General features: G+C 42.3%; 6 protein-coding genes, 1 long non-coding RNA gene and 1 pseudogene across 8 annotated transcripts; 2 read left to right on the top strand and 6 right to left on the bottom strand.

The window, feature by feature from the left end:
* Window positions 1-15,884: 15,884 nt before the first annotated feature.
* On the bottom strand, window positions 15,885-22,479 carry LOC115204465 (ras-related protein Rab-1A). The gene is made up of 7 exons (XM_029770060.1): window positions 22,345-22,479; window positions 22,035-22,118; window positions 18,810-18,882; window positions 18,581-18,676; window positions 18,376-18,471; window positions 18,149-18,280; window positions 15,885-17,173 (listed from the first exon to the last, which is right to left on the bottom strand). Exons 2-7 carry the CDS (start codon window positions 22,046-22,048, stop codon window positions 16,979-16,981), a joined length of 606 nt encoding a protein of 201 aa, XP_029625920.1. The 5' UTR covers window positions 22,049-22,118; window positions 22,345-22,479; the 3' UTR covers window positions 15,885-16,978.
* Window positions 21,126-26,956, top strand: LOC115204466 (uncharacterized). The gene is made up of 3 exons (XR_003880369.1): window positions 21,126-21,205; window positions 26,434-26,565; window positions 26,711-26,956. It is a non-coding gene; the product is annotated as an uncharacterized LOC115204466 (long non-coding RNA).
* LOC115204464 (EH domain-binding protein 1-like protein 1) lies at window positions 23,214-57,900 on the bottom strand. 2 transcript variants are annotated; one of them, XM_029770058.1, is made up of 26 exons: window positions 57,015-57,900; window positions 48,444-48,501; window positions 48,037-48,132; window positions 47,828-47,881; window positions 47,514-47,692; window positions 47,256-47,395; window positions 44,796-44,903; window positions 44,446-44,610; window positions 43,831-44,178; window positions 43,275-43,331; window positions 42,356-42,530; window positions 41,144-41,587; window positions 39,730-40,344; window positions 39,221-39,601; window positions 36,829-38,892; window positions 29,207-29,558; window positions 28,886-29,058; window positions 28,601-28,649; window positions 27,925-28,491; window positions 27,722-27,773; window positions 27,507-27,562; window positions 26,698-26,818; window positions 26,432-26,531; window positions 26,204-26,277; window positions 25,758-25,872; window positions 23,214-25,611 (listed from the first exon to the last, which is right to left on the bottom strand). In XM_029770058.1, exons 1-26 carry the CDS (start codon window positions 57,116-57,118, stop codon window positions 25,524-25,526), a joined length of 6,735 nt encoding a protein of 2,244 aa, XP_029625918.1. In that variant the 5' UTR covers window positions 57,119-57,900; the 3' UTR covers window positions 23,214-25,523. The 2 variants fall into 2 exon arrangements, with proteins under 2 accessions (XP_029625918.1, XP_029625919.1); XM_029770059.1 differs by lacking the exons at window positions 43,831-44,178; window positions 44,446-44,610; window positions 44,796-44,903 and having other exon boundaries at window positions 57,015-57,896.
* A 3,584-nt stretch (window positions 57,901-61,484) lies between these two features.
* Window positions 61,485-62,998, bottom strand: LOC115204462 (leucine repeat adapter protein 25). The gene is made up of 2 exons (XM_029770057.1): window positions 62,646-62,998; window positions 61,485-62,294 (listed from the first exon to the last, which is right to left on the bottom strand). Exons 1-2 carry the CDS (start codon window positions 62,886-62,888, stop codon window positions 62,013-62,015), a joined length of 525 nt encoding a protein of 174 aa, XP_029625917.1. The 5' UTR covers window positions 62,889-62,998; the 3' UTR covers window positions 61,485-62,012.
* Window positions 62,999-64,379: 1,381 nt separating this feature from the next.
* znrd2 (zinc ribbon domain containing 2) lies at window positions 64,380-66,602 on the bottom strand. The gene is made up of 4 exons (XM_029770056.1): window positions 66,459-66,602; window positions 65,836-65,987; window positions 65,546-65,630; window positions 64,380-65,240 (listed from the first exon to the last, which is right to left on the bottom strand). The coding sequence occupies exons 1-4, from the start codon at window positions 66,472-66,474 to the stop codon at window positions 64,795-64,797; spliced, it is 699 nt and encodes a 232-aa protein (XP_029625916.1). The 5' UTR covers window positions 66,475-66,602; the 3' UTR covers window positions 64,380-64,794.
* A 5,958-nt stretch (window positions 66,603-72,560) lies between these two features.
* Window positions 72,561-81,824, bottom strand: LOC115202640 (solute carrier family 35 member F4). Its single transcript, XM_029766724.1, has 6 exons — window positions 81,743-81,824; window positions 79,343-79,736; window positions 78,714-78,933; window positions 75,916-76,056; window positions 73,250-73,442; window positions 72,561-72,811 (listed from the first exon to the last, which is right to left on the bottom strand). The coding sequence occupies exons 1-6, from the start codon at window positions 81,822-81,824 to the stop codon at window positions 72,561-72,563; spliced, it is 1,281 nt and encodes a 426-aa protein (XP_029622584.1).
* An 809-nt stretch (window positions 81,825-82,633) lies between these two features.
* LOC115204460 (arrestin-C) lies at window positions 82,634-91,843 on the bottom strand. Its single transcript, XM_029770055.1, has 16 exons — window positions 91,766-91,843; window positions 89,159-89,191; window positions 87,458-87,488; window positions 87,269-87,329; window positions 87,127-87,171; window positions 85,898-86,151; window positions 85,727-85,800; window positions 85,378-85,516; window positions 85,174-85,258; window positions 85,021-85,093; window positions 84,794-84,931; window positions 84,623-84,706; window positions 84,440-84,513; window positions 83,673-83,676; window positions 83,488-83,511; window positions 82,634-83,130 (listed from the first exon to the last, which is right to left on the bottom strand). Exons 2-15 carry the CDS (start codon window positions 89,164-89,166, stop codon window positions 83,490-83,492), a joined length of 1,092 nt encoding a protein of 363 aa, XP_029625915.1. The 5' UTR covers window positions 89,167-89,191; window positions 91,766-91,843; the 3' UTR covers window positions 82,634-83,130; window positions 83,488-83,489.
* A 26,878-nt stretch (window positions 91,844-118,721) lies between these two features.
* Window positions 118,722-121,896, top strand: part of LOC115202639 (guanine nucleotide exchange factor DBS-like) — a 13,154-nt pseudogene continuing 9,979 nt past the window's right edge.

Raw genomic sequence — 121,896 nt, 5'->3', positions numbered from 1 at the left:
ATAGTTGAATGTGCTGACAACAAAATCACACAAAAATAATCAATGGAAATCCAATTTATCAACCCATGGAGGTCTGGAATTGGAGTCACACTCAAAATTAAAGTGGAAAACCACACTACAGGCTGATCCAACTTTGATGTAATGTCCTTAAAACAAGTCAAAATGAGGCTCAGTAGTGTGTGTGGCCTCCACATGCCTGTATGACCTCCCTACAATGCCCGGGCATGCTCCTGATGAGGTGGCGGATGGTCTCCTGAGGGATCTCCTCCCAGACCTGGACTAAAGCATCCGCCAACTCCTGGGCAGTCTGTGGTGCAACGTGGCGTTGGTGGATGGAGCGAGACATGATGTCCCAGCTGTGCTCAATTGGATTCACGTCTGGGGAATGGGCGGGTCAGTCCATAGCATCAATGCCTTCCTCTTGCAGGAACTGCTGACACACTCCAGCCACATGAGGTCTAGCATTGTCTTGCATTAGGATGAACCCAGGGCCAACCGCACCAGCATATGGTCTCACAAGGGGTCTGAGGATCTCATCTCGGTACCTAATGGCAGTCAGGCTACATGGAGGGCTGTGCGGCCCCCCAAAGAAATGCCACCCCACACCATGACTGACCCACCGCCAAACCGGTCATGCTGGAGGATGTTGCAGGCAGCAGAACGTTCTCCACGGCGTCTCCAGACTCTGTCATGTCTGTCACATGTGCTCAGTGTGAACCTGCTTTCATCTGTGAAGAGCACAGGGCGCCAGTAGCGAATTTGCCAATCTTGGTGTTCTCTGGCAAATGCCAAACGTCCTGCACGGTGTTGGGCTGTAAGCACAACCCCCACCTGTGGACGTCGGGCCCTCATACCACCCTCATGGAGTCTGTTTCTGACCGTTTGAGCAGACACATGCACATTTGTGGCCTGCTGGAGGTCATTTTGCAGGGCTCTGGCAGTGCTCCTCCTGCTCCTCCTTGCACAAAGGCGGAGGTAGCGGTCCTGCTGCTGGGTTGTTGCCCTCCTACGGCCTCCTCCACGTCTCCTGATGTGCTGGCCTGTCTCCTGGTAGCGCCTCCATGCTCTGGACACTACGCTGACAGACACAGCAAACCTTCTTGCCACAGCTCACATTGATGTGCCATCCTGGATGAGCTGCACTACCTGAGCCACTTGTGTGGGTTGTAGACTCCGTCTCATGCTACCACTAGAGTGAAAGCACCGCCAGCATTCAAAAGTGACCAAAACATCAGCCAGGAAGCATAGGAACTGAGAAGTGGTCTGTGGTCACCACCTGCAGAACCACTCCTTTATTGGGGGTGTCTTGCTAATTGCCTATAATTTCCACCTGTTGTCTATTCCATTTGCACAACAGCATGTGAAATGTATTGTCAATCAGTGTTGCTTCCTAAGTGGACAGTTTGATTTCACAGAAGTGTGATTGACTTGGAGTTACATTGTGTTGTTTAAGTGTTCCCTTTATTTTTTTGAGCAGTGTATAAAACAACGCAAGATTCAAGACTTCGTGCTTTTCAGCTAAAATTATTATATAGAATTCTTGCCACCAATAAATGTGAATATTTGGGACATAAAATCATCGAAGCTCTGCAGATTTTGTTGTGAGGATCCAGAATCAATAGACCATTTATTTTGGTATTGCCCTCAGGTAGCCTGTTTCTGGTCTCAGGTTCAGGAATGGCTGAAAATTATCAAAAATTGACCCTAGAAATAGTACTGTTGGGAGATCTGGAGAGACCGGGTCAGTCAATTACTAATATACAATACTAGTAGTAAAAATATTTATCTTCAACTTGCAGCCTGTGGATTCTATTCAATTAGATAGATTGAAATTGTATGTTAAACATCATAGTTGAAATGTATATGTTGCGTAGAAATCCGAAGAGGGTGGCCAGCAGAGATAGGTGGGATGGGCTGAGGGAAGCTGAGGGTTGGGATGTGGAATTGGAGACAAGTGGGAGTGGAGTTGCTGGGCGGGAGATAGAATGATGGTCAAGTATAAAAAAGTAAAAATAAAAGTAAAAATAAAACATAATAAAAAGTAAGTTTGAATGACACTGGGGGGCAGTGTTTTTACAACTAATGCCGGTTTGCCTGAGGCTGATGCTGGTGTTTGTACACATGCATATACACACACTCTCATTCAAATACACACATACACGGACACACACATATGTAAATAGTGCCAGACATGCACTCAAACATATACAGTTGGCCTTGCTGTTATGATTTAGTTGTCCTTGATGTCCTTAGTTTTTTTTTTTATTATTGTTTTCTTTTGTCTTTTTCTTTTTTCTCACGAGTTCCCAATGTTGGTGCATTGGGGGGGATCGCGAACCCTCCAACTGTGGGGGGATCTTGAAGGGTTCGCGTCCCCGTTTTTTTTGGCCTTGTGGGAGATCTGTCGACTCAACTATGCAAGAAAACACAGGAACTGGGGTGCAGAAAAATGGCAGCAGGTGCTCTTGACTGATGAGTCAAAAATGTAAATATTTAGCCGTAGCAGAAGGCAGTTTGTTCGCCGAAGGGCTGGAGAGCGGTACACGAATGAGTGTCTGCAGGCAACAGTGAAGCATGGTGGAGGTTCCTTGCAAGTTTGGGGCTGCATTTCTGCAAATGGAGTTGGTGATTTGGTCAGAATTAATGGTCTCATCAATGCTGAGAATTACAGGCAGATACTTATCCATCATGCAATATCATCAAGGAGGCATCTGACTGGCCCCAAATTTATTCTGTAGGATGACAACGACCCCACACATACAGCAAAAGTCATTAAGAACTATCTTCAGTGTGAAGAAGAACAAGGAGTCCTGGAAATAATTGTATGGCCCCAACAGAGCCCTGATCTCAACATTATCAAGTCTACCTGGGATTACATGAAGAGAGAGAAGCACCTGAGGCTGCCTAAATCCACAGAACAACTGTGGTTAGTTCTCCAAGATGTTTGGGCCAACCTACCTGCCGAGTTCCTTCTAAAACTGTGTGCAAGTGTACCGAGAAGAATTGATGCTGTTTTGAAGGCAAAGGCTGATCACATCAAATATTGATTTGATGTAGATTTTTCTTCTGTTCACTCACTTTGCATTTTGTTAATTGATAAATATAATCTATTAACGTGTCTATTTTTGAAACCATTCTTACTTTACAGAATTTTTTCACACCTGCCTAAAACTTTTGCACGGTACTGTATATTGATGTGTATAGTGTATATTGATGTGTACAGTGTATACTGATGTGTATAGTGTATATTAATGTGTATAGTGTATACTGATGTGTATAGTGATGTGTATAGTGTATATTGATGTGTATAGTGTATACTGATGTGTATAGTATATATTGATGTGTATACTGATGTGTATAGTGTATACTGATGTGTATTGTGTATAGTGTATACTGATAAGCATAGTGATGTGTATAGTGATATGTGTAGTGTATAGTGATGTGTATAGTGTATATTGACGTGTATAGTGTATATTGATGTGTATAGTGTATTTTGGAGTGTATAGTGATGCATATAGTGATGTGTATAGTGTATGTTGATGTGTATACTGATGTGTATAGTGTATATTGATGTGAATATTGATGTGTATAGTGTATATTGATGTGTATAGTGATGTGTATAGTGTATATTGATGTGTATAGTGTATACTGATGTGTATAGTATATATTGATGTGTATAGTGTATACTGATGTGTATTGTGTATAGTGTATACTGATAAGCATAGTGATGTGTATAGTGATATGTGTAGTGTATAGTGATGTGTATAGTGTATATTGACGTGTATAGTGTATATTGATGTGTATAGTGTATTTTGGAGTGTATAGTGATGTATATAGTGATGTGTATAGTGTATGTTGATGTGTATACTGATGTGTATAGTGTATATTGATGTGAATATTGATGTGTAGTGTATATTGATGTCTATATTGTATATTGACCTGTATAATGTATATTGATGTGTATAGTGTATATTGATGTGCATGGTGTATTTTTATGTGTATATTGATGTGTATAGTGTTTAATTATGTGTATAGTATATATTGACGTGTATAGTGATGTGTATAGTGTAAATTGTTGTGTATATTGATATGTATATTGATGTGTATAGTATATAGTGTATATTGATGGGTATAGTGTATATTCATCTGTATAGTGATGTGTGTAGTGTATATTGATGTGTATATTGATGTGTATAGTGTATATTGATGTGTATAGTGTATATTGATTTGTATATTGATGTGTATAGTGTGTATTGATGTGTATAGCGATGTGTATAATGTATATTGACGTGTATACAGGGCTCATCTGTGAAAAAGACCTTGGCCACAGCATGACTCCCTGTCAAAATAAAGGTTAAATAAATAAATGTTCATGTCAAATTATTACATCCGTGAGCAGAAGCGGTAACAGCTTCTCTTACTGTGCTTTTCAAAGGGCTATCATTCCTCCTCGCTTGAATAGTGTTGAAGGGAATAATTGAGGTAAGATAATATTCTGAGTACAAAATGACTCATAGATCATTCATTTACCAGATGAGATATAGACTCAGCTTTTCCATATTTCACACATATCAGTGTGTCTGTCACTGCCTTTCTGAGGGCAGGAAGAAATGGCCGTATCAACGTGAAGGATTATCCAAGGAATATGACTGGATCCTGGTAAATGCATTAACAATAGAAGGTGATCCCGGAAAAGGGAATGCCACATGAAAGCTTTACCGGAATCCAAGCCTCAGACTCTTGACGACTGCCTGTAGAAGTCCACAGCCTTTCTCTCTAAAGGACAGGGTGGAAGGTGCCCTTGAGACTGGTACTAAGTCACCCTGGGAGACTCAAAAGGACCAAGATCTCTCTCTACTCTGCTTCTGTTTCTCCTGTTGAAATGGTTAATGCTTCAGTAGTAACGGTTTATTGTTGGTTGTGGAATAATATACAATGGTTGTGGGGCATTATGAAACCCTTTTGTCTATAGTTGATTTGAAGACTATATCCTTCTAGATGGATTGTGCTAGCTATGCATATTTCTTACCTAGTGATTCAACATTGTAGATTTGTAAATATGCCAGATGATAATTGTTTTATTGTTGATGACAGGGGTTGACAGTTCTTTCTTGATTTGTTTAATATATGTATACCTCTAAATGTCTCTCTCTCTCCAGTACACACAAATCATCCCATAGTCAATTATACTATTTTTATTCTTAGGAGTTTAATTCATATAATATGGAGGGAACATTTATTCAAATAGACCAAATCTTTTTTTTTTTTTTTTTTTTTTTTTTTTTACAAAACACTGAAGCACACAGAAGCATGCACATGGTCACCCCACTGATCTCTGCTTGTGGTCCTGTGGGTCACTGGGATCTCTCTGAGGGCCCTTGGCCTGTGGGTCACTGAGATCTCTCTGAGGGCCCTTGGCCTGTGGGTTACTGGGATCTCTCTGAGGGCCCTTGGCCTGTGGGTTACTGGGATGTCTCTGAGGGCCCTTGGCCTGTGAACTGGCTATTAGTGGGGCTTTAGCTCGATGGTTGCCATATGGTAATAAACTCCAGGCAGTCTCCAGTTACAGTAATTCTCTGTGATGTGGCGCCTTTGTCCTCGTGCTGTTTCCACAGTGCCTCATGAGGACGCTGGAATGAAAGTTTCCTGGACCTCGAGCGTTCCTGAGCCAGGTTCTCTGAGCCAGGTTCTATCAAAAGAATGGAAATAATGTTCCTGTTTCCAGGCAACAACCATCTCAACCTTCTGAGTCCATTCAGAGAGCTTTATAGACACTCAGAACAGATGAATGACGTTTGAACCCATGTCAATTGATGAGTGTCATTCTTATGTGAACCACTCTGTTGTGGAGACAAGTACATCTTGGGCAGAAACGGACAGCTGCTAAACACATGCCTGACACTCAGGAAAAATGAAACACGATTACCACTGTGTATAACATTCCATCCATGGCACAGGGTCATTGTACAGCAGCGGGGGTGCATTGTAACGGACAGTACGGTTTCCAATAGGACAAGACACAGGAAATATTTTCACACATGAAGGAATTGTCTGCTCTTGCACACAGCTTGGATAAGTTAGTGTCCTGCTTGTATAATAATCCACATTTTAGTGTCTTTTCAATAAAAAATTCTTCCTAGTGGGTGATATTCTACCCAGAAGCAGGACTGGAGCCCACTGGTCCATGCTGATTATAATGAGCAGGGTTACTGGGACAGAGGGGCATAAATATACAACTGGAGATTTGGGAACCATTTTAGGGCTGCAAAGCAAGTATTTACAGACAGTTTTGGCAATCTAGGTAAGAAAACAATTTAGCCATTGACCTTAGTGTTTTCTGTTTCTAAACGTTTATGAGAGTATGTATGATTCATAGAATGTCACCTCCCACTGTGCTAAACCTGTGGTAAAATCTCTGTCCCCTGATCAGACAGTAAAACCTGACGTTGTTTCCCACTGAGGGGCGTCAGGGGAATGCACCAACAACCATATGGTGAAACAGCTACTGAACGAGCTGAATGGATTTGTTATGGGCATTTAAAATACTCTGGAGACAACAAATAAATATTCCAAGTAGAAAACAGTTGTTTTCTTTTTTGAGCAAAGGTCATGCTGGGAGCTGGAATACATATTACCGTGAGTGTGGTTTTAACAGCATAATGGGCTAAACTCACTACTATATTTCAGTGGAATATGAGGCCAAATAGGATGGAGAATGTAGAGATGGTTTTAGACAGACGTGACTAAAGACCCGAAACATTAAGATTCTAACAAAGAAAAATAACATGTGAATCGAACGTCAGTGTTCTCCTACCAGTTTAGCTTCCTCCACTGTCCCTGTCCCCGTGCCGGGCTTCCTCCACCGCCCCTGTCCCCTTGCCGGGCTTCCTCCACTGTCCCTGTCCCCGTGCCGGGCTTCCTCCACTGCCCCTGTCCCCATGCCGGGCTTCCTCCACTGCCCCTGTCCCCGTGCCGGGCTTCCTCCACTGCCCCTGTCCCCATGCCGGGCTTCCTCCACTGCCCCTGTCCCCATGCCGGTCTTCCTCTACCGCCCCTGTCCCCTTGCCGGGCTTCCTCCACCGTCCCTGTCCCCGTGCCGGGCTTCCTCCACTGCCCCTGTCCCCATGCCGGGCTTCCTCCACTGCCCCTGTCCCCGTGCCGGGCTTCCTCCACTGTCCCTGTCCCCGTGCCGGGCTTCCTCCACTGCCCCTGTCCCCATGCCGGGCTTCCTCCACTGCCCCTGTCCCCATGCCGGGCTTCCTCCACTGTCCCTGTCCCCGTGCCGGGCTTCCTCCACTGTCCCTGTCCCCGTGCCGGGCTTCCTCCACTGTCCCTGTCCCCGTGCCGGGCTTCCTCCACTGTCCCTGTCCCCGTGCCGGGCTTCCTCCACTGTCCCTGTCCCCGTGCCGGGCTTCCTCCACTGCCCCTGTCCCCGTGCCGGGCTTCCTCCACTGTCCCTGTCCCCGTGCCGGGCTTCCTCCACTGTCCCTGTCCCCTTGCCGGGCTTCCTCCACTGTCCCTGTCCCCGTGCCGGGCTTCCTCCACTGTCCCTGTCCCCTTGCCGGGCTTCCTCCACTGCCCCCGTCCCCATGCCGGGCTTCCTCCACTGTCCCCGTCCCCATGCCGGGCTTCCTCCACTGTCCCCGTCCCCATGCCGGGCTTCCTCCACTGCCCCCGTCCCCATGCCGGGCTTCCTCCACTGTCCCCGTCCCCATGCCGGGCTTCCTCCACTGTCCCTGTCCCCATGCCGGGCTCGAGACACACGTGACCGTCTTCCTTGACAACATACCAACGGTTTGAGCTATCGAAAAATCTCTCACCGCGGACATAGATTGAACGAACCATGTTGCTATGGAGCTGAAGGTGGCATCAGGAGCATGCAGTGTGTGAGCCAGGCGCTAGGTTGCAGATGGGTGCTATGCCATAGAAGAAGGGATCAGTTAGGGGGAAGAGGAGATTCAGGAAGAGGACGACACTGTGGATGCTCCAGGGCTGAGCTGAGCTGAAATACAGATGCAAATACAGCTGTCTGTATCGGGCTCATTGGCGCAGGAAACTGAAGGCCAAGCTGAACAATTTTTGCAAGTTAGCTAGTGGCTGGACCCAGTTGATACAATGTTAAGAGTTCGCTAGTGATATCTCAAGACAGACAGAGAGAAAGGCAGACAGGCAGAGTAGATGGATGAATGCAACTGAAATAACCTAACCCAACTTTCACTGGTTTAAACCATGACAAAGAGGTGAGGGTGTTCTTTTCATTTGGAATAAGTTCTTATTTTGATATTTTGTAGCAGTAAAACAATAATAATAAGAGACAGGCCTAACTTTAGAGACAGGCCTAACCCATGCCAAAGAAGAGAGGAGCGATGAAGATGGCAGCGGTGGGTCCTGTGCAGGGTACTAGCATGGGCAGCATACAGGCCCGGAACACCATCTCCTCAGTCAGTGGGGCCACCACCTGGTTCCTGAGCCACACCAGGTCCCCCGCACACACCGCCCAGGACCTGGGGTCTGTAGCAGGGTGTGTATCGTCAAACACATGCACTCATGCGCATGTCAACACCCACCCACACTGCACAGACTCCCTCACACCAGGCCAACTCTTGGGGATATACACACCAACACTAGCAGGAGCATGCACACAGACATATTGACACTTATACGTGGTTGATATAACTCACAAGGCTTGATGTCATTTCTGTGGGGTTATCCATAGCTGACTGGGCCAGGGGAACAAGAAAAGACAGCTGAGAGAAGAGTTAGGAGGATAAACTTGGAAGTGACCACAAAATTTGATCAGTGCATAATTGAATAGCAGTATACCAGTAAGATACCAGTAACATCCAAGTAAGATACCAGTAACATCCAAGTGAGATACCAGTAACATCCAAGTAAGATACCAGTAACATCCAAGTAAGATACCAGTAACATACGAGTAAGATACCAGTAACATACGAGTAAGATACCAGTAACATACCAGTAAGATACCAGTAACATCCAAGTAAGATACCAGTAACATACGAGTAAGATACCAATAACATACCAGTAAGATACCAGTAACATCCAAGTAAGATACCAGTAACATTCAGGTAAGATACCAGTAACATACCAGTAACATCCAAGTAAGATACCAGTAACATACGAGTAAGATACCAGTAACATCCAAGTAAGATACCAGTAAGATACCAGTAACATCCAAGTAAGATACCAGTAACATTCAGGGAAGATACCAGTAACATACGAGTAAGATACCAGTAACATCCAAGTAAGATACCAGTAAGATACCAGTAACATCCAAGTAAGATACCAGTAACATCCAAGTAAGATACCAGTAACATACCAGTAAGATACCAGTAACATATCAGTAAGATACCAGTAACATACCAGTAAGATACCAGTAACATACCAGTAACATCCAAGTAAGATACCAGTAACATACCAGTAAGATACCAGTTACATCCAAGTAAGATACCAGTAACATACCAGTAACATCCAAGTAAGATACCAGTAACATCCAAGTAAGATACCAGTTACATCCAAGTAAGATACCAGTAAGATACCAGTAACATACGAGTAAGATACCAGTAACATACCAGTAAGATACCAGTAACATATCAGTAAGATACCAGTAACATACCAGTAACATCCAAGTAAGATACCAGTAACATCCAAGTGAGATACCAGTAACATCCAAGTAAGATACCAGTAACATCCAAGTAAGATACCAGTAACATACGAGTAAGATACCAGTAACATACGAGTAAGATACCAGTAACATACCAGTAAGATACCAGTAACATCCAAGTAAGATACCAGTAACATACGAGTAAGATACCAATAACATACCAGTAAGATACCAGTAACATCCAAGTAAGATACCAGTAACATTCAGGTAAGATACCAGTAACATACCAGTAACATCCAAGTAAGATACCAGTAACATCCAAGTAAGATACCAGTAACATACGAGTAAGATACCAGTAACATCCAAGTAAGATACCAGTAAGATACCAGTAACATCCAAGTAAGATACCAGTAACATTCAGGGAAGATACCAGTAACATACGAGTAAGATACCAGTAACATCCAAGTAAGATACCAGTAAGATACCAGTAACATCCAAGTAAGATACCAGTAACATCCAAGTAAGATACCAGTAACATACCAGTAAGATACCAGTAACATATCAGTAAGATACCAGTAACATACCAGTAAGATACCAGTAACATACCAGTAACATCCAAGTAAGATACCAGTAACATACCAGTAAGATACCAGTTACATCCAAGTAAGATACCAGTAACATACCAGTAACATCCAAGTAAGATACCAGTAACATCCAAGTAAGATACCAGTTACATCCAAGTAAGATACCAGTAAGATACCAGTAACATACGAGTAAGATACCAGTAACATACCAGTAAGATACCAGTAACATATCAGTAAGATACCAGTAACATACCAGTAACATCCAAGTAAGATACCAGTAACATCCAAGTAAGATACCAGTTACATACTAGTAAGATACCAGTAACATACCAGTAACATCCAAGTAAGATACCAGTAACATCCGAGTAAGATACCAGTAACATACTAGTAAGATACCAGTAACATACCAGTAAGATACCAATAACATACGAGTAAGATACCAGTAACATTCAAGTAAGATACCAGTAACACACTAGTAAAATAGCAGTAACATATGAGTAAGATACCAGTAACATCCAAGTAAGATACCAGTAACATACCAGTAATTTACCAGTAACATATGAGTAAGATACCAGTAACATCCAAGTAAGATACCAGTAACATACTAGTAAAATAGCAGTAACATACCAGTAAGATACCAGTAACATACTAGTAAAATAGCAGTAACATACCAGTAATTTACCAGTAACATACTAGTAAGATACCAGTAACATACGAGTAAGATACCAGTAACATACTAGTAAGATACCAGTAACATTCAGGTAAGATACCAGTAACATACTAGTAAGATACCAGTAACATACCAGTAATTTACTAGTAACATACTAGTAAGATACCAGTAACATACGAGTAAGATACCAGTAACATCCAAGTAAGATACCAGTAACATACTAGTAAAATAGCAGTAACATACCAGTAAGATACCAGTAACATACTAGTAAAATAGGAGTAACATACCAGTAATTTACCAGTAACATACTAGTAAGATACCAGTAACATACGAGTAAGATACCAGTAACATACTAGTAAGATACCAGTAACATTCAGGTAAGATACCAGTAACATACTAGTAAGATACCAGTAACATCCAAGTAAGATACCAGTAACATCCAAGTAAGATACCAGTAACATCCAAGATACCAGCAACATCCAAGTAAGATCCAAGTAACATCCAAGTAAGATACCAATAACATCCAAGTAAGATACCAGTAAGATACCAGTAACATCCAAGTAAGATACCAGTAACATCCAAGATACCAGTAACATCCAAGTAAGATACCAGTAACGTACTAGTAAGTTATCAGTAACATCCAAGTAAGATAGCAGTAACATACTAGTAACATACCAATAAGATACCAGTAACATCCAAGTAAGATACCAGTAACATCCAAGTAAGATACCAGTAACATACTAGTAAGATACCAGTAACATACCAGTAATATACAAGCGACATTCTAAGTAAGATACCAGTAATGTACCAGTAACATAGCAGTCAATACCAGTAAGATACCAGTCCTCCTGATTTTTGTTTCAGATTTAAATAATTGTGTTTGACATAGTAGATTTTATTCACACTCATATTTAGAGTGTGTCATATTTAGAGAGTGTGTGTGTATGTGTGTGTGTGTGTGGGGGGGGGGGGGGGGTCTAATGTAAAACAGGTCCACTACCATGGTGAGAATGAGGGGTAACGTGGCAGCTGGCACAAAGCCCTCCAGTCGAATGCCCATTACATCCCACAGGGAGGGGCCCAGCTTAAGGGGGAGAGAAGACAATATGAATAGAAATATAGCCTTCAATAAGTCTACTGTACTAATTTCCCACCGACCCAGAAATTTCTGACTCAACTCAGGTTAAGTAGTGGTCTTACACATAGATCTGCACACAGACTACACAATTGTAGAGCAGGCTACATAAACAATAATCAATGACTTAATTGCAACTTTGAAAAACATGATGGATGTTGAGGTTTGGTTCTCCTATCTTTGCAATTTACCGTGATGCCCACCCAGTCTGCCCATGCTTTCAAGACAGGAGGTGACAGAGCAGAGACCACCAACACAGTGGTGAAACGCTTTTTAATCACACTGGGACTATCCCTATGTACACACACACACACAGGCCCTTAAGCAAATAATTTGCTTTGCTATAGCACTAGTACACAACATTACACTATTGACAGACTGCTGTGTGGACTGGGACTGCTGTGTCCCAGTATAAACTCCCGACATAAGAACAGGCAAGAAGTAAACATGATAGAATGGACACCCTGCACACTCCATCCAGTGTCAACAAACTATCCTTATTATCCAACTGGCATACTTGTGTTGAAATCATGCTGTTTTCAAGTCTTCTCCTGCCATGCGAACGGGAAGGCCTACGAGAGCTAGAAGGTAAATTGTCTTGATAAACTCTCTTATGTCAGATGGTGTACAGCTCAAGAGGATTATCAGTAGGCTATAATAGCTTCAGAATAGCTCCTGTCCAGGTTCTGTATTTTGTGCTAACTCTGACCTCTGCTGGTCATTATATGTATCACATTCCCTTTCAATAGAAATGTTAGGGTCTGAAAGACCTACTAAACCGATATATAGAGTCAACACAATACTCATAATGGTAATAATAACAATATACTTTATGACTATGGACTGCCATGTCTTCTGGGCATTAAAAACATGTTAAATTGTGCACAGCAAAGAAGAAATAACTAGCAAAGGCCAAATGATTGAATTAGTGGATAGAAATCAGTTATTTGTAGTTTTAAGGAGAGATGTTGATTAGTTAGTACACTACAGGACCAAAAGTATGTGGACACTTGATCGTCTAACATCTCATTCCAAAATCATGGTCATTAATATGGAGTTGGTCCCCCCTTTGCTGCTATAACTCCCGAGTGGCGCAGCAGTCTAACACACTGCAACTCAGTGCTAGAGGTGTCACTACAGACCCTGGTTTGATTCCAGGCTGTATCACAACTGGCTGTGATTGTGAGTCCCATAGAGTGGTGCACAATTGACCCAGTGTGGTTAGGGTTTGGCCGTGGTAGGCTGTCATTGTAAATAAGAATTTGTTTTTAACTGACTTGCCAAGTTAAATAAAGGTTAAATAAAAATATAATAGCCTCCACTATTCTGGGAAGGTTTCCACTAGATGTTGGAACATTGCTGCTGGGACTTGCTTCCATTCAGCCACAAGAGCATTACTGAGGTTGGGCGATTAGGCCTGGCTCGCAGTTGGCGTTCCAATTCATCCCAAAGGTGTTTGATGGGGTTGAGGTCATGGCTCTGTGCAGGCCAGTCTAGTTTTTCCACACCGATCTTGACTAATCATTTCTGTATGAACCTCGCTTTGTGCACAGGGATATTGTCATGCTGAAACAGGAAAGGGCCTTCCCCAAACTGTTGCCACAAAGTTGGAAGCACAGAATCGTCTAGAATGTAATTGTATGCTGTAGCATTAAGATTGCCCTTCACTTGAACTAAGGGGCCTAGCCCGAGCATGAAAAACAGCCCCAAACCATTATTCCTCCACCACCAAACTTTACAGTTGGCACTATGCATTGTGGCAGGTAGCGTTCTCCTGGCATCCTCCTAACCCAGATTCGTCCGTCGGACTGCCAGATGGTAAAGCGTGATTCATCACTCCAGAGAATGCTTTTCCACTGCTCCAGAGTCCAATGGCGGCGAGCTTTACACCACTCCAGCCGACACTTGGCATTACACATGGTGATTTTAGGCTTGTGTGAGGCTGCTCAGGCCATGGAAACCCATTTCATGAAGCTCCCGACGAACAGTTATTGTTCTGACGTTGCTTCAAGGTGCAGTTTGGAACTCGGTAGTGTGTTGCAACCGAGGACAGACGGTTTTTACATGCCACGCGCCTCAGCACTCGGCCCGCCCATTCTGTGAGCTTGTGTGGCCTACCACATCGCGGCTGAGCCGTTGTTGCTCCTAGATGTTTCCACTTCACAATATCAGCACTTACAGTTGACCGGGGAAGCTCTAGCAGGGCAGAAATGTGACAAACTGACTTGTTGGAATGGTGGCATCCTATGACAGTGCCATATTGATAGTTACAGAGTGCTTCAGTACAGGCCATTCTACTGTCAATGTTTGTATATGGAGATTGCATGGCTGGGTGCTCGATTTTATACACCTGACAGCAATGGGTGTGGCTGAAATAGCCGAATCTACTAATATGAAGGGTATCCACATACTTTTAGTGTATAGATTAAGGAAGCCTGATCGGTCCGCTAACAAACAGATTTTACTCAATGAAAAACTCTGCTTCCTTCCCCTGGTGTTGCTTACCATCCTACCACAAATATCAAAAAGGCAAAGGATATCATTGGTGATGCTTAAAGGCATGTGGAATTCCCAGCCAGACCCAGTTCTACAGTATTTATTCAGGACAGCAAAAGTTTGTCTTGTTGTAATCCCCATACTAATTTGAGATGCTGGTGTTATCTCTTCGGTCCTCTGTCTCTCTTTCCCTCTATAATGATCATTAGCATAGACATCTGCAATTAAAGTTTGAGCAAACAGTCAAACATGAAAATAATACAATCAAACAAAGCCTAATTGGGGTAGGCTACGTGTGCCATACTCTCCCAAAAAATGAATTTCAACACATACCAAACTCTAACCTTCCTTTAATGCTGGATCATGGAGACTAATGGCATGGTTGAGCTAGTACCAGGGCCGGTTCCAGGCATAAGCGACATGTGGTTGCTTAGGGCCCCCACGACCAAATATATATTTTTAAATCAGGAACTCAGTCGGGGTCTCAATTTACTTTTGAGAGTAACAATAGTAGAAAACACCAGGTGAAATGTCAAAATTTGGTTGTGCATCATTACTTTTTCTCTTGTTATGTCTCTCACTGACAGTCAATCAATTAGCCATGCCAGCTAACAATTGTTAGTTAGTCTAGCCAGCTATCTAAACTTGTAGTTATCATGACTAAATACTGACCGGGCACGTGTGCAGGGACCCTGACCTCCAGGGGGCCCCCATTGATTTTGTTAGTCATTCTCACTCAGACCATATTAACATGGCATGTCATTACAAAATGTGTAGAATTACAGGAAATTCGCTTTGAAACTGCAAAAATCTCTCTCCACCCCATGGCAAAATATGTAGAATAGCAGAAAACGTGCTTTAAAACTGCAACATTTTCTCGAAGTCCCATGGCAAAATATGTAGAACGACAGAAAATGAACTTTAATAAGTACAATTTTCTCTTCACTGTAAGAGGGGGGCCCTATATTATTTTGCTGCAAGGTGGCAAACTATTAAGTGCAGTACTTTGGACCAGGGCCCGATAGGCGACAGGTAGCCTAGCGGTTAGGAGCGTCGGTCCAGTAACCGAAAAGTTGCTTGTTGGAATTCCTGAACCGACTAAGTGAATAATCTGTCAATGTGCCATTGAGTAAGGCACGTAACCCTAATTGCTGTGCTGAACAATGGGCAGTTCAATACCTCTGTCAAATAAATCTGTTATGTGTGTATTTGATCTGGATAAGAGCGTCTGCTAGAGCCGCCCCTGGCTAGTACTATAATAATGAGGTATGTTCTCTGACACCAACCAGAGGTTGCCCATATAGAATATTATAGGGAACATGTAAAGCTGTGATGGTACAGCAGCATTCTGAATTGATGTGAGGTCAAATGATATGCCTTAAATCTCTCCTGTTTATAGCCAGTTTCCACTCCAGAAAGAACCAAATGCTGTCAGCCTTTGGTTATGCACTCAATCATTAGGTAACAACAACAACAACAACATAATTGATTACACACATTCTAGTTTAGAAAACAGAGAATCAAAAACAAACAAACATCACAGTAATAAAACCACCATGTAATAATAGTATCATTTAGGAATGATTAAATCAGACATTAAAGATGTAGACACCATGATTGCAGGTTTCCATTTACCACGTGGTCCCCAGGATGCGAAAATTGTTTTACTTCACCATGTCCTCTCCTTTTCCTCAACAGCAGCCCTATTTCTACCTATATAGTGTTTGTGCGCACGGGCCCAATGAAGTCTAAATCTGATTTCGGACAGAAAGATGATACAAATTGACTTTGTCCATAAAGACTGCCTTATTTGTCACAATGAGTCTATTATTTCACATTGTCACCATCAACAGTCAGCAGTGTGACCAGGAACCATGAAGGTTACAAAGGATATTATAAACTGGGTAGTTTGAGCCCTGAATGCTGATTGGCTGATAGCCGTGGTACATCAGAACATATACCATATACCATATTGTCCATATACCACACCTCCACGGGCCTTATTACTTAAGTAATATAGTCAACCATAGTTGAAAGAACATCCATGATTTCTTTCAATCACACTATATATGTGTGTGTGTGTGTGTGTGTGTTCGTGTGTTAAAAAAAATGTCTGTGATTCATATAATGAGAGACAGAAAGTGCTGGATTAGTTACAATGATCAGTTATGCCTTACAATGCCAACCACATTTTTTTAAATTAAGATATTTCCACTTCTGTGCATATCGGTGAAAAAAATAGAAAAAAAGGAGTTGAGGGGGACTATTCCTTCGGCACAAAACTTTCTTACTCACTCACTCACTCACTCACTCACTCACTCACTCACGGGCATTGGTCAAGAGGTAAAAAATGTCAGTCAGTTCTTGAAGATCCCACCACCATATTTTCCTGTTCTGTCAGAAGCACCCCAAATTCAACCCAATACTGTTACTCTACTCATGGGGTGAGAGGAGAGGGCAGGACAGTCCTAACAGCATCCTCCCCCAGTCTGCCTCACTGGGGTGCTATCAATCTTCAGGTTGTGCTTCTCTCCTCCTGCCGTGGCCCCGGGCCCCATGCGCTTCTTAATCTCAGCAGCCATGGTCATGAAGGATTGCTCCACGTTAGTTGCGTCCTTCGCACTGGTCTCCAGGAAGGGGATGGATAGGGAGTCAGCAAATTCCTGTTTGAGGAGAGAGACAGGTCAATCACCAGTCTGACTGCAGTAGTAGGGTGCTTCCATTGCAAGTAATTCAGTGTGTCCCAAGGGTTGATAATGGAGCATGTCGACCAGGGCATAAAATGAACACCCGTCAAATGCAGGTAGATTTAGGTATTGGCGGGTAAGAATGTCTATTTCCCCAGCCATGCTGGCGAGTGGTCAATTTGCAGGGTTCTGCAATGCGAGTGTTACATTCACAAATAAAAAAGTGTGAAAAGTCAAGTATGAAAAATGCCCGCAGTAGCTGTTTTCAAAGTATTTCTGCATTTTGTTTTATAGCTGCTAATCGGGAAAATAAATAAGAATCCTATACCCCTCACGCAGCAACATTGCCTTGCAGGGGAGCTGTGCGCACACTGAGTGAAGTGCTGATAGATTCATTTTGAGGCGCTGTGCACAGGCATAAAAGCTGGTGTAATTTACCCCAAAAAATCTACAAAGTGAGACTTAGTCCTCAAGCTTGTTTGTTTTTCAATGTTAGTTTGATTCTGCTGCTTCAACTGATAGCGAAGACACGCTCTAGTCAGATCCAAAATCTCACAGACACACGACTCTACTCAAGTGGCCCTGTTACCACGGTAAAGTCCCGCCCTTAAAGGTGCAGATAAAAATTTAATCTGATATTTTGATTTAAAAGACTCACGTCACAAAAAATGAAATGAAATTTAGCAATATACCACATCACTTCTTACATTTCTTGTTTTAGAAACATTACAAAGCATGGTGATCTGTTTTTTTGTGTGTTTATGGCCCCCAAAAAATTGACTGGTGAAACAATTTGAGTGGCTGGTATATTTTTTTCATTTTCCGTGCCACAGTGGCAAAAAATACATTTTAGGCCCTGATGTAAACTACAACAAACTAAGGCTACAGAGTATAATACACCCAAATACTGTGATTAATCTGTATGAGAGTCCACGTTTTTTGAGGACTCACCTTGGCTGTCGTGTAGTCTACTACCTTCTTGGTGGTGAGGTCACACTTGTTACCCACCAGCAACTTGTTGACATTCTCGCTGGCATAGCGGCCAATCTCCTGCAGCCACTGCTTTATATTGTTGTAAGACTCCTAGAAAGAGAAAATACCTCAGTTACGTGTTGTCAATAAATGCAGGTTGACTCATAGATGTTAATTCATCTTCTTTGTGGAGGGGCGTCACTAACGTGATCTGTTACATCATAGACAACGATGATACCATGGGCTCCTCTGTAATAGCTGGAGGTGATGGTGCGAAACCGCTCCTGACCAGCAGTGTCCCACTAAAGACAATAAAAATATATATATGTTAGTTAACACACTACATGGTTGAAAGCATGTACTGCAATTAAACTTCCCAGGACAGCTGCCAGAGCTGCTGACTCAACTCACAATCTGTAGTTTGATGGTCCTGCCATCCAATTCAATAGTTCGGATTTTGAAGTCCACGCCGATGGTGCTTATGAAACTTTCCGTGTAGGTGTCATCCTGAAATGCATAACAAAAAATTAAAAACACATAGCTTTAATCAATAAATGGACACACATTATCCATCCAAACGTTGATGTAAAGCTGAACACTGATCAAAATGCCAGTAACACTGAACACTGATAGTTCTTACCGCAAATCGAAGCAGGAGGCAAGACTTGCCTACCCCTGAATCACCAATCAGAAGCAGCTTGAACAGGTAGTCACTAGGGGGAAACCAGGTTAGGGAACATTAAATAACAGACTAACAAATCGATTCTATCAAGCCCCCAGCATTGACTTTCATCTGGGTCTCTGGGGAGTTAGGCTAAGTTCATATGCAATGCTGTCATTTCCATCTGAAATTAGCTATGTTATTATAGCTACAGTTGCAAGGGTGTGCAAAGAAATGTCAAAGAGGAAAATGTAAATTATAAACTTGGTGGGTTGAACCCTGAATGCTGATTGGCTGACAGCCGTGGTATGTCAGACCTTATCCAACGGGTGGGTCTAATCCTGAATGCTGATTGGTTAAAAGAGCATTGCAGCCGGTGTCTATTCCACAAGTTACTACCAGCTAAATCTATGAGGTTAAAATGCCTATTTACTCTGTTCCATCTGACTGCGCAATCCACTGTATCATCAGCCCAGGCAGGGAAGTTATAAACTTGATCTACACCATAAAAAGCATCTAGACATTATCTCACACTTCTTTTAGACTAACATTTAGTTTTCAACAGCTGAGATTTGTATAAACCTTGCTGTCAGTCTCTCTGACATTTACAACATTGTTTCAATATTCAAAATCGATCTCCAACTGTCCCACAGTACTGAACCTGTAGGGGTCGGGAGTCGGGACGAGAGAGGCAGGCAGCATTTCTCAGCCAGTCAAAATCATGAATCAGCTGGCATAATTTTTATGGATATATACAAAGTAATGTCAATTGAAACAAGGTCAATCGAAACGAAGTGCAGTTAGTTTGCAGTGTTTCCAGCTTCAGTTTGAGGTGATTGTGTTAGCTGTGTTATTGGCTAGCTCCTCTGAACAACAGTGTCCTAACGAGAGAGCACATTTTCTATGCCAGGCGAAATTGTGCCTCATTAGCTCATTGTTATAGATGTATCCAAATAAATGTCACTAGAAAACAGCTTAAACAAATGCAGCTACTGTTGTTATTCTGTCTGCACTGTTTGACGTGACTAAGTTAGCAGTAGTTGTCTAGATAGCAAGGGATAAGAACGTTGCCAGCCAATACGGCAATGTAACATTTAGAATGAACGACTGGGTCGCGTCCATAGATACAGAATAAAAAGACTGAACGACTGGGTCGCAGCTCTGGCAACCGAACCAATAGAACGAACGACCAGCCGGCTTGGTAACAACCCTAGATTTGTTTCAGGACTACACCTTGTGGAAGGATGAAATAGTATGAATAAATTCATCAAATGAACATCAATCATTATTTGAATATGTTGGAAACCCCTTGTATAAAAGTGATAATACCCTCGAAGCTGGGGTTTGGAGGATATATTGGTCCCATCACCGGCTTCGAGGGCATTATCACTTAATTATAAACTGGGTGTTAGAGCCCTGAATGCTGATTGGCTGACAGCCGTGGTATATCAGACCGTATACCACTGGAATGACAAAATATTTATTTTTACTCTTCTAATCATATTGATAACCAGTTTATAATAGCAATTCGTCGTGCCTAAGAACAGCCCTTAGCCATGGGGGCTATATTGGCCATATACCACACCCCCTCGTGTCTTATTGCTTAAGTATACCACGGGTATGACAAAACATTTATTTTTACTGCTCTAATTGCATTGGTAACCTGAGTGGCGCAGCGGACTAAGGTACTGCATCTCAGTGCAAGAGTCTTCACTACAGACCCTGGTTCGATTCCAGGCTGTATCACATCCGGCCGTGATTGGAAGTCCCATAGGGCGGCGCACAATTGGCCCAGCACCATCTGCATTTTGCCTGGGTAAGCAATCACTGTAAATAAGAATTTGTTCTTAACTGACTTGCCTAGTTGAATAAAGGTTAAATAAAAAAAACGAATAATAATAAAATAGCAATAAGGCACCTCGCAGGTTTGTGATATATGGCCAATATACCACGATGCAAAGTGGAGTGCCTGGATACCTTACATGCTGACCAGACCGGTCACATCGCAAAATACATTTTGAAATCCATGTTATTCAAATATTGGCCAATGAGTGTCTGTGTTGCCAAGGGCTAAAATAGAAGTCATTCCTATTTCTGATGCAGATCACGCTGCAAGTCCTGCCTCTCCCATCGCCTCATTGGTTTATAGAAGCAGGTACCCATGTGCCATCTCCTCATTGGTTATACCCACGTGGGCGATTGAAAGACGAACTGTTTTGCCGGTTGTCTGGTAATACTATGAAAGTGTAGATGCCAATCACCATATAAATTCAAAGATGAAAAAGCCTGGAATGAGGAGAGATGACTAGAAATGATTCGGTTGGCCGTTTTATGTGTAGATTAATTGTCGGAGAAGAGGACCTTGTGCATTTCAGGTAAAATAACTCAATGTTTATATCCCAGGACAAATTTGCTAGCAACAGCAAGCTAGCTAAATATGACAAATTAGCTAGGAAGTGCAAGCTAACTAGCTAAATTGCCATACATGTTTAATGCTTTTCGACCTGTCCCCAAATTAATGTAATTGGTTCAGAGTTTGTTTTGATATTTTAACCTGCGTGTCGTGATCGCGTTTGGTGTAGGGGGACAAAATACATTTATGCACGATAGCGCACCCGGTTTGGGTTCCGTGTTAGCCGTGGTTTATTGGCCATATATACACACACCTCCTCGGGCATTATTGCTTAAATATAGAACGTAGCAAGAGACGCATAGTTCATCCAAGTAACTAGATCAACAATCTTATACATTGTTTTGTCAGCATAGCTTTTGCTATGATCATGACATTGTACCAAAACAACCCGATGTGATGGCAGATGTTCGGCACAAAACAGAGCGAGCTAGTACGTAAACAAAAGATGACGCAGCGATTTGTGATTTAACGTCAACAAGCAAACAGTAGCTAGTTAGCTAGCTACATTTGTATTCACTCAGAAACAAATATTTTTTTGTGTGCAGTTAGCTACTGTAACTAGCTATGTATTTAAGGTCTCTTGTTTTACTTGTGTATTTTGTTTTGCGGTAGACGTGTTTGATGTACTGTAGTGATGTAAATTGTTGATAATTTGTATAACGAATATTTGTACCTGATATTTGTAATTTGTACTTGGTATAAAACATACAAAAAATGCTTGTTACATCATCCGGTGTTATTAGATATGGAGCTAACAAAAACAACACCTAAACATCACCAACTTTACTCACTATTCAGGATTCATGGTGTCCGAAATCTGTGTTTTGGCCCTTGTCTGGGTCACACACTCATCTTCTTGGTAGCTAGCTGCGTTGCTATCGTAGTAGGAAAGAAGACTTGTTGTTGTAGCTAGCTAACGTTATTGTACAGTAAATAGCTTAGCTAACGTTAGCTTACCAAACAACGTTTGGCAAATGGTTCTGCAATTTCACGAGCCAAAATGTTTTGTATAGCTTGTTGGTTAGGTAAGTAACTTAAGTGTTCGGTGACTAACCAATTTAGCGAGAATTAGTGTTGCTAGGTAAACATAGCTTTGTTTACCTTGTTGTTCTCGCTTTACTTGTTGCTTACTTGTCATCATCCCTAGCCTTTTGCGCATGTGTCAGTGAGTGATGACGTTAAATCGTTTTCCTACACAGATTGGAAATGTAGTTTAGCCAAAGCCCTTCTGAACGTCCTTCTTTTCCCCATCGCAGTTACGCCAAAACCACGCCCCGTTATTCAGAGGGGCGTTCTAAAACGCTTTGCTGCCTACCGCGCTCTCCAAGTCCGGAAGTGAATATCACGTACCGCGAAATTTCAGTCACTGATTAATAATATTTGCCCATGTTTCAAGATTGAAAAATATAATAACATAATGTCGTGGACCGAGCTAACCATTAACGCTCAAAGACAGGTTCAATGACTGTAGCATAGCGTATTCGACTGAATGATTAGCTAATAAATATTTGAAAAAATTATGAATAAGCATATGATTTGACCTGATAATAGACTACTAATGATAATATATCAATTTAAAATACCGAGCTAGTAACGTTAAGTAGCCTAGGTTAACTTAGCTTACCTTCAATTGAGGGAATTCAGCAGAGTTCTCAGAGACATTTTTACAACTCATTGAAACTCTGAAAATAAATACATGGGCAAATATTATCAAACATGATGATAATAATAGGCCTGCTTTACGGTAGGCAGCTAATTGTCCAATTACACTTTCCATCCTTAGGTCACTGTCTCTGCGCTGATTGCCTGTGAGTGAGACAACGCTAGCTAGCCAATGGGAGCGTAGTAGAACGTCTCTCTGAATAACGGGGCGTGGTTTTGGCGTAACTGCGTTGGGGAAAAAATAAATACGCGGTTCACGTCAGCAGGGCTCAACTATGGCCTGTATCAGTACACTGGCACAATACACATTTTCTGAAACACCAAAGGAGGCTTATTTATTCATCATGCACAAACAAAATAAATAATAGTGCAAGATCAAGATAATAGATATATTCAGAACACAATGACATCCACGAAAAAGTGAAGAAGTACCACATAATATAATATGACAACAAATTAGAGAAAATATTTTCAAACAAATTCTTAAACTGTATTATGTATCATTCACGGGTTTAAACAAAACATATTGCATATCCTTTTTAAAAAGAGGCTTGGACAAAGTAATGCTTTATTGTCACATCATTACATTTTCAGATCTACCCCCCTCAAAAAAGTGTGTCACATGCTTCGTAAAAAAAAGAAGTGTAGACTAACAGTTACTTAAGGGCCCTTTCCAACAATGCAGAAAACAAAACAAAAATTGAAATAGTTGAAAAAAATAGAAGAAAATAGTAATAATATTAATAACACAAGGAATAATAGTAATCATCATCTATGACAATAGCACATAACATCTAACAAGCCATTGGTAAATGTTGACTCTATTAATACTAGACAGTTTGACACAGAATAAAGGTCTTTGCTAAATTAAAAAAACATTGAAAGAACTGCAGTGCCAGGTAATTCATTTTATTTAACTAGGCAAGTCTTAAGAACAAATTCTTATTTACAATGACGGCCTACCCCTGCCAAACCCTAACTCGGACAACACTGGGCCGATTGTGTGCCACCCAATCACAGCCAGTTGTGACACAGCCTGGAATCAAACCAGGGTCTGTAGTGACACCTTTAGCACTGAGATGCTGTGCCTTAGACCACTGCGCCACTTGGGAGACTCAGAATAATAGAGGGACATACAGTATTAATTACAGGATGGTATGTATGTTTTACAAGTAGGCTTACTAGCTTCTGTCTATAACTACAGTTTCACCTTTATTCACTATTCTCTTTTTCTTTCATTTCTGGTTAGATCTGACTGTTCATGCCACTTGTAATATGACACACCTAACCCAAACATTTCTCATGCACATGTCCAATCCATAAATAAAAGAAAGATTGATAAAACACAACTACAAGTCATCACCAGAAGTCATCAAGACGTGATACTCTCATAAACTTGAGTCTTTCATCAAACATCTGGGTCCAAAGTAAAACACAGAGCTGATGTTACCAAACCCTCCTGTATACACAGAGGCCTGATGTTACCAAACCCTCCTGTATACACAGAGGCCTGATGTTACCAAACCCTCCTGTATACACAGAGGCCTGATGTTACCAAACCCTCCTGTATACACAGAGGCCTGATGTTACCAAACCCTCCTGTATACACAGAGGCCTGATGTTACCAAACCCTCCTGTATACACAGAGGCCTGATGTTACCAAACCCTCCTGTATACACAGAGGCCTGATGTTACCAAACCCTCCTGTATACACAGAGGCCTGATGTTACCAAACCCTCCTGTATACACAGAGGCCTGATGTTACCAAACCCTCCTGTATACACAGAGGCCTGATGTTACCAAACCCTCCTGTATACACAGAGGCCTGATGTACCAAACCCTCCTGTATACAAAGAGCTGATGTTACCAAACCCTCCTGTATACACAGAGGCCTGACGTTACCAAACCCTCCTGTATACACAGAGGCCTGACGTTACCAAACCCTCCTGTATACACAGAGGCCTGATGTTACCAAACCCTCCTGTATACACAGAGGCCTGATGTTACCAAACCCTCCTGTATACACAGAGGCCTGATGTTACCAAACCCTCCTATATACACAGAGGCCTGATTATTTTGTGTCTAAACACCAGACCTTTCATTTCATAGCCAGTTCCACCAAAGCATTCAGGCAAAGTTACCTTATATTGTTGATGAGATCAGTGAGATGTTTATAGATGTAAAAGTAGACATTATGGCCTATACGTCTGAACCTCATAGCTTAATGGCGGTCTAAAAGTATACAACACATCTGTTTGTACAGTGGGCTTTCTGTCTATTGAATGACAGAGTAAGGCACATTAACAGACTGAATTGGAAAGGTCCTCGTTTCTCAATCAAAAGTACTCCATGGATGGGTGACCTTCCCAGAGTCTCTTACCTCAAAGTACAGAGGGATTTATTTCTTCAAGTATCTCCAAAAGGGAAGGCACACATCCCCAGCACCCCCGGGGGTATAATTGTTTATTAACGATCAGTCCCAAAATCCCAGTTAAGGATTTGTTGCTGTGGTGACCTGTTTGTCTAGGAGTGTTTCATATTGTAGGTTGCTGAGTGACAGAGCTTGGTTTGAAGCAGGGATTGAGGAGGTTTAGTTCTAGATGGGTTGGTCCCTTCTCTCACTGTAGCACACACTTGTCTTTGTTGCTGAAGTTCCTGCGTCTGAGCTCCAGCCCCCGCTCCAAACGCTCATCCTCCTCAACGGCACTGAGGACACACAAACACACACATAAACAACCACACAGTACTGCATCGTTTAAAACGTGTACAATATGTGTGCTTATGTGTGTGCATGCTTAGTGTGTCACACTGCATAAGCATGGCTGTATAACAAACAGATGGGCTAGACTCACCCTCTCTCCTTGGCGTCCAAGTCCCTGACCAGCTCGTCCCGCTGGTTGACCAGAGAGACCAGTTCCTGCAGTAGGAGCTCCTCCCGGTGCTGCTGGGCCTTAGTCTTCTGCCACTCTGAAGAGAGGGGGGATGAGGCAAGATAGAAAAGTTGTGGTCATACGCACGTCTTTAAAAATGGAGTATTATAACAGAAAAGCCCACACACTGAATATGACAACGTTTCAAACCACAAGGATCTTCTTCAGGTCAGATCTGGATCAAAACATTGTCAATAAAGGTGGTAATTTGGAGCATATTCAGTGAGTGGGCCTTTCTGCTGTTTTCAGGGATGAGAGACGATATCATAGTCATTATATATACACACACAACTGCTATAGGTCTACAGTAGTCTCACTGGTTGTGTTCAATATAAACAAGGTTGTGTTTATGCATTGGACTCACTAACCTTCATTGGCCATCATGGCTCTAAGTTCTCTATTCAGTAGCTCAAATCGTTTCTCCAAGTCCTGCTCCTCCTGCCTGTTAAATACAATGCATTCAATTAGCTGCCGTCTGCTGGGCACACACACAGAACATAATATGGCGCATTTCAGTTCAAACCATTTCCTAGTAATATAATCATGTTCCGTATTCTTAAGAATAATAGATGTGTGAGTGGTGTGTTATGTCTTACAGCAGCTCCAGATGATCCTGTCTCCTGATCAGGGCGTTCTTCTTGTTGACCAGAGTGAACCACTCCTGGATCAGCTTCTCTTCCTCGTCACGGTCGCTACCTGGAGCAAGGACACAACACATGGCACCTCAGAGGTTAGACCCTGTTATATTTACTGAGAAAAGTAACCACAGGAATCTGTGGCCTTTGATAAGCACACGTAGAAGTAAGCTTGACACTGTTCCTGTTAGCTTCACAGCCACTTTTTATATTGTTCTGTTTCTCACTTGATTCCATCAGTCTTCTGAGTCTCCTCTCCACGATGCCTGCTCGGTTGTCGATGTGCTTCTGTTCAGTCTCCAGGGCTTGCAGCTCACTCAGCACATACTGACTGCTGTCCTGCAGACGCTGACCATGAAGATACAGCGACACACATTGCCAAAACGGACATGCAAGGACAGAAGCACAGATGAACATAGAGACGACAAAGAGAAAACGGTCAGGAGATTAGAGGGAGAAACAGGAATAAAGGCGAAGAGAAATCCATGTTGACTCCAATGCTTCCCACAGTGTCAAATTGTCTCGATGTCCAGGGTGGTGGACCATTCTTGATACACATGGGAAATAGTTGAGTGTGAAAGACCCAGCAGCATTGCAGTTCTTGACACACTCAAACCGGTGCGCCTGGCACCTACTACCATACCCCGTTCAAAGGCACTTAAATATTTTGTCTTGCCCATTCACTCTCTGAATGGCACACATAGACAGTCCATTTCTCAATTGTTTCAAGGCTTAAAAATCCTTCTTTAACCTGTCTCCTCCCCTTTATTGATTGAAGTTGATTTAACAAGTGACATCAATAAGGGATCATAGCATTCACCTGGATTCATCTGGTCAGTCTACATCATGGAAAGAGCAGGTGTTCATAATGTTTTGTAGACTCAGTGTATATGAAACACAGAAAATCACATTTTTGACTGTACTGGGCCTTTAAGCTAAACAGAGAGAGAGAAGGTGGCCTAAACCAAAAAAGAAAAACAAATATAAACAGTCAAGTAGATAATAATGTGAGGTCAAGGAAAAGGTTTGAACTGACCAAAGTATCCTCCTCCTGGCTTGGGACACTGGACTCCTGGACTGGGCTCCTAGATTCTACACACAGACCAAACAGCGAGACTGCATATTAGTATATTTACAACAACAAACGAAAAAACTCAGAGAATGCAGCCTTTCATATCATGCTTTACGCATTGTCCTTTTCTGTTGTCTGCTCATTCAGCTCAGGTAAAAATCTCCTTGTAAACCTCCTACCGGATTCTGAGGAGACGTTCTTCACTTCTCTGTCTGATACACTTTCAGCTGACTGGACAGGAGACACAAACACAATAGACATGATAGGTAAAGAGAAACATGGCCTGGTTTAAATAGCAAAACATTAACACATTAATAGAATATCAATCTCTGTTCAAATACAGAAAACAGTTTTAAAAGCTGGGAAAGTATTCAGCATGTACCTCTATGCTCTTAGATGTGCTACTCTGCTGCTCCACCACATCCCCTTCATCCATGGACTCACTCTTCAGCCGCAAGCGCCTTTTCTTCACCAGGTCGGCGTCTCTTACGTGACCAAATCCTGATTTGGCTGCAGAGGTGTGTGACCTGGGTGGAGGCACAGGGGTCTGTGTCTCTCCCGTTCCCCCATGCAGATCCCCAGCTCCGCTTCCCTTCTCTTCCACTTTTGTCACCCGTTTAGTCCGAGGGGGTGGCACTAGGCTCCAATTGGGCTTAGAGGCCTGTTCTGTAGCACTGTCCTCCAGGGAGATGCTACCTTCCTGTAACTTGCGGGCACAGAAGCGAGCAGCAGCATCCACATCAGAACCTTCACTGGGCTCAGTCACTGCATAGCTGGACTGGCTGCTGTTGTGCTCTATCTGAAGAACACTCAGTTCCTGCCCCGTAAAGTGGGTGCGGATCTGACTCAGGTAAGTCATGACGATCAGGCGGTCTGGCACAGAGAGCAGCACCATGTCTGAGGGCTCCAGCAGTCGGGAGATGCCCAGCGCAGCGAAGCCATCAAAGGCCTGTGGGAGAGGGAATAGTCAGGACAAAAAACAACGACTTCTGTGTTCCTTATAGACATTATGTATAATTAAGTAAATATTTCATCGATACGCTCATTGACGTTTTCACCTTCTTGTTGTTTAACTTGATATCGTTGGGTTCCAGTGCCTCAAAAGCTCTAAGAAAAATACCAGTAGTTAATAGAAGGACGGAGAGGACATTTTCTACTATTTTGTGAGAACTTCTGCCCTATTTCCTGTAAGGAGATGGAATAATTCTACCTCTCCTACATTCAGCTGTATGGGTGGGTTTAAAGTACCTGTGTGGACTACTAATAAAGTTGCTAGACTTTTCACATTCAGACTAGGATCGAATATTGTGGATGATTTATCTGATAAGTAATTAAGTGCTTACATCTTGTCAGGATAGAAGTGGTGTAGGATGGAACAGAAAGCCAGACCATTGCGCCAGGAGGTGTTAAAATTAGTGACCTTCACTCCCTTATAACCCTTTGTAACCTCCTGGCACCACTCCAGTAAAGACTTGCTGGAGGACACAAGACCAGGACTGGGCAGAGGACCAGGCATCTGAGCAGGGTGTGAAGGAGAGAGGAAGAGGGAGAGAGACCTGTTATAGATGACATTCTTATTAACATATTCAGTGTTCATCTGTGTTTTAAATATAATTAACTGTTTATATTCACATGTAAAAAATGAATATGAAAATCAAATGTACCTCCTGGCTGAGGACGAACACATCCTTCCCATGGGCTTCGTCCTTGTCCGCCGCAGTGGGAGTGGAGGCCTCTGGGGCAACTTCCTGAAAGACCACAGGAAAGGGAAGGAGTTTCTTCTTGCTGCGTCGAGGAGGAACAACCATATCTGACGCTTGACCATAAGGGACCTCCTTATCTGCTGGGGTCTGTCCATTGGACTGTGGCTCTTCACTGCCTGAGTTACCCTGGATGTGACCCTGGATGTTACCCTGAGTTGTGGTGTCTGGTGAGGATGGCTGAGAAGCTTTCTTAGAGCATCTCGTTGGGACAGCCAGGTCACTGGACTTCTGTCTCCCCTCAGCCGTCTCAGATCTATAGAGACAGAAATAAGAGAAATAAGACGACGGGACAGCAAAGTCAAGTTTCAGTTATACACTCCAAAAGTATTGGGAAAGAGAAACATTTTTGTTGTTGTTTTGGCTCTGTACTTCAGCAGTATGGATTTGAAATGACGCACAAATATCATACCCCCCCAAAAATGCTAACCTCCCCTGTTAATGGTACTGATGAGAGGTTAACATGTCTTGGGGGTATGATATAAAATGCTAACCTCCCCTGTTAATGGTACTGATGAGAGGTTAACATGTCTTGGGGGTATGATATAAAATGCTAACCTCCCCTGTTATTGGTAATGGTGAGAGGTTAACATGTCTTGGGGGTATGATATACAATGCTAACCTCCCCTGTTAATGGTAATGGTGAGAGGTTAACATGTCTTGGGGGTATGATATAAAATGCTAACCTCCCCTGTTATTGGTAATGGTGAGAGGTTAACATGTCTTGGGGGTATGATATAAAATGCTAACCTCCCCTGTTATTGGTAATGGTGAGAGGTTAACATGTCTTGGGGGTATGATATAAAATGCTAACCTCCCCTGTTATTGGTAATGGTGAGAGGTTAACATGTCTTGGGGGTATGACATTTGTGCGTCTATAACTTTCTCACTCATTATTATTCACAATTCATTCAGGATTATCCATAATCATGGTAGCATCCAGATTAATGTAGTGTTTAGAAGCATATTCTATTCTTATCTACAATAAAAGTGACTCCAAAAGGACACAATACATTATTTACCATTTATTTCTATTGGGCACAAAATCATCTGAAACACAACCAAAACCAAAAGCATCCAACTAATTTGTAGAGTCACAAGCTTTATGTAATCATTGCGTGCTATGAATATGGGACCAAAAACCTAACGTTTTACTACTTTAATACACATAAGTGAATTTGTCCCAATACTGTCCAAAAAGTGCTTTAATTTCTAAACGGTTCACCCGATATGGATGAAAAACCCCTGACTGTCTGCACAGTGATTGTATAATTTACAACGTAAAGTGCTGGTGCACAGAGCAAAAACAACAACAGAATTGGAGCTTACTGAATATCCTGCAAAACAAACAAAAACTGTTTAAAGTTAAGCACGGATTAATGTGAATATTATTTAACTGTGCAAGTAGTTACAAGAGCCAAATGACATGATCTGATTAACTTCAAATTGTTCTGCCAACTTACTGTTTATCTACTAATGTATCTACAGTGCATAGAGTGGTATCCTGTTCTATCTCAAGGCCCTTCTCTTCCTCCTCAACCCCTGATTCAGTCACATTCTTTGAGACTGTCTCCGCTAATTCAGTCAATAACAAGCACTCCTCTTGGGCAGTGACACAGAGAAAGGTAGAGATCGGGCCATAGTCAATTTCAAGTCCTCTGTCAACAGGTACCCCATCTGTCCCTGTTTCTGTCCTCTGTATACTTTCCTCACCCTACATTGGTTGCTTTGAACGGACTGTCAAGTTCACAGTGGAGTCTGATGTCATACTCTCAGTGGTTGCCACCAGGTCCTCCAGGACCTGTCCCTGACTAGCGTCAGTAATAGTCTCTGATGGGTTACTATTTGATGAGGAGGTGGCTATAGTCGAGGGCTCACAAATGATTTCCTGCTGACCTTTCCTTCCATCTAGGTCTAGGTGGTTTGACTCAGGCCTGTCTAGACTGACTTCCTGGGGGATCACTGGTGATGGAGTCTCCTGCTCCTCACTGGCCTCGGAGGCTAGGAGATCTTCTGGGTTCAGAGAGAGGTCTTCCTCATGCAAGAAGGGGATCAGGTGTTTTCTGACGCAGGAGGCAGGCACAGGTACATCTGATGTCTCTTCTTCTGCCAAGTGACTAATATAAGCCAGTAGCAACTTTTCCTCCTTTATGAGGCTTAAGTCATCTTTGGGGGGTTCTGCAGGGCTTATGTGAGGGACCTTGGGATATGTAGTAGATGTTCCAGGTTGAGAGGGTGGTAGAGGCCAAGGGACCACTGAGTTGACAGAGACATCTTTCTCATTGTCACCCTCCTTTGGTAGATAATGCTGGTCATTTGCTCCCTTCTCTTTGGCTGTCACCAGAATGCTATCTGAAGAAGTTGTTTCCATGGCGAGGATTAGTGGTTTTGGAATGTCTTCCTCTTTAGCATCAGTGTTAAGGGTTTCCTTTGTTAAGCTAACTGTGCTGCTCTCTTGAGCATTACTTGTATTATCTGGTGGAGGGACAGTTTTGTTTTGGTGGAGTAAGGCAACTAGCAACAGGTGCCGTGTCTTGACTAACTCTTTCTGGGCCTACTTCCTGAAGAGGCACTGGAGGAGTGATATTTTTATTTTTGATGCAATGACTGGGAAGTGGTTCCAGTTCAATGGTTCTGACAAACCATCAGGGCGTGTCCTCATGTTCAGCAGGTGGTGAATAAGATAACACCCCTGGACTGTGAGACAGCGATATTAATGTTAGCCATCTGGCATGGCTACAATAGCAATTCAATAAATTCCCCAAAATGCAGACTGCCACACAATCCTCAACAATGTCACAGACAAAGGACAACGGTCAACAGTATACAGTAAACATCAACACGGCAAGCTCACTACCAGGTAACGTCCAGTTACATTCCCTGAACAACATTTAATTGGGTTCAGTTCACATGCTAATGCTCATTCAGCACTAACATCCAACAATTCAACTTTCTCCTCAGGCATGGTAGCAGACTTTGCGCACAAAGATATAAAAAACACAAGTTCATGACAAATAACTTTACGAGAAATCTTTACAAGATCACTCAGCATAAACAAAGAAAATACTGTACCACTCCAAATGTCTGAAGACACAAACCCAGTCAAAACTTGACAGAGCTCCATTCCTAAGGCATGAATAAAATCTGCCTCATTAAACCATGCAGGAAAGTAGTGCAGAGAGCGACAAGAGCTCAGGCACTTACCCTCCATCTACTGTATGTAAAACTCTGCTAGCCACACTGTGCCCATATCCTCCTGCCCATCTCAAACTCCAACTCATCTGAATCGCTGTCAGGGATGAACACTGGATCGTCTCCTTACAGGCTTTAGCGCCGCTAACGATAGGGGTGGCTTCATATTTATTTTCTTCCAAGCACTCTTCATAAGCTATTTCATCCAGCTCTGCTTCTCTCGGCGGTGGGGAATCGTCTGTACAGCTTTTGAATCCTTTTTGTATTCTAGAGGTGGTAACACAGGTGGACGTACATCCCTCTCTGGTTTACCCTTCACAGTCTTCTCTTTCAGGGGTTCTGTGATCTCCTTCAGTGGTTTTGTGATTTTATTCAGTGGTTCTGTAATCTCCTTCAGTGGTTCTGTGATGTGCTTCAGTGGTTCTGTGATCTCCTTCAGTGGTTCTGTGATGTGCTTCAGTGGTTCTGTGACCTCCTTTAGTGGTTATGTGACCTCCTTTAGTGGTTCTGTGATCTTCTTCAGTGGTTCTGTGATGTGCTTCAGTGGTTCTGTGATCTCATTCGGTTGTTCTGTGATCTCATTCGGTTGTTCTGTGATCTCATTCGGTTGTTCTGTGATCTCATTCTGTTCTGTGATCTCATTCGGTTGTTCTGTGATCTCATTCTGTTGTTCTGTGATCTCATTCGGTTGTTCTGTGATCTTCTTTAGTGGTTCTGTGATCTCATTCTGTTGTTCTGTGATCTCATTCGGTTGTTCTGTGATCTTCTTTAGTGGTTCTGTGATCTCTTTCTGTTGTTCTGTGATCTCATTCGGTTGTTCTGTGATCTTCTTTAGTGGTTCTGTGATCTCATTCTGTTGTTCTGTGATCTCATTCGGTTGTTCTGTGATCTTCTTTAGTGGTTCTGTGATCTCTTTCTGTTGTTCTGTGATCTCATTCGGTTGTTCTGTGATCTCATTCTGTTGTTCTGTGATCTCTTTCAGTGGTTTGGCAGTCTCTTTGTGTGGTTTGGTGATCTCTTTCTGAGGTTTGGCAGTGTCTTTATGTAGTTTGGTGGTCTCCTTCAGTGGTTCGGCCTCTTGCTCAATTTTGTTGGTTGGGTCCTTGACCATCTCTTGCGCCACAGTAGCTAAACGCAAAGTCTCCACTAAGCTTATCCTGCTATTCTCAGTTGTAGAGAGCTTATAAGCTAATTAGCAACTTTACGACTACTTACTACGTTTTAGCTACTTTGCAACTAAACTCAGTAAAAAAATAAATGTCCCTTTTTCAGGACCCTGTCTTTCAAAGATAATTCGTAAAAATCCAAATAACTTCACAGAGCTTCATTGTAAAGGGTTTAAATACACTGTTTCTCATGCTTGTTCAATGAACCATAAACAATTAATGAACATGCACCTGTGGAACGGTCGTTAAGACACTAACAGCTTACAGACGGTAGGCAATTAAGGTCACAGTTATGTAAACTTAGGACACTAAAGAGGCCTTTCTACTGACTCTGAAAAACACCAAAAGAAAGATGCCCAGGGTCCCTGCTCATCTGTGTGAACGTGGCTTAGGCATGCTGCATGGAGGCATGAGGACTGCAGATGTGGCCAGGGCAATACATTGCAATGTCCGTACTGTGAGACGCCTAACACAGCGCTACAGGGAGACTGGACGGACAGCTGATCGTCCTCGCAGTGGCAGACCATGTGTAACAACACCTGCACAGGATCGGTACATCCGAACATCACACCTGCGAGACAGGTACAGGATGGCAACAACAACTGCCTGAGTTACACCAGGAACACACAATCCCTCAATCAGTGCTCAGACTGTCTGCAATAGGCTGAGAGAGGCTGGACTGAGGGCTTGTAGGCCTGTTGCAAGGCAGGTCCTCACCAGACATCACCGGCAACAAAGTCGCCTATGGGCATGGATTCGCGTTTATCGTCGAAGTTATGAGCGTTACACCGAGGCCTGTACTCTGGAGCGGGATCGATTTGGGGGAGAGGGTCTGTCATGGTCTGGAGCGGTGTGTCACAGTATCATCGGACTGAGCTTGTTGTCATTGAGGTAATCTCAACGCTGTGCGTTACAGGGAAGACATCCTCCTCCCTCATGTGGTACCCTTCCTGCAGGCCCATCCTGACATGACCCTCCAGCATGACAATGCCACCAGCCATATTGCTCGTTCTGTGCGTGATTTCCTGCAAGACAGGAATGTCAGTGTTCTGCCATGGCCAGCGAAGAGCCCGGATCTCAATCCCATTGAGCACGTCTGGGACCTGTTGGATCGGAGGGTGAGGGTTAGGGCCATTCCCCCCAGAAATGTCCGGGAACTTGCAGGTGCCTTGGTGGAAGAGTGGGGTAACATCTCACAGCAAGAAATGGCAAATCTGGTGCAGTCCATGAGGAGGAGATGCACTGCAGTACTTAATACAGCTGGTGGCCACACCAGATACTGACTGTTACTTTTGATTTTGACCCCCCCTTTGTTCAGGGACACATTATTCCATTTATGTTAGTCACATGTCTGTGAAACTTGTTCAGTTTATGTCTCAGTTGTTGAATCTTGTTATGTTCATACAAATATTTACACATGTTAAGTTTGCTGAAAATAAATGCAGTTGACAGTGAGAGAACGTTTATTTTTTTGCTGAGTTTACTTAGCATATTAGCTAAATCTTCCCCTAACCTTAACCCTTTTAGCAAACCCCTCCCCTTAACCCTTTAACTTAACTCCTAACCCAAACCTTAACCCCGAACCCCTAGCCTAGCTTACGCTAGCCAGCTAGCTAACATTAGCGTTAGCCACTTAGCCACCCCGAGCTAACATTAGCCACAACAAATTGGAATTTCATAACATATCATGTGTTGCTAATTCGTGACATACTCTAAATTTTGCAAATTCGTAACATTATGTACGAATTACAATTCGTAACAAATAATACAAATTGCAATTCATAGCATACGAAATGGATGATAGATATCCATAAATTAAAACATACCATACGAAACGCAACATATCATACTAAATGGAGGCTCTCTGATTTACGTACAGAATAATACGAAATGCTCTGAGGCCATGTTGTCATTAGACATTGGTCCAGATGGCTTAAGTATGGAAGTCACAGTCTCAACTAGGGTATGGGGATATTTGAACTATGTTTTTAGGTTACATTTACAGCAGGCATGGAAGATGCAGACTTTAAGACACATGTCAAGGTGACATTGTTGGACACCTACTACTTGTTCATATTTCCATCCAATCTTTATACACATAGATATGAAATCTGTTAAAATGGTTTAAACAAACTTTTTGTTATTCAAGCTTTGCATCTTATTGGTAACATGCTTTTACAAGCAAGGGTACTAAATGTCCATAAAATGCCTGTGGCCATGCTGATCAAAACTGACAGAGCTGAGTAAGCCTCGGTTGCCTCTCAGAGTTACCCTCTGTACAAGTGGTAGGTAGCCTAGCGGTTAAGAGCGTTGGGCCAGTAACCGAAAGGTCGCTGGTTTGTGTCCACGAACCGACTAGGTGAACAATCTGCTGATGTGCCCCTGGAGCAAGGCACTTAACTCTAATTGCTCCTGTAAGTCGCTCTGGATAAGAGTGTCTGCTAAATGACTAAAATGTACAGGGCACCCACTAATACTCTCATGAAGACATCAACATCAAGACCCTCCTCCTGTTCAGCTACAGGAACCTGCTCCAGCCTGTCCAAAACCTCATCTTCCAACACCTCTGATGTGCTCTCAGAGCTCTTTGACACTGGATCTACCTGCTGCTCATTGTTGGGGTGTCCTGGGCTGAACATGGAAGAACCTGACTGACTTGCACCTTCCTCACACTCAGTGATGCCAACAGCACATTTTTCCAGATTCAATCTATTTTTCTTAGAAGGGTGAGTTGGGCCTCCTCAGTCGATGGTGTGTCAAAGGCCCCTGAACTGTCACAGTCAAAGTAAATGTCTGTTTCTCTATTTTTACTTGGAGGGAGATGGGAGGAAAATGTCCTATAGGTACTCAGTAATGTAGATCTCTGCTACAGACACCTGTCTAGATGGGCTGCCACAGATACAGATATGAAATGCCACACTTGATTGGACACTAATCTGAAACCAGCACAAGGACTGGAATCCATAGAGTAGGTCATGATTTGTAATATGGGGAAAATGACTAGTCTCCAGAAAAGTTATAGTCTAAACGCAGTGTTATTGGCACTTGTTGGCAAACATTAAAACATTTTTTAAATGTTAACACCACCACAATTATGCATGTCTAGTGTAAATGTGCCTCACATCACTTTATGCCATGCTGTGATGTGTTCAACCCCCAGTAACTTACCCTGTTTGCAAGGTATTCTTTGTTGGCTCCAAAGTGCTCATGCCTACTCCCTCTGTCCCCTTCTCCTTAGTTTCCTCCTCTAAAGTAGCCCACAGAGGCCTTTCTGCCTCAGTTACAGCCTCCCTACTGGGAGGACGCTTCATATCGCACAGCCCCTCTTCCTTCTTAACATCTGACTCTCCAGCTGGAGAAATGTCTCCTTCCACTGACACAGGCGTGTCTAACAGCAATGTGCGCCCCACGGTGGAGCTACTGACAGCCTTCGCGGGGAGATCCAGAGGGGGTGTAGTAGATATTGACGGCACACTGTCTTTACCGTTTTCCTCTTCAATCATCTGTTTTCTAAGTGATTCAGAAGACTGGGCAGTGGGCTCTGGGGTAGGAGAAGACTGGGCAGTGGGCTCTGGGGTAGGAGAAGACTGGGCAGTGGGCTCTGGGGTAGCAGAAGACTGGGCAGTGGGCTCTGGGGTAGGAGAAGACTGGGCAGTGGGCTCTGGGGTAGCAGAAGACTGGGCAGTGGGCTCTGGGGTAGGAGAAGACTGGGCAGTGGGCTCTGGGGTAGCAGAAGACTGGGCAGTGGGCTCTGGGGTAGGAGAAGACTGGGCAGTGGGCTCTGGGGTAGCAGAAGACTGGGCAGTGGGCTCTGGGGTAGGAGAAGACTGGGCAGTGGGCTCTGGGGTAGGAGAAGACTGGGCAGTGGGCTCTGGGGTAGCAGAAGACTGGGCAGTGGGCTCTGGGGTAGGAGAAGACTGGGCAGTGGGCTCTGGGGTAGCAGAAGACTGGGCAGTGGGCTCTGGGGTAGGAGAAGACTGGGCAGTGGGCTCTTGGGTAGGAGAAGACTGGGTAGTGGGCTCTGGGGTAGGAGAAGACTGGGTAGTGGGCTCTGGGGTAGGAGAAGACTGGGTAGTGGGCTCTGGGGTAGGAGAAGACTGGGTAGTGGGCTCTGGGGTAGCAGACTGGGTAGTGGGCTCTGGGGAAGGAGAAGACTGGGTAGTGGGCTCTGGGGAAGGAGAAGACTGGGTAGTGGGCTCTGGGGAAGGAGAAGACTGTGTAGTGGGCTCTGGGGTAGGAGAAGACTGTGTAGTGGGCTCTGGGGTAGGAGAAGACTGGGTAGTGGGCTCTGGGGTAGCAGAAGACTGGGCAGTGGGCTCTGGGGTAGGAGAAGACTGGGCAGTGGGCTCTTGGGTAGGAGAAGACTGGGTAGTGGGCTCTGGGGTAGGAGAAGACTGGGTAGTGGGCTCTGGGGTAGCTGAAGACTGGGTAGTGGGCTCTGGGGTAGGAGAAGACTGGGTAGTGGGCTCTGGGGAAGGAGAAGACTGGGTAGTGGGCTCTGGGGAAGGAGAAGACTGGGTAGTGGGCTCTGGGGTAGCAGAAGACTGGGTAGTGGGCTCTGGGGAAGGAGAAGACTGGGTAGTGGGCTCTGGGGAAGGAGAAGACTGGGCAGTGGGCTCTGGGGTAGGAGAAGACTGGGTAGTGGGCTCTGGGGTAGGAGAAGACTGGGTAGTGGGCTCTGGGGTGGGAGAAGACTGGGTAGTGGCCTCTGGGGTAGCTGAAGAAAGGGTATTATGCTCTGGGGTAGGAGAAGACTGGGCAGTGGGCTCTGGGGTAGGAGAAGACTGGGTAGTGGGCTCTGGGGTAGGAGAAGACTGGGTAGTGGGCTCTGGGGTAGGAGAAGACTGGGCAGTGGGCTCTGGGGTAGGAGAAGACTGGGTAGTGGGCTCTGGGGTAGGAGAAGACTGGGTAGTGGGCTCTGGAGTAGCTGAAGACTGTGTAGTGGGCTCTGGAGTAGCTGAAGACTGTGTAGTGGGCTCTGGAGTAGCTGAAGACTGTGTAGTGGGCTCTGGGGTAGCAGAAGACTGGGTAGTGGGCTCTGGGGTAGCAGAAGACTGGGTAGTGGGCTCTGGGGTAGGAGAAGACTGGGTAGTGGGCTCTGGGGTAGCAGAAGACTGGGCAGTGGGCTCTGGGGAAGCTGGCATCTGGAGCAGCTCTGATTGATCTGAGATGATTTGCTTGTGACCCTCAACTCTGATAATAGCAGCTTCTGGTTTAACATCTTTGTCTGAGCTGAGAGGGCAAACATATGGGAAGGACGTCAGTATTATGACACAGTGAATACTTACAGATCAGACACTCAAAATAACTGTAGGACAGGGCTAGGCATCGTCTTACATTTGAACTATTGCGAAGGATTACCACCAGACCATAATCTGAATGGTAAATATGGTAAATTTGAACTGGGGTAGCCCTGAAGTCATCAATTAGTCTCAGCGTTATAGAGATGCCTCACTTCCTTCTACACTTACCCTGTCTCCAGTGATTCTACATCTGGCACTAACATGTTCTCAACTACTTCCCCCTGTTCCTCCCTGAGGAGTTCATCTTTGATCATCACCTGTCCAGAGTCCTGCTCTGGTTCCTGATCATTAGCTTTCTCCTCCAGGGCCTTCCAGAGTGGAACCTCTGGCTGCTCCATGGCCTCTGTTGGAGCTGAGGCTGTGTGTCTGTCTTCTCTGACAGTTCTACATTCTCCATTGCATCCTCAGTTATGGTGTCTAATGTGAAGCTCAATTGGATCATAGGTTCAAGGACTTCATATTGAGGGGGATCAGGCATTTTGGGTGTCTCTAGGCTTACTGGAGTAGCATCCGTGGTTTTACCCATAGAAATGGAATAACTACTGTTTGATAGTACATCTGTTTCTATGGTTTTATCTACACTGACACTACCTGACAAGGGAAACGTTTCTGCTTTTGATGACACATGGTCAGAAGAACTGAAAGAGAGACTGGAACAGGACATGGAGTGGGACAGAGGGAGTGAGAGTTAGACAATAGAAAGGTTGACAAGGTTAAAGGACATTTTGTAGAGAGGAAAATGCTAATAAGATGTGCTCTCACTTACCGCTCTTTCAGAACACAGTCAGCATCTCTTCTGTGTTCTTCCAAAACGCCTGCTTCCTCTTTCGCTGCGTTCCATTCAGAACTATGTGACTCCTCTACACTCTCGTTCACTTGAACTTCCAGAGTGGCTGATTTGCGCTCATCAGCTTGTGATAATGAGGCCTTCTCATCCCGAGGTTGATGGTCCATCTGTTTCTTATCATGCTCTTTGGAGCCCATAACCTCCTCAGCCCACGACGGTCTTTTCGCTTTGATTGGCATTTTCATTTCCTTGTCTTTGCTGGGAGGACCTGCCTTCAGGGCAGCCATGCTTTTCATAATTTCCTTGTCTTTTCTGGGAGGACCTGCCTTCAGAGCAGCCATGTTTTTCATAATTTCCTTGTCTTCATCTGACCTGTTGAGGTCATATAAACAAGGTGAATGAGGCACCGGGCTCTGTTTCCCCTGCTTCTTATCAACGGGCTGCTCTAGGCTTTTGGCGTGCTTCTCAGCTGCATCTCCACACGTGATGTTTCCAATCTCTGGAAGTATCTTTGTGTCAACTGGGCCGTGCTCTACGTGGAGCGCCATTGATGATGGCACTCCAGTCGACTCTGGATCAGCTGTCTGTTCAACACTGTGGACAGGGACATTGATGTTAAGGGTCTGAGCATCAATGAAGATATTATTCTCAGAAGTGCGCGCGTGTGTGTGTGTGCATGCGCATCCTTGTGTGTGTGTGTGTGTGTGTGTGTGTGTATATGTATGTGAGTAAACATATTTTTTTGTGTTCCGGAGAAACAAAGAGGAGCTTTCAATAAACACACAAATTGTCACGTCCTGACCAGTAATAGGGGTTATTTGTTATTGTAGTTTGGTCAGGACGTGGCAGGGGGTGTTTGTTTTATGTGGTTCGGGCTATGTATTTAGGTAGAGGGGTGTTTGGTTTATGTGGTCCGGGGTTTGTTAGTCTATGTTCTATGTTAGTGTATTTCTATGTTCTGTCTAGTCTATTGCAGTTCTATGTTTAGTTAATTGGGGTTGGACCTTCAATTGGAGGCAGCTGGTTGTCGTTGCCTCTGATTGAAGGTCCTATAATTAGGAGTTTGTTTTGTCATGGGATTTTGTGGGAGATTGTTGCTGTGTATAGCTTTGTGCCTTACTGGCCTGTTCTTTGTCGTGTTTTTTGGTATACGTTTTGGTTTTTCCTTCTTTGTCCTTTAATAAAAGAAGATGAGTATACATTTTCCCGCTGCATCTTGGTCTAAACCCTACGACACCCGTGACACAAATAGTGTCTGTGTAAAATGGCCCAGTATAGTGTTTAGGCTTGTAAGGATGACATGTTATTATACATCGTCTCATGAGGATGAGGAAAAAGGATGAAACTGCAGCACAGTGTTAGTGTGTGCTTGTCTACGGAATGTCACACTTACCTTCCATCCTGATGATCCACTTTTGATGTTTCATCTGCATTGTCCTCCAAAAATAAGTTACCGGCCATGACTGACGGATCAGGCATCTCTATGATTATGTCATCAAGGTCGAGCTCAGCCAATGGCGGCTTTTCTGCACTAAAAGGTTTTTCACCCGGGGTTGAGGCAGAGTTGTCCTCTGGTTTGGCAGGTTGAGAAGGCACTTCTTTGGTCTCATTGGATTTCTGTTTAAAGTCAGGCTTCTTTTCAGCCAATGGCGTGCTATCAGCACTAAAAGCTCCCAGGATGTTGGTAGAAGGCTGTTTATGGGTAGTGCTCTCTGGTGCTTCTGTCTCTGGGCTAGAGAAAGGCCATGGAGGAGGGAGCACTGGAATAAGCTCTGCTGAGACTTCTGTGTGAATAGGGCCAGGAACACCAGTCGCTGGGTCGCCATCTTGCCCAGAACTGAGGAACAAAGATACTTGGTGTCAGAGCTCAGACGTTGAGAGCAGGGAGGTTGCAGGGCACACAGCAGGCAGGTCACACACATTGGCAGGGTCATGAACCAGTAGTGTTAGGGAGGGTTGTGCTTTATAGAAGGTGAAATGAAAGTAGGAGTAACAAGACAAAGGGGAGGGGGTGAGTAATTATGGGTATAAATACCAGACACTAGAGACATACATGCCACTCTTTACCAGTCCTCCCTGTTTGAGGCCATACATAGGCCTATTTCTGCCCTTTATGAGTCAACAGGGATCCATCAAGCAGGAGGTCAGATTACAGCGTCTCTGCACTATTGCTGTAAAGCTGAAATCATGGCAATGGTTCCTTTCACTCCATAAAACGTTTGCGTCCATTGGCATCCATTTTATGGTTAGGCAAAAAATTATAGCAATCAATAGAGACAAAAAAAGGCAATTTTTACATCAACAAATAACTTTCAATTCATTACATTTTCAAAATACATTTACTCAATAAAATTGCATTTTTCAAATAATCTTTCTCAAAAACGTTTGGATATTGTCCCATACAATAATCTGTACTCTTACTTTTTTGTACATTTTGCCGACACCGCTGCAGTTCCCCAGCGACCCCAATAGACCCCGACTTTGAATGCCACTGCCTACTACATCACACAGCAACAAGATAGCAACAACTCCATTTAAAAATCAACGTATGAGGTCCAAGCTGTGAAGTGGCTGTACGTACGGTATACCATCACTAGGAACTCACCCTTTAATGGTACTGGCATCTTTCAACCCCACAGCTTTCTCTGCAGAGGCTTGTTGGTTGGCGATCCTGATGGTGCCAGCGGTCCTGGGGGAGCGAGGAGACTCGTCCCCTCTCAGTGTCAGGGGAACGGTCTCACTGGAGACAGACGGCGTCTGCTGCTCTGACAGTTTTGGACCTAGAGCAATCAGGGAGTAAAACATATAGATTATGCTATAGTTAAGCAATAAGGCCTGGGGGGGTGTGATAGGTAGCCTGGCGGGTAGGAGCGTTGGGCCAGTAACCTAAAGGTTGCTGGATCGAATTCCCGAGCTGACAAGGTAAAACTCCGTCATTCTGCCCCTGAGCAGGGCAGTTAACCCACTGTTTCCCGGGCGCCGAAGACGTGGATGTCGATTAAGGCAGCCCTCCGCACCTCTCTGATTCAGAGGGGTTGGGTTAAATGTGGAAGACACATTTCAGTTGAATGTATTATGTTGTACAACTGACTAGGTATCCCCTTTCCCTAAATGGCCAATATACCACGGCTAAGGGCTGTTCTGAAACACAACACGCAACGCAGAGTGCCTGGATACAACCCTTAGCCGTGGTATATTGGCAATATACCACAAACACCCGAGGTGCCTTATTGCTATTATAAACTGGTTACCAATGTAATTAGAGCAGTAAAAATACATGTTTTTCATACCCATGGTATACGGTATGATATGTCAAGGCTTTCAGCCAATCAGCATTCAGGGCTCGAACCACCCAGTTTATAATGTAATATAGTAAATACTGTTTAGATAATTGTATTATGTAAAAAATGATCTTTATGAATGCATTTGAGTGTTATTCAGGGCTCATACATATCGATGGTTAGTACAGTTTGTACATTAGACTGATAGTATAGATATAGCGAGAACATGGCAGAATGTCTCACCAAGAGTAGGACTGTGGTATTCCTCTTCTGTGAGAGTCTTCAACTCCCTCTGTATCTCTGTAAAACACGCACACATACACACATCATGTCATGGGGATAACGTCCAATATTATGTTATTTCAGTGTGTACAATTACGGCATTGTTGACACTAAACAGTGCATAACATGATTTATACAGTATGTAAGTGTTGTTAGAACTGATATTTTACTGGCAGCAGTAACAGAACGTTCTACTCCATTACATATGCAACAGAATGTGTCATTCTGTCTACAGACAACAGGTACTTTGTGCAGGATATATTCTTAGCTAAGTACACCACTTCATTGGTACTGTGCCTTCAGCACTGCTCACAGGCATTGAAATGAATTTAGTTTAAGCTACATTTGGCCGTGGAATATTGTGGTTGTCTCAGTGCTTTGCCAACGGGTAGTGTAGGGCAAGGGACAAATTGTCTAGAATGGTTTTATTGATGAAACTAGGCTGATGTCTTGGAGCCCTCCCATCCCCTCCCATGTGCTAATGGTTTTCATGCTGTGAGACCTGTTCGTTCAGTACCTGACTGAGAGGCAGTGAGAACAGCTGAGGCAGGGACAGTAGCAGGAAGCAGAGGGACAGGCTTGGGTAGAGGGTGAGAGAGAGGGGCAACAACTAGGGCAAGTTTATGGTGGGTGTTAGGGTGAGGAGTTGGAGGGTTGTGAGAGAAAAGACATTTGACAGGAGGTGAGGACTTAGGGAAGGGGATGGAAAGGGGAGGAGAGTGAGGGTCACACAGGGCATCCAGGTCCAGGCTAGTCAACAGGGGGACAGGGGCCATGGCATCTCTGGGAGAGGGACAGAAATAGGAGGGGGACAGGCCAGAGGGGCCTGACACAGGCCTTGGCCTCCCCCACTCCCTCTGCCGGACTGAGAGAAGAGAGGTGATGAAGGGGATCGACAGAGAGAGAGAGAGAGAGAGGGAGCGAGAGAGAGAGAAAGAATTGTCAAAGATTGTAGGTAAACAGAGGAAGAGAGAAGAGAAAAATGATATAATTAGTTCAGCAACCAGAATTAAGAGTGAAGACATAGCAGAAAGTCAGCTTTGGCTCACGCTCCAGGGTAATACAACCGAAGCGAAACAAGCTACACAAGCTATAACTACAGAAGTAACACAAAGTTATCAGCTTTGGCTACCTGGCTCAGAGTTTGGGAGCTGGGGTTTCGGGAGCGGTGGGTCTGGCTGAGATAGGGCAGTAAAAGTGGTTTTATCTTGAGGAGAAGCAGCAGCGGAAAAGATAGAGGGGGAGGAGGGACGCTGATAAGTTGATACAATCTGAGGTCTGAAGACATTTGAGCAAGCTGCAGTAGAGGAAGAGGGGGGTGGGCATCAGTCATAAAGGACAGGAGAGGACAGAAAGATGATAGTGTAAGAAAAACTACAGCATGAGACACTCAAACCTCTATGAGTCCAACTTAAAGACATATAATGGCTAATGTGATAAAGTAGGTGGCCTTTGACCTATGAACTGCCATGTGTCTGGTACCTCTCTGTGGGTCGGAGGGGGGTTGAGAGAGGCCAACACCCCGAGGCTTCAAGTCCACTGCAGGGCCACTCAGAGCCCCTGGGAGACTACTGAGAAAAGACCCAGGCACTAGCAGCAACAAGGAAAGGAAAGTGAAAAGAGGGAAGATAAATAGCAGAAACCAATGAGTGAGAGCAATGACTTGGTGGAAAGAGGGATACTACAAGGCATGCCTTAAGACATGCACTGATGTTACTTTTACTTTTTTCTAAACCACAATTTCCTGTTAATAATGCAGAGAACATTTCTGTTATCTTATAGTAACACTCAAAGTCTTAAACGAAAGCAAACAGGTTCAAAAGTGCCCCTGGTTGATGCTACTAGTCATTTCTATGTTGCTCAAAATCCCTCTCATTAGACAGCCCAGACATTCCTACAGCATGCCCTTGCTGGGGGATACTTATGTTGAAAAATATTCTAAGCAATTCATAGGCAATTCAGGGAGTACCATCATGCAGATTGAGAAACAAGTAACGCTTCAGTAAGCACTTGTCAAAGCAGCATCATTCAGTCTATTTGCCTGGCTGCAGGTACCTGAGCCGCTGCTGGGACGGAAGATTTTGGGCAGTGGTTGATAGCGGGTAAAGACTGGCACTGGGGGAACTGGGGGTCCTAGGGACACTAATGGCACAGAGGCTGATAGAACTGGTGGAACAGGTGAAACTGGTGGAACAGGTGAAACAGGTGAAACTGATGGAACTGGTGGAACTAAGGGAACTGGTGGAACTGAGGAAACTGGTGGAACTGAGGAAACTGGTGGAACTGAGGGAACTAGTGGAACTGAGGGAACTAGTGGAACTGGTGGAACTGAGGAAACTGGTGGAACTGAGGAAACTGGTGGAACTGGTGGAACTGAGGGAACTGGTGGAACTGAGGGAACTGGTGGAACTGAGGGAACTGGTGGAACTGAGGAAACTGGTGGAACTGAGGAAACTGGTGAAACTGGTGGAACTGAGGGAACTGGTGGAACTGAGGAAACTGGTGGAACTGAGGGAACTGGTGGAACTGGTGGAACTGAGGGAACTGGTGGAACTGGTGGAACTGAGGGAACTGGTGGAACTGAGGGAACTGGTGGAACTGAGGAAACTGGTGGAACTGAGGGAACTGGTGGAACTGAGGAAACTGGTGGAACTGAGGAAACTGGTGAAACTGAGGGAACTGGTGGAACTGAGGAAACTGGTGGAACTGAGGGAACTGGTGGAACTGAGGAAACTGGTGGAACTGAGGAAACTGGTGAAACTGGTGGAACTGAGGGAACTGGTGGAACTGAGGGAACTGGTGGAACTGAGGAAACTGGTGGAACTGAGGAAACTGGTGAAACTGGTGGAACTGAGGGAACTGGTGGAACTGAGGGAACTAGTGGAACTGGTGGAACTGAGGGAACTGGTGGAACTGAGGGAACTGGTGGAACTGAGGAAACTGGTGAAACTGGTGGAACTGAGGGAACTGGTGGAACTGAGGAAACTGGTGGAACTGGTGGAACTGAGGGAACTGGTGGAACTGAGGAAACTGGTGGAACTGAGGAAACTGGTGGAACTGAGGGAACTGGTGGAACTGGTAGAACTGAGGAAACTGGTGGAACTGAGGGAACTGGTGGAACTGATAGAACTGGTGGAACTGAGGGAACTGGTGGAACTGGTGGAACTGGTGGAACTGGTGGAACTGAGGGAACTGAGGGAACTGATGGAACTGATGGAACTGGTGGAACTGGTGGAACTGGTGGAACTGAAGGAACTGGTGTAACTGGTGTAACTGGTGTAACTGGTGTAACTGATGGAACTGATGGAACTGGTGGAACTGGTGGAACTGGTGGAACTGGTGGAACTGAGGGAACTGGTGGAACTGAAAGAACTGATGTAACTGATGTAACTGGTGGAACTGAGGGAACTGGTGGATCCATCAGCTCTATGTAATGTTACAATTGTCATTTGTATCATCCTTGGATATGATTTTTCTAAATGATGCTAATTTATACATTTACACATAAAGTATTGTGGTAGGATGATTGGAAAGGAGATACAAAGGTGGACACCAAAGGCCAGAACAAGATGAAGAACAGAACAAGGGGAAGAGAGGCAGGGTACCTATGACAGGGGGTTTCTTTAGAGGAGCAGGCCTCCTTCCCGGGGGAGGCACCGGACAAGCAGGAGGGAGAGGAGCTGGCAGAGAAAGTGGTGAAAGAAAGCAATGAGAATGAAAAAGAAGGGACAGGAGACTTTAAAAAAACGAAACGGTAGAGTGAGGATGCCATAATTTATTGGAGAGAAAGGAAAGCATCAAATAGATAGATGAACAACAGAAAGCATCAAATAGATAGATGAACAACAGAAAGCATTAAATAGATAGATGAACAACAGAAAGCATCAAAGAAGGTAAGGTTTTATCTAACGATGTATGTATGAGTGTATAATTGAAGTGTACCTGCGGCAGCTTTGCTAATGCTAGCTCCAGCACTAGACCTCCTGTCTTCCTCCTCATCACTCTCGTTGAAGTCGTCAAGGTTACCGATGTCTGTGGGTTTGACACTCATCAGACTGGCCAGGCTCTGCATGTCTTCATCACTGTGGGAGAGTAACACAGCATTGTCATCTAAAATACTTAATGAAGTCATTACTGATGTTATTACTGTAGTGGTAATTATGAATCTATCATTAGTGGGATATTATTGGATGGACTCACGTGGCTTTCCCCTCTCTGAGAAACACACAGGACAGGGAGAGCTTCAGAGTGGCCTCCACCACCTTGACAGACAGGGGCTTCAGCTTCAATGTCAGATCTTGCTGAGTGGGAGTGGCACTGGCAAACTTCTTCATATTCACGTCCACTGCAGCCAACACCTTACGTTGACCCTTTGTCTCCTGCAAGGCAAGCAGCAGGGATACATTTATGAGTGGGCTTTAGTGGTACCATTAGATGATCTTTAATGAACTTCTATATTTCATTGCTGCCCGTTATGAGATATTGTATTAGATAGAGGCAGAAAGTACACTCACACTCTCAATGACAAATGTCCAGTCTTTGTCTTCAAACACATCAGAATGGGGATCCTAGTGGGTAAGTACAGAGATGGAAATGACAGGGGAAAAGGACACATGTTGTTGTATGTTGTTAATTTACATTAGAAATGTCTAAAGATTATTTATCACAGAAGCAAATAGCTATGGTGCAGCGTACTCATGAATACCCATGGGGTGATATTTACCCTGAAGAGTGTGAGGGAGATATCCACGTTTTCAGGTACGGGCCAAACCACCATCCCCCTGTAGGGGTTCTTGATGCCCGGCTGCCATCCATGAAGCTAGAGAGAGAGATCAAGACAACAAGACTACATCAAAACATGATACAAATTCTGGAACTGCATCCCTGCCATCCTGGTGGGATAAGAGCCTTCCCTGTAGCTCAGTTGGTAGAGCATGGTGTTTGCAACACCAGGGTTGTGGGTTCGATTCCCACGGGGGGCCAGCACAGGAGAAAAAAAAAAAAACTATGAAATGTATGCATTCACTACTGTAAGTCGCTCTGGATAAGAGCGTCTGCTAAATGACTAAAATGTAAATGTAAATAAGAGATGTGCTGTTTTGAGGTAAGTAAAACAGGGTTAGTATTTACCTTAGAGCACATACGCCTATTTCTTCTGGTCCAAACCACCCTGACTTTATCTGGTTGCCTAAAATCATACAAAAAGGGACAATGAGACAAGAAACAGTGAGAAATGCAATAAATTGTTTTGTAGATTATTTTAGTCCTTACATAATTCAGCATAAGTTATCTTCTTTGGCGTTTCAATGTAATAATTTCCACAAAAACACTAATACAAACACCAACACACAAGTTCTCTGTTATTTGTTGTGAAACAATTTTCTGAGAAGAACGGGACTGCTTCCCCAGTCAGTGTCATCCCTGGGGAATCAAGGGAATCATGCCCTAACAGATGTTCTATTCCACAACAGATGACGAAGAGGGTGGATAGCAGACAATCAGCTGGAACCCAATACACACAAACCAAGGGCTGGAAGAGACACAGTGTGTGTGTGTGTGTGTGTGTGTGTGTGTGTGTGTGTGTGTGTGTGTGTGTAAAGTAAATCTAGGAATCTATTTTACATTACATAATGCATTCATGAAATATGTTATAGGCCTACACAAATGTTTGTCTGTTTGTCAGATACATTGCTATTCTATCTGTCCTCAATGTGTAATATTATACAAGTGTTGCTCTGTCTCCACTGACTGGGAGAAGTTTCCAACACTTGGTTTGTCTATTGTGTTTGTTAGAAGGAGAAGCTCGGGCTTCTGCAACACGGGAATAATGGAAGGAAGCTGCATTAAGGCCAATGCCACTGCTTTCTTGAGGCCTCTGGGGGTGGGGTACACAAGAGGAAGGACCCATATTGCTCAATCACTTTTAATCTACAGTCTGAAGACCCTTCCATCCTAATTGTTTATGTTATAACAAGACCCTCCCACTTTATTACAACTATATCATGTTATTCCGGAATACAGTTGAGCTGTCTGCTCACTAATATTGCTTGTAAATTGTAATGCACGTGAAATGCAGGCCCTGTTTAATATATTACTATTGTAGGATCTATCAAAACTGAATTGAAGTTCCTCTAGTGCAGGGGACTCCTTACTAACATAGAGAGTCATTAGGAGAACATAGAAAGCAGGGGCAAATTCAGCTCTGTTTCGGATTGTTAGAGCAACAGCACAGAAGGGAGCCAAATGGCATGTTTGGGTGGGGAGGGGGTTGTTTTTAAAACATTGTGGTATCATAGGGCACAGAAATAGACTGACATACTGCGACAGGCAAACCCATTACAACAGGAGAAAACACACCCATACTCCTTCCTGAGTTACCAGAGGCCAATATGACTCACAACAAAAACAGGCCGCTGTGTCATGCTCCAGCTGTCATAAACTCAACCAGAGGCAAGACTGATCATTTGTTGAGACTGAAGACTTTGACCCTGACAGCTGCAACCAGTAGTAAAGCTTTCTCAACAAAAACAACTCCCCCTCATTGGTTCTCATGTTAGAACAGCTTATTACTAAACATGAGATGGACAGTTTGATCACTCTTCATGTTTGTGTTATTATAAGTGATACTCAGTTCAAGTGGAGAACTTCATGTTCCTCTGTGTTCACATCACTAAGGATATATCATGGTCCAAACACACCAACACAGTTGTAAATGTATGACAATGCCTTTTCAGGAGGCTGAAAATATTTGTCATGGTCACTCAGATCCTCACACTGCAGACGGCTATACCGGCCCGCTAATACAGGACTATTAAAGGCCCAGTGCACATTTCTTTTTTTTCAAAAATGTTTCTTTATATATATATATTGTAATTATTCGGATTATTCAGGGGGTGCTGCATCCCTACTTCCCGTGGCTTTGACAGCTGCACCATTGAGAGCATCTTGACTTTCTGCATCAACGTTTTGTATGGCAACTGCTTGGCAACCGCAAAGGGGTAGTGCGTACGGCCCAGTACATCACAGGGTCCGAACTCCCTGCCATCCAGGACCTTTATACCAGGCGGAGTCAGAGGAAGGCCCTAAAAATTGTCAAAGACTCCAACCACCCAAGTCATAGACTACAAGCGATACCTGAGCGCCAAGCCATAAGACTGCTGAACAGATCATGAAATGGCCACCTGGACAATTTACATTGACACCCTTTTCTTTCTCACTGATATTCTTGCACTGGCTCTATGAACACACACTGGACTCTACACATAAACTCACTGGACTCTACCCACACACTCACTGGAATTCTACCCACACACTCACTGGACTCTACCCACACACTCACTGGACTCTACCCATAAACTCACTGGACTCTACCCACACACTCCCTGGACTCTACCCAAACACTCACTGGACTCTACCCACACACTCACTGGACTCTACCCACACACTCACTGGACTCTACCCACACACTCACTGGACTTTACCCACACACTCACTGGACTCTACCCACACACTCACTGGACTCTACCCGCACACTCACTGGACTCTACCCACACACTCACTGGACTCTACCTACACACTCACTGGTCGGAAGTTTACATACACTTAAGTTGGAGTCATAAAAACACATTTTTCAACCACTCCACAAATTTCTTGTTGACAAACTATACTTTTGGCAAGTCGGTTAAGACCTACTTTGTGAATTAGTAATTTTTCCAACAATTGTTTACAGACAGATTTTTTCACTAATAATTCACTGTATCACAATTCCAATGGGTCAGAAGTTTACATACACTAAGTTGACTGTGCCTTTAAACAGCTTGGAGAATTCCAGAAAATGATGTCATGGCTTTAGAAGCTTCTGATAGGCTAATTGACATCATTTGAGTCAATTGGAGGTGTACCTGTGGATGTATTTCAAGGCCTACCTTCAAACTCAGTGCCTCTTTGCTTGACATCATGGGAAAATCTAAAGAAATCAGCCAAGACCTCAGAAAAAAAATGTAGACCTCCACAAGTCTGGTTCATCCTTGGGAGCAATTTCCAAACGCCTGAAGGTACCGTGTTCATCTGTACAAACAATAGTACGTAAGTATAAACACCATGGGACCACGCAGCCGTCATACCACTCAGGAAGGAGATGCGTTCTCTCTCCTAGAGACTAGAGTACTTTGGTGCGAAAAGTGCAAATCAATCCTAGAACAACAGCAAAGGACCTTGTGAAGATGCTAGAGGAAATAGGTACAAAAGTATCTGTATCCACAGTAAAACGAGTCCTATATCGACATAACCTGAAAGCAAGGAAGAACCTCAGCAAGGAAGAAGCCACTGCTCCAAAACCGCCATAAAAAAGACAGACTACGGTTTTCAACTGCACATGGGGACAAAGATCGTACTTTTTGGAGAAATGTCCTCTGGTCGGATGAAACAAAAATAGATCTGTTTGGCCATAATGACCATCGTTACGTTTGGAGGAAAAAGGGGGAGGCTTGCAAGCCGAAGAACACCATCCCAACCATGAAGCGGGGGGGTAGCAGTATCATGTTGTGGGGTTGCTTTGCTGCAGGAGGGACTGGTGCACTTCACAAAATAGATGGCATCATGAGGAAAGAAAAATTATGTGAATATATTGAAGCAACATCTCAAGACATCAGTCAGGAAGCTTGGTCGCAAATGGGTCTTCCAAATGGACAATTGACCCCAAGCATACTTCCAAAGTTGTTGCAAAATGGTTTAAGGACAACAAAGTCAAGGTATTGGAGTGGCCATCACAAAGCTCTGACCTCAATCCTATAGAAAATTTGTGGGCAGAAATGAAAAAGTGTGTGCGAGCAAGGAGTCCTACAAACCTGACTCAGTTACATCAGCTTTGTCGGGAGGAATGGGCCAAAATTCACCAACTTATTGTGGAAGGCTACCTGAAACTTTTGACCCAAGTTAAACAATTTAAAGGCAATGCTGTCAAATACTAGTTGAGTGTAAACTACTGACCCACTGGGAATGTGATGAAAGAAATAAAAGCTGAAATAAATCATTCTCTCTGATATTATTCTGACATTTCACATTCTTAAAATAAAGTGGTGATCCTAACTGACCTAAGACAGGGAATTCTTACTAGGATTGAATTTTAAGAATTGTGAAAAACTGAGTTTAAATGTATTTGGCTAAGGTGTATGTAAACTTCCGACTTCAACTGTACTACACTGACATTCCAACACACACATACACACACACACACACACACACATAGACACACTTTCACACTCTTCACATATGCTGCTGCTACTGTTTTTATTATATATCCTGATTGCCTAGTCACTTTTACCCTTTACTTTTACGCTTATAGGGAAGGACATTCAGCAAGCACAGCACTTACACAAATGACTGATGGTTGGCTGAGAGAGATAGATGATAAAAAATATTGTGGGGGCTGTTTTGTTAGACTTCAGTGCGGCTTTTGACATTATCGATAATAGTCTGCTGCTGGAAAAATGTATGTGTTATGGCTTTACACTCCCTGCTATATTGTGGATAAAGAGGTACCTGTCTAAGAGAACACAGAGGGTATTCTTTAATGGAAGCCTCTCCAACATAATCCAGATAGAATCAGGCATTCCCCAGGGCAACTGTCTAGGCCCATTACCTTTTTTGAATTTTACATCAGATATCAGCTGATGTAAAAAGGGCTTTATAAATAAATTTGATTTGATTTGACTAATGACATGCCACTGGCTTTGAGTAATGCCAGTGTGCCTATGTATGCGGATGACTCAACACTATACACGTCAGCTACTACAGCGACTGAAATGACTGCAACACTTAACAAAGAGATGCAGTTAGTTTCAGGAATAAGTTAGCCCTAAATATTTCAAAAACTATTTCAAAAACTAAAAGCATTGTATTTGGGACAAATCATTCACTAAAGTCTGTCCATAATAAAGTGCTGCTCTACCTTCTTAACAGCACTATCAACAAGGCAGGTCCTACAGGCTCTAGTTTTGTCGCACCTGGACTACTGTTCAGTCGTGTGGTCAGGCATCACAAAGAGGGACTTAGGACAATTGCAGTTGGCTCAGAACAGGGCAGCACAGCTGGCCCTTGGATGTACACAGAGAGCAAACATTAATAATATGCATGCCAATCTCTCCTGACTCAAAGTAGAGGAGATATTGACTACTTGTATTTGTGAGAGGTATTGACATGTTGAAAGCACCGAGCTGTCTGTTTAAACGACTAGCACACAGCTTAGACACCCATGCATACCCCACAACACATGCCACTAAAGGTCTCTTCACAGTCCCCAAGTCCAGAACAGACTATGGGAGGCGCACTGTGAAGCAACACAAACATAGGCAGAGACACATGCATACACACACATGATACACACATGTACACATTGTATTTTGTGTTGTAGATATGTGGTAGTGGAGTATGGGCCTGAGGGCACACACTTAGAGTGTTGTGAATTCTGTAATGAATGTATTGTAATGTTAAAAATTGTATAACATCCTTAATTTTGCTGGACCACAGGAAGAGTATCTGCTGCCTAACTAATGGGGAACCATAATAAACCCCAGGAAGAGTAGCTGCTGCCTAACTAATGGGGAACCATAATAAACCCCAGGAAGAGTAGCTGCTGCCTAACTAATGGGGAACCATAATAAACCCCAGGAAGAGTAGCTGCTGCCTAACTAATGGGGAACCATAATAAACCCCAGGAAGAGTAGCTGCTGCCTAACTAATGGGGAACCATAATAAACCCCAGGAAGAGTAGCTGCTGCCTAACTAATGGGGAACCATAATAAACCCCAGGAAGAGTAGCTGCTGCCTAACTAATGGGGAACCATAATAAACCCCAGGAAGAGTAGCTGCTGCCTAACTAATGGGGAACCATAATAAACCCCAGGAAGAGTAGCTTCTGCCTAACTAATGGGGAACCATAATAAACCCCAGGAAGAGTAGCTGCTGCCTAACTAATGGGGAACCATAATAAACCCCAGGAAGAGTAGCTGCTGCCTAACTAATGGGGAACCATAATAAACCCCAGGAAGAGTAGCTGCTGCCTAACTAATGGGGAACCATAATAAACCCCAGGAAGAGTAGCTTCTGCCTAACTAATGGGGAACCATAATAAACCCCAGGAAGAGTAGCTGCTGCCTAACTAATGGGGAACCATAATAAACCCCAGGAAGAGTAGCTGCTGCCTAACTAATGGGGAACCATAATAAACCCCAGGAAGAGTAGCTGTTGCCAAACTAATGGGGAACCATAATAAACCCCAGGAAGAGTAGCTGCTGCCTAACTAATGGGGAACCATAATAAACCCCAGGAAGAGTAGCTGTTGCCAAACTAATGGGGAACCATAATAAACCCCAGGAAGAGTAGCTGCTGGCTAACTAATGGGGAACCATAATAAACCCCAGGAAGAATAGCTGCTGTCTAACTAATGGGGAACCATAATAAACCCCAGGAAGAATAGCTGCTGTCTAACTAATGGGGAACCATAATAAACCCCAGGAAGAGTAGCTGCTGTCTAACTAATAGGGAACCATAATAAACCCCAGGAAGAGTAGCTGCTGCCTAACTAATGGGGAACCATAATAAACCCCAGGAAGAATAGCTGCTGTCTAACTAATGGGGAACCATAATAAACCCCAGGAAGAATAGCTGCTGTCTAACTAATGGGGAACCATAATAAACCCCAGGAAGAGTAGCTGTTGCCTAACTAATGGGGAACCATAATAAACCCCAGGAAGAGTAGCTGTTGCCTAACTAATGGGGAACCATAATAAACCCCAGGAAGAATAGCTGCTGGCTAACTAATGGGGAACCATAATAAACCCTAGGAAGAGTAGCTGCTGTCTAACTAATGGGGAACCATAATAAACCCCAGGAAGAGTAGCTGCTGCCTAACTAATGGGGAACCATAATAAACCCCAGGAAGAGTAGCTTCTGCCTAACTAATGGGGAACCATAATAAACCCCAGGAAGAGTAGCTGCTGTCTAACTAATGGGGAACCATAATAAATACAAAATACAAATACAAAACTACCTTGTACCCCTGAACATTGACTCGGTACTCCTTGTATAGAGCCCTGTTACTGTTATTGTTTATTGAGTTAATATTTCCTTTATTTTTTCATATTAACTCTGCATTGCTGGGAAAGGGCTCGTAGATAAGCGTTTCATGATAAAGCGTAGACCTGTTGTATTCGGCACATGCAACAAATAAAATGTGATTTGAATCGATCCATCACCCTAATGGGGCTCAACGCTCCAAGGCTCAAAGCACGGACGTTGTATCAGATTTCAAATGGTCTGTGTTTTAGTCCAAGTTTAAATCGTATCTGCTAAGAAAGAATGATATAGTCACACTACTGTACAGTACACAATAGCACATGCTATAGCTCTGTTGGAACATGACAGAATACTCAAGGACAGGCATGGCAGGCCTGTTTACAAATTACATTGTTGTGTAGTCTACTATGGTGCAACTCAGACACTCATTAAACAATCTTGAAAGATCACATTCAAAGATCTCCCTTATCATGATTTATAGAAAATAAGTACGTAGTAACTTTCGGATTTCGCTAAGAGTGAAGAAAGCATTGTTTAATTGAATCAATTATGAGGCCCTTCTCCTCTTAAGCTCAAAGTAGGCAAATGCTAGCCTAATTGATGACATGTATGATGACATCAACACAGATAGCCTAATTAACAGTACAAATAAATACCAACAAATCCAATCATAGTGAAACAAATTAAGTTAGAAGTGATATCACACTTGAAAACATTTGCCCTGCTTCCCAGTATCTGGTCATGACAGGGCATCATCATCATCATCATGATACAGATTCTCCTGTCAGCTGAGTGAACTGAGTAATGTCTGTTATTTACCAGTCTGACAGTGATGAGGTAGGCTTGTGGTAGTTGTATTGATGCCTATTGTGTGCATTACATCTACAGTAGACCTGTGCCTATGGGATAGTCTTTTCACGCCACTCCGATACTAAGTAATTTTCGTAGCAAGTTAGGAGAGTATTTTTGCAAACCCTATATATTTTCCTAACCTGCTACGTTAATTCTCCTGAAATGCTGCGTAAGTTCTAACCTGCTACGAAAAAGTCACGTTGGTATCAAAGTGGCGTGAAAATAGTGTTTATCCTGTGCCGATAGCCTACTATAATTACAATACACGCGGAAATGTAGAGGCTCAATTCGATTTCACAGCCACAAAAGTGGCTATAGCGTAAAAAAAAACGTTGGTCTTAATTTATGGCAAGGGTTAAGCATAAGGCTAGTAATAACATTTTAAATATAACAATTGGAGAAATAGGCAGAGTTTGGCCATCATTATGACTTTGTGGTTGTGGTAGCTAGTGACGGCAGCTCACGCGCTTCTCTTATTCATATGACTGTTTCAGAGGAAACAGCGAACTAACCGCATTCTGCGCTCTTCCTGTAACTCTGTGTTCACTGGTACGGAAATGGAATACGGTCCGTTATGGGTTGGATCAAATAAATGGAATAGGGTCTTGACAAGGATGCCTAAAGCAGTGTCCATGGTGGTAGGCTGCGCAAACCTAACCTTAAAGTAGAAATATTACAAGGAGAAACGTCCTTCATGGGAGCAGATTGATAACGTGAGTCAATGGGATGTTGTGAAAATGAGTTCGTTTAACCTAAATACATGACATAACCTACCATTTCTTCGTGCATTCCAACACAAGTTCTTGATAAGACGCCACAAACTGGAATTTTGAAGCTTTCTTGCCGACGCGTTGTAGTCTTTTCCAAACCGAAGTCATAATTTAGTTGAGGTATTAAAAAGTTTTAGAAAGTATGGTTGCTCAATGACAGTTCGTGGTGTGTAAAACCGTTGTCTTCAAGCTGACCGTGTTCAAAAGGAACAGCCGCAGGTGAAGAAGTTTAATTGAGTTAAGCCACACAAAACTGTCGCCATCAACTAAACGCCTCGAAGAAAAAAACATGTAGCACGGAACTACCGTAATTATTAAATACAGTATTTATAAGCGGAACCGAATCCACTGTCGTGCGCATTTCAACACTTCCACATGGTCAGAATAAGGAAAAACAAATATCCTAAATGCAACTGCTAGTCCACAATATGCATTCCCGAGTTAGCAGACAGTGTCGACAATTCATCCAGGTATATAATAGCTGTCCTTCGCCCAGCCAGGGAAATAAAACGGTCCGATAAAGCCACCATAACACATTTTAGGCTACGTTATACTGACAGTGCAATAAACTCTCCAAGTGGTATCATTTGTTGAGTCTGTAGGCAGCAGATAAAGAAGGGGAGCGGTGGCAAAGCATTGATGACGCGGCAGTATGCAAAATTCCCTGTCTTTTATCTTCTTTTTGCCTATCCGTACAACAGTAAACAATAACATTTCAGACTTTGGATTCCGTCCATGGAACGATGCCACTGTCACTATGATGACCGTTAACGAGTCAGATGACACTTATACAACTTTGCTGAAGTATATTCAAAATGAATAATTTGTCCTGAATTGTTCACTCAAACTATTATTGGCACTGTTCTCTGCAGTATACATTGGATCCATTTGTAAAGTGCTCTTGCCTATTTGACACTTTTATCCTAATATTTGATTTACATTTTAAGAACATCCTTTAATTTCCTTACTTATCTAAACGGTTTGTGATTCAATTTGGGCCAAACGCACATTGGGAAATAAGATGATGCATGATTTTCCATGAAGAGAGATGTCCTGTCCCAACGGGTATTCGGAGTAGACGCATAGGGATTTTCCATAGCTGTGTGGAGTATATTTTTGGAAGGAGAAGAGGGAGGGGGGGGGTGGACAGAGGCAGCTGAGGATAGAGAAGTGTGATACAGCCTACACGTGGAACACAGCAGCTCATGTGTACCTCTCCTTTCCTCTGCAATAGTCTTATAACAACATTGACAGAGAGGATGCACGATCGATCACAGGCTATTAAAAAATCTAAGCCTGTTATGACTAGGAGTTATATACATTTATTGAGCCTGATTATGTTGAAAACGTCATTACTTAACATATGGAACTACACTAATAATGTTTTTCCAGTATTCATGGAAGAGATCAGTGAAGTAGACAGCTGGCTAGAGCCAAGAGTTTCCTAACTCAACCCCACCTTGTTCACTGAGACAGAGTGAGTGTTCTGCCAGGCAGCAGCGGATGTGTAAGTCATGAGTCAACATGTTATTTACCTCGACTCAAGCAGCAAACACATCACTATCAGTGTCTGAGAGTCATAAGGCCAGGTAAAGACCTGAAATGAGAAGAGGACTTGTCTAATTTATCTTTGCTCAGACTGTAGGTTAACTATCATAAACTGAGTTGAAGCCACATTAGATTTGTTTTCATGCTCACGGGTGGTTATATCAGTCAGCTAATACAGGACTAGTAAAGGCCTAGTGCACTACTTCATTTTTTTATTTAATTGAGATTTTTCAGGGGTTGCTGCAGCACCCTCAGCACCCTACTTCCCGCAGCTGTGTGTGGCCTATTTATAGAAATACATGGGACTTTCTAAAAGGAATGTAAAAGCTCTCACCCGTTTTAATGTTCTGTTGCTAAATTAATAGTAAAATGAAATGGGAACTGACCTCCAATGGTAATAAGATATCAGAGACTATTATTACTTGAAAGATCACATTGAATATCTCCCTTATCATGGTTTATAGAAAAGAAGTGCTTAGTAACTTTAGGATTCCGCTAAGAGTGAATAAAGGATTGTTTTAATTTGATCCATCATCATTTGGCTATTGATTGAGGCCCTTCTCCTCTTAAGATCAAAGAAGGCAAATGCTAGCCTAATTGATGACATGTCTGATGACATCAACACAGATAGCCTAATTAACAGTTCAAATAAATACAAAAAAATCCAATCATAGTGATAAAAATTAAGTTAGAAGTTATACCACTCTGGAAAATATTTGCCCTCTTCCAAGTATCTGGTTTATGTCAGGGCATCATCATCATCATCGTGAAAATACAGATCCTGCTGTCAGCTGAGTGGTTGGAAATAATGTCTGTCATTTATCAGTCTGACAGTGATGTAGTAGGAATGTAAAAGCTCTCACCCCTGTTTTAATGTTCTGTTGCTATATGAATAGTAAATAAAATTATTGAAATGGGAACTGACCACCAATGGTAAAAAGACTTCAGAGACCATTATTACGAAAATACAATCAAAGGTTGCAGTAAAGTGGCCTTGTTCTGTGGCTATTAGGAAAAGGATCATGGTTGTCTGAGGCATGTATGGGGCGTCCTGTTTTCAGTTAGTCATTTCCTGGTGGCTAGTGGATCTGTAAAGTAGCTTGCTCAAGGGTAGAGTTGATCTATTAATGTAATTCCCGCCACCAGTTACTGTGTTAAGCAGTACACTCTTAGAAAAAAGGATTCCAAAAGGGTTCTTCAACTGTCTCCATACGAGAACCCTTTTTGGTCCCAGGTAAAACTATTTTGGGTTCCATGTCGAACCCTCTGTTTAAAGGGTTCTACATTGAACCAAAATGGTTCTACCTGGAAACAAAAAGGGTTCTTCAAAGGGTTCTGCTATGGGGACAGCCTAATAACTCTTTTAGGTTCTAGATAGCACATTTTTCTAAGAGTGCACTTGCCGCTCTGACCTTAGTATTTGGTGCTATTACATTTGATTCTGTCTTAAAAGAAAACATACAGACTCTGTGTGTACTAATATACTTATTAGACTGTAATTACAGAAGTTATTCCATTCTAGTTATGCTGGCATAATGTCTATGTAATATATATGGAAGTGTGGCAGAGAATGGAAGGAACTATGTGGAGACAACAATAAGCCGGGCCTACTGGTATAAGCCTCTGCTATTATTGCTTGATGCTGATGTGTTGTCATACAACTTTCATTTATACTAAAGATGATGGGAAGCTAGCAAGATAAATGACCTGGGATGTCCTGGTTGTATTCCTCTAACCTTCCTTTACACAAAACATTATGGTGTTTCAAGTTTAAACAAGACTTTTATGTTTTATTCTAATTCTATTTCAACCACTAAATAAGTAGAAACACTAGATGTTCAGGGCTAATTCCGTTAGTAAGGAATGCCTTCTGATGGTATTTGAATTTTTACAGCTACTGTGTTGTGGATTCCTCCTCCTACCCTGGGGAGAGAACAGGGATCATTACCTAATAAGTCCATGTGTGGCTGGAATGGTTTGTTTATAATGGCCAGACAGTCAGAGTGGTGCTCTCATGAATCAAAAACATGCAAAAGTACAGTCATATAACTTTAAAGGGCTAAACAATGATATCAATGGCATCCACATAACTTCTCCTGTGAGATACTGTAAGAAATAGTTAGATGCAAAAAGGCACGGCTATCAAAAAGGCACACTTCCACAGTTATCAAAAAGGCACACTTCCACAGTTATCAAAAAGACACACTTCCACGGTTATCAAAAAGACACACTTCCACGGTTATCAAAAAGGCACACTTCCACGGTTAACAAAAAGGCACACTTCCATGGTTATCAAAAAGGCACACTGCCATGGTTATCAAAAAGGCACACTGCCATGGTTATCAAAAATGCACACTTCCATGGTTATCAAAAAGGCACACTTCCACAGTTATCAAAAAGGCACACTGCCATGGTTATCAAAAAGGCACACTTCCACAGTTATCAAAAAGGCTCACATCCACAGTTATCAAAAAGGCACACTTCCATGGTTATCAAAAAGGCACACTTCCACAGTTATCAAAAAGGCTCACATCCACAGTTATCAAAAAGGCACACTTCCATGGTTATCAAAAAGGCACACTTCCACGGTTATCAAAAAGGCTCACATCCACAGTTATCAAAAAGGCACACTTCCATGGTTATCAAAAAGGCACACTTCCACAGTTATCAAAATGCATACTCTGCCGTGAGCCAGAAACACAGGAACAAAAGTACATTTTTTGGAACTGAAGTGCTTTCTGACTTCATCTTGGGAAACAAGATTTTTCAGGTTTTCTACATGTGGAGCAGATGCTGATATCTGTCACAACAAATGTTGCCATCTAGTGGTTAGAGTATGTCAATAACCCCTTTCCAAACCAATATATTACAGTTGAGCTGGACCCATTAGCAGACCATTGAAGTAGTGTAGATTTGACTTATAAGACATGGTTACTGTCCATAGCATTTTTTATTTTTATGCCAAGATATTAAAAAATCTCAATACATAAACTTCCCATCACAACAAACAAAAAGGAGAAATACCGGCATTTTGTGTATGTCACTACGTGTCTAAGATTACATTCAATATTAAAATTGTAAAGAAAATTATATTTAGAGAAAAATATATTGTTTTACTCCGATGAAGGAGTTAATTACAAGGCATTTAGAATATACACATATAAATCATCAGGTATTTGAAATATGGCTTAATTGGCTTTTGTTTTCAAGATATGCACAATTAGTCCAAATCAACAAACAAGGTCTCTTTAACGAAGGAAGTATAGTAACAAGGTTTTGTTGAAAACGTCAGCTCCTTGTGTGATGGAGACGGTTCATCAGTATGGCACCAGTTTAAAAATGTCTTTCTGCCAATAACCTTGCTAGGTGGGTACAAGTATAATAAATAATAAAACAGCTATACAGAACAGGAAACCGATTATATTATGTAAATACAGGAAAAATATTAGTTGGTTTATAAGGAAATGTGGAAAGACTCTTTGATCCATTGGTCCCGGGAGTTTTGAGTTGGCTGGAGAGTCAGTGAAGTGCCAGGTAGATTCTGAGGTACATTATCACCATCGTTCTCCTCTTCATAATCATCCTCTTCCTCAGAGTAACTATTTTCTGTAGTGATGCTGCTCTCTGACAGCAGAGAGTTGGAGATGTCCTGAAAGGCTTCCTTGTACTCCTGGATGGACTCATAGAGATACCACAGCTGACAGTGCAGAGACATGTCCAACTGTCTGAGGCCCACCTAGGACACACAACAGGAAAGGTTAATTGTGTCAATAATCTCATACATTAACTATATAAACGTTGTCAATTTAATACAAATGAACAATAACAAATGTAGGTAAATTGAGCAGAAATAGCAGCTGATTAAATTAAACAAATAAAATAACCTTATTATTTCAGGATGTTCTCTAGATGTGTTATTTTCTGACAATAATCAAAGACAAAATGCTGTGAGAAATGATCAATTTGCTTTTGTTGTTTATCAAATTTCAGTATGTTTTTACATTTCTTACACTCTTGGAAAACTAGCCATAGTGCTAAAATAAATACTAATAAAATTAAATCAACTGATTACAAAATAATGTCCAACCATTTCTTCGCGCAGCACTGCGAGCCCTGCGTCCAGACTTGCAGGTTTGCTGCGGCCGAGACTTGTAGACTTGCTGATGTCGGCCTGAATGCGTGTCAGTTTACTGTAGACTTTTTTGATGTCCCTCCATGAGCCACCACTGGAGTTCAGGATGCCGCTGAGGCCTTTTGGCAAAGGGGGTAGTCCTTCGATTGAACAGACGCTGTCTGGACATTCAGGAGGACTGGACTGGAACTTGTTCATTTTCTACTTCAGTATCAATGTATTGTAATGAAACAGGCAGGGAGCAGGTCTCGAACCCTCGACCTTCTAGCCCGAGGTCCGGCGCGCTATCGACTGTGCCGCAAAAGCATGCTCCAGCGGCAGGGTCGATTTCCGCGCTTATAAACCCAGGGTCGTTACAGTATATATATATATATATATTTTTTTTTTGTTTGTTTGTTTTTACTTCCGCGCGTTTTATTATATGCTATCATATAACTGCCAGAAATATTAAATCATAAAAAACATACGGATTCAATAACGGAAGCCCACTATCAAGTACAGTATGTGATGATTTCAAAATAGTCGGCTATAGCCTAGTCGTTATTGTCTCAGATCAGCAATCCACCGATGATGAGCGTTTAACAGAAAATGTCGCAAATGTAGAGGGAATGTAGAGTTTCAATAAAAATACGTTGCTTCACCTTCAGTCCGGTTACTGTATTTCCAACGAGTCCTCAGCAGCATCCATCGTAGTGTGGATGAAAAACTGCTTAGACAATGAAAACATAACGGAAGCCTATGCAAATGGTACCAAGATGAATTCATATCTGATGTCCTTGCTTTGTTTCTACTACGCTTTCCTGTCTCAACTGCCAACCTCGCCCTGGATAACACCCCCTCCCCGTCCCACTTCATCGCAGCGAGACCGAGGCGCTGCACCGCTTCCAAAACACACTATATTTGGGGATAGAGGAAACAGTATTCGTACGTCCTTTGAAACGATATTGACGAATAACTAAAGTATCATATGTCGAGGCCGGTGTTTTATTTCATTCTAGCAATACCAAATTCTTCACCTTAACCCATTATCAAATGCTTAACCTCAAGACAAAACCACTGAAAACTCCCACCCAATCTTGCCATCCATAAATACAGAATATTCCAATTGTCCACCACAATTAAATCGGGGAGTGAACTGTGGATCTGTCTCCATCAGTACGTTCCTACTTTCGTCACACGTGATCTCAGACAGCACTGGCACGATTTCGACTTAACTTGGGTGAATGGTGCATCTTTCCATAGAGATCCGGCATTTACAAAATTACACTGACTGGCACAAGGCGGGAAATACAGTAACTAAATGTGTTAGTCACACGTGATACCTCAATTTGTGGGGCACTTGTATGTATTTGCTGCCTTGAATTGTATTTATACTACAACTCCTAAATCAAAAATGATCCACTATTAGTTTTTACAACACACACACTGACATTCGTTCAGTACTACATTACAGCAAACATCATTATGCATCCATCCAGTCTCTTATCAAAAACATCCTTAGTTACTCCAACACTATTTGTTAAAAAGTAGGAAAGTCCCACTACTGAATATTACAAATGTCATCTTCTAGTATAGATTGCTACAACACCATACAATCACATGACCACTCTGTCACTATATTGTAGTATGCCACATAAAACAAAGGCCACTTGTTTAAAAAGGAAGTAATAAGCACAGAGAAAGTATGAATAATGTGGATAAATTCAGATTTTTATAAACAATTGATGTACATTAATATCAACCAGTCAAACCCCACTCAACTGTATGTAGTTTAAAGAAATTCAACCACTCAGAGGTGCCCATTCTTACCATGCAAGTTTGTGTCAAAACTTCACCATGAATCCAGAGAAGACTTCAAATGAAAAGTAACAGCAATGTTTAAACAAATGTTACACTACAGGTCAGGCAATCAAAATACAAACTATGCATACACAGACAGTTGTCCAAGTTTATTACATGAACCTTTACCGGCTGAGGCGAAGCTGTTCACATTTGCCACAAAAACCTTTGCAAGGGAATCAAGCTGCTACAACTTCCGGTGTTGCTTATGCGAGCATGTGTTTATGCCTTGTTTCTGTTTTTAGAAATTGCCATCAGTTCAGTCTCATGATTGGTGAAGCTCTTTCAGGCTGCGCAGTGAATCTGCGCAGCTGCGGATGAGGCTGCACAGCTGGATACTAGCCTCTACTGAGGCTGAGTGCTGGAGCTCCTGTGTAGCCCACCGCAGCTTGTGCAGCACTGCATCCTCAGCACTGGACAGGGCTGGGTGAGGTGCAGGGGCTACTATGGGGGCTGCCACCTGGACTGGCTGAATGGATGGGGTGGATGTAGGGAGGAAGCTAGGGGTCACGGTGAGTGCAGGGGAGGGGTTGGCTGGTGGAGGTAGGGGTCCTCTCAGTCCTGACGCAGCTCCCTCGCAGTGCTCTGGTCGGGGCTGCCCTGTGATGGAGAGGGGGGTGTCACTGGAAGGGGCTCCATTGTCTTGATGGACAGGCTGAGAGGCTAGCTGTCTCTCTCTGACCTGTGACAGGGCAGCCTGGGCATTTAGTGCTGAGTGTGAGAGGACAGTAACAGGAAAGAGAAGGAAAGGAGAAGAAACATTTAGTTGGAACAAGACAATTATTTGTTCAGTTGCAAACTAATATTAGATTAGTCATAAGCAGGGCCCAGAGTTAGCTCAGGAAACTAATTTCCTAGCCTGACTACCGATCCACATTGCTCCAGCCAAACGTCACACCCACAAGTGTTTTCTTTGTATGGAGTGATCAATAAAGTAGCTAAATTAAATTCAGGATGAGTTCAGGCAACTTTCCCCCCCAGTCATAACATAAATGAACCTAGCCCTGCAGACTTACCTGGGTTGTCCTTGTCTACGTCAGAGTCCAGTTCCTGACATGCAACACAGTAGTTCTTCTTCTGCTTGTCCTGAAGGAGAATCGTCTGGACAGGCACAAACAACCAATTATTAAACTCAAGCCCAAATACTACTTAGACACTCATTAATCTCCAAAGACAAGACCAATCAATCCCTTTAGTTTTAAAAAGCATTACAGAGTAAATATATTTAGCTGTAGATCTCACTCAGTAAATATATAAAAGGTTGCAAATATATAAACTGGGATGGTCTGGATTATCCCCCACTCACCCCACATTGCTCGCAGCATTCTCCTAACATTTTGTAGCCTTTGAGGAGGTAGGCACCCATGAGCTTGCTTATTTTGTCCTGTCGTTCCCGCTGAGCATGAATAACCTTCATCTCAGATTCTGAAGGGGGTGTCCACTCGAAGTCATCGTCGTCTGACAAGAAAACCATGGAGGATGAGGAAACCGACATTCAAACTATCAGAACTCAGTCATATGGACACGGCTGGCTTGCAACTAGCTAGTTTAACTGACAGTACAGTAATTTAACGCGTTACGTTAGTCAATTTTGGTTAATTTATCAGCTAGCTAGGTGATGATAATCTAACGTTTGATAGTGAGCCAACAGTAGCTAGTTAGCAATAAAGTATTATGCGACGTCAGTTTGTGCTAACTGGAGACACCGGTAGACCAACTAGTTGGCTAACGTTAGCCAATTAGCCAGCTAAAGTTACTGTAGCTGGTTTAGCTGACCAAGCTAGCTGTCAAACTGGGCTTCCGGTCAAAACTTTAATTCCCCAAAACGGCAGAATCTAGCATTCTGAAAGACAATTAGCAAAATGAACTTTTGACTTAGCCTACCAAAATAAAACATAAGCATTTAAGGAAAGCAGCTGGTTTATTTACCTCCATTCAGTGCCATGATTCCACTGCTATCCCTGGTTGCTGCACGCCGTTGCTTTACAAAAAATGTATGTACACATGCGTGCACTAAGTTTGAAATGTAACCTTATAGGTTTGCTACTGCCACCTGCCGTAGTGGAAGACTATAGCTAGCTAAGGGTAAAGGGTAAAGTCTACAAAACAGAGTCAACTCTGTTTGTAACATATTCTAGTTTTGGGAACAGAAACCTGTATTGAAATCAAATGTTTCATCAATGAGAAAATTAGCAGAATGTTCTCCCACTGCCGGCAAATATGCTTCCTCGCACTACTTCCATATTTGGTAGTGAGTGGAACCGCCAAGCGGATGCTTCACATATATACATCCGGTGAAATATCTGTCTCATTGTTCTATCTGTGGTACAGTATGAAGATCACCCTTGTAGGCGATGTCATGGCGACGTTGGCTACCTTAAATCATGCGCAGAAACGTCATCGGGTCTAATCTTTCGGATTGCGCATGTGCAGGCCATGAAATCAAAGTCACTCCTTTAATATAAAGTTGTTTTTTACAAAAATTAAAACGTGTCAGTTTGTCACTTTTACGAGGTTGGAGTAATAACATGTTCAACTACATAAGACATAGTCTCGAATCTAGGTTGTGCCTTTAGATTTCGAGAAAATGTACCGCTAAGGAATAATGTTTCACTTCTCTCATTGACTTCTCAAACCCCAGCCTGGTCTGTTTTGCAAGCATTCCCGAAAGTCTCGCGATCTTCTACTTCTTCATCTGTGGATTTTATATGGCAACCAACTTTAAGGTTCATCAGGGACGGTCTAAATCGTCTCCATAAAGAAAAACACAATTGAATACTACATCCCCTTGGCTCTTCAACCCCATTACTCCTTAAATCTAATAACAATCTCTCCCTTTCCCTCACATATTGCTGGCACTGAAATAGAACATGTTCCACTGTCTCCATCTCCTCCTGACAGTGATCACACCTCCGTCAGATGTTTTCCTACCCATTTCTATGTACTGTTGAGCCTTGTGTGTTCCAGTCTCAGCCTTTTAATTACACTTTCCTCCCTTCTCTCTCGACTTCAGGACCTCCCTGCCCCCACCTTTTCCTGGATCTTAAGTAGTTGTCTTCCCTTTCCATCTCTTTTCCAAAACTCTTGTCATTTGTTTTTAACCACTGTTTTTATCAACCCCTTGGCTTCTGCTTTACTGATTGACAGTTCCATTTCAACATTTGGATGTTTAAGAACCTGCTTGGTGATAACATCCTCCTCCTCATTCCCCTCTACTCCCACATGAGCTGGTACCCAGAGGAACATCACAAATACCCCCATCTGTCTCACCATACAAGCACTGCAAAACCTCATACAATACATCCTGTCTGCTCCGATACACAAATGAGTGCTGCACAGGAGTCAGAGCAGATGACTACCCTGTCTGGCCTCACCTCCTCTACCCACTCTGCAGCCAAGAGTATGGCCAGCAACTCCATTGGGTATATGGATAAATTATCCTTTGCTCTTTTTGTCACAGCCACTTTAAACTCAGTAATACTAAATTCAAAAGGCACTCGCACATCTGAGCAATCTTTTTGCAGGTGCATGGCAACAGTTGAAACAGGATGAAGGAAAAAGGAAACCGCACACTGCTCTTGATAGTATCACTGATGTTTAATAAGCTTTACGTATCGGCCTCACGGCCGTCGTCAGAGCTTTTGTAAAAAAATAAAATAAAATCAGCACCCCTATGTAGACCTAGCCCCACCCACATCCGTTCCACGCATGGAAAGGGGTTGGAGGCAAAATAAAAATAAATAAGTGCTACCAAACATAACAATATGCATTTCACAAACACTACAAAAGTGTATAAATAAGACGCATTAAACACGTGCATAAAACCACAATGAGGACATAGCAAGTTTTCATTAATCATTGGGTACATCGTACGAAAAACATCAGAGTAATCTTAAATAGGCACATAATTCATGTTCAAATTCACAACATAACATACATAGGCATTTCATCATTAAGTCCTTTAGGAAATAGTGTCTGGAGGGTGAAAATCCAAAAACATTCTCTTTTGCTCAGTGTATTATTAATATCACCTCCCCTGTCTGATATCTTGACTTTCTCTATGCCACAACATCTAAAGGTAGAAATGTCATGTTTTAGGTCATTAAAATGTTCTGCGACTGGATAATCCCTGTCGTTTTGCCTGATTGAACTTTTATGTTCACTAATTCTCTGTTTGAGAGAGCGGGAGGTCTTACCGACATAGCACAGCCCACATGGACATTTAATCATGTAAATAACATGGGTGGTGGAACACGTAATGATATCATTTATTTGGAACCGTTTTCCTGTGTGGGGGTGGCAGAAATATTCACACTTCATCATATTGTTGCACTGTGCGCATCCTCTGCATTTATAGCTACCATTTGGTAGAGGGCGTAAAAGAGTCTGGCTGATTTTCTTTTGTGACTGGCAGCTGGCATGAACCAATTTATCGCGTAAATTGCGACCTCTCCTATACACAATAAGTGGTGGATTTTTAAATTCGGCCTGCAAAACTCAGTAATACTAAAAGCTGCACCTGTCCTTCTTGTTTTAGGGTCCTTAGATCCATCTGTGAATATATTAAAGAAATGATAGTACTGAGTTCTTAAATGTTCACTTACAACTGAATCCACTCCTTCCGCAACAGCTCTTACCGTCTCAGCTCTTACCGTCTCAGCTCTTACTCTCTCAGCTCTTACTCTCTCATCTCTTACCATCTCAAGCTACCCTAGATCACTGGCTGAGGGAGCAACCAAGGTGGGATAGCAGGAAGAACTACAGAGGGGCTAAACTCCTCCCAAAACAACCCCATCTCTCTCCATGCCTTTGCCTATCCACCCAAAACATCTATTCAGATTTCGTTCATGTTCCCAGCACTCTAGTAGCACCTTTTTTGTAGGTTGTGTAACCTTATGACCTTGAAGATTGACCCAATATGTCATGCCTAATTCTTGTCATACATCCATTTCCTGCAGTGGAATGACCAAAGTGTCCTCTAGTGGCCTCATGGGTGGAACATTATTAATATTTTTCATAATTTCATAATTAATACACTTTTTGCAGAAAATCCAGTGTTTCTATGTCAAATGGTTTTGGCATATTTCCATTTTCTGTGATGTATATAAAGTGTAATATTGGGATGCAGGCTATCTACTCAGAATATTGCAAAATGTGCTTTCACCGAAAAGCTATTTTAAAATCGGACATAGCGAGTGCATATAGGAGTTCTGTATCTATAATTCTTAAAATAATTGTTATGTTTTTTGTGAACGTTTATCGTGAGTAATTTAGTAAATTCACCGGAAGTGTTCGGTGGGAATGCTAGTCACATGCTAGTCACATGCTAATGTAAAAAGCTGGTTTTTGATATAAATATGAACTTGATTGAACAAAACATGCATGTATTGTATAACATAATGTCCTAGGCGTGTCATCTGATGAAGATCATCAAAGGTTAGTGCTGCATTTAGCTGTGGTTTGGGTTTATGTGACATTATATGCTAGCTTGAAAAATGGGTGTCTGATTATTTCTGGCTGGGTACTCTGCTGACATAATCTAATGTTTTGCTTTCGTTGTAAAGCCTTTTTGAAATCGGACAGTGTGGTTAGATTAACGAGAGTCTTGTCTTTAAAATGCTGTAAAATAGTCATATGTTTGAGAAATTGAAGTAATAGCATTTCTAAGGTATTTGAATATCGCGCCACAGGATTACACTGGCTGTTGAGTAGGTGGGATGCAAGCGTCCCACCTAGCCCATAGAGGCTAGCAGCTACCACAGCCAGTTCAGCTCTAGCTAGCCTCTAGCTACTGTATCTGTCTGGTAGCAGTATCTAACAGCTGTTGTGTGTATGGAAATGTTTTCTAGCCATTGTTTTGTTCTGTTTCAACATACATATATTTGATGATGTACCATTGTACCATCAGTTAGCAGAGCTAGCCAAAAGTTGGCTAGGAAAACTGACAGCTAGCTAGCTCACAAACTTTTGCTATTATTTTTGCCTCAATCACGCTAAACCTGAATCAAATGATAAAAACCAGGGTTTTTATTAGTCAGTATAGCAATGTAACATGATTGATCTGTCAGTTTCCCTAACTAATTCCCTTCTTTTCACACTGACATGGTTTAATAAGCTCTACAGGCTTCATGGTGCAGTCAGTACACAACACTATGCTCATCATGTCTTAGCAGGATCAGATGATGACAGGTGTCCCAGCAGGGTCAGACAGCCAGGGAAGACCAGTCTACGGAGCTCAGGTGAATTTTGCAGTATATTATAACAATCAGTGAATGAATACAAAGTTCCATCTTGAGTTGATTGGTAGGCTAGTCTGTGATCTGGGAATTTCAATTGTTGAACCATTGATTAAAATCATGGATAATATAATATAGAAATGTACCCCAATGTAGTTCTTTGTCATGCCTCTTCTTAGTATTTCTGAGCACATCTGAGCAAAGATGGTGACAGGGGTCTCATCAGAGTCAAGCAGCCAGGGAAGTCTGGGATGGAGCTGAGGTGAATTTTTGCAGATACAACACTATTTTCTCTGTGTAGCAAACACTGGGCAAGCAAGAAGCTTCAAAGATTGAAACTATTTTAAGGCAGTCTGACAAATAGAGTCTTTTCCCAATGACACAAAGCATGTAAAACAAAATTGTGAGGAAGACCTGGGAGATGCTATTGATGATAATGAATGGATACAGATATGTTAGAATGCCCAGTCATTTTCATATAGACCATCCATTGAACGTACTATATGCAAGTGAAACTGAATATCATGCACACAGAAATGTCATTATTCTGCTGGAGGTGTAAAACACAAAAGGGGACATATTTTCATATGTTATGGCCTTGTGAAGGCTGGCTGAAAGAGTATGTTCTTCTATCTCAGCATGTCTACAGATTCTCTCTTCTCCCTGTTTTTGTTTGCTTGGAAATGTTGATACCGGAGACTGTTATCAGAAGAAACTGTAACCTAGCATTTATAGTGACTAACAAATGCATTGCCATTAATGGGACGGTTGGTTATCCTCCCACAATGGATGGAAGAAATGTCAAGTTATGTATCACTAGATACACTAGTATTTATTACTAGACTAAGGGTATACTGTGCAACTTTCATAAAGTGGAAGTATGACAAAGGGTGTCTTTATTGAAAACATGCCCATGTCAGGGGAGATAACTATTTAGGAAATCCCTAGCTGCTGGGCTGCTCATTCCTCAGTCCTTGCCTTGGGGGTCTGCCGTACTGTTGGTTGTCACTCTGGCCTCGGCCTAACACACCTGAAACCAATAATGAATGTTTCACTAAAATCTTAAAGCTGAGTAGGGGGTGTTTCGTTGGGGCGCTACAGGGCCGTGGACCCCTAGGGACAGGACGGGGTGACACAGCTATGTTGTGTGCAGATAAAAAGAGCTTTACAGTACTATTACACATATGATATTAATGATTTTAATTAGGGTGTACTGTTTCTGTGTGTTAATGTGTAGGTGTATGTGTGTTTTTACAACACTTTTGTTTTCAAATCTTTCATTGAGACATAAAAAAAAGATAGGAAGGAAGTTGTGTTGGGGAGAGAGTTCAGTTGTTGACTAGACTGGTGGGGGTTGGGCGTGCAGGTGGCTCGGGCTGGCTGGGCGGTCTGGCTGAAATTTAATAAAGACAATCAAAAGTCTTTACTTTATTTGTAAGAGTTGTTCATTTTTTAGGCTATTGGTTAAAGGTGCAACACAAAATTTATTATTGAATTATCATTGATCTACTTCAGTCTTATCAATCACTTAAACATATTTAATAATGATCTCTTATCTAGCTTGATGACTGGTCATTTTTGCTTTCTTTATGTTGTTCTAAATAGAGATGGCTAGAAAGGGCAGTGGGTGATATTAGATTGTGCAGGAAATTTGCTTTATATGCCCCCAAAAATGGGAGGACCCCCAGACCCCCCCACCAAGTTATTCCCCCCCACTTCTAAAACCAAAGTTGAGTCCCTGGTTTTGGTTGAGAGACTTTTGACACCAAGTTCTGCCATGTAAAACCAAAGAGCATCATGTTAGGGCAGCAATGCCTGCTTGTTTGGGCTTGGGCTTTGCAATTTCTCCTCCATCAGCTCCTCCATCTTCTCCAACCACACTGTCCTCTTTCCATCCTCCTTGCCACAGACCCTCTATCCAGTGGACAACACTGTCATCCCAGTCTCCTGGGAGCAGCAGTAAGAGGTAGCCCACCCCGATGATAGCTGCTGCAGCCATTCTGACCTGGCTGAGCTGGGGGGCTGCAGCGACATAGAAATCCACTGCTGCAGAGAGATACAGTAGGGGGTCAGGTATAGTGGAATGCTGTTTGAGATTCCCACAATGACTTCAGGAAAACCTGTATGAAGATCTCTCATGACACCGTTGTTTATCTTGATTTGTCATTTGGAGTTTTATAAGCAGATAAATATCATTGTTCTTTCTGTACCTGAATTAGCTGGGATGCTCAGTAACATTCCAAGAGAAATAAGGGAGGGGTAGGCAAGCACACTTCCTAGATTCACCAAGACATTGAAAGCTGATGGTGAGAGAGGAGGGACAAGAGTGAAGGAAATGTTAAAAACAGTTATTCAAATGAACTAATTTAATATCTGGATGTGTAGGCCGTCATTGAAAATATGAACTTGTTCTTAACTGACTTGCCTAGTTAAATAAATAAAAAAAATAGAATATCTGTACATAAATTAGCAGGGGAGTTTTACCGAGGAGCAGGGAGGCCATCACGCACAATGCGTCCCAGGGGATGTACTGGATTGGAGGCCAGTACTCCACATGTGTGAGGTAGAGTATTACACACACCCAGGAGTGGAGGACACAGCAGCATAGCCCCACACAGGACAGCAGGACACTGGCCGTACCCGGCTGCACCTCTCCCACTCGTTTTCTAAACAACACCTTGAAGAAAAGAAACGTACGTAAATACTTTGTGCTTATGTCTGCCAACCACAACAGTTACGATTTTGATTTAGGAAGGAGACCTAAAGACGAACTCCAGCTATTTTAAAAAGTTTTCTGTTGAAAAACAATATCCCACGTATACAGTTGAAGTCGGAAGTTTACATACACCTTAGCCAAATATATTTAAACTCAGTTTTTCACAATTCCTGACATTTAATCCTAGTAACAATTCCCTGTCTTAGGTCAGTTAGGATCACCACTTTATTTTAAGACGGTGAAATATCAGAATAATAGTAGAGAGAATGATTTATTTCAGCTTTTATTTCTTTCATCAAATTCCAAGTGGGTCAGTAGTTTACATACACTCAATTAGTATTTGATACCATTGCCTTTAAATTGTTTAACTTGGGTCAAATGTTTCGGGTAGCCTTCCACAAGCTTCCCACAATAAGTTGGGTGAATTTTGGCCCATTCCTCCTGACAGAGCTGGAGTCAGGTTTGTAGGCCTCCTTGCTCGCACACGCTTTTACAGTTCTGCCCACACATTTTCTACAGGATTGAAGTCAGGGCTTTGTGATGGCCACTCCAATACCTTGACTTTGTTGTCCTTAAGCCATTTTGCCACAACTTTGGAAGTATGCTTGGGGTCATTGTCCATTTGGAAGACCCATTTGCGACCAAGCTTCCTGACTGATGTCTTGAGATGTTGTTTCAATATATCCGCATAATTTCCCTTCCTCGTGATGCCATCTATTCTGTGAAGTGCACCAGTCCCTCATGCAGCAAAGCACCCCCACAACATGATGCTGCCATTGTAACAGTGTAGGTTCCGTCCCTCTCTTCGCCCCAACCTGGGCTCGAACCAGGGACCCTTGCACACATCAACAACTGACACCCACGAAGCATCGTTACCCATCGCGCCACAAAAGCCGCGGCCCTTGCGACGCAAGGGGAAACCCTACTTCAAGTCTCAGAGCGAGTGACGTCACCGATTGAAATGCTACTAGCGCACCACCGCTAACTAACTAGCCATTTCACATCGGTTACACTCACCCCCCCTTTGACCTCCTCCTTTTCCGCAGCAACCAATGATCCGGGTCAACAGCATCAATGTAACAGTGTAGGTTCCGTCCCTCTCTTCGCCCCAACCCGGGCGCGAACCAGGGACCCTTGCACACATCAACAACTGACACCCACGAAGCATCGTTACCCATCGCGCCACAAAAGCCGCGGCCCTTGCAACGCAAGGGGAAACCCTACTTCAAATCTCAGAGCGAGTGACGTCACCGATTGAAATGCTACTAGCGCACCACCGCTAACTAACTAGCCATTTCACATCGGTCACACCACCCCCGTGCTTCACGGATGGGATGGTGTTCTTCGGCTTGCAAGCCTCCCCTTTTTTCCTCCAAACATAACAATGGTCATTATGGCCAAACAGTTCTATTTTTGTTTCATCAGACCAGAGGATATTTCTCCAAAAAGTATGATCTTTGTCCCCATGTGCAGTTGAAAACCATAGCCTGGCTTTTTTATGCCGGTTTTGGAGCAGTGGCTTCTTCCTTGCTGAGCGGCCTTTCAGGTTATGTTGATATAGGACTCGTTTTACTGTGGATATAGATACTTTTGTACCTGTTTCCTCCAGCATCTTCACAAGGTCCTTAGCTGTTGTTCTGGGATTGATTTGCACTTTTCGCACCAAAGTACGTTAATCTCTAGGAGACAGAACACATCTCCTTCCTGAACGGTATGACAGCTGCGTGGTCCCATGGTGTTTATACTTGCGTACTATTGTTTGTACAGATGAACGCGGTACCTTCAGGTGTTTGGAAATTGCTTCCAAGGATGAGCCAGACTTGTGGAGGTCTACAATTCTTTTCTGAGGTCTTGGCTGATTTCTTTTGATTTTCCCATGATGTCAAGCAAAATGGCACTGAGTTTGAAGGTAGGCCTTGAAATACATCCACAGGTGCACCTTCAATTGACTCAACTGATGTCAATTAGCCTATCAGAAGCTTCTAAATCCATGACATTTTCTGGAATTTTCCAAGCTGTTTAAAGGCATGGTCAACTTAGTGTATGTAAACTTCTGACCCACTGGAATTGTGAAATAATCTGTGGAGTGGTTGTAAAACTAGTTTTAATGACTCCAACCTAAGTGTATGTAAACTTCCGACTTCATCTGTATATACAGTAGACACACTTATGGGTAAAAAAAACATGTTTTGCGCTAAATAGTGTTTTTTCGACACAACTGCAAACTTCAAGGCGTTGGCCAATGAAGGAGTTGGTCTGATGGTGCTCTCTGATGTCATCAGCCTCCCTGCTTGCTTGCGGGAGCAACAGAGAACACAAGAGGAAAGCCCCACCTCGTGCCATGTCATGAGGACACCTGGACCACCTAATGAGATGTGCCTTTTGTTAAGTAAATCACGCGATTAATGAAGTGAAACGGAGAATAGAGTAGGACTTTAATGGCGATGACCTTGTACAGGGCAGTGGTAGAAGCTGAGCCTACTGCCAGGGCCACCCCTGTGATTGAGTCGCTATGGAAACCATCAGCATACGCCATCATGACGATTCCTGTGATGGAGAGAATTACAGCCACTATCTGATAGAGAAAAAAGACACAGGAAGACATCACAGCTCAACACTGATGACAAGGAACACTTTGGCTATTATTGATTTGCTCAGCCATAAACATCACCTTTTAAAGGATAGGTATACATTAATTAATTTACTCAAACTCATCAAAGTCAAACCCCACATACGTAGTTGGTCAACAATTAACAGGTATACCCCAGCTTGGCTGGGGTACATTCAGTTCGGTTGAACATTTTCTACATTGTGTGACGGTTTGTACTGAACGACCCGTTTCCCGCACCATTCTTTAACAGCCTTTTGAGGTGTGTTTGCCCTCCGGTTGGTAACACTTGACTTGGATAGTCCATTTTTAGATGCTCTACAGACTACTGTATCTACAGACTCTACAGTAACATTTCAACTGTCAATGTACTAACCCAAACTCTAGCTGTAACCCTAACCTTAACCCTTACCCTAACTCTAACTCTAACTCTAACCTTAACCCTAACCTTAACCCTTACCCTAACCTTAACCCTTACCCTAACCTTAACCTTAACCTTAACCTTAACCCTTACCCTAACCTTAACCTTAACCTTAACCTTAACCTTAAACCTTACCCTAACCCTTATTCTAAACCTAACCATAGTCTTAGCAAGCAGTTGCTGTTCAACAGATAGTTTGTTGATAGTATGCCCATCTGTAGACCATCTACAGATGGAAAATCCGAACTGTCCAAATAAAGTGTGACCCTCCTGTTTGGTGGGTGGGTGGGGCCTGATCAATATGGGTTTGACCATTATACAGTGAGGGGAAAAAAGTATTTGATCCCCTGCTGAATTTGTACGTTTGCCCACTGACAAAGAAATTATCAGTCTATAATTTTAATGGTAGGTTTATTTGAACAGTGAGAGACAGAACAACAACAAAAAAATCAAGAAAAATGCATGTCAAAAATGTTATAAATTTATTTGCATTTTAATGAGGGAAATAAGTATTTGACCCCTCTGCAAAACATGACTTAGTACTTGGTGGCAAATCCCTTTGTTGGCAATCACAGAGGTCAGACGATTCTTGTGGTTGGCCACCAGGTTTGCACACATCTCAGGAGGGATTTTGTCCCACTTCTCTTTGCAGATCTTCTCCAAGTCATTAAGGTTTCGAGGCTGACGTTTGGCAACTCAAGCCGTCAGCTCCCTCCACAGATTTTCTATGGGATTAAGGTCTGGAGACTGGCTAGGCCACTCCAGGACCTTAATGTGCTTCTTCTTGAGCCACTCCTTTGTTGCCTTGGCCATGTGTTTTGGGTCATTGTCATGCTGGAATACCCATCCACCACCCATTTTCAATGCCCTGGCTGAGGGAAGGAGGTTCTCACCCAAGATTTGACGGTACATGGCCACGTCCATCGTCCCTTTGATGAAGTTGTCCTGTCCCCTTAGCAGAAAAACACCCCCAAAGCATAATGTTTCCACCTCCATGTTTGATGGTGGGGATGGTGTTCTTGGGGCCATAGGCAGCATTCCTCCTCCTCCAAACACAGCGAGTTGAGTTGATGCCAAAGAGCTCCATTTTGGTCTCATCTGACCACAACACTTTCACCCAGTTGTCCTCTGAATCATTCAGATGTTCAATGGCAAACTTCAGACGGGCATGTATATGTGCTTTCTTGAGCAGGGGGACCTTGCGGGCGCTGCAGGATTTCAGTCCTTCACGGCATAGTGTGTTACCAATTGTTTTCTTGGTGACTATGGTCCCAGCTGCCTTGAGATCATTGACAAGATCCTTCCGTGTAGTTCTGGGCTGATTCCTCACCGTTCTCATGATCATTGCAACTCCACGAGGTGAGATCTTGCATGGAGCCCGAGGCTGAGGGAGATTGAGAGTTATTTTGTGTTTCTTCCATTTGCGAATAATCGCACCAACTGTTGTCACCTTCTCACCAAGCTGCTTGGCGATGGTCTTGTAGCCAATTCCAGCCTTGTGTAGGTCTACAATCTTGTCCGTGACATCCTTGGAGAGCTCTTTGGTCTTGGCCATGGTGGAGAGTTTGGAATCTGATTGATTGCTTCTGTGGACAGGTGTCTTTTATACAGGTATCAAGCTGAGATTAGGAGCACTCCCTTTAAGAGTGTGCTCCTAATCTCAGCTCGTTACTTGTATAAAAGACACCTGGGAGCCAGAAATCTTTCTGATTGAGAGGGGGTCAAAAACGTATTTCCCTCATTAAAATGCAAATCAATTTATAACATTTTTGACATGCGTTTTTCTGGATTTTTTTGTTGTTATTCTGTCTCTCACTGTTCAAGTAAACCTACCATTAAAATTATAGACTGATAATTTCTTTGTCAGTGGGCAAACGTACAAAATCAGCAGGGGATCAAATACTTTTTTCCCTCACTGTACATCTCAAAACTTGTGCAGCACACCATACACAATCGCTCTCTGGGCTGCCATAATCACAACGTTCCCCAACTGGTCGTTCAATACAGTACCTTTTCCTTTGAATTAAACGACGAACACCGCTCTCTCAAGGGAAATCTTTTCATTTGAGAATGTTTTTATGGAAGCTTTGATGTGAGTATCTGGATGCTTAAATGAGTATCTACATTTGTAAATGCTTTGTGTTGCACTGTCCATCCACCCCCTTCCCCCTTTATCCAGCGCTAACAGAGGAGATGTTCTTACCCGTACACCCATGAACCGGTCGTTGAGTCCGATCCAGGATAGGAGGAAGATGAAGCCCTGGCTACAGCAGAGAATGGCGCTAGCATCTCCCGCTGAGATGCGACAAAGGGCCAGCAGGTACAGGTAGCCTGAGAGACTCCACAGCACGGAGAACGGTGCTGCACCCTTCAGGAGCACTCTCACTGTCATGTCCTCCTCCACCAGGAAGCCACTGCACTGCCTGGGACACAGGAAGACAGAGGCGCCTGGTGACTTGGTCAGCCTCTCTACCAATCCTCTGGATAAACAGCAGGGTTGTTTTTAAGACATTTGTTTAGCTGCTAGCCTCATGCAGATTAAAGCACAAAGCAGCTTGTCTTAAATATCTTGTCTGATACAGAGGGTTTGTGGCAATAGGTTTTCTATATTCCCTAAAAAGAAAACCATTCATTTAGAAATTTGACAAATCTAAAGTTACTGTAAATCCTTATATTACACTCTATCCAAAATAGAGAATCAATCTAGATGAGTGTAATAACAAAAACAGGAGGTGATCATGACTTCCTGCCACACATAGCCCTGTCAACCTTCTCTCAACCTGAAATGGGCCTACACCTGCCTGTCAGAGGACTCTTTAGCTGTTGTTTCACCTGAAGCAGGCTGTGGGCCACTGTCTCTGCTCTGCCCCTAGCAGGTGTCCCAGGTAGTAGAGGGGGAAGAGGAGGATGTTCCATGTACTGCAGAACCAAATAGTGAAGAAGGGGGCATGGAGCTGCTCCAGAGACTGCTTGGCACTGTGTGTGCCCACTGCCCACGCCAGGGCCACACAGCACCCAAGGACCAGCCCCCACACAGCTCGACACATGGCTCTCAGCGGGCAGCGAGCACAGCGGCTCTTACTGTCCTCTCTCTTCTCCTCCACACACTCTTCTGCCTGCCCTCCACCCCACCCTCCACCCTTCCCCCCACCCTGCCATCCACCCTGCCCTCCATCCTGCCCATCTTCAGCCGAAGGCTGGGGTCCCCTCTGTCTTTCAGCATGCTCTATATGGCAAAGGCAAAAAGAGAGAAAAAATGATCCTGTAGAAAACAATAACATAACAGATGCATAAAGATATAATTCTCATATGGGAAAGGGTAATAGAAGAATATAGCCCATATTACATTTTACTTCCAAGTTGCCTATTTCTGGTGGATCTTCAAGATATCACCGAATTATTCCCACAACCTGAGGTGTCAGTGCTTTTCTCATACTGAAGAAATATACAGTTGAAGTCGGAAGTTTACATACACCTTAGCCAAATACATTTAAACTCAATTTTTCACAATTCCTGACATTTAATCCTAGTAAAAATTCCCTGTCTTAGGTCAGTTAGGATCACCACTTTATTTTAAGAATGTGAAATGTCAGAATAATAGCAGAGAGAATGATTTATTTCAGCTTTTATTTCCAGTGGGTCAGAAGTTTACATACACTCAATTAGTATTTAGTACCATTGCCTTTAAATTGTTTAACTTGGGTCAAACGTTTTGGGTAGCCTTCCACAAGCTTCCCACAATAAGTTGGGTGAATTTTGGCCCATTCCTCCAGACAGAGTTGGTGTAACTGAGCAGGTTTGTAAGGCCTTCTTGCTCGCACACGCTTTTTCAGTTCTATCCACAAATGTTCTATAGGATTGAGGTCAGGGCTTTGTGATGGCCACTCCAATACCTTGACTTTGTTGTCCTTAAGCCATTTTGGCACAACTTTGGAAGTATGCTTGGGGTCACTGTCCAGTTGAAAGACCCATTTGTGACCAAGCTTTAACTTCCTGACTGATGTCTTGAGATGTTGCTTCAATATATCCACATAATTTCCCTTCCTCATGATGCCATCTATTTTGTGAAGTGCACCAGTCCCTCCTGCAGCAAAGCACCCCCACAACATGATGCTGCCACCCCTGTGCTTCACGGTTGGGATGATGTTCTTCGGCTTGCAAGCCTCCCCTTTTTCCTCCAAACATAACGATGGTCATTATGGCCAAACAGTTATATTTTTGTTTCATCAGACCAGAGGACATTTCTCCAAAAAGTACGATCTTTGTCCCCATGTGCAGTTGAAAACCATAGCCTGGCTTTTTTTATGGCAGTTTTGGAGCAGTGGCTTCTTCCTTGCTGAGTGGCCTTTCAGGTTATGTCGATAGAGGACTCGTTTTACTGTGGATATAGATACTTTTGTACCTGTTTCCTCCAGCATCTTCACAAGGTCCTTTGCTGTTGTTCTGGGATTGATTTGCACTTTTCGCACCAAAGTATTTTCATCTCTAGGAGACAGAACACGTCTCCTTCCTGAACGGTATGACGGCTGCGTGGTCCCATGGTGTTTATACTTGTGTACTATTGTTTGTACAGATGAACGCGGTACCTTCAGGTGTTTGGAAATTGCTTCCAAGGATGAACCAGACTTGTGGAGGTCTACAATTTTTTTTCTGAGGTCTTGGCTGATTTCTTTTGATTTTCCCATGATGTCAAGCAAAGAAGCACTGAGTTTGAAGGTTGGCCTTGAAGTACATCCAAAGGTACACCTCCAATTGACTCAAATGATGTCAATTAGCCTATCAGAAGCTTCTAAAGCCATGACATCATTTTCTGGAATTTTCCAAGCTGTTTAAAGGCAGGGTCAACTTAGTGTACGTAAACTTCTGACCCACTGGAATTGTGATACAGTGAATTATAAGTGAAAAAATCTGTCTGTAAACAATTGTTGGAAAAATGACTTGTGTCATTCACAAAGTAGATGTCCTAACCGACTTTCCAAAACTATAGTTTGTGAACAAGAAATGTGTGGAGTTGCTGAAAAACAAGTTTTAATGTCTCCACCGTAATTGTATGTAAACTTCACACTTCAACTGTATATGACATTATCTACAAGCACTGAAATGGATAGATAATATCTTAATATGCAGTATTACATGTCACTGTGATTTGTCACACCTGACCTACACGTAAATGAATACACATAATGTTAGATTTATGCCTAAAACTAGAAGAAAGCTATGAAATATACTTACCCTGTGGAGTGGGCAGCAGAAAGACAGCAGGACCAGTGGAGGGCGAGGGAGACACTTTGGCTGTTTGTTTGTTCATGGCCATCTCTAGTGTCGGCTCTTCTCTGGACACTGAGTCCTTCTACAGCCATGGGCTCTGGGTGGTAAGCCTTTGATGTGTATGGAGAATTAAGTTGCTTAAACTCAGCCAACCCAGAATGATCTGTGGTTACTATGATTACTCCCCCTGCTCACAGACCATCTAATACCAGGAGGTTGCTTGAAGCCACTAACAGAACTGCAAATGTGTGTTTAGTGAGACGTGTTTACATATTGCCCTCTGAAATGTGTGTAAGTGATGTGGAATACTGTATACCTGTAATTTTTCATTGCAGTAAAGCATTGACATATTTACATGGTTTGCTGGACAGGTGTGTCTGATGTAGAGAACACCATAAACTGGGTGGTTTGAGCCCTGAATGCTGATTGGCTGACAGCCGTGGTATATCAGACATTTTTACTGGGTGGTTCGAGCCCAAGAATGCTGATTGTCAACATTGCCAAGCTGTGGTATATTAGACAGTATACCACCAGTATACCACCGGTATACAACATTTATTTTTACTGCTCTAATTACATTGGTAAGCAGTTTATTATAGCAATAAGGCACCTTGGAGGTTTGTGATATATGGCCAATATACCACGGCTAAGGGCTGTATCCAGGCACTCCGCGTTGCATCGTGCATAAGAACAGCCCTTAGCCATGGTACATTGGCCATGTACCACACCTCTTCAGGCCTTATTGCTTAATTATAAAACATGTTTTGCTATGAAGACGTGACGTTACCTGATGCCAGTTCAGCACCATGGACAGTTCCCCTCAATGCACTGCAGTGAATGGATGAATACCCAGTCTTAGAAGTATATGAGTTGTTTTTATTTGGTTCAATGACTTATCAGTCCAAAACATCCAAAACACTACCGGACTCCCTGTTTGATGGAGTAGTTTAGGTGGGAGTTTTATCCGCAAACCAATAAACCCCTTTATACTGAATGTGTTCATTAACCCCCTTGGTTTTATGTGAGGAGTACAGAGTGAATGGTTAATTAAGCTATGTGTGAAATGATATGAGTCATACGCATGGCTGGATATCTACATACATTACAGTACAGGTACTACAGGCTCACATTGACAAAACCACTAAAATACAACACTGAGAGAAATCAACATCATATAAAGCTGTTAACATTTTTTATTGATGGTTCTTCCTATGAGGTATTCCAGTTTCTTCTTTGCTTTGGTCATCAGCCTTTCAATCTGGACAGCCATCAACAGCTTTGCTCCATTGAACTTTGCAGTCCCTTATTCCTCGTCTTCTGGAATGTACTCAGCCTCAAGGGTAACATGCGTTCTGGGGATTCACAAAACACATACAATAAATATGGCTGCTGGGTGACTGTCACAGACGACTACAGTGAATGATGGCACATGAACTGAGGCAGTGAACTCTTGTGCTAAAGTAATGTCATAATTAGAATCATTCGATTCAGTCACGGGATCATCTGATTCATCTACAGTTGTTTGAACTTCATTGAAATACAACCGCGGGTGCCTTTATGCTAGCGCTATCCAATACTGGTGATCGTAAGGGCAAAGCCTGCCCTCTATAAAAACCAGAGTTCAACAGCCCTCCAATGAACGGGCACTTCACATCAAAGGTGTGTCTACTGTACGTTAGGGTCTATAAGTCTGTTGGATAGAAGCTCACCTTCACTCTCCCACCGGGAGACCTCTGCAGATCATAAAGGAAACACGAAAACAGCACAAGGTCACGAGGCAGTACAAAATGACTTTCAAATGTGCATAACACAGACTATGTTTTATTAAAGCTGAACACTGCAGTGTATGCTACTAATACGTATTTAAAATGATATCCTAGAATGTTTTACTCACACATCTGCTCATGTAATGGGGTTGATTTTGTAGAAGGGAAAAGAGTTGAAAGGTTACATTAGTAACATTGAATAGCAACCTTGAATGAGTAGAGAGTGTCGTGGAAAATTGCAAGATTATGTTATAATGCTTGTATTGTATTATAATGGTTGTTTTGTTCGACAGAATAGAGTATTCTGTTAACTATTGTGTGTGTGTGTTTTACTGAGGATGGGCCTCTATGAGATAGCCCTGACAGAGGAGATTTACGATGTCTTTGGGTAATAAAGCCTAAAGAGCATTCCAGAGAACATGAGCTAATGGTTCTGTTCTATACCGTACCAGGGAGAGACGGTTCCAGTTTGGAGTAGGAGGAACAGACACTGGTCTATACAATGGAAACTGTTGACACAGCAGTTGCTGTTTGCTATGTTTTATATATATCTTTCATACAAATCTTAACCTTGTGAACGTCCAATGTATCTGTTGTTCGTCATGTACGTTGATAGGGGTGTATCTTGGCTATAAAAGATCTTTGTACTTTTGTGTTGTCACTTTCAATGGCGCATCATTGAAAGTCAAGTGCTATTGCAAAGCTCTTATCATTAAAGATGTAGTTTAAGTATAACTCTGACTGGTGTGTGAAGTTTGTAACTCTCCTCATTTGGTAATGCAGAAATTAGCCACCACAAGAGAGAGACATTGCACCCTCACCACATCAGTTCTACTTTGACAGTTTATTAGATATGGTAAATCCTATTATTCATTAGGTAACACTATTACTTTACCTTGGGGTTTGGGGTTCATGAGGATCAAGGGGAGCTCCACCTGTACGTCACTGGCTGTCAGACCTCCCAACAAGCTGAGTGGGAGTGAAGAACATAATTGGTTAGCATTTAATATTTTCCTCAATTTCAATGTAAAACATGGCATTGGCTTACAGGCAAACATGTATTTAATCTAAGACTTACCCTCCTGAAGACACCATCAAGTTGACCTTGATTTTGTAGGAAACCAAGATTCCCAACACTTCTTTATCCATACCGTCTCTCATACTGATGAGGAGAAAGGAGAAGACAGAGATGGACTCAGGTTGTTTGTGTCTAGATTTGAATGTGAAAATAATGTAGACTGCCACTCACATAGTGTTGGAGGCCAGGTTCGTGTCCTCGTCCTTCAGTCTGCCGTCCAGCGCCAGACCGCGCTTCTCCTTGTTGTCAGCCAGTAGGGGGGTGATAGTGAGGGATTTATCAAATGTGCTATTGGCCTCTATTGTCTCTCTGTAGGAGAAGGTTGGAGATGTTAGTGGATCAGGAGAAGAGCACTTCTTAGAAGATGATGAGGAGAGGGTTGGTTTCTGTCTACTCACCCAAACTCTTGACAAAGTACGGTTTTGGTGTATTTGTCCGCGGAGTAGAGCACCACATCTGTAGTCTGGTCAACTGGAGGAAAGAGCCCACTGTTATAAACTTAAGAATAGTATTTTAGTTCTAACATTCAGAGTCAGCAGTGATCGACTTACCGGTGACTTTAATTTTTGTCACTGTTTTGGTGGTTTCATTCTTGACTTTGACGTTGACATTGATCGGATCTCCATGGTAATAGATCTGATATCAATATAAGAAAAACAATTCTACTGTTTGCAACCCCTTTTTGTCATGTATTCTAATATAGCTGCTACAGTATATGCGCTGTAGAAGCCGGTGAGGATTTCGGTTTAACTCACCTCCTTATCCAGAGAGGCCTCCAGGTGGACAGGCTTGTCAGACATCATGAAGCTCTTGCAGATGTCAGCCTTGGGACCAGGAGCACCAGTTGCATCTGGGGCAAACTGGATCTTACGGACGATCAGACGGGCAGTGTCTCTACAAGGATGGAGGGAAAGTGGCAAAGAGAAGGAAGGAGTGAGACAGGGAGACAGGGAGAGAGAGAGAGAGAGAGAGAGAGAGAGAGCGAGAGAGTGAGAGAAAAAAAGTGTCAGAAAGAAACAGTTGTTTTTACATGTAGAGAATTTTCATGTCTTATTGTGTAAAGTATTTCAATAAAAGAAGATGAGTATTTGGACAGCCACTCACTTCTTGTCAAGTTTCTCTTCTGGGTCTGCCACATCTGAAATGTAGGTCTTCACTTCAAAGTCCACACCGCAAGCCTAGGTATACACAAAAGGCCAATGTAAATATCATGAATCATTGAATTTAATATATCTGGGGTAAAAAATATATATAAATAGCAAGGCAAGAGCCTACCTTTCCAGCATCATCTGGTCCTGGCTGGAGTGTGACAGAGCAGGGAAGGTTTACGGGAATGTCGAAAGTGAAGGCATGGCCCTGCTCTCCTGCCTTCTTGAGCAGGCAGTCATGCATGGGAGTGAGGGTGGGTTTGTGGTCAGCAGCAGGGTACAACTGGAGGTGCTTGAACCAGATGTCTTTCCTGAAGGACAGTCCAATGACATCCAGGTCCTCACGGCCATAACGGAAAGCACAGGCCAGCTGCACAAACACTAGAGACCAGGATAAACATTAGAGATCAGAACAAACACTAGAGACCAGGATAAACACTAGAGACCAGGATTAACATTAGAGACCAGAACAAACACTAGAGACCAGGATTAACACTAGAGACCAGAATAAACATTAGAGACCAGGATAAACATTAGAGACCAGAACAAACACTAGAGACCAGGATAAACACTAGAGACCAGGATACACATTGGAGACCAGAACAAACACTAGAGACCAGGATAAACACTAGAGACCAGAATAAACATTAGAGACCATGAAAAACACTAGAGACCATGATAAACACTAGAGACCAGGATAAACATTAGAGTCCAGGATAAACACTAGAGACCAGGATAAACATTAGAGACCAGAACAAACACTAGAGACCAGGATAAACATTAGAGACCAGGATAAACATTAGAGACCAGAACAAACACTAGAGACCAGGATAAACATTAGAGCCCAGGATAAACACTAGAGACCAGGATAAACATTAGGGACCAGGATAAACACTAGAGACCAGGATAAACACTAGAGACCAGGATAAACACTAGAGACCAGAACAAACACTAGAGACCAGGATAAACATTAGAGACCAGGATAAACATTAGAGACCAGAACAAACACTAGAGACCAGAACAAACACTAGAGACCAGGATAAACATTAGAGACCAGGATAAACATTAGAGACCGGAACAAACACTAGAGACCAGGATTAACACTAGAGACCAGGATAAACATTAGAGACCAGGATAAACATTAGAGACTGGAACAAACACTAGAGACCAGGATTAACACTAGAGACCAGGATAAACATTAGAGACCAGGATAAACACTAGAGACCAGGGTAAACATTAGAGACCAGGATAAACATTAGAGACCAGGATAAACATTAGCCAGTGTATAATCATTCCGCAGGACTACTAACATTAGCAACTTATCTGTAAAAAATAGTATTGTAAAATAATGTGTACCTTTCTTGCCTCCAAGGTCTGCAGGATCAATTTTCACCACTCCCTCTGTAACAACGATGGGGAGAGATTTTAGAGATTTTCCCCTCAACACAAATGTCTAAACTTACAATACAGAAGTGCCAAGTATAAAAGTAAGAGTTACCGATGGAGTCCACACTCTGAACATGGTCGACGTAGTCTCTCTTTCCCAGGTAAAGGGTAAGCTGAAGATAAGAAGAAAAAAAAGGTCAAACAGAATGTTTCTGGAGCTCTATCACATTTATCACAAATAGGTGATGGTCTTTACTTCTATGGGGCAAGTATTAGAGAGACAGAAAAGGTTTTCACTTACTGCGCCATTCCCAGAGGTTTTCTTGTATACCCTGAGAAAATATCAAACCAAACGGTCAGCAGTGTTTAAAACATTTCTCTGTCTTACTTTAGTGACCAAAGTAGCACATTCTGCAAGGATTAAACACTCAATGTTAATTTCAAGTAGTGAAAAAACAAAGGTTTATCGGAAGACAAATTATCAATCAACAGTCAATCAAATGTGCAAAGGTATGCAAATTATAATGACACAACCCGATATAAACATATTATTTATACAAAATTATGATAACTGACATGTTTTGTCCAAAATGCTTCCTAATCCTGAGAGTTTGGAGATGGGTTTGTCAGACCATACTGAGGGCAGAAGGTATCAGTCAGGGTCGTACATTGTCTTACATGAGCAGATCTGAGGAATTAACCCTTGAGTGTAATATTACCTAACTGACTGGATTTGAGTCATCTGTTATAACCCTACTCGATGGTATCTGTTAAATGGTGCAGAATAAGAAAATGTATCAAACAAAAACGTCAAGAAATTCCTTTAATACTCAGAGGACTGCTGACTATGTCAGGAAATAACACAGGAAATAACATGGGTTCTCTCCAACACTCAGCACATGGATATTAATACCATGAAGTGTTATCATTCACAAAGGATTTGTCCATCTGTTAGTGACATTAGCCTTAAGTCAGAGTTTTCATCTCCCATAAGGAGAGCATTGTTTCTTCTGTAGGTTTTAAACTGTCAAAATAAAGAGAGTAGCACACTCCATATATAAACTCCCAGTAATTTATTGGGTATTTACCAACGTTTCGGCATCACTGTGCCTTCTTCTGTAGGTTTTAACAGCATGGGTTGAGTTGCATAGATTGAGTTGCATGATTCGAGTTGCCATAAGGTGCTAGTGAAAGTCAATAATAGGTTTCCCTGAGGACTACTGAGAAGAGAGCTCCAGTCAGTTCAACAGGATTCGAGAGAGAGGCAGGCAAGGCTGCAGCTTTGACTTGAGCGCCCTTGAATACCACAAGCACTACGTGTTGAATGGTCACTCATGCAGCGGGGGCTTACAGATAGGCCTACATGAGATAGATAGGAACACGCTTAGAAGAAAAGGTGCTATCTAGAACCTAAAAGGGTTCTTCGGCTGGCCCCATAGGAGAACCCTTTGAAGAACCCTTTTTGGTTCCAGGTAGAACCCTTTCGGTTTCTATGTAGAACCCTTTCCACAGAGGGTTCTCCATGTAACCCAAAAGGGTTCTTCAATGGGTTCTCCTATGGGGCCAGCCGAAGAACCCTTTTGGAAACCTTTTTTCTAAGAGTGTATTAAAATAGAGGAGTGTTGCTACCTCTCAGTAGAAAAGGTTTCTAAGTGGAATTCTTCCCATGTGTGCTTCTAAAGCGTAGTGAAGATGAGGAGGTGCATATAAGAACATCTACTCTGTGACACCTGAGAAAGTCAAAGTTAGATGTAGTGGGTGAAAGAACAGGTTAATTCAATAGATCCATCTGCCTCTGGGCTCTCTACAGATAAGAGGCTTTTTGGGGCAAGGTGTCCTCAAATGGTCTGAAACACTTGCAAACAGCCAATTACATTGGCCGAACAAACAAAACAAAGTTTTACTAGTAACATAGTAATAGTAATATAGACCATGTATGACATTCAATAACGTTGCAATGCTATCAACATGTAGTCTAATTGAAAATCAGGTGGGGGCTTACTTAGACATTTTTCAGCAATTTCAGGAATTCTTTCTGTGGAGACAAAACAAAACAAAACGTGTGAGTTCATGAAAATGACAACAAAAAGTGAATCTCAATCACAATCAGGCATAACCCCTGATTCACCAATGAGTTATGGATGAAAGGATGCTGTATCCGTGTTGAGTGACAGGGAATAATCTGGTGGAATGAGATTACAGCATCACTGTTAGCTGTCCTGAGCCAAATCTTGGCTGGGGTTTAGCTTTTCAAAGTACTGCTGCTATTGACAACGCTCATCTAGTAGACTGCAGAGGCACAGAGACCCTAACAGTAGCTAAACGTAACCTGGACAGGATTTACAAGGTAGCACATTGTTATGTAATACTGCATTCTAAACGGAGGGGCTTCATCCTCACGTCCCTGGTGGATTACACATATTGACCAAGGTTTCCCAAAAGCATTCACAAGGTCACAGGGTCACAAGGTGTCTTACTTTCCTGAAACATTTACAGCGGATAGACGAAGATAATAAAATGAGATCATAATAGTATCAATACTCATAAAATAAATAAAAGAAGAATAAGAATTATCTCATTTTAGTCTAACCGAAAAATAAGTTTAAATCCACTATTGACATTTCTCTGTATTTTGGGACTGTATCACTTTCTATCCTCAACAATGTTGCTGTCCATGGTCCAGATCTCAATACAAGACCGGTATTCAATCAATTACAGTAGATTCCTGGATAGTGCTTCCAGAAGTGTCCCAAATGGATACGCCACGCACAGGAGGTTGGTGGCATCTTAATTGGGGAGGATGGGCTCATTGTAATGGCTGGAGAGGAATGAGTGAAATGGTATCAAATGCATCAAACACATGGTTTCGTCCTCCCCTCAGCAACCTCCACAGACACCATGGTATTGATGACCATGGTGAGCAGCCTTCTTGAGTTGCATTTAGAAAGTGTTACAGAGACTACCTGTATAGTTTACAGGTAGTAGCTGGCTATATTTCATTAGTAAGAAGTTAAGACTGGATTGTCAGCAGTCAGCTGTCTTTATCAGAGAGATCTGTTCCACAATGTAATAGCAGCATATTTCTCCAACAGATAGCAGACACTGCCAGTGGGCTACCAGGCACTGCCAGTAGGCTACCAGACACTGCCAGTGGGCTACCAGACACTGCCAGTGGGCTACCAGACACTGCCAGTAGGCTACCAGACACTGCCAGTGGGCTACCAGACACTGCCAGTAGGCTACCAGAAACTGCCAGTAGGCTACCAGACACTGCCAGTAGGCGACCAGACACTGCCAGTAGGCGACCAGACACTGCCAGTAGGCTACCAGACACTGCCAGTGGGCGACCAGACACTGCCAGTAGGCGACCAGACACTGCCAGTAGGCGACCAGACACTGCCAGTGGGCTACCAGACACTGCCAGTAGGCTACCAGAAACTGCCAGTAGGCTACCAGACACTGCCAGTGGGCTACCAGACACTGCCAGTAGAGTACCAGAAACTGCCAGTAGGCGACCAGACACTGCCAGTAGGCTACCAGACACTGCCAATGGGCTACCAGACACTGCCAGTAGGCTACCAGACACTGCCAGTGGGCTACCAGAAATACTGCTAGTAGGCTACCGGACACTGCCAGTTGGCTACCAGAAACACTGCTAGTAGGCTACCAGACACTGCCAGTTGGCTACCAGAAATACTGCTAGTAGACTACCGGACACTGCCAGTTGGCTACCAGAAACACTGCTAGTAGGCTACCAGACACTGCCAGTTGGCTACCAGAAACACTGCTAGTAGACTACCGGACACTGCCAATAGGCGACCAGACACTGCCAGTAGGCGACCAGTCACTGTCAGTAGGCTACCAGAAACACTGCCAGTAGGCTACCAGACACTATCAGTAGGCTACTAGAAAGACTGCTAGTAGTCTACCGGACACTGCCAGTAGTCTACCAGACACTGCCAGGTGGATACCGGACACTGCCAGTAGGCTACCAGGGATTTAACCCACTGCCATTTCCAGTATCAGATATCAATGAATTAGATTGAGTAGCTATATGCCTGAGTGTTGTACATTTTACTGCAATTACAGTGGGGATGCTATGTTACTTTTCTATCCTTGACCTGAGTGACAAAAATAATCCTTACAATGTAATTCACTTAATACCTTTTACTATCCCCTACTAAATCTGACTGACATGGGTATTAACAAGCCAAACAGGAAAGACCTAAGTGTTTACGAAGTCAGGGTTGAGCTGTTCCATGCTACTATAACATTTGAGGCTCCTAATTATGCAGTGCGTAATGTTCATTGAAGCGCAACAGTTGTTGTCCCAATGTCAAAATATAATTGGTTTGCTACAAGTTGAAGCATGTACCAACTTATTTTCAACTATATTACCGCGGTTTAGACAGCATCAATACTGGTTTAAAGCCAGTTGAAAACTGTGTAGGCATTGAAAGTTTGAATTATTCTACCTATTTGCAGTTAGGACATCCTCTGTTGTTATAATGTCCTTCTGATATTCACAGAGTAAGGCTTTGTCTCTTCCGTCATCCCTCCCACTACAAAACTACAAAGCTGTGAAGCAAAAAGAATGGTGATGTCTTACCTTTCTTAAAGATATCAGTGTTCCACTGACGTTCAAATCCCTTGAGTGTTCTATGGTTAGAGTGCAGTCTCTGACTGTTGACATCACTCTTTATAGCCGGACCTCTGACCCCTCCCCCGACTTAACTTTCTTGTTTAAGATGCTGTTGTCTGTCTCTCAATCCAATTATTCAATAAGCAAACACCTTTTTTGACAACATATGGTTTAAAAATACCACAGCCAACTGATTTAAAACGTGCAATGCACAGTAAAGTACTCCCAGGGACAGAGACATGACCTTGATTTATGGTAAGTATAAAACAACAGTGATTCTCTAAAGCCTGTTGTTGGTCCTGTGGCTTACAGTGTGCTGAACATCTAATACTCACAGGGTATTGCACTCTATAGGAAAGAGGCCTACCTTAGTAATTGGGTACAATACTTTGTAAATTAACTAAACTTTTCACCTTTGAGTGTGAAAAAATGTACACTATTGTTCACAAGTTTGAAGTCACTTAGAAATGTCCTTGTTTTTGAAAGAAAAGCACATTGTTTGTCCATTAAAATAACATCAAATTGATCAGAAATACAGTGTAGACATTGTTAATGTTGTAAATGACTACTGTAGCTGTAAACGGCAGATTTTTTATGGAATATCTACATAGGCATACAGAGGCCCATTTTCAGCAACCATCACTCCTGTGTTCTAACAGCACGTTGTGTTAGCTAATCCAAGTTTACAATTTTAAAAGGCTAACTGATCATTAGAAAACCCTTTTACAATTATGTTAGCACAGCTGAAAACTGTTGTGCTATTTAAAGAAGCAATAAAACTGGCCTTCTTTAGACTAGTTGAGTATCTGGAGCATCAGCATTTGTGTGATCGATTACAGGCTCAAAATGGCCAGAAACAAAGACTTTCTTCTGAAACTCGTCAGTTTATTCTTGTTCTGAGAAATGAAGGCTATTCCATGCCAGAAATTGCCAAGAAACTGAAGATCTCGTAGAAAGCTGTGTACTACTCCCTTCACAGAACAGCGCAAACTGGCTCTAAACAGAATAGAAAGAGGAGTGGGAGGCCCCGGTGCATAACTGAGCAAGAGGACAAGTACATTAGAGTGTCTAGTTTGAGAAACAGACGCCTCACATGTCCTCAACTGGCAGCTTCATTAAATAGTACCCGCAAAACACCAGTCTCAACGTCCACAGTGAAGAGGCGACTCCGTGATGTTGGCCTTCTAGGCAGAGTTGCAAAGAAAAAGCAGTATCTCAGACTGTCTAATAAAAAGAAAAGATTAAGATGGGCAAAAGAACACAGACACTGGATAGAGGAAGATTGGAAAAAAGTGTTATGGACAGACAAATCTAAGTTTGAGGTGTTCAGATCACAAAGAAGAACATTTGTGAGACAGAAAAAATGAAAAGATCCTGGCGGAGTGCTTGACGCCATCTGTCAAACATGGTAGAGGCAATGTGATGGTCTGAGGGTGCTTTGGTGGTGGTAAAGTGGGAGATTTGTACAGGGTAAAGGGGATCTTGAAGAAGGAAGGCTATCGCTCCATTTTGCAACGCCTTGCCATAACCTGTGGAGGGCGCTTAATTGGAGCCAATTTCCTCCTACAACAGGACAATGACCCAGAGCACAGCTACAAACTATGCAAGAACTATTTAGGGAAGAAGCAGTCAGCTGGTATTCTGTCTATAATGGAGTGGCCAGCACAGTCACCGGATCTCAACCCTATTGAGCTGTTGTGGGAGCAGCTTGACTGTATGGTACGTAAGAAGTGCCCATCAAGCCAATCCAACTTGTGGGAGGTACTTCAGGAAGCATGGGGTGAAATCTCCTCAACAAATTGACAACTAGAATGCCAAAGGTCTGCAAGGCTGTAATTGCTACAAATGGAGGATTCTTTGACGAAAGCAAAGTCTGAAGGACACAATTATTATTTCAATTAAAAATCATTATTTATAACCTTGTCAACGTCTTGACTATATTTCCTATTCATTTTGCAACTCATTTCATGTATGTTTTCATGGAATACAAGGACATTTCTAAGTGACCCCAAACTTTTGAACGGTAGTGTATATTTTCAGTTTGCGAAACATATCTTATATGTTGGCTACATTACTAGTTTAGCTGAATTAACTTAAATATTGTGTTCATCTAACAATATCTGCTTAGTGCTGTAATGTGTTCGTCTAACAATATCTGCTTAGTGCTGTACTATGTTCATCTAACAATATCTGCAGAGTGCTGTACTGTGTTCATTATTACTTGCTATAATTTATCAACCTTACAATGTATCCTGGACACATCATAAGTGATGTAACCTGGGTAGTCCAGGATAATAATAACAGTAGTCCAGGATAATAATAACAGTAGTCCAGGATAATAATAACAGTAGTCCAGGATAATAATAATAGTCGTCCAGGATAATAATAATAGTCGCCCAGGATAATATTAACAGTAGTCCAGGATAATAATAATAGTCATCCAGGATAATAATAATAGTAGTCCAGGATATAATAACAGTAGTCCAGGATAATAATAACAGTAGTCCAGGATATAATAACAGTAGTCCAGGATCATAATAACAGTAGTCTAGGATAATAATAACAGTAGTCCAGGATATAATAACAGTAGTCCAGGATAATAATAACAGTAGTCTAGGATAATAATAACAGTAGTCCAGGATAATAATAACAGTAGTCCAGGATATAATAACAGTAGTCCAGGATAATAATAACAGTAGTCTAGGATAATAATAATAGTCGTCCAGGATAATAATAACAGTAGTCCAGGATAATAATAACAGTAGTCTAGGATAATAATAATAGTCGTCCAGGATAATAATAACAGTAGTCCAGGATAATAATAACAGTAGTCCAGGATAATAATAATAGTCCTCCAGGATAATAATAATAGTCGCCCAGGATAATATTAACAGTAGTCCAGGATAATAATAACAGTAGTCAAGGATAATAATAATAGTCGTCCAGGATAATAATAACAGTAGTCCAGGATAATAATAACAGTTGTCCAGGATAATAATAATAATAGCAGTCCAAGAAAATAATAACACTAGTCCAGGATAATAATAATAGTCGTCCAGGATAATAATAATAGTCGTCCAGGATAATAATAATAGTCGCCCAGGATAATATTAACAGTAGTCCAGGATAATAATAACAGTATTCCAGGATAATAATAATAGTCGTCCAGGATAATAATAACAGTAGTCCAGGATAATAATAATAGTCATCCAGGATAATAATAATAGTAGTCCAGGATATAATAACAGTAGTCCAGGATAATAATAACAGTAGTCCAGGATAATAATAACAGTAGTCCAGGATAATAATAACAGTAGTCCAGGATAATAATAACAGTAGTCCAGGATAATAATAACAGTAGTCCAGGATAATAATAATAGTCGTCCAGGATAATAATAATAGTCGCCCAGGATAATATTAACAGTAGTCCAGGATAATAATAACAGTATTCCAGGATAATAATAATAGTCGTCCAGGATAATAATAACAGTAGTCCAGGATAATAATAATAGTCATCCAGGATAATAATAATAGTAGTCCAGGATATAATAACAGTAGTCCAGGATAATAATAACAGTAGTCCAGGATATAATAACAGTAGTCCAGGATAATAATAACAGTAGTCTAGGATAATAATAACAGTAGTCCAGGATATAATAACAGTAGTCCAGGATAATAATAACAGTAGTCTAGGATAATAATAACAGTAGTCCAGGATAATAATAACAGTAGTCCAGGATATAATAACAGTAGTCCAGGATAATAATAACAGTAGTCTAGGATAATAATAATAGTCGTCCAGGATAATAATAACAGTAGTCCAGGATAATAATAACAGTAGTCTAGGATAATAATAATAGTCGTCCAGGATAATAATAACAGTAGTCCAGGATAATAATAACAGTAGTCCAGGATAATAATAATAGTCCTCCAGGATAATAATAATAGTCGCCCAGGATAATATTAACAGTAGTCCAGGATAATAATAACAGTAGTCCAGGATAATAATAATAGTCGTCCAGGATAATAATAACAGTAGTCCAGGATAATAATAACAGTTGTCCAGGATAATAATAATAATAGCAGTCCAAGAAAATAATAACACTAGTCCAGGATAATAATAATAGTCGTCCAGGATAATAATAATAGTCGTCCAGGATAATAATAATAGTCGCCCAGGATAATATTAACAGTAGTCCAGGATAATAATAACAGTATTCCAGGATAATAATAATAGTCGTCCAGGATAATAATAACAGTAGTCCAGGATAATAATAATAGTCATCCAGGATAATAATAATAGTAGTCCAGGATATAATAACAGTAGTCCAGGATAATAATAACAGTAGTCCAGGATAATAATAACAGTAGTCTAGGATAATAATAACAGTAGTCCAGGATATAATAACAGTAGTCCAGGATAATAATAACAGTAGTCTAGGATAATAATAACAGTAGTCCAGGATAATAATAACAGTAGTCCAGGATATAATAACAGTAGTCCAGGATAATAATAACAGTAGTCTAGGATAATAATAATAGTCGTCCAGGATAATAATAACAGTAGTCCAGGATAATAATAACAGTAGTCTAGGATAATAATAATAGTCGTCCAGGATAATAATAACAGTAGTCCAGGATAATAATAACAGTAGTCCAGGATAATAATAATAGTCCTCCAGGATAATAATAATAGTCGCCCAGGATAATATTAACAGTAGTCCAGGACAATAATAACAGTAGTCCAGGATAATAATAATAGTCGTCCAGGATAATAATAACAGTAGTCCAGGATAATAATAACAGTTGTCCAGGATAATAATAATAATAGCAGTCCAAGAAAATAATAACACTAGTCCAGGATAATAATAATAGTCGTCCAGGATAATAATAATAGTCGTCCAGGATAATAATAATAGTCGTCCAGGATAATAATAACAGTAGTCCAGGATAATAATAACAGTAGTCCAGGATAATAATAACAGTAGTCTAGGATAATAATAACAGTAGTCCAGGATATAATAACAGTAGTCCAGGATAATAATAACAGTAGTCTAGGATAATAATAATAGTCGTCCAGGATAATAATAACAGTAGTCCAGGATAATAATAACAGTAGTCTAGGATAATAATAATAGTCGTCCAGGATAATAATAACAGTAGTCCAGGATAATAATAACAGTAGTCCAGGATAATAATAATAGTCGTCCAGGATAATAATAATAGTCGCCCAGGATAATATTAACAGTAGTCCAGGATAATAATAACAGTAGTCCAGGATAATAATAATAGTCGTCCAGGATAATAATAACAGTAGTCCAGGATAATAATAACAGTTGTCCAGGATAATAATAATAATAGCAGTCCAAGAAAATAATAACACTAGTCCAGGATAATAATAATAGTCGTCCAGGATAATAATAATAGTCGTCCAGGATAATAATAATAGTCGTCCAGGATAATAATAATAGTCGTCCAGGATAATAATAATAGTCGTCCAGGATAATAATAACAGTAGTCCAGGATAATAATAACAGTAGTCCAGGATAATAATAACAGTAGTCCAGGATAATAACTGGCAGTTTTCCATTGACAAAAGCAGTGTCGCAAAAAAAATCAGTGCAACATTTTTCATGGAAATGGCAGACGTAAGAGAACAGCAGATCAAACAAATATTATCAGTTCAACAAGGGTGGGTTGGTTTTTGTAGACATTTCGTTATTGAGATAAATCATGATGGAAATGCTGTTTTTCGAATGAAAACTAAATACATTTATTATACTATAAAAACAATGTTTTTTTGCAAGACAAGAATTGCTTATGATGTGTCCTGGAGCATCAAGAAGATGTATTGCTTTACATTGCAATCAAATTGTTTCTGATCTCTACTAGGCCTACGTGCCTACAATGGCACGGACCATTGAATTATTATAAAGAATATTAGGTCACCTAAGATATAGATGCCCTTAATCGCACACAAATTATCAAGGAACCTACCAGGTACAATCCCAAATCCGTAAACATGGGCACCCTCATAGATATCATCCTGACCAACTTGCCCTCTAAGTACAACTCTGTTGTTTCCAAACGAGATCTCAACAATCACTGCCTCATTGCCTGCGTCCGTTATGAGTCCGCGGTCAAACGACCACCTCTCATCACTGTCAAACGCTCCCTAAAACACTTCTGCAAGCAGGCCTTTCTAATCGACCTGGCCCGGGTATCCTGGAAGGATATTGACCTCATCCCGTCAGTAGAGGATGCCTGGTTGTTCTTTAAAAGTATTTCCCTCACCATCTTAAATAAGCATGCCCCTTTCAAAAAATGTAGAACTAAGAACAGATATAGCCCCTGGTTCACTCCAGACTTGACTGCCCTTGACCAGCACAAAAACATCTTGTGGCATACTGCACTAGCATCGAATAGTCCCCGCAATATACAACTTTTCAGGGAAGTCAGGAACCAATATACACAGTCAGTTAGGAAAGCAAAGGCTAGCTTTTCAAACAAAAATTTGCATCCTGCAGCACTAATTCCAAAAAGTTTTGGGACACTGTAAAGTCCATGGAGAATAAGAGCACCTCCTCCCAGCTGCCCACTGCACTTAGTCTAGGAAACACTGTCATCACCAATAAATCCACAATAATCGAGAATTTCAATAAGCATTTCTCTACGGCTGGCCATGCTTTCCACCTGGCTACCCCTACCCCGGCCAACAGTTCGGTACCCCCTGCAGCAACTGGCCCAAGCCTCCCCCCCCCCCACTTCTCCACCCAAATCCAGACAGCTGATGTTCTGAAAGTGCTGCAAAATCTGGATCCCTACAAATCAGCTGGGCTAGACAATCTGAACCCTCTCTTCCTATAATTACCCGCCGCCATTGTTGCAACCCCTATTACTAGTCTGTTCAACCTCTCTTTCGTATCGTCTGAGATTCCTAAAGATTGTAAAGCGGCCTCGGTCATCACCCTCTTCAAAGGGGGAGACACTCTAGACCCAATTTTTTGCAGACCTATATCCATCCTGCCCTGCCTTTCTAAAGTCTTCAAAAGCCAAGTGAACAAACAGATCACCAACCATTTTGAATCCCACCATACCTTCTCCGCTATGCAATCCAGCTTCCGAGCTGGTCACAGATGCACCTCAGCCACGCTCAAGGTCCTAAACGATATCCTAACCACCATCGATAAAAGACAGTACTGTGCAGCTGTCTTCATCAACCTGGCCAAGGCTTTCAACTCTGTCAATCACCGTATTCCTATCGACAGACTCAACAGCCTTGGTTTCTCTAATGACTGCCTCACCTGGTTCAGATACTTCTCTGATAGAGTTCAGTGTGTCAAATCGGAGGGCCTGCTGTCCGGACCTCTGGCAGTCTCTATGGGGGTGCCACATAGTTCAATTCTCGAGCTGACTCTTTTCTCTGTATATATCAATGATGTCGCTCTTGCTGCGGGGGATTCTTTGATCCACCTCTATGCAGACGACACCCTTTTGTATACATCTGGCCCTTCTTTGGACACTGTGTTAACAAACCTCCAAACGAGCTTCAATGCCGTACAACACTCCTTCTGTGACCTCCAACTGCTCTTAAATGCTAGTAAAATGAAATGCATGCTCTTTAACCGATCGCTGCCCGCATCCGCCCACCCGACTAGCATCACTACTCTGGACGGTTCTGACTTAGAATATGTGGTCACCATAGCAACACCCACCCATAGCACGCGCTCCAAGAGGTATATTTCACTGGTCATCCCCAAAGCCAACACCCGCTTTGGCCGCCTTTCCTTCCAGTTCTCTGCTGGCAATGACTGGAACAAATCGCAAAAATCACTGAAGTTGGAGACTTACATCTCCCTCACTAACTTTAAGCATCAGCTATCAGAGCAGCTTACCGATCGCTGCAGCTGTACACAGCCCATCTGTAAATAGCCCATCTGTAAATAGCCCATCCAACCAACTACCTACCTCATCCCCATATTTGTTTTTGTTTTTCTGCTTTTTTGCACACCAGTATCTCTAGTTGCACATCCTCATCTGCACATCTATCACTCCAGTATTAATTTGCTAAATTGTAATTACTTCACCACTATGGCCTATTTATTGCCTTACCTCCTTACTTCATTTGCACACACTGTATACAGATTTTTCTATTGTGTTATTGACTGTACATTTGTTTATCCCATATGAAACTCTGTGTTGTTGTTTTTGTCGCACTGCTTTGCTTTATCTTGGCCAGGTCGCAGTTGTAAATGAGAACTTGTTCTCAACTGGCCTACCTGGTTAAATAAAAGTGAAATTAAAAAATGTAAAAAGGAAGTTAAAGCTTGGTCGTAAATGGGTCTTCCAAATGGACCATGACCCCAACCACACTTCCAAAGTTGTGGCAAAATGGCCTAAGGACAACAAATCAAGGTATTGGAGTGGCCATCACAAAGCCCTGACCTCAATCCTATAGAAAGGCCTACAAACCTGACTCAGTTACACCAGCTCTGTCAGGAGAAATGGGCCAAAATTCACCCAACTTGTTGTGGGAAGCTTGTGGAAGGCTACCCGAAACATTTGACCCAAGTTAAACAATTTAAAGGCAATGTTACCAAATACTAATTGAGTGTATGTAAACTTCTGACCCACTGGGAATGTGACGAAAGAAATAAAAGCTGAAATAAATCATTCTCTCTATTATTCTGACATTTCACATTCTTAAAATAAAGTGGTGATCCTAACTGACCTAAGACAGGGAATTTGTACTAGGATTAAATATCAGGAATTGTGAAAAACTGAGTTTAAATGTATTTGGCTAAGGTGTATGTAAACTTCCGACTTCAACTGTATATCTGGATCCTTATGACATGCTAACAAGGCATCATACATAGCAAAGTGTTACGGAACTTCCTACGCAAGTGTGGACTTCCACTTATGAGACACTGAAGCAAAGAGAAACTGGTATCTTTCTCAAATGTTGGTCCCACAGAGCATATCAGAACACTCCCTCCCTGCAAGGACATGCAGGTCTACGTACCTTAACAGATGCTCCATGAAATGACTTGAAAAGTGACCCTTGGACACACAATGAAGTACCTGGTGATATTACTGTAATGAGGGGAAATTAAATTAAGGTTCTTACAATTAACAGCTTTTGCATGTTTTAGCAATTGCAATTTCCCCACTTGACAAATTAAATTCCTCTGATTTTGCAATTTGAATAAATGTGTTTTTAATTTTGAATCAATTAATAAACTATTATGATTTACAGAAGGAAATATGGTATTGTATTTATTTTTCACAAAAATGTGACATGGTATCCCTATGACCATCCTAAATCTAACCATCTTGGTCCTTAAATAACTGCACTCAGGCTGTAACGGTTGTCGTCGGATAAAGCGGACCAAGACGCAACGGGGATATGTGCACTCATCTTCTTTTTTATTTAGTTGGCAAAGAAGGTGAACCAAAAATAAACACATACACAAAAAGAAACCACCAACAACAACAACAACAACAACAACAACAACAACAACAACAACAACAACAACAACAACAACAACAACAACAAATAACAGTCCTGTAAGGCTTGACGCTATACACAGAAACAATCTCCCCCAAAACACAAACAAAACACATACCTATATATAGGACTCTCAATAAGAGGCAACTAAAAACACCTGCCTCCAATTGAGAGTCCAACACCCAATTACCTAGACATAGAAATACTAAACTAGAGAGAACATAGAAATACAAAAAACATAGAACATAACCCAAAACCCGGAAATAATAAATCAAACACCCTTCTAAACAAACCACCACCCCGAACCACATAAAACAAATACCCTCTGTCACGTCCTGACCAAACTACAATACAAATAACCCCTATTGCTGGTCAGGACGTGACACAGGCAGATGCAACCCTACCACTAAACCTAACACCAATAATTACCCAGGCACCAAGGCTAACACCTTTGTTAGAAACCAATTAAAACATAAGTCGATTGAGACTTTAAAACTCGCTCCTGTTATTCACACACCAAGACCATTAAGTTTCAATCATGTGTTGAAGTGACAGCTTTGAAAGACATTGAAATCTATGTTTGAATGAGGAGGAAATAATGTTTATGAAGATGTTTCTACTTGAAAATGAATGTCATCTATTTGCCAGTCACTTTTCATTGCTAGTTGTGAGTTTTGTTGTCCATCTTTGAACAGAGTGTGCTATGCCTCCAATATTTAGGGTTCTTCGAAAACAGCATGCATCAAGGCTGCCTTCCTTGCTTAGTGTTACTGTTATTAATGGTGTTCTCTACCTTATCTGGGTATCCTGTTTAGTTATCCTAGGTCTCACAAGGGCACAACCTCCTGGCCTTGCCTTGATTTGTTTCTGATTTCAGGTGACGTTATAGGGCGTCTATACCTGTAGTCATGGGAGCGGATACTGCTATAGTAAAGTTCTTTGTAATTAAGTTAATCCCCTTACCGTTAAGCTCTGTCTTAAATAGTTGTTCTGGAGTCAAATATTTTTAAAGTGGTGAGTGAGTTCAGGTTTGGTGTGCACTTCATTCATTCACTTCACAACATCCAGCTATATACCATTCACTTACCATGTCATACTCCCCCAAACCTTTAAAATACTGTCACATCCCCTCTCTGTCTCTGTCACACACACGCAAAGTTTGAGCTCAACTCTAACAACTCCACTGGGCCAACATTTGACTCCTGGAAGCCTTCTCATCTCATCTAATTGGATTAGGGATCCTAACACCTGTCCTCTCCAGCAGAAGAACCAGAAATATGATTCAAGGAGTTCCTCTGCATCATCCTGACAACCTCTGTGAAAGGCCCCAAACTCAGTCAGGTCTATGTACTCATATGAGACGTGAACTTTTCGTAGTACAACCATTGATGTCATGTGGATCTGGAAGTCACTTTAGATGAGTGACATATACAGTAAGATGTGACATGTTCTATTTTCAATTATAAACCAGGTGGTTCGAGCTCTGAATGCTGATTGGCTGAAAGCCATCAGACCGTATACCATGGGTATGACAAAACAATTATTTTTATTGCTCTAATTACGCTGGTAAGCAGTTTATAAAAGCAATAAGGCACCTCAGGGGTTTGTGGTATATGGCCAATATACCACAGCTAAGGGCTATATCCAGGGACTCCGCGTTATGTCGTGCATAAGAACAGCCCTTAGCCATGGTATATTGGCCATATACCACACCCCCTCAGGCCTTATTGCTTAAACATACCCTGGATGACTTAGGCTGGTTGGTATAGCACACATGGTATAACACAAGTTTGGTATCAGCCAGACTAAGAATGCCTAGAAAGAGGTGCCAGATATTATTCTATACTGTAGCCATTATTTCCAATACTAAGTGTACAAGTAGCCCTGGAGTTTCCAAGTATCTGAGGAGTTTGTAAATATCCGTGTTTGAGCATAGGCTTTTGTGGGCAACAACAACTGCCACAGTCTCAATACATTTGCAATGCCAGAGTGTGCAGTGCCAGTCGGTACACTATTACAAAAAAGGGTTCCAAACGGCTGTCCCCATAGGAGAACCCTTTTGGTTCCAGATAGAACCCAGTTTGGTTCCAGGTAGAACCCTTTTGGGTTACATGTAGAACCCTCTGTGAAAATGGTTTTACATGTAACCCAAAAGGGCTCTACCTGGAACCAAAAAAGTTTAACCTGGTACCAAAATGGGTTCTTCAAAGTGTTCTGCTATGGGGACAGCTGAATAACACTTTTAGGTACAAGATAGCACCTTTTTGTTTTAAGAGTGTAGGATGCCTTTCTGATGCTTCTCTGGCGTGCCCCATCATAGCCAACCTCTCAAAAGATTCCCCTGTGAGTTTAACTGGGAGTCTCTTAGAACCCAACTCTGATCCACAACACAATCCAATTACAGACTAAGTGAGATGGCAGACAGATTGAGGGAGATTTATCTCTTAATCAATTCAGACTGCTATAGATAGACAAGACACCTGGGGACTGGGAAACCTTGCTTCCAGAACGCCACAAGTCCTGATCAGGCATGAAGCACATTTCATTCTCTCTCTCTCTGTAAGGCACCGTGCCAGACAGGAGGACTGGTAGAGATGTTCGGCTCGACGTGGTCAGGAAGCTGGCATCCTGCATTCTAAATAAGTCCACTGGCTTGGCAAGGGCAAGCAAGACCGTTGGACCTGTAAGTAAAGGTCGCTTGTTCGAATCCCTCAGCAGACTAGGTGTAAAATCTGTTGATGTGGCCCTTGAGCAAGACACTTAAACATAATACTGTACCTTGAGAAGTCTATTTTTCTCATTTACAGATGTACGTAGTCCCTATTATTTACAAAGCTGAGGTTGTTGTGGAGTGGATGCTCTGCACTGCCTCACAGTCACTCGCTGTCCAATTTCATGTGGTTCTTAACATCACACCACAGGAATTCCGCCGCCATCCTTGTTGCTGAAACTCTGCTAGCTGCGATTTGGTTAGAGTAGCATCACACCTTTTTCATCTCACAAAGTCATCACAGACTATATAGGCTACTTAACTTTCCCCACACTCTCATATTACCAGCATTGAATTCAGTCATCCATCTATTGACGAGGATATTGGTATCATGAGGTTGGAAAGTGTGAAATGATAATGAAAGGGACCAAATAAATTCCAAAAGGATGTTGCGCTAGCTTCAGTCCAAAAAACTTTAAATGAACAAAAATACTGAAGAAAGAAATGACAGAGTTATCCACGAAATTCACCTACAGGTTTTGACAGAACAGAAGCTTATCACGATACTCTGATTGAATATTTTTTTCCCTCACCCACCTACACACACCCCATAATGACAAAGTGAAAACATGTTTTATACATTTTTGCAGATTTACTAAAAATGAAATACAGAAATATCTCATTTACAGAAGCATTCACACCCCTGACTCAATACATGTTATAATCACCTTTCGCAGTAAAATATTCTTCAAGCTCTGTCAAATTGGTTGTTGATCATTGCTAGACAACCATTTTCAAGTCTTGTCATAGATTTTCAAGCAGATTAAAGTCAAAACTGTAACTCGGCCACACCTGTCTTCTTGATAAGCAACTCCAGTGTAGATTTGGCCTTGTGTTTTAGGTTATTGTCATGCTGAAAGGTGAATTCCTCTCACACTGTCTGGTGGAGTCAGACTGAACCAGGTTTTCCTCTAGGATTTTGCCTGTGCTTAGCTCCAGTCCATTTTTTTTTTTATCCTGAAAAACTCCCTAGTGCTTAACGATTACAAGCATACCCATAACATGGTGCAGCCACCACTATGCTTGAACATATGGAGAGTGGTACACAGAAATGTGTTGGATTGGATTTTTCCCAAATATAACACTTTGTTTTCAGGACAAAAATTAGTTGATTTGATTTTTTTGTTTGTTGCAGTATTAGTTCCTTGCCGTAAACAGGATGCATGTTTTGGAATATTTGTATTCTGTACAGGCTTCCTGTACAGCTTATGCCTCTCACTAGAATGCAGGTCATTCATTTGACGTTCATTCCGGTCCAATATGGCGACATCATCTACATTAATGCGTCTGCCAGTTCATTAAAGCCATTAGATGCAGTTTACATAGTGCACTTTGTTTTATCATGGGTGACAGGATTTTGCACGCATCATTGCTTTCTCTATCACTAATTATGATGGTCCTCTTTGACGTTGCATAGGTTGAAAAACTGCATTCGATGAATCTATAAAGCCCTCCCTTGTGCAAAAAGTCACACATTACCTAACATTGTTACTAGCTATTCCTCAGGGCATTAATGTTACTGACTGTATATCACATTGCATTAGGAGAAAGGTTTCAGTTTATACACCAGTTTCAGTGTTGTGCTTGTGAAAGAGAGAGAAAGAGAATGAGAGAAAGAGAGAGAGAGCGCGAGAGAGAGCGCGAGAGAGAGCACGAGAGAGAGAGACCCTAATTGACAAACAAACAAACCAAAACAAAGGCAAAGTCTTCTCATGCTTTGTTGAATTCAACTCAATTTGGCATGAGGGTCTGCTATACAAATTGATGGAAAGTGGTGTTGGGGGAAAAACATACGACATTATAAAATCCATGTACACAAACAACGAGTGTGCCGTTAAAATTGGCAAAAAACACACACATTTTCATCGTTCATCACAAATTCCATCAAGACACTGTTGCCCTAAAGCAAACAAAAAACTATACATACTTCGGCCTAAACATCAGCGTCACAGGTAACTTCCACAAAGCTGTGAACGATCTGAGAGACAAGGCAAGAAGGGCCTTCTATGCCATCAAAAGGAACATAAAATTTGATTTATCAATTAGGATCTGCCTAAAAATACTTGAACCATTGCCCTTTATGGTTGTGAGGTCTGTGGTGGAAATTCTAACCAATAAGAAGAGACTTTGTTCTTTCTTCCAACAATAATACTTCAATATCAATTAATTGTTGCAATAATGAAGCTGGTCAATGACCACCCACCTGTGATCATTGAGAACCCGAATAATACAGAAACACAAGGGGTTTCTATAGAAACCCCAAAACTGCCCCGATAGATCTGGCATCATAAGCTACCTTGTTTTCTTCTTGTGGCTATGTGTATCAGGTATGTGAGGTCATAGCGCACAAACAAGTGACAACGCCAGATCCGTTAGTCCTTTCTCTACCAAGCCAGCCTCTGTTCTCTTCATATCTCCACACAGCTGTGCCCTTGGAAGACAGTAAAAGACCCGGATGGACTGAAGAACTGTGGTCCCTCTCAGAGGCTCTTTGTCTTATGTCGTGTGAAACAATAACAGGTTGTTCTGTCCCTCAAGTTAGCTCTATCCCGTAGTTGCAAAGAATGTCCTTGACTACATGCCTAGACCAGCGGTGGGGAGTGACTGTGGAAGAGAGGAACCAACACTTTACATAGGCAATGCATTAGTAGTCATGAATATCTCTCACTATTTGTTAAGCATATAGTTGTTAACTATTAATATTAAACAAATCAGGTAAATACGTAATTTTTCTCTCACATCGCTCACCAACCAAGAATTCACAAAACGGGACAAACACCAAATTGAGACTCTGCAAGCAGAATTTTGCCAAAATATCCTCCGTGTACAATGTAAAACATCAAATAATGCATGCAGAGCAGAATTAGGCCGATACCCACTAATGTTTAAAATCCCCAAAAAAACTGTTAAATTCTACAACCACCTAAAAGGAAGTGATTTCCAAACCTTCCATAACAGACATCACCAACAGAGAAATGAACCTTGAGAATCAAATCAAATCAAAGTTTATTTGTCACGTGCGCTTAATATAACAGGTGTAGACCTTACAGCGTAATGATTACTTACAGGTGTGTGTGTGGGTGTGTGTGTGTAGATAAGTAAAGAAATAAAACAACAGTAAAAATACATTTGAATATTATTATATCCTGCCTGTTTGGCCCTGTCCGGGGGTATCATCGGATGGGGCCACAGTGTCTTCTGATCCCTCCTGTCTCAGCCTCCAGTATTTATGCTGCAGTAGTTTATGTGTCGGGGGGCTAGGGTCAGTCTGTTACATCTGGAGTACTTCTCTTGTGTGAATTTAAATATGCTCTCTCTAATTCTCTCTCTCTTTCTCTCTTTCTTTCTTTCTCTCGGAGGACCTGAGCCCTAGGACCATGCCTCAGGACTACCTGGCATGATGACTCCTTGCTGTTCCCAGTCCACCTGGCCGTGCTGCTGCTCCAGTTTCAACTGTTCTGCCTGCGGCTATGGAACCCTGACCTGTTCACCGGATGTGCTTGTTGCACCCTCGACAACTACTATGATTATTATTATTTGACCATGCTGGTCATTTATGAACATTTTAACATCTTGACCATGCTCTGTTATAATGTCCACCCGGCACAGCCAGAAGAGGACTGGCCACCCCTCATAGCCTGGTTCCTCTCTAGGTTTCTTCCTAGGTTTTTGGCCTTTCTAGGTAGTTTTTCCTAGGGAGTTTTTCCTAGCTGGGTTTCTGTACAGCACTTTGAGACATCAGCTGATGTACGAAGGGCTATATAAATACATTTTATTTGATTTTATTTGATTTTGATAAGAGTAGCAAGGCTATATACAGACACCGGTTAGTCAGGCTGATTGAGGTAGTATGTACATGTAGATATGGTTAAAGTGACCATGCATATATGATGAACAGAGAGTAGCAGTAGCATAAAAGAGGGGTTGGCGGGTGGTGGGACACAATGCAGATAGCCCGGTTAGCCAATGTGCGGGAGTGCTGGTTGGTCGGGCCAATTGAGGTAGTATGTACATGAATGTATAGTTAAAGTGACTATGCATATAAGATAAACAGAGGGTAGCAGCAGCGTAAAAGAGGGGTTGGGGGGGGGGGGCACACAATGCAAATAGTCCGGGTAACCATTTGGTTATCTGTTCAGGAGTCTTATGGCTTGGGGGTTGAGAAGCCTTTTTGTCCTAGACTTGTGATAAGATAATTATCTAATAAAGGTAAATTAATCAATAAACCATGATGAATTATTAGTCATACAGCATGGTTAATGAATAATCAATGTAATGATCAATGTAGTGATCGATTGGTCTGATTAGTTCCAGAAAGTCCAGGAACCACTGGAGAGGGAAAGAAAGAAATGTGTGTATGCAATTAGTATAGAGAGCAGGAGACAGATGGTAAAGGGAGTAAAACTTCAAAGGGTTCCTAACCTTGAGGGAAAGGAACAGGCTGAGCTAGGTAGTGATAACAGTGTGGGAAGTCAATGGGGGATGCAGGTCACCAACAGTTTGTGTGTAAATGCATGTGTGTAAGTAAGCAAGAACTATAAAATGACTGTTTTGTTATCCTGACCTCAGAACGTTCTCATGAATAAAGCTACAGAAACATTTTGCAGAAAGCTGAGTCCTTGCCTAATTAATTTAACCCATTGTCTTACAAACCTTGGGCATTAGTCAAGGCGAATTGATTATTGATTATTATCATCAAGATATAAAATTCCTTTAACAACTTGGCACTCCGGTACCGCTTGCCATGCGGTAGTAGAGAGAACAGTTTATGACTGGGGTGGCAGGGGTCCTGGATGGCAGGCAGCTTTGCCCCAGTGATGTACTGGGCCGTACGCACTACCCTCTGAAGTACCTTGCGGTCGGAGGCCGAGCAATTGCCGTACCAGGCAGTGATGCAACCAGTCAGGATGCTCTCGATGTTGCAGCTGCAGAACCTTTTGAGGATTTCAGGACCCTTGATGTTGCAGCTGTAGAAACTTTTGAGGATCTCAGGACCCATGCCAAATCTTTTTAGTTTCCTGAGGGGGAATAGGCTTTGTCGTGCCCTCTTCACAACTGTCTTGGTGTGTTTGGATCATTCTAGTTTGTTGTTGATGTGTACACCAAGGAATTTGAAGCTCTCAACCTGCTCCACTACAGCCCCGTCAATGAGAATGGGGATGTGCTCGGTGCTCCTTTTCCTGTAGTCCACAATCATCTCCTTTGTCTTAGTTACATTGAGGGATAGGTTGTTATTCTGGCACCACCTGGCCAGGTCTCTGACCTCCTCCCTCTAGGCTGTCTCGTCGTTGTCGGTGATCAGGCCTACCACTGTTGTGTCGTCAGAAAACTTAATGATGGTGTTGGAGTCGTGCCTGGCCATGCAGTCATGGGTGAACAGGGAGTACAGGAGGGGACTGAGCACGCACCCCTGCGGAGCTCCAGTGTTGAGGATCAGCGTGGCAGATGTGTTGCTACCTACCCTCACCACCTGGGGGCGGCCCGTCAGGAAGTCCAGGATCCAGTTGCAGAGGGAGGTGTTTAGTCCCAGGTTCCTTAGCTTAGTGATGAGCTTTGAGGGTACTATGGTGTTCAACGCTGAGCTGTAGTCAATGAATAGCATTCTCACATAGGTGTTCCTTTTGTCCAGGTGGGGCACCCTAAGCAAGCTGTTCCCTAAGCAAGCTGTTCCTAACAAACACACCCCACAGAGCCCCAGGACAGTAACACAACTAGACACAACCAAATCATGAGAAAACAAAAAAAATATTACTTGACACATTGGAAAGAATTGACAAAAAAAACAGAGCAAACTAGAATGCCATAGAGTTTAAGGCCAAACATAGAGTTTAAGGCTAACCCTAACCCTAACCCTAACCCTGACCACTGTGACTGACCCAAAATTAAGGAAATCTTTGACTATGTACAGACTCAGTGAGCATAGTTTTGCTATTGAGAAAGGCCGCTGAAGGCAGACCTGGCTCTCAAAAGAAGACAGGCTCTTTGCACACTGGCCACAAAATGAGGTGGAAACTGAGCTGCACTTCCTAACCTCCTGCCAAATGTATGACCATATTAGAGACACATATTTCCCTCAGATTACACAGACCTACAAAGAATTTGAAAACCAATCCAATTTTGATAAACTCCCCACAGTGTGTAATCACAGCAGCAAGATTTGTGACCTGTTGCCACAAGAAAAGGGCAATCAGTGAAGAACAAACACCATTGTAAATACAACCTATATTTATGTGGTATTTATTTTCCCTTTTGTACTTTAACTATTTGCACATCATTAGATTATTTTGGAACTTTTGTGAGTGTAATGTTTACTGTAGATTTTTTATTGTTTATTTCACTTTTGTTTATTATCTATTTCACTTGCTTTGGCAATGTAAACATATGTTTCCCATGCCAATAAAGCCCCTTAAATTGAAATTGAAATTGAATTGAGAGAGAGAGAAAGAGAGAGAGAGACAGAAAAAGAACGAGAGAAAGAGAGAGAGAAAGAGAACGAAAGAGAGAGAGAACGAGAGAACGAGAGACAACAAGAACGAGAGAGAGAGGGAGAGGGAGAGAGAAAGAGAACGAGAACGAAAGAGAGAGTAAGAGAAAGAGAATGAGAGAGAGAAAGAGAATGAGAGAGAGAGAGAAAGAGAGAGAGAGATTAATTGAGTTATGTACAGTGTATACGTGTGTGATAAGGAAATGTGCCAAGAAAAATGGGGAAGGCCCTAAACAATAAGGAATTGTCACACCTACTCCTGCTCCCCATCCAAAGCTGAGGGGCTATCTCGTGCATCCTATCTTTTTTCATCTATTGATATTCCCAAATCCACTTGCTGTACCTTAGATAGGCTTTTGTACAACTTCATATGGAAAAACAAGCCACATAAGATAAAGAGATGTTATCACCAACAGGGTTTGTGATGTCGGTCTAAATGTCTTAGATTTCACTCTCTTCAATCAGATATCAAAGGTCAACTGGGTTAAAAGATACATAAAAAATCCTCATAGCTTCTGGAATATTATACCTCATTTTGTTTTTCAGAAGTTCGGAGGGCTTCATTTTTTACTACAATGTCCATATATTGTGGGTAAACTTCCTGTGAAACTGCCGGTTTTTCACAAGCAGGCTTTAATGTGCTGGGCTTTGTTGTATAAACACAACTTTTCACCTCATAAATGTTTTATATGGAAAAATGGGTCAATATTACATAGAAATAAGATGTTATTTAACCCTAAATGGTTCTCGAAAAACATTGTTCTTGTCAGCCAATTAGTTAATATTAGTAGGAATCTATTTACACAGAGAGAATTTATGGAAAGATACAACTTTGAGGTTTCAAGCAAGGAATATGACACTGTTATTAAAGCTATACCTAGTGGGATAAAAACTTTACTTCAGAATAATGCATATTTTGGAATATCTCCGATTGTAAGCGATATTCAATTAAATTGCATTGGTCTACTAGATACGAAATTCAACAATCGTTTAATAAGGGATATTTTCTACAGGAAGTCTATTCCCTCTGCGATATTTTGTTGGGCTTCATCGTTTGATGTAAACTGGCGCCGTGCTTGGCTCACTCCACACAGATTTATGGTGACCAATAAAGTAAAGGAGATCTCCTTTAAGATAATCCATAGATTCTATCCGTGTAATAGCTTGATTTCTAAATATATATTTGACGTTACCAGTAAATGCAGTTTTTGTGAACTAGAAACTGAATCTATTGAACACTTATTCTGTAATTGTTTATATAGTGAAGTGTTCTGGACTGATGTATAACTATATCTTGGCCTCAAAATGCATACAACCATTGAAATTACTAAGTTTGACATATTATTTTACTACACTGATTACACAATTGAACATGAGTATGTCATAAATCTCTTTATTTTATTAGGAAAATGTTTCATACACAAATCAAAATTTATGAAGAAAAAGCCCCTTTTCTTAATTTTTTAATCTGATTTGGAACAGTACTTAGAATCTTTAAAACGTATACAAAACAAAATGTCAAAAAAATGTATTCGATATATGTCTGTATTTGATTTGATATAATGTGGAATAGTTTTATTTTATTTTTCTCTAATTTCTTTGGAATCCCTCTGGCTGTTATGTTATGTTTATGTTTTGCATGTTACTGTTAATAATAAAAAAAGAAAAAAAAGAAAAAAAGAAAAAATACAACAAAAAAACTCCTGCTCCCCCCCTCCTGTGCTCGACGTCGCCGGTCTCCTAACCACTGGTCCTGGCAACCCACATTGCGCACACCTGGCAACCATCATTGCTCACACCTCCCCATCGTTACGCACACCTGGACTTCATCACCACCCTGATTACTCTCCTTCACGTAGCCCTCAGTTGCCTCTGTCATCAGGCAGTATTGGTTTTGGTTACGTTCAGTATGCTGCGCCTGTTTGGTATTATCATCATGGTTATTACTATTATTAAACTCACCTACTTATTGACTCCCTGTGTATACATTACAGCAATGAGCTGCCTATTGTGAGTAATCAGTCACTTTTGATGATAGCAAAATGCATCATATTTAGCAGACCTTGTAAACTAAGTACTCAATAAAGTTTCATAAACCAGATGCTTGTATGAGGAATTGTTAACATGACCGCAGGCCTAACCAATCAATACAGAAGAAAGGTGAATGGAGCTGCACAGATCCCAATCCATAGCCCCAACCACAATAACGACCGTGTTAGAAAATGACATTGTAATGCTATAAATACTGGGACAATCCTAAAGAATAACATTTACAGAGAGATAGAGAGGACAGGAGGATCAATAACCTCAGCTTAATGTGTCTATTTACTGAATAATTAAAGGTTTAATTAGCATTTGGGGGGAAAGACCATGCATAAAGTTATTCTGAAGTGCCCCGTTGAACAAATAACATAATTTATTTGAGTTAAAGTTGATTGGTTAACAATTAAATGATATGTTTAAATGAAATGACATATTGGGATGAAGATCAAGTTCAGGATCCATACTTGGAGCCAAACATGGCCCATTATGTTATGTGTGCAAATCAGTATGGTATAGTGGTAGGCTAGATAATCTCTGTGAAATGTTATGTTATGTGTGTAAATCAGTATGGTATAGTGGTAGGCTAGATAATCTCTGTGAAATGTTATGTTATGTGTGTAAATCAGTATGGTATAGTGGTAGGCTAGATAATCTCTGTGAAATGCTCTTGGGCCCCTAAGTGTAGTTTGTAACATGTCTTTGTACATTTTCAAAATCAAAGTAGTGGTCTTTAAACTGTTTTCAGCTCCTTCCTTCCTTCCTTCCTTCCTTCCTTCCTTCCTTCCTTCCTTCCTCCCCCCACCCCCCCTCTCTTCCATATCTCTCTCCCCATCTATATATTTCCTCTCTCTCTCTCTCTCTCTCTCACACACACACACAGTCCTATTCGTAGGCCTAATTCATAATCGAGCAGATTGTTGAATGAATTTGATATAATATGTGTGCAATGTATCATACTCTAGCTAAACCTTTTGAATCCACTTTTATTTTACTAGGCTATGAAAACTTCTCTGTAGGTCATCCATAGCCTATATGCCTATTTATGAAACCCACAAAGACCAAAAACATTGCTCACACAGCAAGACATAGAAACACATATTTTTGTAATAGAAAATAATAAACTATATAATTGTATATATTTAATTACATTTGGCAGTTGAAGCATAAAGCACGTGACAGTGACACACCCCTATTCGGGGTCACAAGCGTGCAGTCTTGCAGTCTTACAGTGTTGCCTAGCTACCAACACGGACACTTTAGTCTTACAGCGCTGCCTAGCTACCAACATGGACACTGCAGTGTTACAGCGCTGCCTAGCTACCAATATAGATACTGCAGTCTTGCAGCACTGCCTAGCTACCAACATGGACACTGCAGTCTTACAGCACTGCCTAGCTACCAACACGGACACTGCAGTCTTACAGCGCTGCCTAGCTACCAACATGGACACTGCAGTCTTACAGCGCTGCCTAGCTACCAACATGGACACTGCAGTCTTACAGCACTGCCTACTACAAAAACGGACACTGCAGTGTTACAGCGCCGCCTAGCTACCAACACGGACACTGCAGTGTTACAGCGCCGCCTAGCTACCAACACGGACACTGCAGTGCGATGCTGCGACAGCTCACTACTGCGAAGAGTCTCGCGCTCTACTGATGGAGGATGTTGTGAGCTAGATGGCGAGAAAGGGGCGATATCCTCTAAAAATCCAAACCTAAAACCATGGCGGAGGCCAATCATTTTAGGGGACAGCCCAGTACAATGTTTACGATAGAAATAGGCATTTTCTTTTTATGTTTCCCCAAATTTGGAAAAGGATGTCTATTGCAGCATAGCGATGAGAATAATCCTCGCCAGGGATGTGCACTATTGCTGCATCAGGCTAGAAATCGCATGCGACATTAGGTATATCCAGATGCAAGATAACACTTGAATTTGTGTGTGTTCTAGTAAGCGTGAATGAAAAAATAGTTTACACGTGTTGTATACATGCGCTTGGAAATGCGAGGGGTTGGACATTTCAAAGACAAAACCCACTGGACACAGACGTCAGTTAAACGTCTGGTTTTTATTTACATTTGGTTGAGTTGTCAACTAACGTGAATTCAACGTGAAATCAACTAAAAACACTGTCAATGGATTTAGGTTAAAAGTTGGATTAAAAAAATACGACATTTCCTTACATTGATGACTTTTTGCAAATCCAATCAGTTTTCCATGTTGATTCAACGTCACCACGTTGCATTTTTGGTTGAAATGACGTTGAAACAACGTTGATTAAACCAGTTTTTGCCCAGTGGGAAGGGTGTGTATAATACATATTGCGTGATAAGATCAGTAATACTAGTTGAAACAGCTCTTTAGGCATTGAAGAGTAATATATAGCCTGGTGTAAGTTCTAGTTGTAGGAGGTTATCATCAGTGGAATCTATTTTAATTGAGAGCATATGAATATTCTATGAACCTCAAAATATTATTTCAGTACCCTAATTGCATTTCTACTTAAACAGATGTCTGTATGTATCAGTCTGTATCATTCGTAAAGTTAGCTAATAACTGATGCACTGTATTTCACCACAGTGCATGTGAGCAAGGTGTAGTTCACCACAGTGCATGTGAGCAAGGTGTTTCACAGCAGTGCTGCCCACTGTAATGTATGCTGCTGGTTAATAAACAATGGAGGAAAGAGGATGTAGTTTTGTTATACGCTGATTTATAACAAAAAAACGACACTGAGTGTACAAAACATTAGGATTGCCTGCTATTTCCATTACATAGACTGACCAGGTGAATCCAGGTGAAAGCTATGATCCCTCATTGATGTCACTTGTTAAATCCAATTCAATCACTTTAGATGAAGGGGAGGAGACAGGTTTAAGAAGGATTTTTAAGCCTTGAGACAATTGAGATACGGATTGTGTGTGTGCCATTCAGAGGGTGAATGGGCAAGACAAAATATTTAAGTGCCTTTGAACGGGGTATGGTAATAGGTGCCAGGGGGACTGGTTTGAGTGTCAAGAACTGCAACGCTGCTGGATTTTTCACGCTCAACAGTTTCCCATGTGTATCAAGAATGGTCCACCACCCAAAGGACATCCAGCCAACTTGACACAACTGTGGGAAGCATTGGAGTCAACATGGGCCACTTGACACCTTGTAGAGTCCATGCCCCCGACAAATGGACGCTGTTCTACGGGGAAAAGAGGGTGCAACTCAATATTAGGAAGGTGTTCCTAAGGTTTTGTACACTCAGTGTATATATCCTAATACCTCCATTATGAAGGAATATCTAAGATGTGTAATAGTGCAAAACCTTGTTTATGTCCATGTTTCTGATCTGTGCTGCAGTGGTCAAAGTAATCTTCAGCCTGACACCACTAGGATTGACTGAGTGTGAGGGTAAGCTGATGAGCTTGGTGTCGGCTGGTGTGTTTCATTGATCACCTTTCCTGCAGACAAACAGATTGACTTAGCCCTATATCTATTTGCATTCACATGACGGCTCAAAGCTGCCTCTTGGATCACAGTGGCCTGTAGATGGAAGTCAGTGGAGGCTGGAATGGAGTAAATGGAATGCTATCAGAAACAAGGTTTTCATGGGTTTGACACCATTCCAGTCACTCCGTTCCAGCCATTATTATGAGCCGTCCTCCCCTCAACAGCCTCCATTGATGGAAGTACATCTCCATCTTAACCTATGCAAAGTTTTATTAGTGAAGATGAGTCTTATTCACTTCAAGTCCTTAAAGTTCTGAGCCTTACATGCATTTGCCTCACACAAGAGTCCGATATAGAACAACAACTAGCTCAGCAGTATCAGCAGGATATAATAATTAATAATAATAATAATGTTAATAATAATATATGCCATTTAGCAGACACTTTTATCCAAAGCGACTTACACTTGTGTGCATACATTTTTAAGCACAGCTGGTCTTGGGAATCAAACCCACTATCCGGGCATTGAAGCACCATGCTCTAACATCTGAGCTAAAGAGGAATGTTGCAGTAGGATGTTGGAGTTGCTACAGTATATACTAAGAATCTAAGCACATCTGCTGTTGCAGTAGGATGTTGGAGTTGCTACAGTATATACTAAGAATCTAAGCACCTCTGCTGTTGCAGTAGGACGTTGGAGGTCCTACAGTATATAGTAAGGGTCTAAGGACCTCTACTGCAGTTGCAGTAGGATGTTGGAGTTCCTACAGTATATAGTAAGATTCTAAGGACCTCTACTGCTGTTGCAGTAGGACATTGTAGTTTCTACAGTATATAGTAAGATTATAAGGACCTCTACTGCTGTTGCAGTAGGACATTGTAGTTCCTACAGTATATAGTAAGATTATAAGGACCTCTACTGCTGTTGCAGTATATATATATATATCTCATATTCTTTCTCTGTTTGACCCAGATCTCCCCTAATCTTTCTCTATTTGACCCAGATCTCTTCTATTCTTTCTCTATTTGGCCCAGATCTCCTCTATTCTTTCTCTGTTTGACCCAGATCTCCCATAATCTTTCTCTATTTGACCCAGATCTCTCATGTCCTTTCTCCATTTGACACAGATCTCTTCTTTCTCTATTTGACCCAGATCTCTCATATTCTTTCTCTATTTGACCCAGATCTCCCCTAATCTTTCTCTATTTGGCCCAGATCTCTACTATTCTTTCTCTATTTGACCCAGATCTCTTATTTCTCTATTTGACCCAGATCTCTTCTTTCTCTATTTGACCCAGATCTCTCCTAATCTTTCTCTATTTGACCCAGATCTCTTCTATTCTTCTCTATTTGACCCAGATCTCCCCTAATCTTTCTCTATTTGATCCAGATCTCTTCTTTTCTTTCTCCATCATTTGTTAATTTTATTCATCATATAGAAACATGACTTGTCATACTTGTTTTGTCAATGCTTTATAATGAACTTGAACTTAAATTCCAGAAGACAGAATGGGAACATGCCAGTCAAATTGGAACCCATTACATTCATGTGCTATTTCAAGTGCTATCTAATCAAAGAGGGTCAATACTGTTAATGTCCGCACACTTACTGAGTAGGATGAAAACAAGGTAGAACAGCTTGAGAACAGGAGTGAGGCAATAACCAGGTATGAATAAAACAGAGCTGGTTGACACAACAGTCATACCACAGAGATAACAGTCATACCACAGAGATAACAGTCGTACCACAGAGATAATAACAGTCATACCACAGAGATAACAGTCGTACCACAGAGATAATAACAGTCATACCACAGAGATAACAGTCATACCACAGAGATAACAGTCGTACCACAGAGATAACAGTCATACCACAGAGATAACAGTCGTACCACAGAGATAATAACAGTCATACCACAGAGATAACAGTCATAAGACAGAGATAATAACAGTAATACCACAGAGATAATAACAGTCGTACCACAGAGATAATAACAGTCGTACCACAGAGATAACAGTCATACCACAGAGATAATAACAGTCGTACCACAAAGATAATAACAGTCGTACCACAGATATAATAACAGTCATAAGACATAGATAATAACAGTCATACCACAAAGATAATAACAGTCGTACCACAGAGATAATAACAGTCGTACCACAGAGATAATAACAGTCGTACCACAGAGATAATAACAGTCATACCACAGATATAATAACAGTTATACCACAGAGATAATACCAGTCGTACCACAGAGATAATACCAGTCATACCACAGAGATAATAACAGTCGTACCACAGAGATAATAACAGTCGTACCACAGAGATAATAACAGTCGTACCACAGAGATAATAACAGTCGTACCACAGAGATAATAACAGTCGTACCACAAAGATAATAACAGTCGTACCACAGAGATAATACCAGTCGTACCATAGAGATAATAACAGTCGTACCACAGAGATAATAACAGTCGTACCACAGAGATAATAACAGTCGTACCACAAAGATAATGACAGTCGTACCACAGAGATAATAACAGTCATAAGACAGAGATAATAACAGTCGTACCACAGAGATAATAACAGTCATACCACAGAGATAATGACAGTCGTACCACAGAGATAATAACAGTCATACCACAGAGATAATAACAGTCGTACCACAGAGATAATAACAGTTATACCACAGATATAATAACAGTCGTACCACAAAGATAATAAAGTTGTATATTTCTCTCCTCCTCCTGTCTTCCTTCTGCAGATGTCCTTCCCAGGGAATGTCCACCTGGTGATGGTCCTGCAGCTCACCAGCCTCCTTCAGAGTCCCTCAGGCACTGACCTCGGGCTCCGCTTCAGCCAGGATGACTTAAGATGCCTGTAAGATGTGAAGATGATGAAACCAAGTCTTGTTAGGATTGTTCAGCAAATACCAATATAGTGAATAACGTGGTTAAGGGACAGTATGGGATGATCACTGTGGACGTTAGACTAGTTGCTTCAACAGTCTGACATAACATAAAGACTGTGGAGGGGTCTGTTAGGCTCTCTGTCTTCGACATGTTAGTGTAATGTGATGATGAGTGACTATTATTGAATCTGGTTGTCATGGTTCTATGTTGTACCCCTTGGTCTGCCACTCTGCGTTCCTCCACAGGTGTTCATGTTCAGCTCAGTTACAGACATGCTTTGCTGCATCGATGAGAACCAGCTGACCTCAGAGTTTGGTGGAACTCTGGAGTACTGCCATAGTGACTGGATTGTCCTTCATATGGTAAACATGCAGTCCCACAGTGTCACCTACAGCAACACAGCAATTATAGGCAGACCTGTTATTTTGGAATACTGTCCACATCAACAACATGTACACAATTACACAGCAAGGCAGCCTAGATTTGCAATGTGACAGAATACATAACAAATTAGGGTTTTTGTTAAGAGACATAAATGCATTACTGTTTGTCTCCCTCTTCAGACTATTGAGAGATTTGCTGTGACGGTAAAGGAGATAGCCCAGTTGCTGCAGTCGTTCGGCACGGAGCTCGCTGAGACAGAGCTACAAGATGAGGCCGACGCCATCGAGTTCCTCCTCATGTCCCACACTGACCAATACAGGCGGCTGAAAGTAAGACATCTCCCATGACAACCTCAAAATTGTTCTTTCATTGTAAGTCTGTAGATGTAGAGCATAGAGTAGAACAGAACAGTCTGATGAACAAGATGGCCGCCGATTTGCCAGGTCTGACCCAACTTTGCTATTTTATGATTATTTTGTAGTTTATTTTTACTCTATTTTTACTAAATGTATCCGCTATTATTTCTTACAACCGACAAGAACTCTTGAACATCAGATCGGAAGTTACTCACCCCAATTCATGCTTCTCTTTCGACTTATCTGCCTTGGGCTCTCTCTGTAATTCCAACCCAATTTTAGGGCTACCCGAGAGGAAACGCCAGTGATCCAGAGGCAAGAGATGATTTTGTGGAATAAGAATTATTTGTAGGATGACATCAGGTCAGTGATGAGGGAGGGCCGTCACCTGCTCTCCAACCTAGAGGCTGATGGCCAGGAGGACAGAGATATCTAACAGGACTGGCACACAGTACAGAGGTACAATAAACTTGTATTACATATATTTGTATGAATTTTTTGGTTTTCACATATTAATGACACATCATAACAATAATTTCATTTTCAGGTGTACTTTAAAAATAAAAATAAAGTGTGTCTTCACATTGGTGTGTAGTATATTTTGACCTCAGGTTATCTTCGTAATAGCAGCCATGCTCTGGAGGGATTCTTGTTTTGAAAGATTTAAGTGTTCACCTGTAGCTTGTGTTCCACCTGTTTCCCTCAGGCTTCTGGCACAACTACGAGACATGGAGATGGCTTTTGATGGGTTTTGTGAGAGGCATCACCTGAAACTGATGAGATACTGTATGAGATGAGCTTTAATGTGGCCAGTTTAGAGTGGTAGGGTGAAAACGTGTCAATCTGGGTTCTGTTGACCAACAAGCAGTAATAACATTTAGTGTTAAAAGTAGTAACTTCCTTTTTGCTGTTGCTCAGATTAAGGAGACCCTGGACCAGCTGATTGGTCAGGAGAAGGAGGTCACTGCAGTGGGCGGGACTGTGGTCCAGACAGAACAGCTACTGAAAACACTGGAGTCACTGGACACCCGAGCACAGGTCAGCGTCCCACTACACAAACTACCCACACACAGGTCATGGTCCCACTACACAAACTACCCACACACAGGTCATGGTCCCACTACACAAACTACCCACACACAGGTCATGGTCCCACTACACAAACTACCCATGCACAGGTCATGGTCCCACTACACAAACTACCCACACACAGGTCATGGTCCCACTACACAAACTACCCACACACAGGTCAGCATCCCACAACACAAACTACCCACACACAGGTCAGCATCCCACTACACAAACTAGCCACGCACAGGTCAGCATCCCACTACACAAACTAGCCTCACACAGGTCATGGTCCCACTACACAAACTACCCACGCACAGGTCATGGTCCCACTACACAAACTACCCACACACAGGTCATGGTCCCACTACACAAACTACCCACGCACAGGTCATGGTCCCACTACACAAACTACCCACGCACAGGTCATGGTCCCACTACACAAACTACCCACACACAGGTCATGGTCCCACTACACAAACTACCCACACACAGGTCATGGTCCCACTACACAAACTACCCACGCACAGGTCAGTGTCCCACTACACAAACTACCCACGCACAGGTCATGGTCCCACTACACAAACTACCCACACACAGGTCATGGTCCCACTACACAAACTACCCACACACAGGTCATGGTCCCACTACACAAACTACCCACGCACAGGTCATGGTCCCACTACACAAACTACCCACGCACAGGTCATGGTCCCACTACACAAACTACCCACACACAGGTCATAGTCCCACTACACAAACTAGCCACACACAGGTCAGTGTCCCACTACACAAACTACCCACACACAGGTCATGGTCCCACTACACAAACTACCCACGCACAGGTCATGGTCCCACTACACAAACTACCCACACACAGGTCATAGTCCCACTACACAAACTAGCCACACACAGGTCAGTGTCCCACTACACAAACTAGCCACGCACAGGTCATGGTCCCACTACACAAACTAGCCTCACACTTTACCTTGATCTAGTACATCTTCATTAGATGACAGTTTCCGCCAGAGAAGCATAAACTTCCCCAGACAGGTAGAGTAGGATGGGGTTTTGTGATTGTGGTGGCTGTCAGGAGGAGATGGGCTGGGCCCAGATCATCATCCTGC

The sequence above is a fragment of the Salmo trutta genome, chromosome 12 (assembly GCF_901001165.1).
Source record: "Salmo trutta chromosome 12, fSalTru1.1, whole genome shotgun sequence".
In the NCBI taxonomy this organism is placed as follows: Eukaryota; Metazoa; Chordata; class Actinopteri; order Salmoniformes; family Salmonidae; genus Salmo; species Salmo trutta.
This window is presented reverse-complemented; position numbering and strand designations above follow the sequence as displayed.

Bases quoted from the DNA above. Each gene is read 5' to 3' on its own strand.
- LOC115204465 (XM_029770060.1), bottom strand. The intron at 18,472-18,580 runs GTGAGTTGAGTC...TATTGTCTTTAG, and splicing joins GGACCATCAAACTACAGATT to TGGGACACTGCTGGTCAGGA. The intron at 17,174-18,148 runs GTGAGTCCTCAA...CTCCTCAAACAG, and splicing joins TAGACTACACGACAGCCAAG to GAATTTGCTGACTCCCTATC.
- LOC115204464 (XM_029770058.1), bottom strand. From the start codon at position 57,118: ATGACTTCGGTTTGGAAAAGACTACAACGCGTCGGCAAGAAAGCTTCA. The intron at 29,059-29,206 runs GTACATTTGATT...CACCCTGCTCAG, and splicing joins TGTTCGTCCTCAGCCAGGAG to ATGCCTGGTCCTCTGCCCAG. The intron at 27,774-27,924 runs GTACATGCTGAA...TCTCCTGTCCAG, and splicing joins GCACATCTAAGAGCATAGAG to TCAGCTGAAAGTGTATCAGA.
- LOC115204462 (XM_029770057.1), bottom strand. From the start codon at position 62,888: ATGAACAAGTTCCAGTCCAGTCCTCCTGAATGTCCAGACAGCGTCTGT. The intron at 62,295-62,645 runs GTTGGACATTAT...TGTGTGTCCTAG, and splicing joins CAGTGCTGCGCGAAGAAATG to GTGGGCCTCAGACAGTTGGA.
- znrd2 (XM_029770056.1), bottom strand. The intron at 65,631-65,835 runs GTGAGTGGGGGA...GTGCCTGTCCAG, and splicing joins AATGCTGCGAGCAATGTGGG to ACGATTCTCCTTCAGGACAA. The intron at 65,241-65,545 runs GTAAGTCTGCAG...TCTCACACTCAG, and splicing joins CGTAGACAAGGACAACCCAG to CACTAAATGCCCAGGCTGCC.
- LOC115202640 (XM_029766724.1), bottom strand. From the start codon at position 81,824: ATGGCCATGAACAAACAAACAGCCAAAGTGTCTCCCTCGCCCTCCACT. The intron at 78,934-79,342 runs GTGAAACAACAG...CCTGTGTCCCAG, and splicing joins TGGCCCACAGCCTGCTTCAG to GCAGTGCAGTGGCTTCCTGG. The intron at 72,812-73,249 runs GTAAAACTCCCC...ATCTCTCTGCAG, and splicing joins GATGGCCTCCCTGCTCCTCG to CAGTGGATTTCTATGTCGCT.
- LOC115204460 (XM_029770055.1), bottom strand. The intron at 86,152-87,126 runs GTACACATTATT...CCTGGTCTCTAG, and splicing joins AGACCTTGGAGGCAAGAAAG to TGTTTGTGCAGCTGGCCTGT. The intron at 85,259-85,377 runs GTGAGTTAAACC...TATTGATATCAG, and splicing joins AGGCCTCTCTGGATAAGGAG to ATCTATTACCATGGAGATCC.